Raw genomic sequence first — 141070 nt, 5'->3', positions numbered from 1 at the left:
CGTCACGACTTTCGTCTAAAGTTTTGTTTATTTGGTTTGTTTGGAGCGATACTCCAGCTACGTGACGACCGTCTGTATGTTATCGCGTCTGGACCAGACAATCCAGTGACTGACATCATGAGCATCGATCCACGCCATTTAGACGCGATGCACGGGTCACCAGACCAGCAGATCTATTCAGTCGCCTCTAGCGACAAGCACATGCTGCAGGGGAGCAGTCCGAGACAGGAAGTACTGGGAGGGTCTGACGTGTGTTGTTGCAGTGTTGCTCCTCGGTTGGCATAAACATGTTTCTTTTTGGCACGGGAGAACACGCATATAATAGGACTTCCAGTATGTTGTTCCATTTTGTAACTGTATTTGGTCGGGATAAAAGTTACTACAAGATAATACGCGATCACCATATAAGTATGCGTAGTGTGTGCGTACTTACGAAAATAGAAGTCTTTTTTCTTGAGCAGTATTAAAATATTTACGTATAGTTCCTTTCAGTATCACACACACGCACACACACACACGGACGCACACACGCACACGCACGCACGCACGCACGCACGCACACGCACACACACGCACGCACGCACGCAGACAGACACGCCCACAGACACCGACAGATACACACAAAGACACACATACACACACCGACAGACACAGACACACAGACACACACACACGCACGCACGCACGCACGCACGCACGCACGCACGGACGCACACACGCACGCACGCACGCAGACGCACGCAGATAGACACGCCCACAGACACCGACAGATACACACAAAGACACACATACACACACCGACACACACAGACATACACGCACACAGACACTGATAGAAACACACAGACACCAGTAGATACACACACATACATATACACACACCGACAGACACAGACAAACAAGCACACAGACATCGATAGATACAGACATCGATAGATACGTACACAGACATCGATAGATACACACACAGACACCGATAGATACACACACAGACATCGATAGATACACACACAGACATCGATAGATACACACACAGACATCGATAGATACGCACACAGACATCGATAGATACACACACAGACACCGATAGATACACACACAGACACCGATAGATACACACACAGACATCGATAGATACGCACACAGACACCAATAGATACACACACAGACACCAGTAGATACACACACAGACACCGATAGATACGCACACAGACACCAATAGATACGCACACAGACACCAGTAGATACACACACAGACACCGATAGATACACACACAGACACCGATAGATACACACACAGACACCAATAGATACACACACAGACACCGATAGATACGCACACAGACATCGATAGATACGCACACAGACACCAATAGATACACACACAGACACCAATAGATACACACACAGACACCAATAGATACACACACAGACATCGATAGATACGCACACAGACACCAATAGATACACACACAGACACCGATAGATACGCACACAGACACCAATAGATACACACACAGACATCGATAGATACGCACACAGACATCGATAGATACGCACACAGACACCAATAGATACACACACAGACACCAATAGATACACACACAGACACCAATAGATACACACACAGACATCGATAGATACGCACACAGACACCAATAGATACACACACAGACACCGATAGATACGCACACAGACACCAATAGATACACACACAGACATCGATAGATACGCACACAGACACCAATAGATACGCACACAGACACCAGTAGATACACACACAGACACCGATAGATACGCACACAGACATCGATAGATACACACACAGACACCGATAGATACACACACAGACATCGATAGATACGCACACAGACACCAATAGATACACACACAGACATCGATAGATACACACACAGACATCGATGGATACGCACACAGACACCGATAGATACACACACAGACACCGATAGATACGCACACAGACATCGATAGATACGCACACAGACACCAATAGATACACACACAGACATCGATAGATACGCACACAGACACCAATAGATACACACACAGACATCGATAGATACACACACAGACACCAATAGATACACACACAGACACCAATAGATACACACACAGACACCGATAGATACGCACACAGACACCAATAGATACACACACAGACACCAGTAGATACACACACAGACACCGATAGATACACACACAGACACCAATAGATACACACACAGACACCAATAGATACACACACAGACATCGATAGATACGCACACAGACACCAGTAGATACGCACACAGACACCGATAGATACGCACACAGACATCGATAGATACGTACACAGACACCGATAGATACACACACAGACACCGATAGATACGCACACAGACATCGATAGATACACACACAGACATCGATAGATACGCACACAGACATCGATAGATACACACACAGACACCGATAGATACACACACAGACATCGATAGATACACACACAGACATCGATAGATACGCACTCAGACATCGATAGATACACACACAGACATCGATAGATACGCACACAGACATCGATAGATACGCACACAGACACCGATAGATACGCACACAGACATCGATAGATACGCACACAGACACCGATAGATACACACACAGACATCGATAGATACGCACTCAGACATCGATAGATAAACACACAGACATCGATAGATACACACACAGACACCGATTGATACGCACATAGACACCAGTAGATACACACACAGACATCGATAGATACGCACACAGACACCGATAGATACGCACACAGACACCAATAGATACGCACACAGACACCGATAGATACGCACATAGACACCAGTAGATACACACACAGACATCGATAGATACACACACAGACAGACACATCCATATACACAGACAGACAGGCACACAGACATCGATAGATACGCACATAGACACCAGTAGATACACACACAGACATCGATAGATACACTCACAGACACCGATAGATACGCACACACATATCGATAGATACACTTACAGACACCAATAGATACGCACACAGACATCGATAGATACACACACAGACAGACACACACATATACACAGACAGACAGGCACACAGACATCGATAGATACGCGCACATACACACATATACACACACATACACATACACACATGTACACACACATACACACACATACAAGGACGCTGTATTGTCTACATATAACCTGTCCTGACGTAATATTCTAGTACTCTGTACACGCGAGGCTGTGTGAGAGTCGTTGATAACGCATTGCAACTGTGAGGTCATCGCCAATGTCGTCGGCTGGAGAGCGCGTGACGTCATTATAACACGTTTTGTTAATATTATCTTATCTTTCTTATCTTAACAAGCATTTATAATCAATGAATACGTACAGAAAACAATCAACAAAATCACAAGTCTAGGTAGCCGAGCAAGACGGCGGGAGATATGAGCAAACACCATCAACTAGAAGCACATCGGCACGCATGCGCCTGATAGACACAACAGCCAGACGTGCAGGGTTGTTTATCATGGCTAAGATCCGGACCATGAAGGTCAGGTTCTGTGTTCTGTGTAAACTATGTAGGTCATATCCGAGCGTCTCCGCATCGCATTCACGAGTGTATGTCAATACATATCCCTCACAATGTATAGTAGATGGAATATACGGAACAGCTGTATCAAAGAGCTTTTGTATTTTGTACAAAGAATCCAACGTGCTAGGACATAAGAAAGTGAGTGGCTACCCACTGCTCACACTGTATGTATTTATCATGCTCCTTCTCGGTACGTGCTTATATATCACCATGGAATAGAGGTGTGAGTGAATGCTGTTTTACGCCACAGTTCATGTTCCAGTTGTACGTCACTGGCTTGTGAAATGTTTGGTTTTGGGCCGGCGGACCAGTGGATGATAGCACACAGGGGCGCAAATAGGCCTATTGCAAGTGTAAGCAAAACTAATTTTACGAAGCCCCGAGCCCGCTTGGGGGATTTTAGGGCATGCCCCCACCCAGACAAGTTTAACATTAGATGCTCTTAAACGCTATTTCCTACATTTTGGGACCGTTTATGTTAGATATTATTTGTAACAAATATTGGTAATATATTTACTATATATTGTACTATATATGAGTTATATATACATACGTGTTTCACCAACACATTTTCCACGTGCATTCAAGATACATCTACGATGACAAACAACATTGAAAGGAATCGCTATTATTACTTTCATGTGTTTTACATGCTCATTTACAGCATGTGTTTTACATGCTCATTTACAGCATGTGTTTTACATGCTCATTTACAGCATGTGTTTTACATGCTCATTTACAGCATGTGTTTTACATGCTCATTTACAGCATGTGTTTTACATGCTCATTTACAGCATGTGTTTTACATGCTCATTTACAGCATGTGTTTTACATGCTCATTTACAGCATGTGTTTTACATGCTCATTTACAGCATGTGGTGGTGTGCTGTGAGGGAACCTAAATTTGCCTAGGCATAAACAAATAACGATACAAAACCTCCAACATGAGAGTCGTGTGAAAAGAGGGCACCTGCATAACATATTAAATATTAAACCATCTTTTGATCGAGAGTATCTTCGCCAATTGTGTCCCCGTGATACCTATTCACGAAGCTTAGTGGAAGCTGGAAATCAAGTTCAATTGCAGCATTGCTCCATATAATTTTTGAGCGGTTTTCTGAAGTTTAGAGCTCTTGTATGGCATAAATACCGAGATCAGTTCCTTTAAATTGCACTCTGCCATGTCACACAGGGTTGCCAGCACCCAATCCTTCCCAGTCAGCCCTAGCCACAGACAGTGGTAGGTACCGGGGATCTGCCCCATAGTTAACTAGTTAGTTATATATATAGTTAGTTAACTAGTGCATGGCCCGTGTCATTGTGTGTAGTTAAATAAGTAACCACTATTTCAGAACAATCACAGTGGTCATGAACTTTGTGTGATTTCAAATTTAATAGGCTTTGAAAGTGTGACCAATATATTATTTTTTGCATAAACGTAAAGGGCTTGGATGAAAGGGATTTTGAATTTGTTCTTTGAGAGGCATTTAAAAGTTGGAAAAGATATATTGATGAACAATTTCTTTATTACAATTAGGACCGACGTTAACACCGTTATCAAGCAAGTGATGTGCAGAGTATGGTTGGCAAGTATATATACAGGTAGGAGACAAAGTTTAGTAGATTAGGATGTAGTTACACTGGAGTGGAGAAGTCTGTTAGTACACAATGCAGGTGATATCAGGTACAAAACCCTAAGAGGTGGAACCAGCTGATTGATGGTTGGAGTTTTTTAAGGGGGAATACTTCTTGGAATATTCCTGATTTTGAGGTCTTTGATGTGGATATAAAGGCTTTGATTTTGTCCCACTGGATGCTGTGGCTGGGGTTGTTACGGATGGAGCTGACAGATATGGTCTGATAGAGCTGACCTAAAATCAAGTACTATAGTAAACTCATGCTTGTCTCCACGTAGGCCTCCAGAACAGAATAGGCCCCCAGTACCCCATGCTTGTCTCGACGTGGGATTCCGGGGCTCGCTGACTGACTGACTGACTGACTGACTAACTCACCCACTCACCAACCCACACACTCACTCACTCACTCACCCAGCCACTCACTCACTCATTCAACAAGTGCATAGCGTCAGGATGGCAGGGATGGCCTTTTGGTCATCTGCTGGTCACCTGCCGAAACACTGCCTGTGTCCCCTTACAAGGGAATATATCATCATGCTCTGTGGTCTGGACTGTCTGGAAGGTCACTAGGGTCAGCGGGCGTTACGTCATCAAGATGACGTGAATGCGCATCACGTGACGTAACAACAAGAATCACGGCATTTGTTGCGAGAGCATGCATGTGTCAAGGGCACGTGTCACTTCAAGAAGCGATGAGGGAGATGAGTCGTGGAGATGTGTCACTCCCTCATAACTTAACTGATTATTAATGAACGGATAACCATCGCCACGCCTTCAGCATTCCTTCATCTGCAGCTGGCGCCGACACCGTCCAACGTTTCCTTCTAAGGAACATCATCTAAGTCAAATTTTGAAAAACACATTTCAAGATTATTGATCTAAGGTCGGCAATTGAGTTACGTCCCTTTGCCATGTCACGATCCACTGATCCTCTCCAGGGTTCGATCCCTGGTCGCGACATACCAAAATACGTTGCAAATGATGGTTCTTGTTGTTACCCCGCTGGCGCTCGGCATGAAGGGGCTAAACAAGAACTGTCGGCTCGGAGTCAGCATACCGTGTCTGAGTTTCAGTGGGCTAGCACTCTAAAATCGGACACACACACGCACGCACGCACGTGTGTGCTTGTCGTTGTATTAGTACAATAATCTTCGACGCGATGTTAAACCCCACTGCATTTCATCCACCTCACCTCACCTCTGGGTACGAATCCCGCTGTCCATTCGTCAAAGATCTGTGGCATGTCAGCAGAATACCCGTGTTTCATAGTTTCACCAAAGAAACAACACCCCGAGTGTAAAATGTCTTCTAACAATTAGGGAGCATACCGTCTGATCACACTGTTCAAGTCGGTCAATCACTGATTCTCTGAAGAACACAACGGTCTTGAATTTGAATGAGTAATTACCTATGTCCAATGCACGCCACACAATAATACGAAAACTCCTCATAAAATCACATATATGTTTCAATATTTTCAAATGGTTCGGGAACACGGAAAATCCGCTTTTGCGGTTAAGTTTAACGGTAACCCTCCATTCCGTGTTGTCCACTATAGGTGTTGTCCGTTATAGGTGTTGTCCATTATAGGTGTTGTCCACTATAGGTGTTGTCCATTATAGGTGTTGTCCGTTATAGGTGTTGTCCGTTATAGGTGTTGTCCATTATAGGTGTTGTCCATTATAGGTGTTGTCCATTATAGGTGTTGTCCACTATAGGTGTTGTCCACTATAGGTGTTGTCCATTATAGGTGTTGTCCATTATAGGCGTTGTCCATTATAGGTGTTGTCCGTTATAGGTGTTGTCCATTATAGGTGTTGTCCATTATAGGTGTTGTCCATTATAGGTGTTGTCCATTATAGGTGTTGTCCGTTATAGGTGTTGTCCATTATAGGTGTTGTCCACTATAGGTGTTGTCCACTATAGGTGTTGTCCACTATAGGTGTTGTCCATTATAGGTGTTGTCCATTCCGTGTTGTCCAATATAGGTGCTGACCACTATAGGTGTTGTCCATTATAGGTGTTGTCCATTATAGGTGTTGTCCACTATAGGTGATGTCCGTTATAGGTGTTGTCCATTCCGTGTTGTCCATTATAGGTGTTGTCCATTATAGGTGTTGTCCATTATAGGTGTTGTCCATTATAGGTGTTGTCCATTATAGGTGTTGTCCACTATAGGTGTTGTCCATTATAGGTGTTGTCCACTATAGGTGCTGTCCACTATAGGTGTTGTCCATTCCGTGTTGTCCATTCCGTGTTGTCCATTATAGGTGTTGTCCATTATAGGTGTTGTCCATTATAGGTGTTGTCCATTATAGGTGTTGTCCATTATAGGTGTTGTCCATTATAGGTGTTGTCCATTCCGTGTTTTCCGTTATAGGTGTTGTCCATTATAGGTGTTGTCCATTATAGGTGTTGTCCACTATAGGTGTTGTCCATTCCGTGTTGTCCATTATAGGTGTTGTCCATTATAGGTGTTGTCCATTATAGGTGTTGTCCATTATAGGTGTTGTCCACTATAGGTGTTGTCCATTATAGGTGTTGTCCATTATAGGTGTTGTCCACTATAGGTGTTGTCCACTATAGGTGTTGTCCACTATAGGTGTTGTCCATTATAGGTGTTGTCCATTATAGGTGTTGTCCATTCCGTGTTGTCCATTATAGGTGTTGTCCATTATAGGTGTTGTCCATTATAGGTGTTGTCCATTCCGTGTTTTCCGTTATAGGTGTTGTCCATTATAGGTGTTGTCCATTATAGGTGTTGTCCATTATAGGTGTTGTCCACTATAGGTGTTGTCCATTATAGGTGTTGTCCATTATAGGTGTTGTCCACTATAGGTGTTGTCCACTATAGGTGTTGTCCACTATAGGTGTTGTCCATTATAGGTTTTGTCCATTATAGGTGTTGTCCACTATAGGTGTTGTCCATTCCGTGTTGTCCATTATAGGTGTTGTCCATTATAGGTGTTGTCCATTATAGGTGTTGTCCATTATAGGTGTTGTCCACTATAGGTGTTGTCCATTCCGTGTTGTCCGTTATAGGTGTTGTCCATTATAGGTGTTGTCCATTCCGTGTTGTCCATTATAGGTGTTGTCCATTCCGTGTTGTCCACTATAGGTGTTGTCCACTATAGGTGTTGTCCATTCCGTGTTGTCCATTATGGGTGTTGTCCACTATAGGTGTTGTCCATTATAGGTGTTGTCCATTATAGGTGTTGTCCATTATAGGTGTTGTCCATTATAGGTGTTGTCCATTCCGTGTTGTCCATTATAGGTGTTGTCCATTATAGGTGTTGTCCGTTATAGGTGTTGTCCATTATAGGTGTTGTCCATTCCGTGTTGTCCACTATAGGTGTTGTCCACTATAGGTGTTGTCCATTCCGTGTTGTCCATTATGGGTGTTGTCCATTATAGGTGTTGTCCACTATAGGTGTTGTCCATTATAGGTGTTGTCCATTATAGGTGTTGTCCATTATAGGTGTTGTCCATTCCGTGTTGTCCATTATAGGTGTTGTCCATTCCGTGTTGTCCACTATAGGTGTTGTCCACTATAGGTGTTGTCCATTCCGTGTTGTCCATTATGGGTGTTGTCCACTATAGGTGTTGTCCATTATAGGTGTTGTCCATTATAGGTGTTGTCCACTATAGGTGTTGTCCGTTATAGGTGTTGTCCACTATAGGTGTTGTCCACTATAGGTGTTGTCCACTATAGGTGTTGTCCATTATAGGTGTTGTCCATTCCGTGTTGTCCACTATAGGTGTTGTCCACTATAGGTGTTGTCCATTATAGGTGTTGTCCACTCCGTGTTGTCCGTTATAGGTGTTGTCCATTATAGGTGTTGTCCATTCCGTGTTGTCCATTATAGGTGTTGTCCATTCCGTGTTGTCCACTATAGGTGTTGTCCACTATAGGTGTTGTCCATTCCGTGTTGTCCATTATGGGTGTTGTCCATTATAGGTGTTGTCCATTATAGGTGTTGTCCGTTATAGGTGTTGTCCATTATAGGTGTTGTCCATTCCGTGTTGTCCACTATAGGTGTTGTCCATTATAGGTGTTGTCCGTTATAGGTGTTGTCCACTATAGGTGTTGTCTATTCCGTGTTGTCCATTATAGGTGTTGTCCATTATAGGTGTTGTCCATTCCGTGTTTTCCGTTATAGGTGTTGTCCATTATAGGTGTTGTCCATTATAGGTGTTGTCCACTATAGGTGTTGTCCATTCCGTGTTGTCCATTATAGGTGTTGTCCATTCCGTGTTGTCCACTATAGGTGCTGTCCACTATAGGTGTTGTCCATTCCGTGTTGTCCATTATAGGTGTTGTCCATTATAGGTGTTGTCCACTATAGGTGTTGTCCATTATAGGTGTTGTCCACTATAGGTGTTGTCCATTATAGGTGTTGTCCATTCCGTGTTGTCCGTTATAGGTGTTGTCCACTATAGGTGTTGTCCATTATAGGTGTTGTCCACTATAGGTGTTGTCCATTATAGGTTTTGTCCATTATAGGTGTTGTCCATTATAGGTGTTGTCCATTATAGGTGTTGTCCATTCCGTGTTGTCCATTATAGGTGTTGTCCATTCCGTGTTGTCCACTATAGGTGTTGTCCACTATAGGTGTTGTCCATTATAGGTGTTGTCCATTATAGGTGTTGTCCATTATAGGTGTTGTCCATTCCGTGTTGTCCATTATAGGTGTTGTCCATTATAGGTGTTGTCCGTTATAGGTGTTGTCCATTATAGGTGTTGTCCATTCCGTGTTGTCCACTATAGGTGTTGTCCATTCCGTGTTGTCCATTATGGGTGTTGTCCACTATAGTTGTTGTCCATTATAGGTGTTGTCCATTATAGGTGTTGTCCATTATAGGTGTTGTCCGTTATAGGTGTTGTCCACTATAGGTGTTGTCCATTATAGGTGTTGTCCATTATAGGTGTTGTCCGTTATAGGTGTTGTCCACTATAGGTGTTGTCCACTATAGGTGTTGTCCATTATAGGTGTTGTCCATTATAGGTGTTGTCCATTCCGTGTTGTCCGTTATAGGTGTTGTCCATTATAGGTGTTGTCCATTCCGTGTTGTCCACTATAGGTGTTGTCCATTCCGTGTTGTCCGTTATAGGTGTTGTCCACTATAGGTGTTGTCCATTCCGTGTTGTCCATTATAGGTGTTGTCCATTCCGTGTTGTCCACTATAGGTGCTGTCCACTATAGGTGTTGTCCATTCCGTGTTGTCCATTATAGGTGTTGTCCATTATAGGTGTTGTCCAATATAGGTGTTGTCCATTATAGGTGTTGTCCACTATAGGTGTTGTCCATTCCGTGTTGTCCATTATAGGTGTTGTCCATTATAGGTGTTGTCCATTATAGGTGTTGTCCATTCCGTGTTGTCCATTATAGGTGTTGTCCATTATAGGTGTTGTCCATTATAGGTGCTGTCCACTATAGGTGTTGTCCATTCCGTGTTGTCCATTATAGGTGTTGTCCGTTATAGGTGTTGTCCATTATAGGTGTTGTCCACTATAGGTGTTGTCCACTATAGGTGTTGTCCATTATAGGTGTTGTCCATTATAGGTGTTGTCCATTCCGTGTTGTCCGTTATAGGTGTTGTCCACTATAGGTGTTGTCCATTATAGGTGTTGTCCATTATAGGTGTTGTCCACTATAGGTGTTGTCCATTCCGTGTTGTCCATTATAGGTGTTGTCCATTATAGGTGTTGTCCGTTATAGGTGTTGTCCGTTATAGGTGTTGTCCATTATAGGTGTTGTCCATTCCGTGTTGTCCATTATAGGTGTTGAAAAGAACACATTGATTCTCACTCAAATGAACACATTTGATGATTTGTATAGCTCATATCTCTCTCATTCCTAAACAAGTGGACTTTGTGGACTTTGTGGACTTGGACGACGTAAACTCGAGTTGTAGATCCAAATAGAATAACACTGAAGGTCATGTCCGGCCTCTGAAGGTCATCAGCTTAGATAAGATCAGGTCAAGAGTATGAAAGTAAATCTGCGCACAGGGTTCAGGAAATGGTGAATATAGTGTGTGAACGGGTGAATTGGTCGATGTTTAATGGCAGTTTAATCAGTGACCGGGATGACCTGCCCTGATACCACAAGGAGGCACTCTGGCGTTAACAGACGTCATCTCTATTTGACTGTACGTTCACCAGGGTATGTCGGGGGTTAAAGCCAGTGTCAGAGGTACCCGTTCACCAGGGTGTGTCGGGGGTTGAAGCCAGTGTCAGAGGTACCCGTTCACCAGGGTATGTCGGGGGTTGAAGCCAGTGTCACAATTACCCGTTCACCAGGGTATGTCGGGGTTTGAAGCCAGTGTATAAGGTACCCGTTCACCAAGGTATGTCGGGGGTTGAAGCCAGTGTCACAGTTACCCGTTCACCAGGGTATGTCGGGGGTTGAAGCCAGTGTCACAGTTACCCGTTCACCAAGGTATGTCGGGGGTTGAAGCCAGTGTCACAGTTACCCGTTCACCAGGGTATGTCGGGGGTTGAAGCCAGTGTCACAGTTACCCGTTCACCAGGGTATGTCGGGGGTTGAAGCCAGTGTCACAGTTACCCGTTCACCAGGGTATGTCGGGGGTTGAAGCCAGTGTCACAGTTACCCGTTCACCAGGGTATGTCGGGGGTTGAAGCCAGTGTCACAGTTACCCGTTCACCAGGGTATGTCGGGGGTTGAAGCCAGTGTCTGAGGTGCCTGTACACCAAGGTATGTTGGGGGTTGAAGCCAGTGTCTGAGGTGCCTGTACACCAAGGTATGTCGGCTGTTGAAGCCAGTGTCACGGTTACCCGTTCACCAGGGTATGTCGTGGGCTGAAGCCAGTGTATAAGGTACCCGTTTACCAGGGTATGTCGGGGGTTAAAGCCAGTGTCGAAGGTACCCGTTTACCAGGGTATGTCGGGGATTGAAGCCAGTGTCACAGGTACCCGTTCACCAGGGTATGTCGGGGGTTGAAGCCAGTGTCAGAGGTACCCGTTTACCAGGATATGTCGGGGGTTGAAGCCAGTGTCACAGTTACCCGTTCACCAGGGTATGTCGGGGGTTGAAGCCAGTGTCAGAGATACTCGTTCACCAATGTATGTCGGGGGTTGAAGCCAGTGTCAGAGGTACCCGTTTACCAGGGTATGTCGGGGGTTGAAGCCAGTGTCAGAGGTACCCGTTCACCATTGTCTGAGGTGCCTGTACACCAAGGTATGTGGGCTGTTGAAGCCAGTGTCAGAGGTACCCGTTTACCAGGGTATGTCGGGGGTTGAAGCCAGTGTCAGAGGTACCCGTTCACCAGGGTATGTCGGGGGTTGAAGCCAGTGTCAGAGGTACCCGTTCACCATTGTCTGAGGTGCCTGTACACCAAGGTATGTGGGCTGTTGAAGCCAGTGTCAGAGGTACCCGTTTACCAGGGTATGTCGGGGGTTAAAGCCAGTGTCTGAGGTGCTTCTTTACCAAGGTATGACGGCTGTTGAAGCCAGTGTCTGAGGTGCCTGTACGCCAAGGTATGTCGGCTGTTGAAGCCAGTGTCTGAGGTGCCTGTTCACCAAGGTATGTCGGGGGTTGAAGCCAGTGTCTGAGGTGCCTGTACACCAAGGTATGTCGGGGGTTGAAGCCTGTGTCTGAGGTGCCTGTTCACCAGGGTATGTCTGCTGTTGAAGCCAGTGTCTGAGGTGCCTGTTCACCAAGGTGTGTCGGGGGTTGAAGCCAGTGTCTGAGGTGCCTGTACACCAAGGTATGTCGGCTGTTGAAGCCAGTGTCTGAGTTGCCTGTTCACCAAGGTATGTCGGGGGTTGAAGCCAGTGTCTGAGGTGCCTGTACACCAAGGTATGTCGGCTGTTGAAGCCAGTGTCTGAGGTGCCTGTTCACCAAGGTATGTTGGGGGTTGAAGCCAGTGTCTGAGGTGCCTGTTCACCAAGGTATGTCGGGGGTTGAAGCCAGTGTCTGAGGTGCCTGTTCACCAAGGTATGTTGGGGGTTGAAGCCAGTGTCTGAGGTGCCTGTTCACCAAGGTATGTTGGGGGTTGAAGCCAGTGTCTGAGGTGCCGGTTCACCATTGTCTGAGGTGCCTGTACACCACGATGAGCCAGTGTCTGAGGTGCTTGTTCACCAAGGTATGTCGGCTGTTGAAGCCATTGTAAGAGGTACCTGGTCATCATACAAACATGTACACTTGAAATTCATTACTCGTTTTGCGGTGAATAGTTTTAAAAGATGCTTACGCCCAGCTGCTGGGCGAGTGAGTGTGTGTGTGAGTTAAAATGTAACGTCACATCGGTAATATTTCAGCCATATCGCCGGCAAGTAATGTGAACGTACACTGACGCTCTTATAGATACTTGTGTATGATGACGTCATGCTTCAGCTACACGCGAGCAGTCTAAGATACCGGATGCACAATAGCACAAGTCATCACTTACTGCATGGAACATTATTAATTGCAGGACATTTCCAGATTTAACGCATCAGTGACAAAAAGGATCCCGATGCAATTCCCTAGCTAGGCTTGAACGATATGTATCCGTGTTGTCACAGGTGAATAATTGACTTGCCTTTGGATGTGTTTGTGACAGATGCCATCGATGGAGCAGGATACACTCATCTTTTTGCGAACACCTAGTATCATCACTATTTGGTAGTGATTCATAAACACATGCTCGTGATATAGTCGGAATCGTACAATCGACGCTGAATTAGGCAGAGTTTCCTTATGAATATGGAATTGGTTTTGTCGCCTATAATTCCATGCTATGATCAACACATGAACATACTTAACAGAGCGCACGTCCCAGTATTCGCTATACAGACTACTGCGCAAAAGAAGGTATACACTTGAACATTTGGATTTTACCCAAAAGATTACAAAGGTTATCAAAACGTTGCAAGACCGAAAATAATCGCCGAAACATTGCAAACTTGACTCTCCTTCCCCCCCCCCCCCCTACCCACTACCCATCCCCACCCCCCCACCCCCCCCCCCCCCCACCCCCCACCCACCCCCCACCCCCAAATGAAATAAAATAAAATAATATGACACCCGTATCAAATAAACATATTATTGTTTTAATAAGATTCCATCAAAGCACATTCCTACATTTTTGCTGCCAAAACTGTTACTGTGAACGTTTGACAATTTCACATATTTGCAACAAATAGTATCTGTTTCGGGTTAAAGCTATACAATAACGTTTGGTCCTTAGCTTGGGAAACATATGGAGGCAGTGAGATGGAATTTACATGAAAAGTAAAAGAATAACTTTAGAGCCACAATTACGTGTACTTTTGACACCCGATGATTGCCTCAAGGCCTACAGTAATCCTCTCACTGTCCTAAGACCCCCAATCTGGGTAGATTGCTAGCGCCCCCCCCTTTCCCCTCAGGGCTTGGCTGGCTGTAGGGCACACGGGGGTGATGAGGATGGTAATCTGAACACCCGGTCAACAGAGGACAATGTGACTGGAAGTCTTTCAAGTCCCCGGGTTGTGTTGGCGCCTTTGTTTCCTGATCTACTTGTTACAACATAACAGCAATATTGGGAATTAATAATTTCACGTGGAAATGTTGACGCATCTGTGTTCGGACATACTCGTTACAACTTGAAGGTAATACTGGGAATAAATTATTTCACATGGAAATGTTGACGCCGAGCATTTGGACGGAATGTTGTTTTTGTGGTGACATGTTTGGGTCTCTGCCTTTGGCTGTGTGATGACGGCGCTACTGTCGGCATGGACGCGTTAATATGAAAGATTGTTTTGATAGAAGAAGACGAGAAGAAGGAAAATAGTTTATTTAGATGGCAACGTGTCTGTAAATACATGAGAGTTACGTGATATGACAGCATATGTACAGTCACACACATCCGGCCAATAGGCCTCAAAAATCATTTACAAACATTATTAATTTGAAAGTTAAAATTATATGTTGGCACAGATGCTACAATAAGTCAAATAAATATAAAATAAAAATAAATATGCATGCATGTGTTACAATACAGCGAGTTTGTCGTTTTGGCGTCCGAACAGTAACGATGTCTTTGGACAACTAAACCTACCAAGCTCGACTTCCTGGGGAGAGTACCACGGCAAAATTTGCTTAAAATACTTCGTTGTGACCTATTCATGATACTCAGGCGATTATTTCGCTTTGTAGGCGAAAATACGTTTTTGATAATTTGCCCTTCTTATTCAGACCTGGAAGGAACCAGTTTAAAGCGGTGTTAGCCAAATGTCTAACGTGACACAGCTAAAGATAAGTGCAGGTTTCCGTTATCTGGAAACCTTCTGGAAACATTAAAAAGAAATGTTCAAAATTTGGGTGTGCGTTTTGTTCAATTAAGTGTGAAAAATTGTATGAAGTTACAACATGCGAATACATGGTGTTCCTCTCTCTCCTTCTCTTTTCATCAATATTATTAATAAGCTCTACTTTAAGACACGGCTTGTATTTCTTAAGTCAACATTGGATGTAATTCGATATGACGAGTATAATAATGCTGATATGATCTGGTTAATCCCGATGTAAGATTAGCGCTGATTATCTCCGTGTTCGTACACCTGGATATGCATGTGGTATTAAGTATTTAACAGCCTAGCAGTCCATGACGTTAGTGCAACGCTAGTCTGCAATGTACTAATGCTATTTTGATGGACGCTTTTTACCTGTGTTCCATTTCTTTTATGAAATCAAAACCATCTTATCACAAAAATGTCGGAGTGCCTAAGGTATCCCACATTCAGTATGTGAGCAATAGGACACGTTATTTGTCCGTCCAACACGCCCAGGCCTCGTGTAAATTACTCTGACAGAGTCCTTCAATTTGGCTCCACAAACGTGATACGGCATAGCTGTGTACCCCAGGATAATATTTGTTTGTTTGATTGTTTAATGCAGCACTCAGCAATATTCAAGCTATATTACAGCGGTCTGTAAATAATCGAGCCTGGACCAGACAATCCAGTGATTAACATGAGCATCGATCTACGCAATTGGTATACGACGTCATGCATCAACCAAGTCTGGGAGCCTGACCACCCGATCCCGTTAGTCGCCTTTTACGACAGGTATAGGTTGCTGAGGACCAATTCTAACCCGGATCTTCACGGGGAATAGGTGTGGGATCGTGAAGACCAATTCTAACCCGGATCATCACGGGGAATAAGTGTGGGATGGTGAAGACCAATTCTAACCCGGATCTTCACGGGGAATAAGTGTGGGATGGTGAAGACCAATTCTAACCCGGGTCTTCACAGGGAATAAGTGTGGGATCGTGAAGACCAATTCTAACCCGGATCTTCACAGGGAATAAGTGTTGGATCGTGAAGACCAATTCTAACCGGGATCTTCAAAGGGAATAAGTGTGGGATGGGGAGGACCAATTCTAACCCGGATCATCACGGGGAATAAGTGTGGGATGGTGAAGACCAATTCTAACCCGGATCTTCAAAGGGAATAAGTGTGGGATGGTGAAGACCAATTCTAACCCGGATCTTCACGGGGAATAAGTGTGGGATCGTGAAGACCAATTCTAACCCGGATCTTCACGGGGAATAAGTGTGGGATCGTGAAGACCAATTCTAACCCGGATCTTCACGGGGAATAAGTGTGGGATGGTGAAGACCAATTCTAACCCGGGTCTTCACAGGGAATAAGTGTGGGATCGTGAAGACCAATTCTAACCCGGATCTTCACAGGGAATAAGTGTTGGATCGTGAAGACCAATTCTAACCGGGATCTTCAAAGGGAATAAGTGTGGGATGGGGAGGACCAATTCTAACCCGGATCTTCACAGGGAATAAGTGTGGGATCGTGAAGACCAATTCTAACCCGGATCTTCACAGGGAATAAGTGTGGGATGGGGAGGACCAATTCTAACCGGGATCGTGCCTGGAAACCAGGAAGTATGTAGGAAGTGGCAACAATAGACACAGAGAGACAGAGACTTGTGAGTTTTCTGACACCGCATGAAAGGTGTCACTACCACTCACAGTAAATTAATAAGCAAACACATCCTCATATTTGACAAACAAATTATTTTATTACTTAAACACAAGTCTTGTGTGGCTTGTTATTCAGTGCAGCCACGTTTTGGAATAAATAAATATATCCGACTCTCAAATATTCAATTTGTTGTGTCCTTATCTACTTAATGCGTTATTATTTAACAAGGGAATGTGCACCTTTCTTCAGACAACGTAAGGACTCTTAGGTGCTTGTGTGAAGGTGTTATATCAGGCAAGACTATGAGAAGAATGTGACTTGACCAAAACACAGTGACCTATTACAGCACAGCGACAGCTAACATCTAACAATACTGCAAGGTCATCAGGTCAAATGTCATGACGGAAGACAGGTGAGGTCAGGAGACATTCCAGCGTTAGGGTGCTAATTGGGCAGGTGAAAACAGCCTGCCGCGAAATCCTTCTCAAGAGAGCAGCGTCACGCCCCGAGCTGTGTAGTTTAAGACAGTACACCAGTCATATCTACAGCGCTACGCTTGCCGACGTCAATATCCACGGCGAGCATGCGATGAGAACGATGTGAAGATGAGGATGATAACTTATGAACTGCATTGTATGTAATAATTCCATGACAGGCAGCGGAGAAGAAAGCAGATGGAGACAGGGTGCAGCAGAACTGTAGAAACATGGCAGGAAACCTAGAACGATGTAATGAAGTTCACGGGAACATAAATGCCAATTAAATGTCGTGACTAATTACAAAGTAACGAAGACAAATACATTTATAATAATTCAGTTCAATACTCAGACAGAAGTAGGGACGTTTATGAACAAGATGTCACCGTCGTGCTCGTGAATACGGCGTGAAATCCACCCGATCAATGTTTTGTGAGGATATAGTGAAGACACTTACACCATTCCATAATGGCCCTTTTATGTCCATTATCTTTTATTGATAATTACACATCGTTACGTCATCCTGATCCTCACTGCCCACTGTCATGTATTTCATGGGAGTCATTCGTTCATTTACGTGTTATATATCGCAATCATGACGGAATTGTTATAAATGTTATTAGGATGAATACATGTCAGTGGTACATCACTCTCATCCATCACTACAATCCCCCCGAACTGGGACTCTATGATCCTTGTGGATGCCTGCCCGGCTCAGTGATATAGAGCAAGGTCGGTGTCTGTTTAAGCTGCAGTTTGATTCTCGGGTTGGAGAACGTCCTTGCAAGATGTTTGATGAGAACATTAATCTTCGTCCCACGTCCTCTTTGTGGACATCTGCAATGCAGTTGTGAAGGACACAGTGTAGCATCACGCTTGGGTCAACCAGTGCGATCTGCATACATCGAAACCTCGTTAGCCCGAATCTCTCCCTGCTCCGGACACGGTTTGTAACGGACAGTTTGTGGACAGCTCGCTGTATTCACGGGGTCAGGCTCTGTGACTTGGCTGAGTGTGGATCATTGCACCCCGATGACCGGAATCTTTTTTTAAACTTTCCGTAACTGTTCCAGACTCGATTATTGATCCGCCGTGATGCAACTGCAATATAGTTTACTGCGGCGTTAAACAATATCCACTCACTAACAGTCGATGAAGTTACCATACACTTTCCACGTTAAAGTCGATATTGACCGCTCATTGGTCTAGTAGATAGAGCGTCTGTCCGGAGTTACTTGTACTTTTTGTTTCCCTGCCTGGTGCTCGGCATTAGCAGATAAACCAAGGCCTGGTCAGCTCGGGGTCAGTGCGCGGTGTCCGAGTGGGCATCCTTGTTCAACTGCCGCGTGGTATCTGGAGGGCTTGCACTATCAATACAAACAGGAGAAAATCCGGACGAGGACGCGAATTAAACCCCGTTTCAACCTCACCTCACAGTGTTTGGCTTGGCTTATGGTATCATCGTATGATGACGGTGCTCATTATATCAATCACTGGTTTGTATGGTTCAGACTCGATTTGTACACCCCACCGCTAGGATATTGCTGAGTGCAGCGTTGAACAACAAACAAAAGCAAACAAACAAACAAACAAACACATAAAAAATAATTTGGCCTACATAATTGTCAGCTAGCAAACAGAGAGTAGTACACACGTGAACGTGTACAATGACTGGATGACTCACTCCTGTTTTCCCCACTAAGCCTGAAATGCTAGCTTCTTAATTCATTGCTGTAGTATTTGTGTTAACTGTTCAATCAGAATTGGTTCAGCAACTATCTCCTGACAAATGGCGAGTTAACTCGGGGAACTCCGCGATCACGCTCGGGAACCAGTTTGTGAAACACGCCAACAATACCTGCTGCTGATATCAAATACATATCTAGGATCCTAGGACGATGTGAAGTAAACACATCAGTATATCAGTAGGGAAACACGCCAACAATACCTGCTGCTGATATTAAATACATATCTAGGATCCAAGGACGATATGAAGTAAACACATCAGTATATCAGTAGGGAAACACAGAAGTAAACACATCAGTATATCAATACCTGCTGCTGATAGTCAATACATATCTAGGATCCAAGGACGATATGAAGTAAACACATCAGTATATCAGTAGGGAAACACGCCAACAATACCTGCTGCTGATATTAAATACATATCTAGGATCCAAGGACGATATGAAGTAAACACATCAGTATATCAGTAGGGAAACACAGAAGTAAACACATCAGTATATCAATACCTGCTGCTGATAGTCAATACATATCTAGGATCCAAGGACGATATGAAGTAAACACATCAGTATATCAGTAGGGAAACACGCCAACAATACCTGCTGCTGATATTAAATACATATCTAGGATCCTAGGACGATATGAAGTAAACACATCAGTATATCAGTAGGGAAACACGCCAACAATACCTGCTGCTGATAGTCAATACATATCTAGGATCCAAGGACGATATGAAGTAAACACATCAGTATATCAGTAGGGAAACACGCCAACAATACCTGCTGCTGATAGTCAATACATATCTAGGATCCAAGGACGATATGAAGTAAACACATCAGTATATCAGTAGGGAAACACAGAAGTAAACACATCAGTATATCAATACCTGCTGCTGATAGTCAATACATATCTAGGATCCAAGGACGATATGAAGTAAACACATCAGTATATCAGTAGGGAAACACGCCAACAATACCTGCTGCTGATATTAAATACATATCTAGGATCCTAGGACGATATGAAGTAAACACATCAGTATATCAGTAGGGAAACACGCCAACAATACCTGCTGCTGATAGTCAATACATATCTAGGATCCAAGGACGATATGAAGTAAACACATCAGTATATCAGTAGGGAAACACGCCAACAATACCTGCTGCTGATAGTCAATACATATCTAGGATCCAAGGACGATATGAAGTAAACACATCAGTATATCAGTAGGGAAACACGCCAACAATACCTGCTGCTGATAGTCAATACATATCTAGGATCCAAGGACGATATGAAGTAAACACATCAGTATATCAGTAGGGAAACACGCCAACAATACCTGCTGCTGATAGTCAATACATATCTAGGATCCAAGGACGATATGAAGTAAACACATCAGTATATCAGTAGGGAAACACGCCAACAATACCTGCTGCTGATAGTCAATACATATCTAGGATCCAAGGACGATATGAAGTAAACACATCAGTATATCAGTAGGGAAACACGCCAACAATACCTGCTGCTGATAGTCAATACATATCTAGGATCCAAGGACGATATGAAGTAAACACATCAGTATATCAGTAGGGAAACACGCCAACAATACCTGCTGCTGATATTAAATACATATCTAGGATCCAAGGACGATATGAAGTAAACACATCAGTATATTAGTAGGAAAACACAGAAGTAAACACAAACACTGTGTATTATTTTAATATTGCATATAGGTCACTTGTGGAAGATAACCATGGTGATGACACGATTTAATGACTTCAAAGATACGTCATGGCTGGGTACCACAACGCGCAGCTGATCCACACAGATCTCGCCCAGATCTCGCCCAGCCGTGACAAAGTAACAGTAAAGACGATCAGCTCCTTGTCACGTGCACACAGTTTGACAACCTTTACCTGTTGATGTGATGGTGCACTTTAGGCAGGCGCTGTGATGGTGCACTATAGGCAGGCGCTGTGATGGTGCACTATAGGGAGGCGCTGTGATGGTGCACTATAGGGAGGCGCTGTGATGGTGCACTATAGGCAGGCGCTGTGATGGTGCACTATAGGGAGGCGCTGTGATGGTGCACTATAGGGAGGCGCTGTGATGGTGCACTATAGGCAGGCGCTGTGATGGTGCACTATAGGGAGGCGCTGTGATGGTGCACTATAGGGAGGCGCTGTGATGGTGCACTATAGGGAGGCGCTGTGATGGTGCACTATAGGGAGGCGCTGTGATGGTGCACTATAGGGAGGCGCTGTGATGGTGCACTATAGGGAGGCGCTGTGATGGTGCACTATAGGCAGGCGCTGTGATGGTGCACTATAGGGAGGCGCTGTGATGGTGCACTATAGGGAGGCGCTGTGATGGTGCACTATAGGGAGGCGCTGTGATGGTGCACTATAGGGAGGCGCTGTGATGGTGCACTATAGGGAGGCGCTGTGATGGTGCACTATAGGGAGGCGCTGTGATGGTGCACTATAGGGAGGCGCTGTGATGGTGCACTATAGGCAGGCGCTGTGATGGTGCACTATAGGCAGGCGCTGTGATGGTGCACTATAGGGAGGCGCTGTGATGGTGCACTATAGGGAGGCGCTGTGATGGTGCACTATAGGCAGGCGCACAAATGACAGTTGTCAAGTATCCTTATTCCAACGTGGCCTCGACCCGTGAGGAGTCGGGGTAGAATAGATCTTCAGCAACCCATGCTTGCTGTAAAAGGCGACTAACGGGATCGGGTGGTCAGGCTCGCTGACTTGGTTGATGCATGTCACAGATCCCAATTGCGTGGATCGATGCTCATGATACCAAACCAAACCCAAAGCAACGTGGCCTCAATAGAAGACGTTTTACATGTTAATTCGTATCGTCATTTTTCCATGTTGGGACGTCACAAGGTATTAAAACGTCACAAAGTATTATGACGTCACAAAGTATTAAGACGCCACAAGGTAAACACTGCATTCAGCAGGTCAGTGATGTATTTAATCTCAAAATGTATTTAAGTTATTAGGATTAAACAGTATTGGGGAATTAAGAGAAACAGGCACGAGTGGATTTTGATTGTTGGTTTAAGTTGGTTCAGTTGTTGCTATTACATAACTGAAACCTTCAGCTGTAACAACCGACTTTGTGGCGACAACGTGAGCAGAGCGTCAGACAACTCCGCGTCAGTGGCTAAATTAGCAATTGAATAAAGCTTAATAACGGGGAGACTTACACTTATTATAACGTGAATAAAGAACACAAGTTTCCACAAGATGACCCCCCCCCCCCGACCTGTGACAGTACACTAGTCCAAGGCCACGGTTTCTGAGCAGAATACGTGAGTGGTAATGTGTGTGTGTGTGTTTGTGTGTGCGTGTATGTGTGTGTGTGCGTGCATGTGTGCGTGCCTGTGTATGTGTGCGTGTGTGTGTGCGTGCTTGCGTGCGTGCGTGCGTGCGCGCGTGCGTGTGTGTGTGTGTGTGTGTGTGTGTGTGTGTGTGTGTGTGTGTGTGTGTGTGTGTGTGTGTGTGTGTGTGTGTGTGTGTGTGCAGTCAGCGGAAACTATAGTAACATAGTTCTCCGGTAACTTTCCATGTGCGCTTTTATTTTATCAAACGTACCTGAAACTTTAGTTGTGTTTACCACTAAAACGCCTCTGTTGTATCTTTTGATCACGAACACAAATAGTAGATATAAAACGTCAACGCTTGAGAATAACCGGTTTTGATTATCTGACGAAATAGATCCCACTTGGCTTAAAAGACGAAAAAGCGGTGAATAATATACTAATTAATACCTAAAAAGCAACCCACTGGACTTGCAGATGTAAGCTACACCTTATTTACTCCATATTGTATCTCTGGTTGACCAGGTGTGGAACAACTGGCCGAGGGCCTTCAACGTCGCCCTCTATTGTGCCTCGTCCACACCCGCCGGCGACTATTATCGCCCTGTTTACTTACCGCTGGATTGTTTCAGATCAGTGGACTGTGATGCTTCATCAATAGGACAGAGTTAGGGGTCGTGTCTACATCCACCAGCGCATAAATAAATGACGGCGTCGCTGTCTCGGCTCAGTGACCTCAGCCTGGCTTGCGACCATTGACAGCTTTATAAGCCCGTGACTCGCTACCTGGTCTCAGAAGACTTGCCCCCTCTGCGTGTGAAGGAGGTGTGGGACCATTGCTCTCAATACGGTGTGCTTACTCTCTCACTAAACCATGGCGGACAGCTACAAGGAATTCGACAAATCTCCAATCGTGGACGATGCTGTATCTTTCCATGGGTATTCCTTCAAGAAGCGGGAGATCGCGTTAGGTGGAGTGGCACTGGTGGCACTGGTTGTCTGTGTCATCCTGGCAGCGTTGCTCGCGTCGGCGAAGTCGGGAGGGGGTGTGGGTGACCTGCCCGGGACTGCGTGTGGTCAGACAGGGGCGCAGACACAAGGGATGTGTCTGACTCCCACGTGCATGAAGAGTGCGGCGTATGCCCTGGAGAGTATGAACAGCACGATCGACCCATGCGATAACTTTTACCAATATGCGTGTGGCACCTGGGCCAGGAACAACCCTCTCAAGCCAGATGTGTCTCAACTGACGCCTTCTTGGAACATCTATTACAAAAATCAGGAAAAACTGCGACGACTGGTTGAAACTCCAACTAGCAGGACATCGAGCTGGGCTTCTGAGAAGAAGCTAAAGGACTTCTTCACGTCCTGCACTGACCACTACGGCAAGATGATCCTGCAAGGAAACCCCTTTCTTGACCAGGTCGTGGCCAAGGCCGGCGGCTGGTACGTCATCGGGACGTGGAACGAGAGCACGTACGACTTTGAAGACTCTCTGAGGAAAACTCACGTGGATTTCTGGACTAACGCTTTCTTCACCTTCTCTGTGAGGACAGACTGGCTGGATTGGAGGAAGATCGCGATTCAGGTACGTGACGCTTTCTCATTATCAGGAATGTTGACGTTTCGCAAAGTGCATTTCGAAAATTGACGTTGATAGTATTTCGCTATGTAGGGCTTTGCTCTCCGTAAACCGGAGAATCATGTTAACACTCTAACATTGATTGATCCACGCGCGAGTAGGGAGTGCATATCTATATCAATAATGATAATAATTAGCATTATAGTTCAATCTTAGTAACAACAAATCAACATTTATTGTGCATTCAATTATACGTTTTTACTGAGAGACTTTTGACTATGGCAGGCTATTCGATCTGAGAATGCTCAGTAATGATGTGCAGTATATGCCACCATTAGTTCCTCATGCCGTGACATTTATCTAGATCAGGTACGCATGTATCTGTGAGAATCTGTCTGTTTAGAGCAGGTCATTTCTTGTTGATCCATGAAGGCCTAAAAAACAGGATCGAGACTTGACATACATATTTCGATAAAGCCGTTTAACTGGTTGTCAATCAGCAGCGTGAGACACGCCCCTTTTGGTCACGTGAACTGCTTTCATAACACCGACCCCCACCGTCACAAACACTAGCATATCCCTTCACACCAGACAGTGTATTTAGTCTAATGTCCTTGGTGTCAGTCTGTCCCTGTCTTCATTCAAGCTCACCCGTGAAGATCCGGAGTCTTCAAAAACCCATGCTTGCTGTAAAAGGCGACTATGCTTGTCGTAAGAGACGACTAACGGGATCGGGTGGTCAGGCTCGCTGACTTGGTTTATGCTTGTCATCGTATCCCAATTGCGTGGATCGATGCTCATGACATCAATCACTGGATTGTCAGGTCCAGACTCGATTATTTACAGACCGCCGTCATATAGCTGGAATATTGCTGAGTGGGGCGTTAAAAAACTAACAAACAAATAATACAAGTTCCTCACACTGGCGTAAGGGATACCTCACTGCTTGTAAGACTACCAGAACGAGATAAGCATACACCGTGGAGAGTATCGCATGTACTGGGGAAAACATGTCAGTCAATCACATAGGCTGTATAAATAAAGGTGCATGTGTGTAGAAGGCTTATTGTGACACACAGTGTTCAGGTAAATACAAAACTGTAAACATTACGTGAGCAAATAAATAGTATCAGTGATATATCCAAGTATGGTTCCCTCAAACGCGACTGTTCCAATGTATTGCTATTTCGACAATAGCTTCATAGTGCAACGTATGAACGAAATGAAAGTACTATGAAACCACGAACTTTCTTTACCCGATGTGTCGCTTGAGACGATATGGCTTTACAGTCAAGACAGAGCCATGGTCCTAAGTCGCTAGTCCCGTTGTCTCCACTTGAGGGGAACTCGATACATGACGATGTTCACGGGACTTCGAGTTAACGATGTTTCAGTTCAATACTTGGGTTAATTCGAACGTCCCCTATCGCAGGTAGAGTAAGTAAGTTTAACACTTCATCAATTCTTCAGCTGTTCGCAAGAGATCGCAGGTAAAAGGGGGAAATATGAATATGGGTGATAGAAGAGTTCAATAAATCTACCAGAAGAATTCCCAGAGTTAAAGGGTGAATCCAAGATCTACCAGGAACGTCGGTCTTGTCTCAGACTTAACAGGCGCGTGCAAAAGGGTCTTCGTTTGAAGTTTGATATTTGACAAATGTTTGAAGTCCCCCGTCTGTGAGCGAGGGCGCTGTCAGTGGTCGGCTGGCTAGCGGGACAGAGTATGTACGTGTGTATGTTCTATGTGGGGAGATCGGCGCGATTACCAGCCCCACAGCTAATGGGGTTAAACACGGGATGCAAACACTGTTTTTGTCTGCCACGTATCTCAAATGACACAACTAAAAATTAAATCACACTTTAAATACGTAAACCAGTGAAAAAAATAAACGTTTTTGCGAACCATAATTCTCGTAACGTTGCATGAGTATCCAAACTGTAAAATCAGCAGAACGCTTCTTAGGAACTAATTGATGATGTTGTTGAGATGTTTTGGAGTAAATATATAACGTCACTTCCAGAGAATAACCAGTCTCGATTATCCGACGGCACAGATTCCACTGGGCGTAAACGGCAAAATAACGGTGAAAGGTATAAGTGGGATAACAGAAAGTCAGTGATGACACCAGGTGTTCGCGGTGACGGTGAGCAAGTAAACATCGACATACAGTCATCATCTTGTTTATAACCCGAGACATAAGTGAATGGTATAAAGCGATAACCTAGATCGTTAGTTGAACACATGACATCACTTCTGAACGGCGAGAAAGATACTTGTGAAATCCCTTCATTTCCCCGCAACACGACGGCGTGATAACCGTGCGTTGTTGCGGCACATAGGACATGTCATGCTGTACCAAGATGCGGTATGTCTCCTACGATGTTGGCCTGTGAAGATCCGGGTAGAATAGGTCTTCAGCAACCCATGCTTGCTGTAAACGGTGACTATGCTTGTCGTAAGAGGCGACTGACGGGATCGGGTGGTCAGGCTCGCTGACTTGGTTGATGCATGTCATCGATCCCAATTGCGTGGAACGATGCTCACGATATCAGTCACTGGATTGTCTGGTCCAGACTCTATTATTTACAGAGCGCCATCATATAACTGCAATATTATGAAATCCCGCGAGAACACAACGTAACCACTGGCGAACAAAACTAAACGTAACGGTTGTTCACATCAAAGCAGAGATCTAACGGTTCTTGCAACAAACGCAATAAAAACGCTCCGTGTGATGAGCAAGTAAACATGTTTGCCCTTGCCTTATCTTACCGATGTCAGGTCTGTGACTAGCGTGAAACATCTACCACTACGTCAACATTGAGACTTGTAGACGTCAGACACCACGTAAATGTGATCGTCCGTAAGATGATTGTGGATACACTGATATACACGTGAACAGACTGTAACATCCTTAAACCAACGACAACACACATGAACACATGACAACACACATGAACACATGACAACACACATGGACACATGACAACACACATGAACACATGACAACACACATGAACACATGACAACACAAAGTTACTCAAGTGAGCAATGAACAAACAACAAACAAACAACAAACAAACAAGTTTTGAGCACGAGTTTTTGCAGGATTCACTCCCAATTCGCCTATAACTCATTCTGCCTTCAGTCAAATATAACGAAAATACCCGAGCATACGCTACCTGAGGGACTGGCCTCAACGCTGTGGCCCCGTCTTAGATACATGGTGTAGTCGACATTGTTGTCGAGATACAGAACTGGTAGCAGGGGAGGATGAACACATGTACACACGCAGCATCCGGTGTCATCCCTGAGTGTCAGTCGTCCACATAGTTGTTACAGCTCTTTGGCTCTTTAGGCCAAATGGAATCTGTTTCGGCGGATAACGAAGAATGCTATTCTCTTGCATTGATGTTTTATACTTACCAATTTGTAATGAGTAACAATAACAAGAGTTCAAGGCTCAAGGTTGGTGGATGGTGAAAATTACCTAGCTATCTTAATGCTGACATTACTGTATTACAGCCCCACATATCCATGTTGAAAGTTAACGTTTGACAGTAGATTGATAGTCCAGTGTATTGTTAGCAAACCATAGCGGGGAAGCCATTCATGTGTTTATTAATCAAGTGAGGCATTGTCTATAAACATATTACAATTTAAAAAAAATATAACTTCCAGAATAAACAGAGTATGGTGTTGCGCCACTTTTAGCAATATTCCAGCAATATCACGGCGGGGGACACCAGAAATGGGCTTCACACATTGTACCCATGTGGGGAATCGAACCCGGGTCTTCGGCGTGACGAGCGAACGCTTCAACCACTAGGCTACCTCATCATCCCATGTGTAACATGTGAACCCTATGTCACACATATACTTGTATACTTGCAAATGTGACACATATGTTGGATATGCCAGAGGGACAAAAATATTGATGGATAAAAATAACGCAAAACAATATTGCAGAAAAAGGTTACTGAGGATAAATGATATCATAAATTCACTGAGTCAAAACAATCCGTGTCTCTCATCCCAAGAAACTCAATGGCAAGCAAATGGCCCCCTTTCGGGCCGTTCCGTTATTTCTTTCCGTTAGTATGGCACATGTCAACCACTCTCAGCCGATTTTGCCGTCTGTAATTCCAAGATGCTTTACCAAGGAACAAACATGTTTTATAAAATTGAAAGTTAACACTTTGTTTATGAGATTCCCATATAAGCGATAGACACTATTTTCCTGTTTGCGTCACGTTTTGCCATAGCGCCCATTCGTCCGTAACAAAATAAGGCGTAGTATGGCATTCTGGGAACATTTTCCTATTTAAACAAAGTAGATGAATCGATGAACGTACATAAGCAAATATTGCCGGGGGCATTGACCGGGGTGTACACACAGGGTCAGGTTGTGTAAGTTAGGTGTAAATTGTCCGCCACTTAGGGGTCACATGCTGCCTGGGGGTCGGAGGTCATGGGGTCACGGGCCGGATCAAGGGTTACGGTAATTGTTAAGCATTACGGAGTCCGCCTTTAAGTCTTCTAAACACTCCAGTAGGATACCAATACAGACTGTTGAAAATGATCAGTCAGGCTTTCGGCCAAAACAGGTCTTATTGTTATTCCTGTAATGAAGCCGACCAACGTGTCATACCTGTAGGTTTTACCGAAACACTCTCGTGCATTGATAGCCCTTAGTTAGGTGTGGATGGCTCGGTCGCCTCAGGCGTTTAATTGGTTGTGTCGCCTAGTTGCGCCAGGATCCACTAGTTGTTGATTTGAAACCTACATTTGCCCTGATTATGATTCTTGGAGTTTTACCAAACTGATAAACGTCTGAGACCCGCATCAGTCTGGGTTTGTCTCCCCCGTGAAGCTGACGCGCCCTGATGTAACAGAAATACGTGGCACAGCGGCTTAGCCCCAAACTCCCTCACTTTGGTCCCTTTTTCCACATTTCAGCCGCTTTAAAGTGCTTGTCCACGTAAGTGTCAGTCACACATCTCCACTTGTACTTGAACAGTCGTCGACGATGTCGTTGTCCCCACTGTGGGCTATGCCAAGAGAGCCTAACAATGTCCCCCACTGTCCTTATTGCAGTACGGTGAACATATACCATTTACTGAAAACACATTATCACAAAACAAATATAATATAAAACATACACCTCGTGAAACCGTGATTAAAGAGTAATCTCCATAGCATACACAGTGAAATCTGTCGACACCGACCAATCCGGATTCCTGTCTATACCAGCCCATACTCCCACTACGGAATATACTCCACCAGTCACCGGATTTACATTCCGGTTACACACAAGTCCGGTTTAGATCTTCCTACAGTCTTGTCCGGAATGCGCGGGTTGTTTCCTGGAACGAGGTTTCACTGTATAGGACATTGTCCCCCCACCCCTAGTTCAGCATCTGACAAAGCAGCCCGGGTCTCACTTCAGGTTTTAGCTGGTATCAGTTGCGCATGTTATAAATCGTGAGAATTAGCTTCAGGACATACAATTTGATCTACAGTTCTATATATACCTATAGAAGATATCTTGATATAACGCTCCATACTTGCCGTGCCTCACGTCAAGCAATCTAGATTACTTGATAACAACGACTTCCAGATCAGTATTGATTGTATTGTTGATTGCAGCAGTTAAACCTCCTTGTAGCCTGCCGCTCTGCCCACCTTCTGCACGTCGGAATCTTCAAAAAAACCACGTACACACTCTTAGTCGTACCTTGTCGCGAACACCTGGTGCCATCACTGATTTCCAGTGTCCCATTCATATAATTGTTAACGCCTACTTGATGCTATTTCTGTTTCGGTGGAGAATATTCTAATGATGTCTCATATTTGAGTGATAGAACATGCCGATCACTGTAAGACCACGGTGATACAGCCGGTATTGGGGACTACGCCGCTAAACAACATTCACTCACACACAGAGACAATCAGTGTCGTATCACTGTCGGAATTTAGCAGATTTGAGACATTTGTACAGGAAGTCACACAAGGTAGACACACCGCTTGGAACAGCATATCAGTTACAGCACGGTGGGTGGGTGTGATGTGGGAGGAATGTCCGATCAGCACTTGGATCGAATCAACGAAAGAAAGGGGATCAGCGCATCCTGTCGCGACGAAGGGATGTAACTGTACATAGCGAATTGTGACGTCTTAGACCACGATCTTTGCCACACAATAATATGTTTTTTTCCAATCTAAAACACAGGGACAGTAAACATGTTAATAAAGTCGTTAAAACTATGATGTCCAGAATCCCCCAAATGTCCGGTACATAGGTGTTCACACCATCTAACCTACCCTGTGTAAACCTTTAGTTGAGGTGATATTACCGCACTTGGCGCCTTGTAGTCATGACAACCTTTGCCAGATATAAATGTGATTTATTAGACAGTATCCTGTAACCTGAAATGGCAAGGTGTAGATAACACACACACGCAATCCACGACAGCCATTGCCTCAAGTCTGAGTGGCGGTGACTATCACTTTCACACGAGTTGGTAATACTATCGCCAGGAGAGTCGATGCTATCTCAGCTATTGCCCTGGAGGCTTTCAAGCAGCTCCTGTAACGTCTCTCTGATGTCATGAGTTTCTTCTGATAATGACCTACCAGAGACCTTCCTCACGCATGGTACACAAGCATGCTAAGGCATGTCTTCACCTAGGCAGGCAGTGGTCGATACTCATCGGATTAATGATAACAGCGACAAAACCCTTTCCATAGTCCTGACCTATCTCTGCTGAAGGTGAAAGATATGCTTTTCGCGGTGTCATCACTGGTATTCCTGTGTTTCGCGAACACCCGGTGTCATCACTGGTATTCCTGTGTTTCGCGAACACCTGGTGTCAGTACGGGAGATGTAGTGTTTCGCGAACACCTGGTGTCAGTACGGGAGATGTAGTGATTAGCGAACACCTGGTGTCAGTACGGGAGATGTAGTGATTAGCGAACACCTGGTGTCAGTGCGGGAGATGTAGTGTTTCGCGAACACCTGGTGTCAGTACGGGAGATGTAGTGATTAGCGAACACCTGGTGTCAGTACGGGAGATGTAGTGTTTCGCGAACACCTGGTGTCAGTACGGGAGATGTAGTGATTAGCGAACACCTGGTGTCAGTACGGGAGATGTAGTGATTAGCGAACACCTGGTGTCAGTGTGGGAGATGTAGTGATTAGCGAACACCTGGTGTCAGTACGGGAGATGTAGTGATTAGCGAACACCTGGTGTCAGTACGGGAGATGTAGTGTTTCGCGAACACCTGGTGTCAGTACGGGAGATGTAGTGATTAGCGAACACCTGGTGTCAGTACGGGAGATGTAGTGATTAGCGAACACCACGTGTTATCACTGTCCCCCAATATTTCGCGAACACCCGGTGTTATCAGTAACAGTGTAGTGCTTCGTGTGTGGTGGAGTTTATTTTCTCAAATATGTCTTTATATATAAAATGGCAGGTGTTAGAAATGGCGTATTTATCACTGATACTGCTTCCATCATTCGCTTGCTACCTTCGGAGGTAAACTCAGTTTGGTGACTTGTAACTGAGGAAACCCATCAAGTTGTATTTCTTAACACAATTTCACGCAAACACCATGATACAGAAATGCAGTGACAGTTATATCAGCCTGTGTATTCTACAAGACATAGAGACCTACACAAGTCTACCTGCCTGTAACACACTGCAACACAACGTGCATGACGAGTCTACCACGCACTGGTACCCGCGCACTGACTACAAGTTCTCTACGACAGCCATTGCTGGTACACTGCTCGCGTCAGCACCTAGTGACTTAATGGTAGTATGTTATTAAATCTAGATTTGATGTCTCAGTGCGGTACATTCAACACTGACTAAGAGGCTGGAGCCACCCCGCGATGCTTCTTGTCGGAGTTGATGGGGTCACCACGTGTGTCGTATCACCCAGGGACAAGACGGGTAGCGCGGGTTCCAGTGTACGCGGACAAGGATGGCTGATTATTGTTGATCAACAGGTTACCTGTCACGACTCACTGCCCCCACTGAACAACACGCTGTTGTACACCTGTAAGGGTACATGGTGAACAAACAGATCCAACAGGCAGCCAGCGGTCAGATCAGAGCCGCCTCTTGCCCAAAAGAGAAAAGCTCGTTATGAAAAGGTGTATGGATTTGATGACGATACTTCTAAATTTTAATATTGGGCGTTCCCTGAAAATATTACTGATTATCCTAATAACCACATATCATAAGAAAAAACACACACACAACAACACAACAATATAGCAACACAACACAACAACACAACCCAACACAACCCAACAACTATATAACAACCCAACAACATGAACTCACAACATAACAACACAACAACAAACAACACAACAACACAACATTCGTTATAGTTTGATAAATACGATGTGATACGAATATAGACAACATATTGCCATGTTTCTGATGATTTTTCCGTTTGACGTTAATATTCGTAAAAACTAAATACTTTTGAATACATGTGCCTGAAATAGAAGAAATGTGTTAACAGTGTTGACGACATGTTCTAACGTGAGTGAGTGAGTGAGTGAGTGAGTGAGTGAGTAAATCGTGTTTAACAGTCAGACAAAACCTTGTCCATTGACAATAGAAGTCCATTGTGCGACTCCGACGTAAGCATTCGTTTAGAATGAAATAGTGATGACACCAGGTGTTCTTGAAAATGTGAGCGTCTCCTTTCCCGCCGCTGGCACCCGTCACAAACACATGCATAGGCAAGTCAAGTTTCCATCTGATATTCTCCGTCAGCCTGTACATATTCGATTCTTGACCATGAGCCATGATCCACGAGCTTCGATTCACGGGACACCATGTAACACCATGTCTGATGTCGGGTCCTATGACAAGAGCCTTATGACACCCTCACTGGGCATACGTTCTACCCTGGTGTCTTTTCTTGGTGGTGACATAGCGTCAGTCGATGTTCGATATATGTCATCATACAAGAAATGATAACGTAGATATCGCGTTTAGATGACAATTAACATTTGATGTTAACATGAAACTATTTTGTATATTTCAGATCGACCTCTCAGGGACGGGGATATCGTGGATCTACTATGTCCGGCCGGACGGTGCCCCGGTAAGCTTTTCCATACAGCCAGTATGCACCCAGTGGATCATAGTAATAATAATAATAATAGTAAATACGGATACTTTAACCTAAACAGTCCCGTCCAAATAGTGTTTACATATTGTCCCTACCGACGTCCCACCCAAGACAAGTACATCCAGAGATATGTGGTATGTTTACATATTGTCCCTACCGACGTCCCACCCCAGACAAGTACATCCAGAGATATGTGGTATGTTTACATATTGTCCCTACCAACTTCACACCCCAGACAAGTACATCCAGAGATATGTGGTATGTTTACATATTGTCCCTACCAACTTCACACCCCAGACAAGTACATCCAGAGATATGTGATATGTTTACATATTGTCCCTACCAACTTCACACCCCAGACAAGTACATCCAGAGATATGTGGTATGTTTACATATTGTCCCTACCGACGTCCCACCCTAGACAAGTACATCCAGAGATATGTGGTATGTTTACATATTGTCCCTACCAACTTCACACCCCAGACAAGTACATCCAGAGATATGTGGTATGTTTACATATTGTCCCTACCAACTTCACACCCCAGACAAGTACATCCAGAGATATGTGGTATGTTTACATATTGTCCCTACCAACTTCACACCCCAGACAAGTACATCCAGAGATATGTGGTATGTTTACATATTGTCCCTACCAACTTCACACCCCAGACAAGTACATCCAGAGATATGTGGTATGTTTACATATTGTCCCTACCAACTTCACACCCCAGACAAGTACATCCAGAGATATGTGATATGTTTACATATTGTCCCTACCAACTTCACACCCCAGACAAGTACATCCAGAGATATGTGGTATGTTTACATATTGTCCCTACCGACGTCCCACCCCAGACAAGTACATCCAGAGATATGTGATATGTTTACATATTGTCCCTACCAACTTCACACCCCAGACAAGTACATCCAGAGATATGTGGTATGTTTACATATTGTCCCTACCGACGTTCCACCCTAGACAAGTACATCCAGAGATATGTGATATGTTTACATATTGTCCCTACCGACGTCCCACCCCAGCTAAGTACATCCAGGGATATGTTTACCCGGATCTTTGTGAATCAGCGGAGCAGTGAGGTCATGACCTTCCCTTGTTGTGGAAGCTGAAGATGGAAGTCTTACCCCGGGCGTTCGTCTGTGACTGGGGACACTGAGATGGGGACTTCTCGGGTGGGTGTACACGCCAGTAAAGGGGTGGCGATGTACGGTGTTATTTCAATAACAACTTGATTTGTTTTGCCATTGGGATTTTTGTTATTTTCAAATGGTAGGTGGGATGACCTGAGACAGGATTGTGTGTCGAGGGATTTGGAGTGGACAGCGTGAGTCCCGTTATTAATTTTAGGCGTACACGTGATAACAAGAAGGTATAGGGGGGGGGGGGGGGGGGGGGGGAAGGGGTGTGTGTGTGTGTGTGCGTGTGTGTGTGTGTGTTAGTGGGGGGGGGGGGGGGTGAGTGAGGGGGGTGAGAGGGTGTAGAGTGTGTCGCACCCCATGATCGTAGAAAGAAATTCCTTTTTTTCAGAAGTTCCCTACTTACAATTGGAACATTCCTTTCACAGACTATCTGGTTCACAATGGATTGCACACTCGACTTTGTGAGAGAACAATTGGAGCGGACAACTATCGTGCAGATATATCATTTTAGCCAGATTCTGTTGCGTGTAGCGTCTGTTCCTTACACTCATGGCCGTGCCTGACAATGACAGAAGGGTCCTGTCGATGTGCAGGACCAAGCGATATGGCGGTCTATGGGTGGACAGCAGGGCGATTGTCTATTTATTACAAATTATGATAAAAGAACACATCTGGTATTATTTGTAGGATGGTAAAGTCACGCGATCCGAGACAATTGTCGCCATTTCTGAAATCGGCTTGTCCCTCCCCCTTGTCCGACAATGTTGATGTTAATTCCCAACACACTGCTTGGGGCCATTACATCCCGCAACAGGGTGGTCGAGCAGATCACCTGTTTATGTGTCATGGTCTTGAATGTATTGTGGGGAGACAATACACCTGCGCCCTATCCCGCCTTAAGACGCTGTCTACCCCAGCTCAGGTTCAGCGAGTTAGTGAGGGAGTTAGCTTTTACTAGATTGACATCTCACCTCACGCCCTGGGTGGAGGGTGTGTGGGTGTGTGTACGGCTAGTGTACTTACCTACTGAATCAAAAGGCAGTGCTGTTACTTAAGCCATTGAAAGCCACTGAAAGCAATGCTATGAAATGATGACGGGATGGTATTATGGTATGTGATGGTTTGATGATATAATGATATGATATGTGATAAAAAATATGATGATATGATGGTAGGTATGTATTCGCAAGGGGAAGATAACCGAAACAGGCTCCAAAAGGCTTCTGAAGCTAAAAACAAATTGATCAAATCGAAATGCTTACGTGCAATGTTAGTGTTATGGGGATTTGTGACATGATTTTTTGTTTTGTTTGTTGTTTAACGCCGCACTCAGCAATATTCCAGCTATATGACGGTGGTCTGTAAATAATCGCGTCTGGACCAGACAATCCAGTGACTGATACTAGGAGCATCGATCCACGCAATTGGGATACGATGACAAGCATCAACCAAGTCTCACCACCCGATCCCGTTAGTCGCCTGTTACGACGAGCACAGTCGCCTTTCAATATATCTACATGAGGACAGTTACTGTGGACTTATAGTGTAGAACATACACGGTCCTGCGCCACCGGCGTTACTATGGTAACACGGTTGCACCACATATGTAGGGTTCGACTGCAACCAAATAAATCATGAAAGACGCGGGGAATGTGTCACGTGATCTGTGATCATGTGAAACACTACCTGGAGACGACTACTTCCACCACACTACAGATGATCGATACATCCACGGTATACGTCGTCACGGTATACGTCGTCACAGAAGAGGTGTTGCAGTTATTATGTACAACAGTACATATGTCAATTGCAATCCCCGGTCGGCTGACTAACAGCGTGATGAATACTGGATGTCCCACAACCACAGGACAATGCTTACATGTGTGTCTGGAAATGAATGAAACCGCTCAGTCATTGCCTGACGCGACGAGCTGGTGTTAGCACGATCGCAACGACTGTGTGACACAGCTGTTTACCTGTTTACCTGTCCTGTTTCTGGACTCATTCAGGTGGAGACGGCTGAAGTTCTGCCAAATATATGACAGCGGTCGTTGACTGTCTGTCTAGCCATAGAGCTCTTTCAGATGAAGGCCTTGGATACTGTAGTTTTGAAATATAATGAAAAGTCAACATGTGATTGTCTACCCATAAGGTCCCTGATCAGATAGCTAGTCACATATGTCTTCCTATGAACTAAAGGTGGGGGTGAAGTGCATGCACATCTCTTGGTGTCGTGTGAGTTCATTGCCTTATTACATTCCGAAATAACTGAGTACACATGCACCTGGAGGCATCACTTACTGTATATACTGTATAGTTTTTAAAGTCGCATCCTTTTTTTAAATTAATTAAAAAAGCCAAAAAATAAAGCGACAGACTACTCTTGTTCTACAGACACCGAAATCTAATGACATGTTCATGTTCTTCCAGGAAATAGTCTTGTTCCATGTGGGGGAACATTCAGTGTTCTTGTACCATGTGGAGGAACATACAGTGTTCTTGTACCATGTGGAGGAACATTAAGTGTTCTTGAACCACGTGGAGGAACATACAGTGTTCTTGTACCATGTGGGGGAACATACAGTGTTCTTGTACCATGTGGAGGAACATACAGTGTTCTTGAACCATGTGGAGGAACATACAGTGTTCTTGTACCATGTGGAGGAACATTAAGTGTTCTTGAACCACGTGGAGGAACATACAGTGTTCTTGTACCATGTGGGGGAACATACAGTGTTCTTGTACCATGTGGGGGAACATACAGTGTTCTTGTACCATTTGGAGGAACATTAAGTGTTCTTGAACCATGCTGAGGAACATACAGTGTTCTTGTACCATGTGGGGGAACATACAGTGTTCTTGTATCATGTGGAGGAACATACAGTGTTCTTGTACCATGTGGAGGAACATACAGTGTTCTTGTACCATGTGGGGGAACATACAGTGTTCTTGTACCATGTGGGGGAACATACAGTGTTCTTGTACCATGTGGAGGAACATACAGTGTTCTTGTACCATGTGGAGGAAAATTCAGTCTTCTTGTACCATGTGGGGGAACATACAGTGTTCTTGTACCATGTGGGGGAACATACAGTGTTCTTGTACCATGTGGGGGAACATACAGTGTTCTTGTACCATTTGGAGGAACATTAAGTGTTCTTGAACCATGCTGAGGAACATACAGTGTTCTTGTACCATGTGGGGGAACATACGGTGTTCTTGTATCATGTGGAGGAACATACAGTGTTCTTGTACCATGTGGAGGAACATACAGTGTTCTTGTACCATGTGGGGGAACATACAGTGTTCTTGTACCATGTGGGGGAACATACAGTGTTCTTGTACCATGTGGAGGAACATACAGTGTTCTTGTACCATGTGGAGGAAAATTCAGTCTTCTTGTACCACGTGGAGGAACATACAGTGTTCTTGTACCATGTGGGGGAACATACAGTGTTCTTGTACCATGTGGAGGAACATTAAGTGTTCTTGAACCATGTGGAGGAACATACAGTGTTCTTGTACCATGTGGAGGAACATTAAGTGTTCTTGAACCACGTGGAGGAACATACAGTGTTCTTGTACCATGTGGGGGAACATACAGTGTTCTTGTACCATGTGGGGGAACATACAGTGTTCTTGTACCATTTGGAGGAACATTAAGTGTTCTTGAACCATGCTGAGGAACATACAGTGTTCTTGTACCATGTGGGGGAACATACAGTGTTCTTGTATCATGTGGAGGAACATACAGTGTTCTTGTACCATGTGGAGGAACATACAGTGTTCTTGTACCATGTGGGGGAACATACAGTGTTCTTGTACCATGTGGGGGAACATACAGTGTTCTTGTACCATGTGGAGGAACATACAGTGTTCTTGTACCATGTGGAGGAAAATTCAGTCTTCTTGTACCATGTGGGGGAACATACAGTGTTCTTGTACCATGTGGGGGAACATACAGTGTTCTTGTACCATGTGGGGGAACATACAGTGTTCTTGTACCATTTGGAGGAACATTAAGTGTTCTTGAACCATGCTGAGGAACATACAGTGTTCTTGTACCATGTGGGGGAACATACAGTGTTCTTGTATCATGTGGAGGAACATACAGTGTTCTTGTACCATGTGGAGGAACATACAGTGTTCTTGTACCATGTGGGGGAACATACAGTGTTCTTGTACCATGTGGGGGAACATACAGTGTTCTTGTACCATGTGGAGGAACATACAGTGTTCTTGTACCATGTGGAGGAAAATTCAGTCTTCTTGTACCATGTGGGGGAACATACAGTGTTCTTGTACCATGTGGGGGAACATACAGTGTTCTTGTACCATGTGGGGGAACATACAGTGTTCTTGTACCATGTGGGGGAACATACAGTGTTCTTGTATCATGTGGAGGAACATACAGTGTTCTTGTACCATGTTGAGAAACATTCAGTGTTCTTGTACCATGTTGGGCAACATACACTGTTCTTGTACCATGTGGAGGAGCATACAATGTTCTTGTACCATGTGGAGGAACATACAACGTTCTTGTACCATGTGGAGGAGAATACAATGTTCTTGTACCACGTGGGGGATCATACAGTGTTCTTGTACCACGTGGAGGAACATACAATGTTCTTGTACCATGTGGAGGAACATACAATGTTCTTGTACCATGTGGAGGAACATACAATGTTCTTGTACCAGCTGTCCTTGAGATATCGGTGGTGTCTGGCATGTGTCAGAATGAGATATATGTGACATGAAGATATTTACAAAAAGATAGATGAGGGTGTTTTGTATTAAAACTTTATTGTCCTCTCTAAATCTGGGGCAGCAGTTTCTTCATGGCCTAATTAGCAGTACTGCCAACACTTTTACATATGTAGCCCACCAGGGGAAAAGAGACCTCATGGGTGCTAGGATACAATTGTGAAATGACGTCATAAAGCAGGATTGTGTTGCAGTTTATCGTGGACTACAAGCGCTTCATGAGGACTGTCGCCGGGTACCTGGTCCGCGACTCCGGCGTCAGCATCAACGCAACCGAGAAACAACAACGTATTGATACCTTCGTCGACGACGTGTTTCTGGTGGAATCAACACTGGCAAATGTAAGTACACGGTGGAGGTGTGAGTGGTGAGGCCTGTCTAAAGCATGTACACGACTGGCCAATGAATGCAGTCAATGATAATGAAGTGTTCTGGCTTAACTACTTTCTTAACGTGCACTACTTTCTTATGTTGCACTACTTTCTTAACGTGCACTACTTTCCTAACGTGCACTACTTTCTTAACGTGCACTACTTTCTTAACGTGCACTACTTTCCTAACGTGCACTACTTTCTTATGTTGCACTACTTTCTTATGTTGCACTACTTTCCTAACGTGCACTACTTTCCTAACGTGCACTACTTTCTTAACGTGTGCTACTTTCTTAACGTGCACTACTTTCTTATGTTGCACTACTTTCTTATGTTGCACTACTTTCTTAACGTGTGCTACTTTCTTAACGTGTGCTACTTTCTTAACGTGTGCTACTTTCCTAACGTGCACTACTTTCTTAACGTGTGCTACTTTCCTAACGTGTGCTACTTTCCTAACGCGTACTACTTTCTTGACGATCAATGTGTTTGTGCACAAATGATAGCTAAGACTGAAAGACTGACGAGGCTGGTGCAGTTGGTGATGGTGAAAGTTAATGACTAATGACAGTGTCACGTCCTTCGTCTAGGGTCAGTGACATGTGCTCCGTCTAATTACAGTGTCACGTCCTTCATATTATGTCAGTGACACGTGCCCCGTTCGATGTCAGTGACACAACCCAGGGTTATTCAGGTTTTCCGCTGATTCATGGGTGGCATGGACAGAACAGACTGCTGTGCTTAAAACCCATTTGAATGACATTAAAATGTCAATGGGATTAGGTAAACGTTTAAACACTTATATGACCCTGAACACGATGTCCTGACTGCAGTGGGGCGTGTACCTGTGGTGTAGGCGTGAGTGAGTGAGTGAGTGAGTGAGTTAGTGAGTGGGCGAGGAAGTATAGTTTTACACCGTTTTTAGCAATATTCCAGCACTATTGCTGAAAACGGCGGGTGAGTGACCGCATCATCTGTTTTAGATCTATGCATAAAGATTCAGACTGACAAAATACTCTCTTTCCAATAGTCAACTTTCCCTTCACGTCGAGCAATATTCTTGCAGCTCCAACCCTTGGTGTCTACATCTCACAACTGTGGAGGTATAATCGGGTATTGCATTGCATTGCTCAGATTCAAAGCCTCAGTAAAAAATTCAAAAGGTTTTACGGTAGACATTTGGAGGACAAAATCAATGACAAAAATGATGTCCGATGCAATTCCATATTTTGACTTTTACCATATGTTTCCGTGTTTTTTTCAGGTGAACAATTGACTTGCATTTGCATGTGTTTGTGACGACTTGTCAGTGGTTTTAGATTCACAGCTAAATAGGTTATTCCTACATGAAAAAGGTTCCAGTATTGCGTGACAATGTGAAAAATTCTACATCTGCATATCAATGAGATATACAGTGCACATGCATTAAAAAAATATAAAATATATGTATATGGTTCATGGTTCAAAATTACTCTGTGCATGGTTTCAGATCACGAGCAGCTCGGACCCGTCTGAGGACCCACATGACCACCAGAACCGTGTGAAACTGCGAGATTTAAACACTATGACAAACACAGCGGTAAGAGTTGCGTCCCTTAGGCGTGCCGGAATGCTATGATCCTATTGGTAGATGTAAAACATTAAATCAGTATCTGCGAGATTTGAACACAATGACAAACACTGCGGTAACATGATAGCCTACTTCATGGTATCTAAAGTGCCACATTGCGCTGTACAGAGTTGCGTCCCTTAGGCGTGCCAGAATCTTATGATCCTTTTGGAAGATGCATACATTAAATCAGTATCTCTACTTTACGTTTTCTTTGGTACCATCATTTCTGTTACACATGGAACACAGATTATTCCTTTAATAATGTCCCGTAAATGTGATATCTCGTATGGGAGCGATTTATCTAGTGTTCCTCATCCATTCAGAGGACATTTTAGCGCCATTATTTATATTTTTAATATATTATTTACATTATGAGAATATTCCCGTGCTTTTTGTCAGCCTGTTCAAATTGTGTTTAGGGAAAATAAACATTGCACATAGTTTGAGTTTAAGAATCTTACACAGAACAACCAGAGACAGGAATACAGGGCCCACAGTCGATAAGGTGTTTAGGTTAGGTGGATGAAAACTGTCATTTCCCGTAACACATCATATGCAGGCTGCTCTGACAGACAAGGTAATGCATCATCTGACGTAAGACGGGAATAGGACCTCATTTCCATGTGTGATGTACAGGCTGACGGATCCCCCCGTCCGTGACTCAAAGAAACAGGACTGGAGAAATATCCCAGCTACTTCCGTGTGTGTGAACGAAACACCTCGTAGCTTGCGGAGGGCGACTTCAGTTGACAACATATTCATGTTCACGCCATGTTTCTGCGTATTAAAAATGTTTTTACACAAAAAAATCGGAAATGGTAAAAACGTTTCCCGCTGCTTGTTAATATATGTTCTGATGACAATAATGGATATGCACACGTCATTATTTGTTTTACCTGTCTCTAGTGATGTTTTTTTGCACCGGTAAGACGGTGGACGTGAGAAACACTCAATATACACACAGCTATACACCCAGCGGATTTCACTGCCTATGAATTATGAATATATATTTCCATTATCAATTATTTTAGTACGGTATGTTGTATATTTTCAATGCCGGCATGGCAACCAATGAAATGTGCATGTTGGATAGAAACAATATTTATAAATGTTTCTATTGTGAGTGAGTGGGCAAGTGAGTGAGTGAGTGAGTGAGTGAGTGAGTGGGTAAGTGATAGAGTGATAGAGTGATAGAGTGAGTGAGTGAGTGAGTGAGTGTGTGTGTGTGTGAGTGAGTGAGCGAGCGGGTGGGTGAGTTCAAATAGTGGGGGAGACTGAATGAGCGAGCGGGCGTATACTACTGTTAGAGAGTGGAAATGAGTCATGATGAGTTATAGAGAGAAGGCGAGATATAGAGAGAAGGCGAGATATAGAGAGAAGGCGAGTAATAGAGAGAAGGTGAGAAGGAGAGAGTGACGGAGAGCATAGAAGCGTGAACGTCTGTACACGTTCTTGTAAGTTTAACCATCTTATCACAAACCGATAAGAAACGGGCAGTACTGTGGAAAATATTTAATCTCTTGTACATGACCAAATCTGTATTTTCATGGAAATCAATGGCGAGCCCGTTATTCACACCGAATATTTTGCTAAGAAATCCTTAAAGGAGAAAACAACCTGTTACACTGATATTTGTATCACGTGACATGTTTGTCTCAATGTCGCGTGTTCCCGACAACTCATACGCATAATGACAGCTTCCCGTTACTGGTTCGTGTCCGTCTGGTGTCCGCTGACGCCCTCACTGCGCATGTCATGTTTCGAGGAACAACTCCGTATTGTGAAAACACATCCGGGACCTCACAGTATCACGGTGGCTGCTCGGACACTTCCGAAACTTGTATTGTCGAAAAGCTTTAAACCCGGCTACAACTCAGGCATAAATGTTAGTGGGCTGAGATTAATGGATCAAGGTTTTACACTACTGGGGATTTAATTAAGTTGACACGCGATTATATCCAAAGTTAATGTGTGTTTCAGCGGGCATGTTATTGCTTCCCACCTTGGTGCGATGTTGTTCAACTCGTCTTATCTACAACCAACACACGTTCAGATAATAAATATTTAATGCATTCTGGTGATTGTGCAGCCTTGCCCGAGGACGTGCCAAGGGGATATTTCTGTATTTGCTCAATCAAATTTAATGGCTATGTCTTTATTTTCAATGTAACACATTATGTACAACGTATAGTGACGTTAAACAAGGAAATGTATACAGTAACCATGGCAACCGTTTTATAAATGTCTCGTTATTTGGCTTACATTGTCTCACTTGCGTCACCTTTTCGGCATGTTGAAACTACCAGATATGAAATTCATTCGTAAATATGTAAAACTGTTAACGTCAAGGTAACAGGTCTTTGGTGGCTCCAAATGTGTGCAAGTCAGATTTTGTTCATTTGTTGTTTAACGCCGCACTTAGCAATATTCCAGCTATATGACGGCGGTCTGTGAATAATCGAGTCCAGAGCATAGATGGGCATAGTCCCACCCGATTGGGATACGATGACAACCAAGTCAGCGGGCCTGACCACCCGATCCCGTTAGTCGCCTTTTACGACCAGCATAGTCGCAACTTACGGCAAGCATGGGTTGCTGAAGACCTGTTCTAACCCGGGATCGTCACGGGTCGTGTCTGGCAGTAGTTGCCGCGGGTAGTGGGGTTGGCGCAGGTTAATGGACGTTAACGCATTACGCACATGAAGGCGGCCAGTCCCCACTCATGCCTTCATGTGGGCGGCGGGGTAGCCTAGTAGTTAAGGCGTTCTGTCGTCACGCCGAAGACCCAGGTTCGATACCCCACATGGGTAAAATGTGTGAAGCCCGCTTCTTGTTTTCCCCGCCGTGATATTGCTTGAATATTGCTAAAAGTGGCGTAACCATACTCACTCACTCACTTATGGCAGACTCACAGATGCCCACTGCTCGCTGACTATCGTTGATGTCATACTTTGGTTATGGTAATTCCTTGTCGCTCAAAGAACTGGTGGACGTGTGTAGCCACGTTTCCCTTTAATTGGTACATTCCTTGATTCACATTAAAAGCGCGAATGTTGTTCTCAGCACGTGCTCAGAAAGATGCGCTCTGGCCAGTGTGTCACGTGAATAGTCTAGAATCCAAAAACGATATATGAAACGTTTCTAAACGTGTTGTTTAAAATATATATTTTGTTAAACTTTTTTGGATGGTATCGTATGTTATTGTCGTAACTTGGTTTATATATTTCTTGTTATTGCGTACCCATATCAAATGTCTTGATTTAAACACTTTCACGGTAAGTTAAATTCAAGACCTTGGTCAATCTGAGGTTGTACCCAACCCTATGGACGGTGACTAGGCGCTTTAGGTAAAAGCATTACTTTGAAAGTTTAAAGAGACAGACAAATACCTACCAAGACATTCCATCCGTCACACGTCCCTTGTCATCATGCTTGTTTCTGCTTGTAAAGGTCATGGCCCCTTTTGGGTTCAGTGACCTATAGAGAGGTCAAGTGCACTGACACCTCTGAGCCTCTGACCGGAGGTCATGGGATATTTCAGGGATTATCTCCCTTGAGTTGTGTTTTCTGGAATGAAGACGAGAATGTGTGTTGTGATGTGATGATGCGAGGTATAGGCTAGAAGGTTGTGCAAACCTATCATTCGGGTCCACTCGGGTTATTCCGTTCCCTACCTAATGATTCACGCAGCAGAGACGCACTGAGAGTGTTCCGCACACTGACCGACCCCTCCGCATAGAGTGCGTACAATATGACGGTCGAGAAACATTGTTAATATAATAGAAATAAAGTATACAGACTGGTATCCCGCAACATTTAGTATAATGGTCTTTCTTGCCGCAAGATTGTGTTGGGTAATGGGACAATCACGAGATGTGATAGGCACGTGACCAAACGAGGAAATATCATCACAGTTGAGTTGCACGTCCTTTGTAAAGGGGGGGGGGGGGGGGGGGGTCGTTTGTGTGTAATAATGATAAATTTGCAGAAAAGCAAAGTCTGTTTTTGACGACTTAAATACAACTATCCAGGACTGCCGTTTGACCCCAGCCAAGTTCCCCTTTATTCTGAAGCCCCTGTGTTATCACCACGTGTTATTTACTAGTTGGAGTGAGCATTGGCGGGAATAATGTATATTCCATCCTCGTTATTTCCCAGTCAGTTTTTAATGCAGTTTGTCACAAGAAATGGGGATGGGCTACACATAAAGGTGTATGTTTGTTGGTTGTTTAAAACTGCACTGAGCAGTTTTTAAAAATATGGCTAATAGTCGATTTTTGAGCAAAATATCCTGTGATTAATATTATGGTACGAGGGTACGTCTTCATTGTCTGTCCATTCGATGCATCACTCGAGGTCGACATCCAACGTTCTCCCACTCAGCGGTAATGATGAAGAAAATGAAGAGCCTCTATGACGCTGTGTTCCTCTGTTGCAGATCGACTGGGTGCAGTTCTTCACGTACATGTTCAGTGACGCCGGCGTCAACGCTGACACAAAAGTCGTGCTCCTCGAGTCCGACTACATCAAGAAGATGGCAGCGTTCATAACAAATCTCGGGGACAATAAATCGAGGTAAATGTAACTCATCTACACCCCCATTTATTGCCCAGCACTACACAAACCTAGCTTGCACACCTACTACCGTCCATTATTGCCAGAATCTGTTCCAGCCCTACACCCCTCCATTATTGCCCAGCACTACACAAACCCAGCTTGTACGACTACACCCTTCCATTATTGCCCAGCACTACACAAACCCAGCTTGTACGACTACAACCCTCCATTATTGACCAGCACTACACAAACCCAGCTTGTACGACTACACCTTTCCATTATTGCCCAGCACTACACAAACCCAGCTTGTACGACTACACCCTTCCATTATTGACCAGCACTACACAAACCCAGCTTGTACGACTACACCCTTCCATTATTGCCCAGCACTACACAAACCCAGCTTGTACGACTACAACCCTTCATTATTGACCAGCACTACACAAACCCAGCTTGTACGACTACACCCTTCCATTATTGACCAGCACTACACAAACCCAGCTTGTACGACTACACCCCTCCATTATTGACCAGCACTACAAAAACCCAGCTTGTACGACTACAACCCTCCATTATTGACCAGCACTACACAAACCCAGCTTGTACGACTACACCCTTTCATTATTGCCAGAATCTGTTCCAGCCCTACACCCGTCCATTATTGCCAGAATCTGTTCCAGCCCTACACCCGTCCATTATCGCCAGAATCTGTTCCAGCCCTACTCCCGTCCATTATTGCCAGAATCTGTTCCAGCCCTACACCCCTCCATTATTGCCAGAATCTGTTCCAGCCCTACACCCGTCCATTATCGCCAGAATCTGTTCCAGCCCTACACCCGTCCATTATTGCCAGAATCTGTTCCAGCCCTACTCCCGTCCATTATTGCCAGAATCTGTTCCAGCCCTACACCCGTCCTTTATTGCCAGAATCTGTTCCAGCCCTACTCCCGTCCATTATCGCCAGAATCTGTTCCAGCCCTACACCCGTCCTTTATTGCCAGAATCTGTTCCAGCTCTACTCCCGTCCATTATCGCCAGAATCTGTTCTGATTATATTTCTAGTTTTGTGAGCACCATATCCGTGCTCGTGTTTTTTCCACCAAAGTGGTCTTCTAACTTTCTCTCCACATCAACCGGGTAAGCCGTGAAACATTGTTCAATCACTCACCACATACCTCGCGGTGTTACAGGATATTAAACAACTACCTCGTCTGGCGTCTGGCCCACAAGTACGTGCAGGACCTGTCGTGGGACTACATCCACGCCAACAGGGAGTTCTACGTCGACATGACGGGCGAGGCCGAGTTCTTGGGGACGTGGCGTTACTGCATTGGCATCGTGGACAGGGACATGGGCGAGGCTATGAGCGCGCTGTTCGTCAAGGATCACTTCTCTGATGCCAACAAGGATAAGGTGAGCTAACAGCTGCGTATTTGCTGAGACATCAGTTCTTCTAATTATGGGGGCACGGGTGGCCCAGTCGTCTAAAGCGCCGCGAATCGTTGTGAAGAGTTGCGTCATTTAGGCACGCCAGAAACCTATGACTGTGGGTTCGACTCCCGGTTTGCCCTGACTATGTTTCTAGGTTTGTCAGCACCATACCCGTGCTCATGGGTTTCACCGAAGTGGTAAACGTCTGAGACCTGCATCACTTCGGGCTTTCCTCCCACATCAAGCTGACACACCATGATATAACTGGAATACTGTTAAAAGCGGCGTTAAACCCAACTCACTCACTCACTCTTCTGATAAGATAAGTTGTTCTTGAACCTCACTGTCCTTTCATGGTAACAAATGTTCACGGTCCTCGCTACCCTTCTGATATACTGTGTATAACGTACATGAAAACAACCTTATATAAGTGTTGACACATTTCTGTTCTCTGAATAAAAACGATCATATATAATTGTTCGTCGGATATATAACATATGTTCAAATTAAATGTCGTATGTTTTTAGTCGGCCGAGATCGTTAACTATTTGAGGACTGCGCTCGTAGACTCTCTGACGTCAAACCAGTGGATGGACGAAAACACACGCAACATTGCCAAGAAAAAGGTACTGGTCGGCTGGACAGGGGATCTGTGTCTGGGTGTCTGATTGTCTGTGTCTGGGTGTCTGTGTCTGGATGTCTGATTATCTGTGTCTGGGTGTCTGTGTCTGGATGTCTGATTGTCTGTATGTCTGTGTCTGTATGTCTGTGTCTGGATGTCTGATTGTCTGTGTCTGGGTGTCTGATTGTCTGTGTCTGGGTGTCTGTGTCTGGATGTCTGTGTCTGGGTGTCTGATTGTCTGTGTCTGGATGTCTGATTGTCTGTGTCTGGATGTCTGTGTCTGGGTGTCTGATTGTCCGTGTCTGGATGTCTGATTGTCTGTGTCTGGGTGTCTCTGTCTGTGTCTGAATGTCTGACTATCTGCGTCTGGGTGTCTCATTGTCTGTGTCTGGATGTCTGATTATACACAAGCACCACAAACACACACACGCACGCACGCGCGCACACACACACAGACAGACACACACACAAGCATGCACGCACGCACACACAGACACAGACACACACAGACAGACACACACACGCACACACACAGACAGACAGAGAGAGACACGCACGCACACACACACAGACAGAGACACACACACACACAGACAGACATACACACACACAGACAGACAGAGAGAGACACACACACACACGCACACACACAGAGACAGACAGACAGACAGACACACACACACACGAGCATGGTGTAAAGGGGCAAGATGGTGTGGGTAATATTCCAACGTCTTCTTCCAGATCACAGACTCGATCTACAAGATGGGGTACCCCGACTACATGATGTCGGACGACAAACTGGACCAGATGTACATGGCAGTAAGTGTTGGAGGCAGCCATTCAAGCAGTAGTGGGAATACGTACATGTACACAAACTGCCATTTGATTACCTCCTGTCACAACCTCTGGCAAAACCTGCTGACAGAACGCTGTCGGCACACACACATGGGCCGCATTGACTCTTGAATACTGGCGATATGCAATATGTTCTGACTTCAATAAATCTTGTCATTATATTCATGAGCTCTCGTTTCAAGACGTTGAAATTGAAAACCCACTGGGTACAGGTATGTCTCGTAACATTTGGAAACGTTCGTACACAGTATGTTACAAAGATAAGTGTTGAAACGTTCGTACACAGTATGTTATAAAGATAAGTGTTGAAACGTTCGTACACAGTATGTTACAAAGATAAGTGTTGAAACGTTCGTACACAGTATGTTATAAAGATAAGTGTTGAAACGTTCGTACACAGTATGTTACAAAGATAAGTGTTGAAACGTTCGTACACAGTATGTTACAAAGATAAGTGTTGAAACGTTCGTACACAGTATGTTACAAAGATAAGTGTTGAAACGTTCGTACACAGTATGTTACAAAGATAAGTGTTGAAACGTTCGTACACAGTATGTTACAAAGATAAGTGTTGAAACGTTCGTACACAGTATGTTACAAAGATAAGTGTTGAAACGTTCGTACACAGTATGTTACAAAGATAAGTGTTGAAACGTTCGTACACAGTATGTTACAAAGATAAGTGTTGAAACGTTCGTACACAGTATGTTACAAAGATAAGTGTTGAAACGTTCGTACACAGTATGTTTCAAAGATAAGTGCTCTTACTTACGTCCTACTTCGCAGTGCAGAGATGTCTTTTCAGCCGTGATCGCAGGTTGGAATTTCGGTTCGCCATGATTATGTTCATATGTTTGTCAGCATTATACCAGAGCTTTTCTTCAGACTTTTCGGGGCGGTCGGGAAGGCTAGTGGTTGAAGACCCGGGTTTGATTCCCGACATGGGTACAATGTGTGAAGCCAATTCCTGGTGTCCCCCGCCGTGATATTGCTGGAATATTGCTAAAAGCGGCGTAAAACCATACTCACTGACTCACTCACTTCAGGCTTTTCGCCGACATCGTGCTGCCACGCCGTGATCTGACTGAAACACTGTTAACTGCGGCGTGATACAACACTCACTCACTATGTTTAATACATGCGCCCAGCGTGCTAAGCGGCATGTGTCTGTTTTAGTTGAAGATAGACAGATACGACTACTTCGCAAACCGCATGAGCATGAACAAGTTCTACAAGATAGACTGGAACCGGCGTCTGAAGCACGGCACCGACACGACGGAGTGGACGTACAACACCTACTCCGTCATCGCGGAGTACTACAACCCGTGGAAAGAAATGATAGTTCCGGCCGGGCTTCTGCAGTGGCCGCTTTACGACCATAAGCTTCCGCATTACATGAATTTTGGTGCTTTGGGAACTATCCTAGGGCATAATCTTATTCACGCCGTGGACCAGACAGGTAAGGTTATATTACGATCGCGTTAGAAGTGTCCGACATTGATTTCCAGCAAAACGTGTCTTGTTAAATTATATCACACAAATTCGCATCACAAAATTGTTTAACAACCCCTGCAGATCTACTTGAATCCATCCCAGCAGAAATACGGTCCAAAATAGTTCTAATCATATAAATTTATTGATAAACGAAAATATCATAATAATGATGATGATATTGGCTATATCCCGTTACATATTGTTCAATGTTCTGTGTGTTCAACTAAGAAACGTGCCGTTGTTTCAGGGCTTACTGGGGTCAGAAGAACGTCAGACCGCAAATATACTTACCTGACTTTAACACCATATAACTCGTCCAGAACACACCAAACTTGTAGGGAGAATTTGTTTAAAGAAAAAAACTAATTAGAAAGGCTGTTGGTGCAAGTCTTTAAATGACATTTAGAAGTGATACAAATAAGGAAGAGAATTTATTGATGTCAACTTCTTCATTAGGAGGAACACAACGTTTCGGAGTATATAGTATTACTTATTCCTTCATCAGGTGAATGAATGCTATAAAGCAGAGAACATATATATTTTCTCGTAAGAACAACAAAAGTAATAAGATAACATAGGTGGAAACTTAACAAGGGAAGCCAACAGATGATTGGCGCTGATAGGTGATTAGCAATGGACAAATGGGAGCCAACAGTTAACAGTTAATTGGCGGTGATTAGTGGATGTTCCGATTTTAATCTAAAACAATGATATTATGTGCATCTAAAACATCACAACAGCGCGATATACAATTAAACCCATGGTCACAGTTTCTACGTTCGGTGAGTATGCATTGTTTAAATAAATTTAAAGTCGTTTGGTTCATAAATTTTGAACACATGATTTCTCTCCAGGCGCTCAGTACAAGATAGACGGCAGCCATTTTGGAGACTGGTGGACCAATAGCACGAAGAAATCCTACATCCGGGTTCGCCAATGTGTGATTGATGCTTACGCCAACAGGACCATGGGGCCGTTCACGTTGACAGTTGCAGCAACCGACCCCATCGCGGTATGTCAGAATATAGTATACCCCCGGTAATCCGGAATCCTTGATCTCTGGACGATTACTATTGGGATTATTTATATGAAGTATTAAACGTCAAGGTCATTGAAGAATCAGTCTAGATTATCTGTCGGAATATTCCATTGCGCGCAAAAAGGCAGAGTAGTGATGAGATTTATAAAAAAGGATAACGTATAATTAGTGATGCCACCAGGTGTTCTCTCGAAAATAGCAACTTACTCCTGGTCTGCCGGTAGAACATGCCGCACACAATTTGCAGACATGGAAGTGTTTGTTGCCTACCCAGCAGTGCCGCTCCCACGCGACGACAGCCTGTAAACAATCGAATCTGGACCAGACAATCCAATGATGGACCAGACAATCCAGTGATAGCGAGTGCGCGTTAACTGTTTGTGTTTAAACTTAAATCGATATCTCAACCCTGAAGTACAAGGAAAGGAAACACTAAGGAAATATTTTCGTTTTGCAAAACCGTTGGGAGAGGGCGGTGTGTTTGCGTGCGTGCGTGCGTGCGTGCGTGCGTGCGTGCGTGTGTATGTGAGTGTGTGTGTATGTGCGTGTGTGTGTATGTGCGTGTGTGTGTATGTGTGTATGTATATGTGTGTGTAGAAAGGGGGGAGGCGCTGGTTTGGGGACTCAGAGACTTCTCTTCAAAAGAGATATCCGCCCAGTTTAAGTAAATATAAAACTAACGCCACATTACCCCATTATCATGATTCGTTAATCCGGGGAGGATTTCACTTAGAACTGTACCCCCGCATTAACGGACTCCCTACTCAATGTCCTTGGTTTGTCAGCCCCAGACCCCTGGTCGTGGATTTCACCGCTGTAGCAAACGTGTAAACGAACACCGCTGTGAACTTTCCTCCCCAGCTGGGCTGACACTCCGTCACATAACTGAAGACGTAAATCTGTACCTACGTAATTAATGATTAATAGACCTGTGTTCGTATAGTGCAGATTGAGGTGATGTCCTTGTAATCTCCCTGTCTCCCCGTTCAGTTGCTTCATGACAGCGTGTGACGTCAGAGAGGACGCTGTAAATACAGATATAAAAGTTTATATAACTAATGTGTAAGAATAATGTGTCACTCTAACTGTCCTACCTACAGGGCATGACTGTTTATGGGCATGAATGCTAATTGATATATTAACATACACCAGAGCCTCAGCAGTTTCGTGTAGCGTCGCCCTGTACGTAACATGTAGCATCGCCCTGTAGTAACATGTAGTATTTCCCTGTACGTAACATGTAGCATTTCCCTGTACGTAACCGATTGCATTTCCCTGTACGTTACATGTAGCATTACCCTGTACGTAACATGTAGCATTTCCCTGTACGTAACCGATTGCATTTCCCTGTACGTAACATGTAGCATCGCCCTGTACGTGACATGTAGCATTTCCCTGTACGTAACATGTAGCATTTCCCTGTACGTTACATGTAGCATTTCCCTGTACGTAACATGTAGCATTTCCCTGTACGTTACATGTAGCATTTCCCTGTACGTAACATGTAGCATTACCCTGTACGTAACATGTAGCATTACCCTGTACGTAACATGTAGCATTTCCCTGTACGTAACATGTAGCATTACCCTGTACGTAACATGTAGCATTTCCCTGTACGTAACATGTAGCATTTCCCTGTACGTAACATGTAGCATTTCCCTGTACGTAACCGATTGCATTTCCCTGTACGTAACATGTAGCATCGCCCTGTACGTGACATGTAGCATTTCCCTGTACGTAACATGTAGCATTTCCCTGTACGTTACATGTAGCATTTCCCTGTACGTAACATGTAGCATTTCCCTGTACGTTACATGTAGCATTACCCTGTACGTAACATGTAGCATTACCCTGTACGTAACATGTAGCATTTCCCTGTACGTAACATGTAGCATTACCCTGTACGTAACATGTAGCATTTCCCTGTACGTAACATGTAGCATTTCCCTGTACGTAACATGTAGCATTTCCCTGTACGTAACCGATTGCATTTCCCTGTACGTAACATGTAGCATCGCCCTGTACGTGACATGTAGCATTTCCCTGTACGTAACATGTAGCATTTCCCTGTACGTTACATGTAGCATTTCCCTGTACGTAACATGTAGCATTTCCCTGTACGTTACATGTAGCATTACCCTGTACGTAACATGTAGCATTACCCTGTACGTAACATGTAGCATTACCCTGTACGTAACATGTAGCATTACCCTGTACGTAACATGTAGCATTTCCCTGTACGTAACATGTAGCATTTCCCTGTACGTAACATGTAGCATCGCCCTGTACGTAACATGTAGCATTTCACTGTACGTAACCGATTGCATTTCCCTGTACGTTACATGTAGCATTACCCTGTACGTAACATGTAGCATTTCCCTGTACGTTACATGTAGCATTACCCTGTACGTAACATGTAGCATTTCCATGTACGTTACATGTAGCATTTCCCTGTACGTAACATGTAGCATTTCCCTGTACGTTACATGTAGCATTACCCTGTACGTAACATGTAGCATTTCCCTGTACGTTACATGTAGCATTACCCTGTACGTAACATGTAGCATTACCCTGTACGTAACATGTAGCATTACCCTGTACGTAACATGTAGCATTTCCCTGTACGTAACATGTAGCATTTCCCTGTACGTAACATGTAGCATTTCACTGTACGTAACCGATTGCATTTCCCTGTACGTTACATGTAGCATTACCCTGTACGTAACATGTAGCATTTCCCTGTACGTAACATGTAGCATTTCCCTGTACGTAACATGTAGCATTTCCCTGTACGTTACATGTAGCATTACCCTGTACGTAACATGTAGCATTTCCCTGTACGTTACATGTAGCATTACCCTGTACGTAACATGTAGCATTTCCATGTACGTTACATGTAGCATTTCCCTGTACGTAACATGTAGCATTTCCCTGTACGTAACATATAGCATCGCCCAGTACGTGACATGTAGCATCGCCCTGTACGTGACATGTAGCATTTCCCTGTACGTGACATGTAGCATTTCACTGTACGTAACCGATTGCATTTGCCTGTACGTAACATGTACGTCATAAATCTGGGATTCGAACCTAAGGTGAGAGAAAGAAGTGTAATATACTGTGAAAGTAAAGGAGAAATACTGCAGCCCTCGGCCACGTGTCCAACCAACAGCTGTAGGTGGGATACCTCAGTGGCGATAAACATCGCCGGAATGGTGTTGACGGAGCAGGCAATAAATTCCTGCAGATGAGGTACAAGGCCTGTGTGAACACACTTTTGATAAGCCCCATGACAGCTGCCCCCCCCCCCCCCCCCCTATACCCCACGCCAGGCAACTACTAGTATATTGTCTACTCCATCACAAACCCACAAAGGATCCAACAACGATAACAACAATAAGAACTTGACGGACGATCAGTAACCGTTATTTTATGAACATAGTTAATATATTTTTTTATAAAGTTGAATATCAGTAACACCTATATATAGTCGACCATCAGTTAACGAGGTTGCCGTGTTTAAACTATTCGGTATTTTTATGTGTTTCCCCAATCTACACACAACACTTACTTCAAATACCATGCCTGACATAGATAGTTCGTGAAGACATCGCTTGTATTATGTTTCCGACATGGTCACGGCTATTGCTGCTTCTTCATCCGATAACAAATACCGGTCTGCCCTCACGTGACCAGAACATCGAGATGCCATGAACAGACGCAGAAATGTAATGAAGAAATTGGCATTGATCTGTCATCGCTATTGAGTTATTCGCGCGTGCTGTATTGTGATTAAAATGAGCCTGGGCAGATCACACATTGAGAACTACCAAGACATTCATCTCCATGCCTTCCCGTTTCACCATCGTTTAAAACCTTTCAAGGTCGGGTTTGGTGTTTTGTTAACGACAGGTGTTAAGAAACATGATATCACCGTTGACCGTACATGCCGCGAGGTGGGCTCTGATACCAGGTCGTCCTCTCGCTGTGACCAACGCCACCTCAGCGTGGGGAATCCACGAAGGATACATTCCTTTCATTCTGTATTCAAATATATTCTCGCGACATCCAGGTATGATATGGGGACTTCACCTGTCAGAGTGGAGCATGATTTATTCACCTGCACGTTGAAGAATAAACCGTCACTCTCCACCCATACTCGACATGCTCTTACACGAACCAGGTGTAACGAACCCGCTCTGCAGGTTAATGAAAACTCAGTAACCACTAGATACAAGAATACTTACCTGTTTATATCATTTATAACACACACACACACACACACACACACACACACACAAATGTTTATCGTCGTGTGCAGTAACAAGCGTTGGCCAAAGTATGTTAGGGATTATACTATTATTTCGTTCGTTACGCAACAATTATTGTCTATATTTCCTTGGGGGACATGCGGCATAGAACGCTTTACACATGCTTGCATTAGAGCCGTTGTCTTATTTAGTTACATGAGTATATAACCTCCTGCTGAAGGTATGGGCCACTTGCTAACGTCATCTCCGCTATGTCGCAGGCTGCTTGCTTTGAACATCATAGACTTATTTTACGATGACGTTTAATCAGTGATGTTTCTGTGTAAACTACATATGCTTTTATCTGCTGCAGGTGCCCGTTGACGCCCCAGGGTACGCCCCCGAGGCCCTTGCTGAGACAAGCGGCGTCAGACTGGCGTACAAGGTAAGACCTGGTTTAATGCCATTTCGTGTTTAATAAATGAACTTTTTCTTTAAAAAAACGGCCGTAATTGTTTTAAACAGTACCAGGGATACTGCAATTTTGTGAATGTTATAATTTGTTGCATTCATATGCCACACTGACATGTGACGTGTTCACCTTCCAGGCTTTCAAGGCATGGGAGAAGGCTAACAAGGTGGAGAGAACGGCACCAGGCGCAGCCAGGAGTAACGACCAGATGTTCTTTGTAGCATACGCACAGGTAGGTGTCCCCAACATACAGAGAGGTGTCCCCAACATACAGGGGGATGTCCCCAACATACAGGTAGGTGTCCCCAGCATACAGAGAGATGTCCCCAGCATACAGGGAGGTGTCCCCAACATACAGAGAGATGTCCCCAACATACAGGGAGGTGTCCCCAACATACAGAGAGATGTCCCTAGCATACAGGGAGGTGTCCCCAACATACAGAGAGATGTCCCCAACATACAGGGGGGTGTCCCCAACACACAGGGAGGTGTCCCCAACATACAGAGAGGTGTCCCCAACATACAGGGAGGTGTCCCTAACATACAGGGAGGTGTCCCAACATACAGAGAGATGTCCCCAACATACAGGGGGGTGTCCCCAACATACAGGGAGGTTTCCGAAAATATACAGAGAGATGTCCCCAATATACAGGGAGGTTTCCCAAACATACAGGGAGGTGTCCCCAACATACAGAGAGGTGCCCCCAACTTACAGGGAGGTGTCCCTAACATACAGGGAGGTTTCCCAAACATACAGGGAGGTGTCCCTAACATACAGGGAGGTTTCCCAAACATACAGGGAGGTGTCCCCAACATACAGGGAGGTGTCCCCAACATACAGAGAGGTGTCCCCAACATACAGGGGGTGTCCCCAACATACAGGAAGGTGTCCCCAACATACAGGGAGGTGTCCCTAACATACAGGGAGGTGTCCCCAACATACAGGGAGGTGTCCCTAACATACAGGAAGGTGTCCCCAACATACAGAGAGGTGTCCCCAACATACAGGGGGTGTCCCCAACATACAGGGAGGTGTCCCCAACATACAGGGAGGTGTCCCCAACATACAGGGAGGTGTCCCCAACATAAAGGGAGGTGTCCCTAACATACAGGGAGTTTTCCCCAACATACAGGGAGGTGTCCCCAACATACAGGGAGGTGTCCCTAACATACAGGGAGGTGTTCCTAACATACAGAGAGGTGTCCCCAACACACAGGGAGGTGTCCCCAACATACAGAGAGGTGTCCCCAACATACAGGGAGGTGTCCCTAACATACAGGGAGGTGTCCCAACATACAGAGAGATGTCCCCAACATACAGGGGGGTGTCCCCAACATACAGGGAGGTTTCCGAAAATATACAGAGAGATGTCCCCAATATACAGGGAGGTTTCCCAAACATACAGGGAGGTGTCCCCAACATACAGAGAGGTGCCCCCAACTTACAGGGAGGTGTCCCTAACATACAGGGAGGTTTCCCAAACATACAGGGAGGTGTCCCTAACATACAGGGAGGTTTCCCAAACATACAGGGAGGTGTCCCCAACATACAGGGAGGTGTCCCCAACATACAGAGAGGTGTCCCCAACATACAGGGGGTGTCCCCAACATACAGGAAGGTGTCCCCAACATACAGGGAGGTGTCCCTAACATACAGGGAGGTGTCCCCAACATACAGGGAGGTGTCCCTAACATACAGGGAGGTGTCCCCAACATACAGAGAGGTGTCCCCAACATACAGGGGGTGTCCCCAACATACAGGGAGGTGTCCCCAACATACAGGGAGGTGTCCCCAACATACAGGGAGGTGTCCCCAACATAGAGGGAGGTGTCCCTAACATACAGGGAGTTTTCCCCAACATACAGGGAGGTGTCCCCAACATACAGGGAGGTGTCCCTAACATACAGGGAGGTGTCCCTAACATACAGAGAGGTGTCCCCAACATACAGGGAGGTGTCCCTAACATACAGAGAGGTGTCCCCAACATACAGGGAGGTGTCCCCAACAAACAGGGAGGTTTCCCCAACATACAGGGAGGTGTCCCCAACATACAGAGAGGTGTCCCCAACATACAGGGAGGTGTCCCCAACATACAGGGGGTTGTCCCTAACATACAGAGAGGTGTCCCCAACATACAGGGAGGTGTCCCCAACATACAGGGAGGTGTCCCCAACATACAGAGAGATGTCCCCAACATACAGGGAGGTGTCCCCAACATACAGGGAGGTGTCCCCAACATACAGGGAGGTGTCCCCAACATACAGGGAGGTGTCCCCAACATACAGGGAGGTGTCCCCAACATACAGGGAGGTGTCCCCAAGATACAGGGAGGTGTCCCCAACATACAGGGAGGTGTCACCAACATACAGGGAGGTGTCCCTAACATACAGGGAGGTGTCCCCAACATACAGGGGGGTGTCCCCAACATACAGGGGGTGTCCCCAACATACAGAGAGGTGTCCCTAACATACAGGAGGTGTCCCCAACATACAGAGAGGTGTCCCCAACATACAGGGAGGTGTCCCCAACATACAGGAGTGTCCCCAACATACAGGGAGGTGCCCCCAACATACAGGGAGGTGTCCCTAACATACAGGGAGGTTTCCCAAACATACAGGGAGGTGTCCCCAACATACAGGGAGGTGTCCCCAACATACAGAGAGGTGTCCCCAACATACAAGGGGTGTCCCCAACATACAGGAAGGTGTCCCCAACATACAGGGAGGTGTCCCTAACCTACAGGGAGGTGTCCCCAACATACAGGGAGGTGTCCCTAACATACAGGGAGGTGTCCCCAACATACAGAGAGGTGTCCCCAACATACAGGGGGTGTCCCCAACATACAGGGAGGTGTCCCCAACATACAGGGAGGTGTCCCTAACATACAGGGAGGTGTCCCTAACATAAAGGGAGGTGTCCCTAACATACAGGGAGTTTTCCCCAACATACAGGGAGGTGTCCCCAACATACAGGGAGGTGTCCCTAACATACAGAGAGGTGTCCCCAACATACAGGGAGGTGTCCCCAACATACAGGGAGGTTTCCCCAACATACAGGGAGGTGTCCCCAACATACAGAGAGGTGTCCCCAACATACAGGGAGGTGTCCCCAACATACAGGGAGGTGTCCCCAACATACAGAGAGGTGTCCCCAACATACAGGGAGGTGTCCCCAACATACAGGGAGGTGTCCCCAACATACAGAGAGATGTCTCCAACATACAGGGAGGTGTCCCCAATATACAGGGAGGTGTCCCCAACATACAGAGAGGTGTCCCCAACATACAGGGAGGTGTCCCCAACATACAGGGAGGTGTCCCCAACATACAGAGAGGTGTCCCCAACATACAGAGAGGTGTCCCCAACATAAAGGGAGGTGTCCCCAAGATACAGGGAGGTGTCCCCAACATACAGAGAGGTGTCCCCAACATACAGGGAGGTGTCCCCAACATACAGGGAGGTGTCACCAACATACAGGGAGGTGTCCCCAACATACAGGGGGTGTCCCCAACATACAGAGAGGTGTCCCCAACATACAGGGAGGTGTCCCTAACATACAGGGAGGTGTCCCCAACATACAGGGGGGTGTCCCCAACATACAGGGAGGTGTCCCCAACATACAGGGGGTGTCCCCAACATACAGAGAGGTGTCCCCAACATACAGGAGGTGTCCCCAACATACAGAGAGGTGTCCCCAACATACAGGGAGGTGTCCCCAACATACAGGAGGTGTCCCCAACATACAGGGAGGTGCCCCCAATATACAGGGAGGTGTCCCTAACATACAGGGGGTGTCCCTAACATACAGGGAGGTGTCCTCAACATACAGGGAGGTGTCCCCAACCTACAGAAAGGTGTCCCCAACAAAAAGGGAGGTGTCCCCAACATACAGGGGGGTGTCCCCAACATACAGAAAGGTGTCCCCAACATACAGGGAGGTGTCCCTAACATACAGGGGGTGTCCCTAACATACAGGGAGGTGTCCTCAACATACAGGGAGGTGTCCCCAACATACAGAGAGGTGTCCCCAACATACAGGAGGTGTCCCCAACATACAGAGAGGTGTCCCCAACATACAGGGAGGTGTCCCCAACATACAGGGAGGTGCCCCCAACATACAGGGAGGTGCCCCCAACATACAGGGAGGTGTACCCAACATACAGGGGGGTGTCCCAAACATACAGGGAGGTGTCCCCAACATACAGGGAGGTGTCCCCAACATACAGAGAGATGTCCCCAACATACAGAGAGGTGTCCCCAACACACAGGGAGGTGCCCCCAACATACAGGGGGTGTCCCAAACAAACAGGGAGGTGTCCCCAACATACAGGGAGGTGTCCCCAACATACAGGGAGGTGTCCCTAACATACAGAGAGGTGTCCCCAACATACAGGGAGGTGTCCCCAACATACAGGGAGGTTTCCCCAACATACAGGGAGGTGTCCCCAACATACAGAGAGGTGTCCCCAACATACAGGGAGGTGTCCCCAACATACAGGGAGGTGTCCCCAACATACAGAGAGGTGTCCCCAACATACAGGGAGGTGTCCCCAACATACAGGGAGGTGTCCCCAACATACAGAGAGATGTCTCCAACATACAGGGAGGTGTCCCCAATATACAGGGAGGTGTCCCCAACATACAGAGAGGTGTCCCCAACATACAGGGAGGTGTCCCCAACATACAGGGAGGTGTCCCCAACATACAGAGAGGTGTCCCCAACATACAGAGAGGTGTCCCCAACATAAAGGGAGGTGTCCCCAAGATACAGGGAGGTGTCCCCAACATACAGAGAGGTGTCCCCAACATACAGGGAGGTGTCCCCAACATACAGGGAGGTGTCACCAACATACAGGGAGGTGTCCCCAACATACAGGGGGTGTCCCCAACATACAGAGAGGTGTCCCCAACATACAGGGAGGTGTCCCTAACATACAGGGAGGTGTCCCCAACATACAGGGGGGTGTCCCCAACATACAGGGAGGTGTCCCCAACATACAGGGGGTGTCCCCAACATACAGAGAGGTGTCCCCAACATACAGGAGGTGTCCCCAACATACAGAGAGGTGTCCCCAACATACAGGGAGGTGTCCCCAACATACAGGAGGTGTCCCCAACATACAGGGAGGTGCCCCCAATATACAGGGAGGTGTCCCTAACATACAGGGGGTGTCCCTAACATACAGGGAGGTGTCCTCAACATACAGGGAGGTGTCCCCAACCTACAGAAAGGTGTCCCCAACAAAAAGGGAGGTGTCCCCAACATACAGGGGGGTGTCCCCAACATACAGAAAGGTGTCCCCAACATACAGGGAGGTGTCCCTAACATACAGGGGGTGTCCCTAACATACAGGGAGGTGTCCTCAACATACAGGGAGGTGTCCCCAACATACAGAGAGGTGTCCCCAACATACAGGAGGTGTCCCCAACATACAGAGAGGTGTCCCCAACATACAGGGAGGTGTCCCCAACATACAGGGAGGTGCCCCCAACATACAGGGAGGTGCCCCCAACATACAGGGAGGTGTACCCAACATACAGGGGGGTGTCCCAAACATACAGGGAGGTGTCCCCAACATACAGGGAGGTGTCCCCAACATACAGAGAGATGTCCCCAACATACAGAGAGGTGTCCCCAACACACAGGGAGGTGCCCCCAACATACAGGGGGTGTCCCAAACAAACAGGGAGGTGTCCCCAACATACAGGGAGGTGTCCCCAACATACAGGGAGGTGTCCCCAACATACAGGGAGGTGCCCCCAACATACAGGGGGTGTCCCAAACATACAGGGAGGTGTCCCCAACATACAGGGAGGTGTCCCCAACATACAGGGAGGTGTCCCCAACATACAGAGAGATGTCCCCAACATACAGGGAGGTGCCCCCAACATACAGGGGGTGTCCCAAACATACAGGGAGGTGTCCCCAACATACAGGGAGGTGTCCCTAACATACAGGGAGGTGTCCCCAACATACAGAGAGATGTCCCCAATATACAGGGAGGTGTCCCCAACATACAGGGGGTGTCCCCAACATACAGGGAGGTGTCCCCAACATACAGGGAGGTGTCCCCAACATACAGAGAGGTGTCCCCAACATACAGGGGGGTGTCCCCAACATACAGAGAGGTGTCCCCAACATACAGGGAGGTGTCCCCAACATACAGGGAGGTGTCCCCAACATACAGGGAGGTGTCCCCAACATACAGGGAGGTGTCCCCAACATACAGGGAGGATCTTCTTCCTCCATTCAGACCTTGTGCATGCGTACTCCAGTGTATATTAATGATGATACTGAACCCGTTAAACGTCATTCACTCACTTTGGGACAGTGGTCAGATAATTAAATAGTAACGTATCTTGCTAAATGTACTTGATTAATAACTTCACGGGGAAATAGATTGTTAGAAATAAAATGACCCGAAGACGTACCTGTTTATTGTTTCTAAGGGTATTTCAGGACTACTTCTTGTCCTTCAAAGGTGTAACCCTGAACCGTCGCTAACAAATTAGTACGTTTTCATCTGTGGAAAGTTCGTGTCTCAAGTTCCAGTTAAAGGCTCCAGGTCCTTGCATCCAAGTTTTGAAACATTGCAGAGTGCAATATCAGTATTAGCACGAAGCGCCCATTCAATCCCCAAATCTTGGAAACATGCTGACGACGATGCAACAGTGATATGTAATGGCCGTCAAAAACCTGCTCCTGTGATTCAACTTCAGTGTCAGATTCTTTATCTTGTAAACTATATTTGACCTGGATATACTTCTGTTTCAGTCTAATTGTTTCAACCGTAACCCGAATGAGGCGTTTTCCCAGGCAGCCCGTGGTATTCTGCAGGAGAGTCTCAAGTAAGTGCACCACGAAATCACATAAGTTCTAACATTAAAAGGATATTAAAAATGTTTTAAAAGAACACCACCTAAGAATGACAATATTTCTACCGTATATACAATAGCATGTCTCTGCTATATATGCTGACACTAAAGATCCTGTAGTGGGGGAGGGTTTCCTCCTAGTGATATAACAAGCCGGGATAGGCGTGGTGGGTGGTGGGTGGTGGGTGTGGTGTCTGTGTGTGTGTAGTGCGTGTGTGTGTGGTGGGTGTGGGTTGGTGTGTGTGTGTGGTGAGTAGGGGTGTGTGTGTGTGGGTTTGTGTGTGTTGAGTAGGGGTGTGTGTGTGTGGGTTTGTGTGTGTGTGTGGTGAGTAGGGGTGTGTGTGTGTGGGTTTGTGTGTGTGTGGGTGGTGAGTAGGGGTGTGTGTGTGTGGGTTTGTGTGTGTGGTAAGGGGTGGGTGTGTGTGGGTTTGTGTGTGTGTGTGTGTGTGGTGAGTAGGGGTGGGTGTGTGTGGGTTTGGGTGTGTGTGTGTTGTGTGTGTGTGGTGGGTTGGGTTGGGTTTGGGGTGCCGGCTCCATTCCACAACTTTTCCCCACCGAAATAATTTTCACAAACACAGTGGGTTTAATTTTGAAACTAGGAAGGGAATATTTGTTTAACCAGGTAACAAAGCTGTTATTTCAACTATGCATGTTTGTTTTCGTCTCCAGGGTTAACATGGCAGTTTCTCAAGTCCCAGAGTTCAGAGAGGCATTCAAATGTCCATCAAATTCAAAAATGGTTGCGAAGAAGACGTGTACTATGTACTAGCGGTCTCCAGAGGACGAGAGACGCAGTTACCTCCCCTCGGTTAAGGCTGTTTTCAGTTCGCTCCGTTTGTAAATAATTCATCCATAACATGGACCCGATTTCTCAGCGACTTTTTTGTCAAGGGAGACAACTCTGAAAGGGAGATGATTCTACGTCAAAGTAGAGGTGTTGTATTGGTGGGGTTTGATTATATAGTGTTGGTGCAAGAGAACGTGATTAAATGTAATTAATCACCATACACAAAATGCGTAACATATAGTGGTCCTTCCACATGAGAAATGTGGGTGTTCTGTCATGGTAAATGTGTGTTTGCTAATATGGTATTCTAGGGACTTTTTCTGAGTCTTGCGTTCTTGATGTTCCTGAAACTTACACAACTTAGTGCTGTCTTCATTGAGAGTCGCGATGAACAGTGACACCCCGTAAATCAGGAAACCTGTACAAAGCACATTACAGTGAACAGTTCACTGGGAGCCTGGGAACAGTATTCCAGATTGACGGGGTGTCACTGTATTTCATTGTGGACATGTCCATTCCGTTATGAAAACGAGTTGTTTTCAAGTTACATCCATGCTGAACTTTCCCCATCGACAAATCTTAAGGGTATGTGTGTAAACTAGGTTACTCCACCTCCCGTGAATACATGCGATGCTTTGTGGCTATAGCCGCTATGTTCACCAGAGAATCAAGCCAAGGGGACCGAATCGAGCGACGTCTCAAACCAATGAACGCACAGTTTACATCGGTATTATTCTCAACCAATTAACGCTCAGATTACATCGGTAATATTCCCAACTAATGAACGCTCAGATTACATCTGCAATATTCTCAACCAATGAAAGCACAGACTACATCGGTTATATTTCTCGTGCTACTCTGAAACAGTCGTGTGGCCTCTACTCTACTCATTGCTTAAATATCAGGCAACGGTAGGGTTCGCACAACGTCCCTGCACGGAGTAGAGCTCATTTTACTTCCGCGAGTTACAAACGGTCTTAATTCATTACCTGACTGAAAATAGATACCCCTCCCTAATATACCGCAAGCGGTCGTATACATGTATTCACGGTTTAGGGAGGAACGTAGTGTATGCACAGACCCGTGAAGTACTGACGATATTTCCCGTTTAATGTTTAGCGTGATGGTAATCGAGGTATGAATGTTCGAGCTAGACGCTTCCGGGAGGCCTGAAGATACAGTCCACACACCGCATATCCATGACTGTTTTCAACACCCGATAAGTCGAGGGAGGAGGAGGAGCGAAGAAGTGATATTCGTGTTATGTGTAGTAATGTTTCGTTGACACAATTGTAAATACATACATTTATTTAGTTTTTAATAGAACTATTCTTTTACACAACGGATACATTTTGGTAAGAGATTAACACTTAATCATTCCATTTTTATGGTTAATAGTATAACAATTCACAGCATAAAACATGCTACTGTCCATAAAAACGTTATAAACTCATTGACCACAATTGAGCATATTGCTAAGTGTACAGTGATGGACAAAGGTAGATTTTATTGTGACTTCTGTATTGATAATGCAAAAGAGAAATTCTCATATTTCCTTTTATGCGTTGTTTCCTTGGTAAGGGTCCAACAGCACCGTATACAGTTGCTAAGAGACGTGTTGCGTAGCAACTGGATACGTTGCGTTTGGATTCCATCTTGCCACGTGTGTACAAACTGCTGTCTGTGATGTAAGGGCGCTCTTACAAAGGTAAAAGTTCGCGTCTACGTCATGTCTTCCACATTTACAATAAAATCTTTTTATATGAAACAGATCTACGGTGTTTTTCTTTCTTGGATGCCGCATTTTCAGCTGTGTTAGTTTAATAATTACAGCAACACCCATGGCTGTACCACCTCCGCACGACGGGTCATGGTTGTCTTTGGGCCTGTGTCTAGTGGCGTCTAGACGGTCGTAGGGCCTGTGTCTAGCGGCGTCTAGACGGTCGTAGGGCCTGTGTCTAGTGGGGTCTAGGCGGTCGCAGGGCATGTGTCTAGTGGCGTCTAGACGGTCGCAGGGCATGTGTGTAGTGGCGTCTAGACGGTCGTAGGGCCTGTGTCTAGTGGGGTCTAGACGGTCGTAGGGCCTGTGTCTAGTGGCGTCTAGACGGTCGTAGGGCCTGTGTGTAGTGGCGTCTAGACGGTCGTAGGGCATATGTGTAGTGGCGTCTAGACGGTCGTAGGGCATATGTGTAGTGGCGTCTAGACGGTCGTAGGGCCTGTGTGTAGTGGGGTCTAGACGGTCGTAGGGCATGTGTGTAGTGGGGTCTAGACGGTCGTAGGGCCTGTGAGTAGTGGGGTCTAGACGGTCGTAGGGCCTGTGTGTAGTGTGGTCTAGACGGTCGTAGGGCATGTGTGTAGTTAGGTCTAGACGGTCGTAGGGCCTGTGTGTGGTGGGGTCTAGACGGTCGTAGGGCATGTGTGTGGTGGGGTCTAGACGGTGGTAGGGCATGTGTGTCGTGGGGTCTAGACGGTCGTAGGGCATGTGTGTAGTGGGGTCTAGACGGTCGTAGGTCCTGTGTGAAGTGGGGGTCTAGACGGTTGTAGGGCATGTGTGTAGTGGGGTCTAGACGGTCGTAGGACGTGTCTAGTGGGGTCTAGACGGTCGTAGGGCATGTGTGTAGTGGGGTCTAGACGGTCGTAGGGCATGTGTGTAGTGGGGTCTAGATGGTCGCAGGGCATGTGTGTAGTGGGGTCTAGATGGTCGTAGGGCATGTGTGTAGTTGGGTCTAGACGGTCGTAGGGCCTGTGTGTAATGTGGTCTAGACGGTCGTAGGGCCTGTGTGTAGTGGGGTCTAGACGGTCATGGGCCTGTGTGTTGTGGGGTCTAGATGGTCATAGGGCATGTGTGTAGTTGGTTCTAGACGGTCGTAGGGCATGTGTGTAGTGGGGTCTAGACGGTCGTAGGGCCTGTGTGTGGTGGGGTCTAGACGGTCGTGGGGCCTGTGTGTGGTGGGGTCTAGACGGTCGTAGGGCCTGTGTGTAGTGTGGTCTAGACGGTCGTAGGGCATGTGTGTAGTAAGGTCTAGACGGTCGTAGGGCCTGTGTGTGGTGGGGTCTAGACGGTTGTAGGGCCTGTGTGGGGTGGGGTCTAGACGGTCGTAGGGCATGTGTGTAGTGGCGTCTAGACGGTCGTAGGGTATGTGGGTAGGCGGGTCTAGACGGTCGTAGGGCCTGTGTGTAGTGGGGTCTAGACGGTCGTAGGGCATGTGTGTAGTGGGGTCTAGACGGTCGTAGAGCCTGTGTGTAGTGGGGTCTAGATGGTCGTAGGGCCTGTGTCTAGTGGGGTCTAGACGGTCGTAGGGCCTGTGTCTAGTGGGGTCTAGGCGGTCGCAGGGCATGTGTCTAGTGGCGTCTAGACGGTCGCAGGGCATGTGTGTAGTGGCGTCTAGACGGTCGTAGGGCCTGTGTCTAGTGGGGTCTAGACGGTCGTAGGGCCTGTGTCTAGTGGCGTCTAGACGGTCGTAGGGCCTGTGTGTAGTGGCGTCTAGACGGTCGTAGGGCATATGTGTATAGCGTCTAGACGGTCGTAGGGCATATGTGTAGTGGCGTCTAGACGGTCGTAGGGCATGTATGTAGGCGGGTCTAGACGGTCGTAGGGCCTGTGTGTAGTGGGGTCTAGACGGTCGTAGGGCATGTGTGTAGTGGGGTCTAGACGGTCGTAGGGCCTGTGAGTAGTGGGGTCTAGACGGTCGTAGGGCCTGTGTGTAGTGTGGTCTAGACGGTCGTAGGGCATGTGTGTAGTTAGGTCTAGACGGTCGTAGGGCCTGTGTGTGGTGGGGTCTAGACGGTCGTAGGGCATGTGTGTGGTGGGGTCTAGACGGTCGTAGGGCATGTGTGTAGTAAGGTCTAGACGGTCGTAGGGCATGTGTGTAGTAAGGTCTAGACGGTCGTAGGGCCTGTGTGTAGTGTGGTCTAGACGGTCGTAGGGCATGTGTGTAGTAAGGTCTAGACGGTCGTAGGGCCTGTGTGTGGTGGGGTCTAGACGGTCGTAGGGCATGTGTGTGGTGGGGTCTAGACGGTCGTAGGGCATGTGTGTAGTGGCGTCTAGACGGTCGTAGGGTATGTGGGTAGGCGTGTCTAGACGGTCGTAGGGCCTGTGTGTAGTGGGGTCTAGACGGTCGTAGGGCATGTGTGTAGTGGGGTCTAGACGGTCGTAGAGCCTGTGTGTAGTGGGGTCTAGATGGTCGTAGGGCCTGTGTCTAGTGGGGTCTAGACGGTCGTAGGGCCTGTGTGTAGTGGGGTCAAGACAGTCGTAGGGCCTGTGTGGAGTGGCGTCTAGACGGTCGTAGAGCCTGTGTGTAGTGGCGTCTAGACGGTCGTAGGGTATGTGTGTAGCTGGGTCTAGACGGTCGTAGGGCCTGTGTGTAGTGGGGTCTAGACGGTCGTAGTGCCTGTGTGTAGTGGGGTCTAGACGGTCGTAGGGCATGTGTGTAGTGGGGGTCTAGACGGTCGTAGGGCATGTGTGTAGTGGGGTCTAGATAGTCGCAGGGCGTGTGTAGTGGGGTCTAGATGGTCGTAGGGCATGTGTGTAGTTGGGTCTAGACGGTCATAGGGCATGTGTGTAGTTGGGTCTAGACGGTCGTAGGGCCTGTGTGTAGTGGGGTCTAGACGGTCGTAGGGCCTCTGTGTAGTGTGGTCTAGACGGTCGTAGGGCCTGTGTGTAGTGGGGAGTAGACGGTCGTAGGGCCTGTGTGTAGCTGGGTCTAGACGGTCGTAGGGCTTTTGTGTAGTGGGGTCTAGACGGTCGTAGGGCATGTGTGTAGTGGGGTCTAGACGGTCGTAGGGCCTGTGTGTAGTGGGGTCTAGACGGTCGTAGGGCATGTGTGTAGTGGGGGTCTAGACGGTCGTAGGGCATGTGTGTAGTGGGGTCTAGACGGTCGTAGGGCATGTGTGTAGTGGGGTCTAGATGGTCGCAGGGCATGTGTGTAGTGGGGTCTAGATGGTCGTAGGGCCTGTGTGTAGTTGGGTCCAGACGGTCATAGGGCATGTGTGTAGTTGGGTCTAGACGGTCGTAGGGCCTGTGTGTAGTGTGGTCTAGATGGTCGTAGGGCCTGTGTGTAGTGGGGTCTAGACGGTCGTAGGGCCTGTGTGTAGTTGGGTCTAGACGGTCGTAGGGCCTGTGTGTAGTGGGGTCTAGACGGTCGTAGGGCATGTGTGTAGTGGGGGTCTAGACGGTCGTAGGGCATGTGTGTAGTGGGGTCTAGACGGTCGTAGGGCATGTGTGTAGTGGGGTCTAGATGGTCGCAGGGCGTGTGTGTAGTGGGGTCTAGATGGTCGTAGGGCATGTGTGTAGTTGGGTCTAGACGGTCATAGGGCATGTGTGTAGTTGGGTCTAGACGGTCGTAGGGCCTGTGTGTAGTGTGGTGTAGACGGTCGTAGGGCCTGTGTGTAGTGGGGTCTAGAGGGTCGTAGGGCCTGTGTGTAGTTGGGTCTAGACCGTCGTAGGGCATGTGTGTAGTGGGGTCTAGACGGTCGTAGGGCCTGTGTGTGGTGGGGTCTAGACGGTCGTAGGGCATGTGTGTAGTGGGGTCTAGATGGTCGCAGGGCATGTGTGTAGTTGGGTCTAGACGGTCGTAGGGCATGTGTGTAGTTAGGTCTAGACAGTCGTAGGGCCTGTGTGTGGTGGGGTCTAGACGGTCGTAGGGCATGTGTGTAGTGGGGTCTAGACGGTCGTAGGGCATGTGTGTAGTGGGGTCTAGACGGTCTTAGGGCCTGTGTGAAGAGGGGGTCTAGACGGTTGTAGGGCATGTGTGTAGTGGGGTCTAGACGGTCGTAGGACGTGTCTAGACGGTCGCAGGGACTGTCTAGACGGTTGTAGGGCATGTGTCTAACGGCGTCTAGACAGTCGGAGGGACTGTGTCTAGTGGGGTCTAGACGTAAATACTACCATGTGAGGATGTTGTTATATTGAATTTAGTTCAACAAAAAAACAAAGCAGTGTTGAGTGAACTGGTCCGAACCAAACGCCCATTTGAGGGACGAACCTACCGGCATTAATTCACAATATAAATATAATACGTCGAGTATCTTGTACTGTATATCTTTGTAAAAATGTGAGAGTAAATGCCTGGGTTATCCATACACATAAATGTAAGGTTATCCATAAGTGTTGCTTATCTGAGGCAGTTACGCAAAAATTGAACTATACACCAATGTGTAACCACAATTTGTCAAATTTACCTTCACACAGGCATGGCTAACCCCTACACAGGCGTGGCTTACCTTTACACAGGCGTGGCTTACCTTTACACAGGGGTGGCTTACTTGTACACAGGCATGGTTTATCTTTACACAGGCATGGCTTACTTGTACACAGGCATGGCTTATCTATACACAGGCGTGGCTTACCTTTACACAGGCATGGCTTACTTGTACACAGGCATGGCTTATCTATACACAGGCGTGGCTTACCTTTACACAGGCATGGCTTACTTGTACACAGGCATGGCTTATCTATACACAGGTGTGGCTTACCTTTACACAGGCATGGCTTACTTGTACACAGGCATGGCTTACCTTTACACAGGCATGGCTTACCTTTACACAGGCATGGCTTACTTGTACACAGGCATGGCTTATCTTTACACAGACGTGGCTTGGTTTTGTTTGTTTGTTGTTTAACGCCGCACTCAGCAATATTCCAGTTATGTGACGGCGGTCTATTAATAATCGAGTCTGGACCAGACAATCCAATGATTTACATCATGAGCATCGATCCACAAATGCGTGGCTTACCTTTACACATGCATGGCTTACCTTTACACAGGCGTGGCTTACTTGTACACTGATCACCACAGCTGTCCTAGAAAACCGCAATTTGTCGAATGATGTCTTCAGCAATGACGTATTATCATATACTTCAGAGTGAAAGATTTCCGATGTTGAGAAAATAATATTTTCATTGCAGTGACGAGCCCGTATATTCGTGTATTCTTTCGCTTCCAACAGCGGTCTCCTACTTTTCAAGAATAATTTTTTGTTAAAGTTAATATTGTATATAATCATGTCTAAATGTATGATAAAGAATTTTCGTAACCCTAAATATTTTTGGATACTTTTGTTTATATATTTTAAGATTTTGCAAACACGAAACTATTTTTAAAGTATTTTAAGCAAATACAAGGGGTGGTGAACCGTCCCTGTCTGTTAGGTAGGGAGAATTTAGGTTTCAAGGTTTTACATTTGTAATGAAATTATTTAATTTTTTGGTAGATAACTACACAAAAAGTATGTAATAAATAGGATATTCCGTGTAACTCGATGAGAGAAACATGATATTTCACTTGACAAATGAAATATCCTCTAAATATCATACAGGTTTCCACCATACCTGCTCTCCGCATGGCATTGAATATGTCGGTGTCAGAGTGAGCATTTTCACATCGACACCTTAATATTTCAAGGCACCACTTACTATATTTCACATCACCCTTTGCCCTATCCCCTGAAAATGTTGACAACCGGGGACTTGGTGCATTGATTATTGGCATGTAGGAGGTGTGTGATATGGGCATGGTGGAATGTGATGCAGAGTTGCCAGGAACTGACTAGGCTGAGCAGTTGGAGTGCACCCAGGGTATAGAATGGGCATGGGTACATGTCTGTTGGGCCAAGCCTCAAATGGTGCCCCAGTCGGACATGGAATGACACGCGACTGCTGTGAGTAATTTGTTGATGAACCCTGGGGTTGGTTATAGTTGAAGAGTGGCCCATGGGACCTAGACAAAGATTCAGCAATTCTGTCCTAGGACTAGGGTCCTGTTGGGGTATTGTCCGCTGGGAAGGCTCCATGGGTGACCATATATCAGGCAACAAAGGAGACCCCAGAGGTGAATGTGCTAGCAGGTATGACAGCCCAGGTGTGTATGGAGGGGCAACAACCCTTTGGCTATCTACAGGAGGTGGAGGCACATGCGTATCTCAAACAATGTATCTCCTGACCCAACATCAGCTACATGGGTGATCTGAGGCGGGTGTGGATTAGCGGGAGACGGGAGAGTAAACTAGTACGGACTAAGGGATCAAGCTGATGGATGAAATCCACAACCTGATCAACCTGTGATCTAACATCACTGACTGACTGAGCCATGATGTGTACAATATACAAGTATGACAAACTTCCTAAAAGGCAACAAGGATCCTATAAGTTGGGATCCAACAACAATATTATGAACCGAGGCGATCGCAAAGTGCCAAAACTCCTAAGTATTAGTGAACCAAGTGCAGGGCTCCTACAAAAGCAAGGATACAGGATGGACTATGGTGTGATATGGGTAGACTTACAACTGAGGGGAACTAACCACTACCCCAGGTAAGCAGCAAAGTTCAAAAGCAATGCAAGTAGCCAAACACAACAGTCAGGATGTGGTCACCTGAAGAACGACGAATGCATGTATTGAGGTCAGGTAAAATGAAACACTAGCCAGATGATGCCATTGGAAGTGAAATCATCCAGGAAGCAACGATGACAATGATGAAGCCTATAATGGGATATGGTATATAATGAAATGAAGCAACAACAATTCAAAATACTTATGGTAAACATGTTAGTGGTTTGCTGGAGAGAGATATGTCCACACAGAAGGAAAGACAGCATGCACAGCATGCACAAAGAAGTATTGAGGATAGAGTCTGCGCAGGTAAAGTAAGAAGGTTATCAGTGCAAATATCAAAAGTACTGACTGAAAATATATCAAGTAAAAAATAAACTTTGGATTTTGAAATTGAACTGTTTAAGTTAAATGTTAAATAATTTGAAATATAAATTTGGAATCAAAGTCAAATAATTACCAGCTACAATTAATATTAACCTGAAATTTTTATCAGTGGTGAAATTTTGAATATAATGAACTCCAATTAAATTTTCGGAATAAATAAACACAAATAGAAATATACAATGTGCATCACAAATAATGTCTTGATATTCAGGCTCAAAAGTCAACTGTATAAGTCCTGATTTTGTGAAGCCCAAAAATCACAAGTTAAAAGGTCTTTACACTTCACAAAACAGTATGATGAATGAACTATTCATCCACGAAGGTGTACAAGATGTCCTTGGAAACTGCATGAACTCTGGAAATGAATTGCCATCTGATGACTGATGAACTGCCTCTTCTCAGTGTGCAAGTGATGATGCTGATGAAACTAGCAGCCCCACGTTGGGCGCCATTTTGTGGCCGGGCGTGGTGTGATGTGTCCAGCCACTGGGCTGCTAGTTATAACATGAGGCACTTGTTGGATGATGATGATGTTTATTCATGTTATCAGATGATGGGAGGGAAGCTTGAAAGAAGAGTCCTCCCTCTCTAAAGAGTACATGCAGAAAATATAATTTAATTTAAGCCAAAAGGAAAAACACTATAATTTATAAGGGTAAGTGGGGTAGCACATGGTTGAAGCACATGTTTCAGGAGTATTGGGTCAGGTAATAGCTCTGCCAAGAAGTGACAGAAACTTCTCAAATCGTCTTTGTCTCACACTGACCACGTCGGTTGTATATACACCTTCAGTAGATCGTTTTCCAATATCACTTACACCTTTGGCGCGCAAAATCAAATCCGACTTCATCCTTGAAACGTATTCGTATTGTGCCTTCCCATTTATATGCTCTTCTCTTGGCACCATTTTAAACCGAAAACATCGCTGGAGGTTGCCTTGATAAAGGGAGATAATACACAAAAGGGGAGATAAGAACTTATAGGACTATTCAGAGCTCTTTCTGAATCGCTTGTTTGTTGAAATATTCACTCAGAAATATTCCAGCTAAATGACGGCTGTCCGACAATCCAGTGATCGATATTTTGATCCACGCTATTGGGATACAATGCCACACAATCAAGTCCTGTAGCCTGACCACATGATCAGTTTGTTCGCCTCTTACAACCAACACAGATAACTTTTTTGGAGCTATTCTAACAAGGATCCTCACAGATCATCATACCCAATGGTGTGGACTGTTGCTCAGATCATCATACCCAATGGTGTGGACTGTTGCTCAGAACATCAATCACTGGACTGACTGGTCCTGACTCGTTATTTACAGGCTGCCAAGTGTGGCATTAAGCCACCACACACACGCACGCACGCACACACAGAGTGCTTGAAATAGAAGCAACAAATGCCATATTCTAAGACTTTATTTTTCCCATTCTGTTTCCTTTTAGTATTTACAAAACTTCTCTCCTTGCCTCCGTATGTACACTGACAATATATACAGAGATACGCACTGTACACCACTGTACAACCAAAGTACAACCAATGTACACCACTGTACAACCAATGTACAACCAATGTACAACCAATGTACAACCAAAGTACAACCAATGTACAACCAAAGTACAACACACTAATGATGACCCACACAGGTACAAATGTTCCACATGATATACAATGTAGATAATCTGGCTAGTAACAAAACAAGTATGCAACATGTACAATGACCACTACTCATCCCCCAAACAGGGCATCTCATCACTAACCTCATTCCCCCAACTGGGGCATCTCATTATCACTACCCTCATCCCCTTCAATGGGACATCTCATTATCAATAGCCTCATCCCCTTAAATGGGACATCTCATTATCAATAGCCTCATCCCCCACTGGGGCATCTCATTATCACTACCCTCATCCCCCCACTGGGGCATCTCATTATCACTACCCTCATCCCCCCACTGGGGCATCTCATTATCACTACCCTCATCCCCCAGTGGGGCATCTCGTTATCACTACCCCCTCCTCACCATGTTCAGACAGCTTGGGGCTGTATAAGGACTGTGTAAGGACTGCGTAAGGGCTGCATAAGGGCTGCATAAGGACTGTATAAGGACTGTGTAAGGGCTGTATAAGGGCTGCATAAGGACTGTGTAAGGACTGCATAAGGACTGTGTAAGGGCTGTATAAGGACTATGTAAGGACTGCATAAGGACTGCGTAAGGGCTGTATAAGGACTGTGTAAGGACTGCATAAGGACTATGTAAGGGCTGTATAAGGACTATGTAAGGACTGCATAAGGACTGTGTAAGGGCTGTATATGGACTGTGTAAGGGCTGTATAAGGACTATGTAAGGACTGCATAAGGACTGTGTAAGGGCTGTATAAGGACTGTGTAAGGACTGCATAAGGACTGCGTAAGGGCTGCATAAGGACTGTATAAGGACTGTGTAAGGACTGTGTAAGGGCTGTATAAGGACTGTATAAGGACTGTGTAAGGGCTGTATAAGGACTGTGTAAGGACTGTGTAAGGACTGTGTAAGGGCTGTATAAGGACTGTATAAGGACTGTGTAAGGGCTGTATAAGGACTGTGTAAGGACTGTGTAAGGACTGTGTAAGGGCTGCGTAAGGACTGTGTAAGGACTGTATAAGGACTGTGTAAGGGCTGTATAAGGACTGTGTAAGGACTGTGTAAGGACTATGTAAGGACTGTGTAAGGACTGCATAAGGACTGTGTAAGGACTATGTAAGGGCTGTATAAGGATTGTGTAAGGACTGTGTAAGGGCTGTATAAGGACTGCATAAGGACTGTGTAAGGACTGCGTAAGGACTGCATAAGGACTGTATAAGGACTGTATAAGGACTGTGTAAGGACTGTGTAAGGGCTGTATAAGTCATTTTATTACCAGCAACAGAAATTAACCTGGGCTATTAACAATGATAACTACTCAGGCTGTTGTTATCTCATGCTATCAAATGATTGCATAAAACTGAACTAACTAGTCCACACAAACAGGTCCATAGCAACAATCTTGTCAGTGAGGGCCATCTAAAACATGGACAACTTTACACAAAAAGATCAAAATTAAATATTATATATACATGATAGTGTGTCTCAAGTATGCCTCGATATTGAGTGATGTAACAACGGCCCAAACTAATTTTCCTGACTCGGAAGAAATGTAGTAATATTTGCTGGTGACACCTAACGCTGGGACCTGGTAGTTTCACTGTCTGACAGTGTTACAGAGGAGGCTGGAAGACTGCTGACCTCCATCAATGGGCCATAATGTACTAGGGAGCATCCTGGCTTCAAGGCCTGACACAGTGACACAGTCGGAGGAAAGTTAACTGATTACAAAGCAAATTTTTCTCAGCAGGCAGCAGGCTTCTGCACCACTTTGTTCCAGTATTATTACAAGGACAACTGACGAATAATAATAATAATAATAATAATAAAACCAAAAAACAACAACAAATAACAAATTTATATCGTGCCTAACATCTATCAGTTATGAATTTAGGGCATAGTTGTTGGGGAAAAGCGAAATATGTATATAAAAAAATGTTCTAATAAAATGACGAGAATGAAGAATATTTTGAACGTGTCCCTAAGTACCAGATGTTATATTCCAAATAAACTGAATCCTTTATAGATCATTTAATCAAACTATCAACCAAGAAGCTGAGGGAAGACTTCCACAGTTCAGTGGATGACTTTGTTACCAGTGTCTGTTGTAAGACATTGTTTCAGAGTGAATCTGAAAATCTTGAGGTACTATGAGCCTGGTGTCCATTTCCTGTTGTATTGCTGACCTTGTAATTGTACCATGTTTGAAACTGAGACACTGTGTTATGGGGGTAATCTTACACTTACCGCTAGGAGAGATAGCAGACAAACAACGAAGTGTTTGCACGACTTGAGTCAAACATGCTACGACTGCCAATTGGCCAGGATGTAGTCTCCTATTAATATTCTCAAAATCCCCAAAGAAGCAAGAAAAAACGAACTTGTGTCTGATCATGAACCCACATAGCAGAGCTGTACAGGACGCCACACAACAAGAAACATGTGACAATGTTGTCAGTCTGCAACAATACTGCCACAGTCTCATCCCGCGCCTGTCGATGCCACACTTTCATCCTGCCGTTACCTTGGATACCAAGTAATAGGCAAGGAAGAAAAGTGACACGATGCCAATGATGATGTAGCACATGACTTTCCTGTTGCCCTTGCCGGAGTTCACCATGTTGGAGATGCGGGTCACGCTGCCGGACAACAGGCCCTGCGTGCTGCCAAAGTCGTCGTGCTGCCCAAAGGGAAGGAAGGAGATTGTTATAGAATCCGTACAATAATTGGCTAAAATGTCAGTTAAACAGATGTTAATATAGGGAATCACCTGGGAGGACTGATTTGTGAGGAATGAATTAATCAGAGATTTGCTGGAGACCTAGGAAGTAGGATATTTTCATGATCCTTTTTTTCTAATACATGTTCATATCATTACAAAGTTTGGTAAGATGGTACATTGTGCATAATAATAAGTCATAGCCTAGAATTTCAACTCATATGAAAACCCAACAGGGGACTGGTCATGGGTGTCCAAGGCTGGCGACATCAGCAGAGGAAGCCGTGTAAAGGAGATTCAGCCAACATTTGATCTTACCATTCCATCAATGTATCGGTTGGAGTCGCGAGATTCTGTCTCCAGATCAAGAGCAATCTGAAACATGATGACACATTATGATCCGGTCATGGTAATATCTGACACACCCGTGAAGATCCGGGGTAGAATGGGTCTTCAGCAACCCACTCTTGCCGTAAAATGAGTCCATGCATGTCGTAAGAGGCAACTAATGGGATCAGGTGATCAGGCTCGCTGACTTGGTTGATGCATGTCCTCATATCACAATTGCGTGGAACGATGCTCATGGTATCAATCACTGGATTGTCTGGTCCTGACTTGATTATTTACAGTCCGCCGTCATATAGCTGGAATATTGCTGAGTGCGGCGTTAAAGTTACTTAAACTGAAAACAAAACAATATCTGACACCGCATCATCTGGTCACCAGCCACAAGACATTCAGGGGAGACAATCACCAACATCACCAATCTGCATCAGAACATATCAGAAAAGTGCCTGGTATTCATCAAAGAGATATTATTAACATGTTCTCCAGGTTCAAATGCTAATCAGACTTTCCACTCTAGATTTTACAATCAAGCTTAAGTTAACATCACCATGTTTTGTTTGTTTGTTTGTTGTTTAACTCCACACACAGCAATTCCAGCGATATGATGGCGGCCTGTAAATAATCGACTCTGGACCAGACAATCTCGTGATTAACATCATGACCACGGATTTATGCAATTGTGATACAATGACATGCATCAAGTAAGTCCACGAACCAGACTACCTGATCCTGTTAGTTGTCACTTATGACAAGCATAGTCACTTATTACGTCAAGCATGGGTTGCTGAAGACCTATTCTACCCCGGATCTTACATCATTATGATCATGATGATGATAAGTATACACTCAAGCTTACCATACATACCTGGTGACGGTGTTGAAACTGGGGTCAAGGAGATTTTCTGCTACAATATTTGCATCTAGGGGATCCCTAACTGAATAACTTTTACCATTGTATGACAAGGACTCCTTGAAGATCATGGGTAATTTCTACCCCCTCGACAACAAATAGCATGCCTCAAACATGGGATGTGATCTGCATGAATCAAGCAGGGACTTGTAACACCATCAGGTATTTAGTTGGCATTCTCAGACATGTCAGTCCAACTGCAGTCTTTGGAAAATGTTCATAAAATGTCCCGAATTTGAACCAAACATTCACAATTTATGTCTGATGTCAACAATTCATAAAACCAGTACATTACTCCAAGTATTATTCCTTAGAAAATCAAAATGGTTGTCATGTCAGCAAGCCGGGTATATGATGAAATCAGTGAACTTGTATTTCACTGCCTTTACTAACAATAACAGCACAAAAAAATAAATAAAAGCTTTCATACTTATTTTCAAATAATTGTATTGAATTATTAGGAAATTTTAAGCTACAAAGTCCCAAATTATATAAGATTCTCTTTAGCATCCCCAGATACATCTCTGAGACTGAAACAAAGAGCTCTGTGTGCATCCGTTGACAGACAACTGTGTGAACCCTGCACCATCAGATGACTTTTGTACCAGGTGGTTCATGTCAAGGCCACACTTATATTATTGTATAGTTTACAAATTGTTGCCAACCTATCAGTTTGGGTTGGAACTGTGAAGATCCAGGGTAGAATATGTCTTCAGCAACCCATGCTTGCCGTAAAAGGCGACTAAAGGGATCAGGTGGTCAGGCTTGCTGACTTGGTTGATACATGTCATCGTAGCCCAATCGTTTAGATTAATGCCTACGATGTCAATCACTGGATTGTCTGGTCCTGACACAATTATTTACAAACTGCTGTCATATAGCTGGAATATTGCTGAGTGCGGCGTTAACCGACCAACAAAGAAAACAAAAAATAAACCTGTAAAGCAGAATACTATTTTTATTTTATTCGCATGAACATGATGAAGTTGTTTGGTTCTTGGGCTGTCTGAGAACGGCAAGATCCACTCACCCCCTTCAACCTGGAGATCTTCCCTGCCAAGCCGTCCACTCTCTGCTGGTTCTCATGGTCAAGAATCTCCTCCGTCTTGCCTGAAACCACACAGAAAATACTGTCACAGACACTGAAAAATGATACACGATTTATTACGGTTGTAATGATTGATTAATAAATCACAACATCCTAGTCTTGGTAAAACACAGTACACACCTTACCATCACTGACCTACTATTTATACTCATTCATCAGTCTGCCACTATAGCCACAAGTCTGACGCCTGAGTCCAGTAAACTTTTGTTTGGTCTTGTAAAATCAGCTGATAAATGCCAGTAAAATCTTCTAAAAATGATGCTGAAAGCCAATGTTTGGCAAGAGGACTCAAAAGGTTTGGGCATAGACTTGTTCATGATTATGAATATAGACACAATCACATCATGTGGAAATGTCCATATTTCTATATTGTGAGAACCCCTGTCGTCAACAAGCAGAGTTGGCTGTGATCTGTCCATTTGACAACAAGAACCATGACTAAGCCACTGCCTGCCTCTAACATTAATAAGTAAATGGTGTCCAATCAACAGAAGTCTTAGAGAGTCTTATGTCGTTGTCAACCATATTTCTATGTAACAATTTATTGGAGAGAATAGGGTTTTACGCCGCTTTAAGCAATATTCCCTCAATATGACGGTGGACAATCTATTGGAAGCGTCATGCCATGTTATTAGGGACATGTATTGTTCAGTCCCTGCTCTTGTAACTGCCCTTTGTACCTGAGCATGGCCATCATCAGAAGAAGGGAATACCCCCCCCGCCCCCCCCTCATTGTTAAACTCCCTTTACTACTCTTGCACATCCTTATCTTTACACAAATAATGTCATCTGAAATAAATAATAACCTATGTAACAGATAAGGACTGGCACAGTACATGACATACACAAGTTTACTAAGCCCTTTCCCTAATAGATGAAAAGTTCGCGAAAATGACACAGCTTGTCTTGAAACATACGAAACCGCCACTGATGTTTTGCATATTTGTGGTTACTGACACCAAAAGACTATTTCTGGTTGTTTTTTAACACAACACATTCTGCAGCTCAACAATACTGCAACCAGTCATTGTCTGCCTGTATACTGTTGAGCCTGAATCAAATAAACCAGAGATTAATATTAGGAGCAAGCCCCACGCCATCTGGAGTACAATGGTATGCGATCAATCAAGTCACTGAGTCTGATAATTTATCCCATCAATCGCATCGATTGACAAGTATAGGTTAGAACCTGATTCAACCTGGAATTCCCATGCGTGACTTGGATACAGTTCCGCTCATGACCTCTTTTTCAAATTTTATCCCTTACTAGCCCTACCCTATGCCTTAAATATATATCCCCATGTAACATGATTTTCATCATCACCTCTTTTCGAGCCTCTAAACGATACGTAACTATGCGCTTTAAGACGTAATCAAGGTAGACACTTCAAAGCTCACGGAAGACATGAAAGTGTTTGCCACTTGTTGCTTAAGTTATGTTACGTATTAAGCTACACGAGGTAGGATATTCAAGAATTAATGAAAACATTCCTCAAAACTTACTATTTTCACTGATGCACATTTGAATGAAACTTGATCTGAAAATAATTTTGCATCAGAACAATTGTATGCACTGAGGCATTGTCATGGGGGTACGACGCCAGGACACCACTGACCAGTACCAGGCCCTGAAAATGCTTTCATGGAGGTCTTAAGTTATATCAATTATGTGATCATAGGATTGACATTTATGGCTAGAAAATGTAGCAACTGCTAAAGTTCCAGTATCAGCTGTTGTTTGTAAACTTCCTGTCTGTAATGCCATGGATTGATCATGTGCAACTATTTTTAACTTGACTGTCATGGAGGGGCTCGAATTCAGGTGACAGTAACAGTTGACAGTAACAGACGACAGCTATTGTCTCGTCGCGCTTGGCGAGATATTATCAAGATTAAATTGACAAAATGTAGTCATTTGAATATCCAATTGTAAACAGAAATAAATGTTCTCAAAGGTAAGACTTAGTTTGTTATCAGACATGAATTGAGAAAACACAGTACGCGAGGATATATTGTTCCACGTCATATTTAACTTATATTGTAAGTATAACATAATTATTTTTAATTCTTCTAGTCAGGGGTTATGTTTAATAAACATGTCGAGGAAGGGGTTACGGGGGAGGTTTTACAGGTTACTCTGCATGACACTGTCGATGAGGAGATTTTGAGAATGACACCAGTGTCTACTGTGACAGGCTGTCAACACGTCAAGCCCATTTCATCGTCACTCCGGTTGAAAAGAAAGAGGACTGTCTACAAGAAATCTCACGACCACATGCCCTTTATAGCTATTGATAGTTTAGTGCGGAGAAGTGATCAAAGTAAACAAAAATCATAAACAAACCGTTTCTGTTGCTTCTCCAATCTGCCATGTTGTCAACCAAGGGAGCATTCATTATATACCGGAAGTTAGCATACGGTTTCTCTAAAACTAGAGTTTTTGTTAACACGAAATAGGGGTTTAACGCTAGCCTATGTATACATATCTAAATATTCTTGAATCAAACACACAGCATACTCCCTTTGTAATAATTCCCGACAAAAGATATAAATTCAAGTTGATCGCGTCTCAATACTGAGAAAATTTGAACAATATTTAGGAAATGGTAATTCATTATGGTAAGGGGGAGTGGGGTGTTATAGTCATGGAAAAAAGTGACATGCATTTAGGGGTGAGGGATGGGGTGTGGGTCAATAAAACATGATACATAATAGATTACCAGTTCCTAGCCATAGGCCTACAACAGTGAGCAGCCTAGACATTTAGTCCCTGAAATAAAGATACCTTTTTATTAAAGAATATATATCTACAAAACAAAACAAATAAGATCCAAATGGGGCTCTGAACAATGTTTAATTTCAGCAGAGACCATATTTATGTCTCTGATTTCAGCATTAATTTAATGCCTAGAGCTGAGGCAATCTTGACTTGCCCAATAATTCTAGACTGGAGTAGGACTCCTTATTTTTATTTATTCTCTGGGGTCGGGGAGAAAGACTACGAGCAACCTTACACAGAGCGTATATTTGTAACATTAAAGGGGCACTAATCTCTGGCTTCTTCTCGGCTGTCTTTTACTGCCCGCAAAGGCTCACTAGCTGCCGTGAGTAGATTTGACCGCTAACGCAACTGAGCGTAACAAGAGACTGGTCTACCGTGTACAAGGACAGGGTAAATAGGTTAGGTTATTTGTTGTTTAACGCCGTACCCGCGAGTAGATTTGACCGCTAACGCAACTGAGCGTAACAAGAGACTGGTCTACCGTGTACAAGGACAGGGTAAATAGGTTAGGTTATTTGTTGTTTAACGCCGTACTCGCAATATTCCAGCTATATGACAGCGTTCTGTAAATAATCGACTCTGAGTTGGTTGGCTGGTTTGTTGTTTAACGCCGCACTCAGCAATATTCCAGCTATATGACGGCGATCTGTAAATAATCGAGTCAGGACCAGACAATCCAGTGATTAATATCATGAGCATCGATCCACGCAATTGGGATTGATGACATGCATCAACCAAGTCAGCGAGCCTGACCACCCGACCCCGTTAGTCGACAAGCATAGTCACTTTTTACGGCAAGCATGGGTTTTGAAGACCTTTTCTTTCCCATCTTCCCGAGGCAAGGGAGTTTACTGACTATAAAAGTCCAGTTCCCTTGCCGAACTAGGCGGGTATTATTGAGTTACATTTTGGCTGGACTAACGAGTCTATGCATAGTCCAATCAAAATCGCGCAACGAAATCGAAATCCGGTTCCTAAACTGTCGTGCAGATTTCGGTCGAGTGCATGATTTGCAAAGCAATTGCACCGACAACTCGTTGTCAACAGATATTTTCCAAACCTTTTCATGTTTTTAATCAAGGTGCTCGCGTGATTTGATGTACTTCGCGTTGTAAGACCCGTTTTATCACGATATAGATCTTGCTGATCGATCAGATCGTCTTGACTGGGCGCCGCCATTTTGTTTGAAACAAACGCAAGTGATGGAATCGGACCGGTCCACAGGAGAGGCTTAGAAGGGACATAACCGGTAATAGCCACTGGTGGCGCTACGATCGAGCCCAGGATTTCCAGCCAAGTTCGGCAAGGGTGGAAACTGGACTTTTAAAGTTAGTTAACTCTCTTGCCTCGGGAAGATGATTCTTCCCCGGAATCTTTCTATGGTCGAATCGACTCTAGGCCAGCGATTTCAGTGATTGACATCATGAGCATCGAACCACGCAATTGGGATACGATGACATGCATCAACCAAGTCAGCGAACCTTGAGGCAAAATCTATACGCATTTCTGAACACTGACTGGTTACCTGTGATCTATGAAGATTTCAATATTACAAAGAGAGCATGTTAATTAATTTCTTCAACCGAAAACAACACAGACAAAAAGAAAGCTGGACGTTCACCGGATGTCGTTATTTAGCAAAAACCCCAATTGTTACAGTTAAAAAAAAAGTATCCCTGCAGTGAAAGCATTTTCGGGTTTCGGATTGCGTGGATAGTACGATTATTTGTCGTAATTAATTTAATGCTCTTAATGAAGTTCTTACAGGTATAATTAGCGGTAGCATCACTCAGGATACCTGGCAAAGGTTCCCATTTGGCATTTCTTGTATCTGAGGTAATTATTGAATCTAAATTCAGGTTTGAAGTGGGGTGAAATGTATGTCATATGCACGTGACAGCGAAGCAAGAGAGGAATGATCAGGTGGTTTCAAAAACAAACAAACATCCATCAAATGATTAACCGAAAATACGTTCATTGATTAATCACTGTTATCTTGCACAGTGGATTTGTCAAAAGTAAGTGTATAAATGTGTATGTTTACTTAAGCAGACGGAATACACCCATATCTGGGCGTTAAGTGTAATGATGTATGATGTAAAAACATACTTTGAGACCGTCGTGGAGATTGCAGGAAGCATTCGTATAATATATACTACCTTCCACAAGCTGTGACGGCAGACGACAGATCCTGTCGGTGTTCACCGCGACTGTCGTGAATAGCTTCCTTCACACGGTCTTGTGGGATATTTGCCCATATATGGAAATTTGCCCATCGCTGAGGTGATTGGTACAGTCGTAGTGCTAAGGTTGCTTGGGAGAACGGCACCCAGGTCTTAGCGCTGACGTGATTGGTACAGTCGTAGTGCTAAGGTTGCTTGGGAGAACGGCACCCAGGTCTTAGCGCTGACGTGATTGGTACAGTCGTAGTGCTAAGGTTGCTTGGGAGAACGGCACCCAGGTCTTAGCGCTGACGTGATTGGTACAGTCGTAGTGCTAAGGTTGCTTGGGAGAACGGCACCCAGGTCTTAGCGCTGACGTGATTGGTACAGTCGTAGTGCTAAGGTTGCTTGGGAGAACGGCCTCCAGGTCTTAGCGCTGAGGTGATTGGTACAGTCGTGAGCTAAGGTTGCTTGGGAGAACGGCTTCCAGGTCTTAGCGCTGAGGTGATTGGTACAGTCGTGAGCTAAGGTTGCTTGGGAGAACGGCACACAGGTCTTAGCGCTGAGGTGATTGGTACAGTCGTGAGCTAAGGTTGCTTGGGAGAACGGCAACCAGGTCTTAGCGCTGAGGTGATTGGTACAGTACTCTCCTACTTACACACCACATACAGTCGGTGAGCTAAGGTCGCGTGGTAGAAGGTCGTGACGTTGAGTGTGACGTGGAGCTGAGGTCGCGTGGTAGAAGGTCGTGACGTTGAGTGTGACGTGGAGCTGAGGTCGCGTGGTAGAAGGTCGTGACGTTGTTTGTGACTTGGAGCTGAGGTCGCTTGGTAGAAGGTCGTGACGTTGAGTGTAACGTGGAGCTGAGGTCGCGTGGTAGAAGGTCGTGACGTTGTTTGTGACTTGGAGCTGAGGTCGCTTGGTAGAACGTCGTGACGTTGTGTGTGACGTGGAGCTGAGGTCGCGTGGTAGAACGTCGTGACTCTGTTTGTGACGTGGAGCTGAGGTCGCGTGGTAGAACGTCGTGACGTTGTGTGTGACGTGGAGCTGAGGTCGCGTGGTAGAAGGTCGTGACGTTGAGTGTGACGTGAAACTAACAAAGAAGCAATAAATCAAATCTCAGGAGATAACCACAGCTCCTTTGAAATGATTAAAAAACTATTTAACTGAACATCATTTTTCGATCAATATGCAAATCCAAAGCCTTAATAACTGTTTTGTGAGTGGCCAGTCAGTAAGGCGGGGAGTATTGACTGCAGGCTAGATCGGATCTCCTGTTACATCTCAGTGCATCGTGACGACAGCAAGTCGGCGACTAGAAACCGTCCGTGCCTGATGAAAAATACCATCACACAAAAGTAAGACGATTCAACAAAAATAACCTCCGATATCTCAATACCTTATCTGCATGGTATTCAAAGATCTCAGGATAGCTTTGAAAATCTTGAAACGCCAACCGCTTAGATTCCACGTGAGACAGATGAAAAGTCAGGCTTCCCATTCATTACTTGCAGTAATGACAACCATGCTATGTTGTCATTAGGTGGTGACATTGGAGCACGATGCACAACTATTGTCTAAGATTGTTTGGGTAACTACATTGCCCATAATGAGTGGATGAGTGAGAGTGTGTTGGTGGCTGGGTGTATGTGTGAGTGAGTGAGTGGGTGTATTGGTGTATGGGTGTATGGGTGTATGGGTGGAAGAGTGTATGTGTGTATGGGTGTATGGGTGTATGGGTGGAAGAGTGTATGTGTGTATGTGTGTATGTGTGTATGGGTTTATGGGTGTATGTGCGAGTGAGTGAGTGGGTGTATTGGTGTATGGGTGTATGGGTGTATGTGCGAGTGAGTGAGTGGGTGTATTGGTGTATGGGTGTATGGGTGTATGGGTATATGGGTGTATGTGTGAGTGAGTGAGTGGATGTATGGGTGTATGGGTGTATGGGTGTATGGGTGTATGAGTGTATGGGTGTATAGGTGTATGGGTGTATGTGTGAGTGAGTGAGTGGGTCTATTGGTGTATGGGTGTATGTGTGAGTGAGTGAGTGGGTGTATTGGTGTATGTGTGAGTGAGTGAGTGGATGTATGGGTGTATTGGTGTATGGGTGTATGGGTGGATGAGTGTATGGGTGTATGGGTGTATGTGTGAGTGAGTGAGTGGGTGTATGGGTGGATGAGTGTATGGGTGTATGTGTGAGTGAGTGAGTGGGTCTATTGGTGTATGGGTGTATGTGTGAGTGAGTGAGTGGGTGTATTGGTGTATGTGTGAGTGAGTGAGTGGGTGTATGGGTGTATGGGTGGATGAGTGTATGGGTGTATGTGTGAGTGAGTGAGTGGGTCTATTGGTGTATGGGTGTATGTGTGAGTGAGTGAGTGGGTGTATTGGTGTATGTGTGAGTGAGTGAGTGGGTGTATAGGTGTATGGGTGTATGTGTGAGTGAGTGAGTGGGTGTATTGGTGTATGGGTGTATGGGTGTATGGGTGGATGAGTGTATGGGTGTATGGGTGTATGGGTGTATGTGTGAGTGAGTGAGTGGGTGTATGGGTGTATGGGTGGATGAGTGTATGTGTGAGTGAGTGAGTGGGTGTATAGGTGTATAGGTGGGTGTATGTTGGGATGAGTGAGTGGGAGGGTGGGTGAGTGAGTGTGTTGGTGTATGGGTGGGCGGGGGAGTGAGTGAGTGGGTGGGTGAGTGGGTGTATGGGTGGGTGAGTGAGTAGTTGAGTGGGTGTATAAGTGGGTGAGTGAGTGAATGAGTGAGTGGGTGGGTGAGTGTATGGGAGGGTGAGTGGGTGTATGGGTGGCTGGGTGAGTGAGTGGGTGTATTGGTGGGTGAGTGAGTGAGTGGGTGTATGGGTGGGTGAGTGAGTGAGTGAGTAGGTGTATGGATGGGTGTATGTGTGGGTGAGTGAGTGAGTGAGTGAGTGAGTGAGTGGGTGTATGGATGGTAGGGTGAGTGCGTGAGTGAGTGGGTAGGTTGGTAAGTGAGTGAGTGGGTGAGTGGGTGTATGAGTGAGTGAGTGAGTGGGTTGATTGGTGAGTGGATGAGTGGGTGTATGGATGGGTGAGTGAGTGCGTGAGTGAGTGGGTGAGTGTATTTATCTATGGGTGGGTGAGTGAGTGAGTTGGTGGGCGTTGAGTGTATGGTGAGTGAGTGAGTGAGTGGGTGTATGGATGGGTGAGCAAGTAGGTGGGTGGGTGTTGGGTGTATGGATGGGTGAGTGGATGGGTGAGTGGATGGGTGGGTAGGTGGGTGAGTGATTAGGTGGGTGAGTGTTGGATGTATGGGTGGATGTTGGGTGTATGGTGAGTGATTGAGTGGGTGTATTGTGTATGGGTTGCTGGGTGAGTGAGTGAGTTAGTGGGTGGGTGGGTGTTTGGTGTGTGGTGAGTGAGTGGGTGTATGGGTGGGTGAGTGAGTGAGTGAGTGGGAGGGTGTGGGGTGTATGGGTGGATGAGTGAGTGAACGTCTTTTTGAACTGTATTTAAGTGAAATAACGTGGTGTCGCGTGAGGTGAGAGGAAAGCCAGAAGTGATGGAGGTCTGCGACTTTGACCACTTTGGTGAAGCCGACGAACACGAGTTGGTGTTGACAAAACAAGAAATATATCCCTAACTTTCAGTAGATAAAGGGAACAGCGATGTTTGACGTGAATATAAGCGATGTTTGATATAGCTGGTGTATAATCGGTCATGATTGACAAACATTGTATTACCCTGTTTATTGCCCGTTTCATTTCCTGAGAATACTATGAAGAGCTTCAATGTATTGTGAATTTGACCGTTTCTTTGGCTCTACAAGACGCCTTTGATACGTACTAGATAACTTGAGGCTGACAGTGATTGCTCATAGACACGATCTAATTAATGTCGTATTGAAGACTTGTTTTGCAAACCCACGTGTGTCCGACTCCAGGTTGCTGACGTGAACCCCGTAAGTAGAGCACATCTCCACGTGAGAAATCTAACAAACTCTCAGAACATTCAACATGCGTTGAGTACATCAAAGGTGTGCGTCACTCAACTCGGGGCTAATCAAGAAGTCCCGAGATGAAAGCTTCACGGAGGACAGAATAATGACGGTCAATAACTTGCGTAACTTGGTACTGGACAATCGGCATCACAGAACACCCTGTAATTGGAATTCATCCACAGCAACTGGTTACATTAAAAGAAAATATCTAACACCATCCCATGAGGCCATCTTTGATCTAAAAACACATGCGTTGAGATTTCAGGTTCACCTTTCGCGTTTGTGTGGCTGAATATATAACACATAGTTGTTGTTCAATTCAATAATCTGAATCCTTGGAAACAAGAAGGCCTGTACATCTGGGTGTGTTTACAGAGCATCGGCCGCTCGTTGCAAGGCACACTGCCCAGGTGCTCGCGATTGTTTCAGTTCTGTGCTGTCTGATGTCTGCAGCAGCGCATCTTGCCACTAGGTGTTTCTTGTTTTGCAGCGCATCCTGCAGCCAGGTGTTTCTGGTTTTGCAGCGCATCCTGCAGCCAGGTGTTCCCTTTATGCAGCGCATCCTGCCGCAATATGTTATTGTTGTACAGCGCTTCCTGCCGCAAGGTGATTCTTGTTTTGCAGCGCATCCTGCCACTAGGTGTTCCTTATTTTTGCAGCGCATCCTGCCACCAGGTGTGTCCTATTTGGCAGCACTTCCTGCCGCCAGGTGTTTCTTGTTTTGCAGCGCATCCTGCCGCCAGGTGTTTCTTGTTTTGCAGCGCATCCTGCCACAAGGTGTTTCTTGTTTTGCAGCGCATCCTGCCGCCAGGTGTTTCTTGTTTTGCAGCGCATCCTGCCGCCAGGTGTTTCTTGTTTTACAGAGCATCCTGCCGTTAGGTGTTTCTTGTTTTGCAGCGCATCCTGCCGCCAGGTGTTTCTTGTTTTGCAGCGCATCCTGCCGTTAGGTGTTTCTTGTTTTGCAGCGCATCCCGCCCTCAGGTGTTTCTTGTTTTGCAGCGCATCCTGCCGCCAGGTGTTTCTTGTTTTGCAGCGCATCCTGCCACAAGGTGTTTCTTGTTTTGCAGCGCATCCTGCCACAAGGTGTTTCTTGTTTTGCAGCGCATCCTGCCGCCAGGTGTTTCTTGTTTTGCAGCGCATCCTGCCGTTAGGTGTCTCTTGTTTTGCAGCGCATCTTCCCGCCAGGCGTTTCCTCTTTTGCAGCGCATCCTGCCGTTAGGTGTTTTCTGTTTCCAGCTCATCCCACTCTCGGGTGTATCCCGTCATTACTGATCAGAAATGCAATGATACTTGTCATTATGACGCTCCTAGAGATTTTCTTCTGTCATAGTCATAGGTATACGGTTTGCACACCTGGTAGGTCGTAACTACGGCAACCATTACCTGTAACCGTTGGAACTAAAGGAAATATATTTTCGTCTCGGGTTTTCTCCTCATATGGGCTAAATCCTGTGCATCCTACTTTCACCAAAGTGTTCAGTTACATTTAATCAAGACGCAGTGAAACAGCCTAGTGGTACACGCGTTCGCCAGTCGAGCCGAGGACCGGGTTTGCTTCCCTCTTGGTTACAAAGCGTGACCTGAGTGAGTGTGTGAGTGAATGCGTGGATGTGGTTTTACACCACTTGGAGTAATATTAAAGAATCATATATCACTGTTGTGGGTACAAGAGCGGGCTTCACACATTGTAAGAATCGAACTCGGGATTTGATGGAACGAAAGAACACATTAACCACTTGGCTACCCCACCGCCCCTTATTAATGAAGACAGTTTCTGGTGTTCCTCATCGACTTTAGATCTAATCGACTTCGTTAGTAAGCTGTGAGAACCCAGTATCTACTGGGAATGTTGTTAATCAGATGCATGTGCCTGCCATATAAGGATATAATGCATCGGAGCGTTATTCGCACATTGGGAACCTAACCCTGTAAACTATATTTCTCATATTGTCACAGAATTAACGATCTCAGGCCACATAAGTCTCGGCAAGTGTGTTCTTGATTTACATAAGGTGCGTCTTTGGGTCCGACGGGCCACGCGTGGATGTCAGGCAAAGAATAGTAATTGTTGCAATTGGAAGGTGGACCTTGCTGTGTTTTTTCTCATGATAAACATTATTCAAAGTTAATGTAGTATTACGTCGCCTGCAGCACGCTGTATGAGTTTCACCTACGAAATGGAATAAAACAATTTGGGAGAAAAATCATGACGTACTTATGACTGTGTCATCTGTAACGCTGTATGATCAGTGGACACAATTGTGTCAGCGTGGGAAGAAAAACAGCTCTCCGTTCATGGCAATAGACCCAACAACTTCTGAATACGAAAGAGGTTGCGCCTCTGAATGTGATATTGGGGTGCGCTGTTAATAATTCATCATACTCAGAACATATCCTAAAAAAAGTCAGTTTCTCAAATCAAGTGGAAATTTGGACATCCTTAGAAATGAGATAGTCCTGGCGAAGGAATAACATCTAACTCAGATTTTAATTAAATCTTTCGAATCGCTGTTCGCAAACAGCTATTTTTGGCAGATATTTGGCTTCGTTTAATAAAGAAAGCAAACTCACAGTGAGTTATCTTTTTAAAAACTATTTGAATGATCCAGATTTTTAAAAAAATCCAAAACTATGAAGTTGTTGACCCCCAAATAGCTTCGCCCACAAATATAGTGAGACACATCTGACAGGAATTATGCGAAAAAAAACCACGTGCACCATCAGATGCTTCCGTTCCAACAATTCAACCGCTTGAAAAAAAACGTGTCAAAAAAAGATAGTGTCGAGCACAGTTCTGACAACATGGGCTGGAAGCAAGTCAAAGGGCTTTCTCGGCAAGTGGAAAACATCACAGGTGAACATAAAAGATACCTAAGATCTACTTGATGTTTCTGTCTGTCAATCTCAGCAATATTCCAGCTATATGACGGTGGTCTGTAAATAATCGAGTGTGAGTCGAGGGATTGACATCGATGAGCATCGATCTACATAGTTGTGATACGATGACATGCATTAACCAAGTCAGCGAGCCTGACCACCCGATCCCGTTAGTCGCCTACGTCTCAAGAACCCGTATGTAACAGTTTGCGGGTCAGCTTATTTCCATAACTTCTTCCTGACATAACGGTTTTGTTTCCAGTAAGAATGAAAGATGTTCTTCATTAGAAACAGAGTGATTATGTGAGATGGGTTTAACACCATTTTCTGCAATATCCAGGGGACCTCACAGTGCTGAACACAACCAAATGGCTATCACACATTGTACCCATGCTGGGAATCGAACCCGGACCTTCAGTTCGAAACCTCAAATACACGGGATCAGGCACGGGGGAAGTTGACCTTTTTATTGACTTATAATCATCAGTACTACAATAACACAACCGTCGTTTGGTCAAGGTAACAACATTCAAGGCCTCAGTGATGTTTTCGAAAACTTTTATGATAGGCATATGGAGGACATTTCCAAATTTGACGCATCAGTTACAAAAATACAATACAATTCCCTATTTTGACTTGTACCAAATGTTCCTGTTTTTTTCTTCAGGTGAACAATTGTCTTGCCTTCGCAAGTGTTTGTGATGGTTGACACCGGTGGGCCAAGATACGCTCGCCTTATCGCGAACACGTGGCATCATGACTATTTGATAGTCATTCATAAACACATGCTCATGATATTGTCCGAATAATACTAACTAATGTTTTTTTGATATGGAAAGGGTTTGTCGCGTTATTTAGGTAATCAACGTTACACTGAGCCAACCAGATACACACATGATGAGCAGCGAGTCATGCCGTCGGGTACGAGGATGATGCATGTTGTCATTATCAGGAATATGAATGAAGAGAAAGACGAATCTGCTCATACTCATTTCTGCCAACATGATGGCATGTTCCGCTTCTTTTCATTCCCAGGGATATAATCAGCAAACGTTCACGTCAACGGGTTTCGATGTCTCCACAATGGAATCAGTTTGTTCTTAGAAAGCTTCCTCAAATTAAAATGCAATCAATCGTTATTATCAGTCTTGATCCATTTTGATTAAGTACATAGACGTTCTTGTCACCCTCTTCATATTAATTTTTTACATAAGATATGAGATTGTGGCAAAAGGTAGGCATTCACCGTGTGCACCAATCCTTTCTGATCAGTTTTGTAATGTACATGAATCGGCATAATCAAACAATTGCGATTTGTAACCATTAATATCTTACATTTTATTGCCAAGCCATATATTAGGAAGTTGAAGCTTTGACTGCATTAGTTTTGAACTGATGATCTAAATTTTAGCATTGTCATCATTCAATTTAAGGAAGTTTGTCTTCATGCAACAGGATGCATAGCATCTCAAGATATAGGTGTCATTAAGTCTCGCCGCCACGACCCGCTCAAATCAGACTGGGATAGTTCTTAAACACTTCTTGATCCGATGGCTTTTTCAGTGGAGCCATTATCAGTGCCTTTTTTTCCGTTTTGAGCCAACGACTGATTCACTGTGAAGTGAAGGTTGGCAAGAGAGCACCCTGTTACTTTTAAAGTCACCACGTTGGACAAAGTTCGAGACTGTAATTTTTGTGGGACTCTTTGCTAAAAGATTTTCCACTTTGTCAGCCCTGGAGGAATCACGGCGTGTCTAAATGGTCGTAGCAGACATTGCCGACTTAACATAACGAGTTACATTGGCACCATATTGTCTACTGATAAACTGAGGTCATCACCTATGCTTTCAGTGAAGATGTTGATATACTAGTTTGCAAGCTTCTCTGTTGTACTTGGGGAAGGGAGAATGCATTGCTTTGTCTTGAACAGTAATGCATTGCAAACTTGAAATACTGCCCGCTGATCTTGAGCTATATTTATATTCAATGTAAAATATTTCTTCTGTTTCTCTTCAATAAGCTTGTTCACCATGTTCGTCTGTATGTTAGGCATCTGGCGATGGACAGTAAGCGAGGATTTAAGATCAAGTCGTTTTCTCATTGAAACTGTCTGAATCGATAAAAACTAATTAGCCAAAGGTTTGAGTCTCTAAATAAGTCTAAAACTCCATCTAATTTGTAGTGAGATTCCGGGGAGGCACTTCTTGACAGTCTTATTGATACATGCGTTCTCTACAGCGCCCCATAGAAACATCCTCCATGATTAAATTCCCCTCTGGTTTCAAGAAATTCAATTTGCAGCACTGTATTTACAACATGGTCAAAGTAGCTGAGTTACGCTTTCATGTCCTGTAATATATTTACAGATCGATTTATCTTATATATGGAGTGGCATGTTCAAGGATGACAAAAACCCCATTAAAGTTTCAACATTTATGTCGAAAACAAACTTGCCAATGAAGCAGAATGTAACCTAGTTGCTCTATACAATCCACAATTAAATCATGTTTGAGAATGAAAACCTCGCCGCCTGTTCCTAGGGCCCGTTAGCAATGAAATGTTTATGTGAACGTGACCACTACACGTCAGTGATATATCACGTAATTCAGGCATACAAACTGATACCATTGGACACGGGCTTCAATAGCTCGCTACACTACTTTGCTTATCGGGGGCACGGATGGCTCAGTCGCCTCGTCGTCGCAAGTCGCTGTACGGAGTTCTCTCACGCGTGCCAGCAACCCATGAATGTGGGTTCGAATCTCAGATTCGCCCTGTGATTATGTTTCTTGGTTTGTCACACCAAACCCACACTGAGAGAAAAGTCAAGTGAACAACTTAATTAGTCACAGCGGCCAGGAGGTTAGTAAACCACGAATTTACTATCCTGCCCAGTAGACTGCATGAAGATGCTGAAGACTGGCCAATTTCACTTATTAAATAAGTATAACTCACTACTTAAACTACACTGTAAAATGTGTTAAGAATGTCAACACATACGAGACATTCTTAGGAATGTGTTTCATTCCTTAACGGTATGCATATTTAGTGTGTTCTATCTAAACACGATTAGGGTCTAAACACATGAAATGAGCTGTCGCCTCATAGCCTAAATAAAGCGACAAAACCCTTTCCATATCCAGTAGAAACCTCTCCATAAAGCAGAGTCGATTGTACTATTCCGACTATATCATGATCATGTGTTTATGAATCACTATCAAATAGTAAGGATAAATTGGTTTATCGCACCACTAACATTAAAATTTATTAAAGCGACAAAATCTTTTCCATATCCAATACAGCATGCTATAATTTAACACATTTAAATAGAAGAATCGTCTGGACATGTATATTGTACCCACAACAATGAGGTTTAATAATGCTCAGCGTATCATTCTACGTATACATTATAACCATGTGTTAGTACTCATACGGTGACCGTGCCACCTCTGCCCGCTGACACCATATACAAGATGACCTTCGTTGTCATTGACAAATGAGGCTGTATGTATATTTGATCATGATATTGCCCTTCATATCAGTTAACATTACGTAATCAACTACTACCTTTGAAATCTAAGGCGCCACGAATCACTGCGTAGAGTTGCGTCCCTTAGTTTTAGTTGTGTCCAGATACGCCGTTTTTTCATGTGCTTGTTTGCTGCATCTAATTGTGTTTACCCATACATTCAGCTGACTCTTCGGGATATGATGGACATGAGGTGTCAGTGTGCACAGACTTGTGTGTGAACGAAGCAGTAATGTCACACTGCTTCAATCCAAATAAACGAATATACGCCCCCGCTCCAGTGATAACAAATCCTGCCAGACATTTATTTGACTGGTCTCAATGGCATCTGCTCTGAAGTCTAATCAAGCAGAAAACAGAATCGACAGCATAAATGACTATCTGCGTAAATGCCCATCTCCTCGGACAACTTGAGACTCATTCTCCAGGAACTCAATAGATGGTCTTATTGACGAGACAGCTTGTAGTGATTCTTGGTGCAAGACAATTAGATACAGCTCACACAAAGTCAACCCAGGTTGTGTTGACCTGGGGCGTTTAACCTTACATCTAATAACTAGTTGCCACTCAATGTATGTTGCCAACTTACCACTTGTATTGAGTGTAGCATTAGTATTTCATTCCAAATTGAGTTTATATATTAAACAGAGACAATAACCCCAACCTTGAAAGGAAGTGAGAATGGTTCTGGGGATGGTTTGTGTTTCTTTTGCATTATACTGGGCACTTTTGGGTCAATGGATTGGACAAGATGATTGTTACGTTGTAATAATAATGTCAGTTTTAATGGATATTTCAAGAAGCTAATAACATGCTTATTTTAAGAGATCCTTAAAGTCAATGATAATTGGAATTAGTTACAAGTGATATTTCCTGAGAGCAAAAAGGTAGCTTCTCTCGTATGCCATCTTCTTGTTGTTCCTCTTTATTTTAGAGGGGGCACGGGTGGCCCAGTCGTCTAAGGCACCGCGATTCGCTGTGCAGAGTTGCGTCCCTTGGGCATGCCAGAAACCTATGATTGTGGGTTCGAATCCCGGTTCGCCCCGATTACGTTTCTAGGTTTGTCAGTACCGTACCCGTGCTCGCGGGTTTCAGCGAACTGGAAACTTCTGGCTTTCCTCCCACATTAAGCTGACACGCCGCGATTTAACTGGAATACTGGTAAATGCGGCGTTAAACCCAACTCACTGACTGACTCTTTATTTTAGACAAATAAATATCTGTTCTTCTTCATCCACAATATCTGGTTGTCTTTTGGCAGCAAAGGTTAATTCCAGACACATAACGCATCACTTTGCACGGACTGATCTTCAACTACTTACAACAGGGACGACCAGCCAACAGCAAATGGTAGGCCAGGCTCCAGTGGTTATCACCTATCTCACCTACCTGACCATGCAGTTGCTGGTTACATTGGGTTTATAGGAAAATGTGAATTGTGCCGTATCACACTTTTAAGATAGGAAACCTAAATATCAACAAAGATAATCGATATTCTGTGCACAGTTGCGTCCCTTTGAGGTGCCAAGTTTCTGTAATCGTGGTTTCGAATCCCATGAATTTTTCAGCATCACACATGTCCTCGCCCTCGAGTTTTACATCTTGATCAAGCTGACACTCTTATACAACTGAAATACTCCCGCATCAAGCTGACACTCTTATACAACTGAAATACTCCCGCATCAAGCTGGCACTCTTATACAACTGAAATACTCCCGCATCAAGCTGACACTCTTATACAACTGAAATACTCCCGCATCAAGCTGACACTCTTATACAACTGAAATACTCCCGCATCAAGCTGACACTCTTATACAACTGAAATACTCCCGCATCAAGCTGACACACTGTCATATAACTGAAATACTCCCGCATCAAGCTGACACTCTTATACAACTGAAATACTCCCACATCAAGCTGACACACTGTCATATAACTGAAGTAATCTTACATCAAGCTGACACTCTTATACAACTGAAATACTCCCGCATCAAGCTGACACTCTTATACAACTGAAATACTCCCGCATCAAGCTGACGCTCTTATACAACTGAAATACTCCCGCATCAAGCTGACACTCTTATACAACTGAAATACTCCCACATCAAGCTGACACACAGTCATATAACTGAAATACTCCCGCATCAAGCTGACACTCTTATACAACTGAAATACTCCCACATCAAGCTGACACACTGTCATATAACTGAAGTAATCTTACATCAAGCTGACACTCTTATACAACTGAAATACTCCCGCATCAAGCTGACACTCTTATACAACTGAAATACTCCCGCATCAAGCTGACGCTCTTATACAACTGAAATACTCCCGCATCAAGCTGACACTCTTATACAACTGAAATACTCCCACATCAAGCTGGCACTCTTATACAACTGAAATACTCCCGCATCAAGCTGACGCTCTTATACAACTGAAATACTCCCACATCAAGCTGACACTCTTATACAACTGAAATACTCCCACATCAAGCTGACACACTGTCATATAACTGAAGTACTCTTACATCAAGCTGGCACTCTTATACAACTGAAATACTCCCACATCAAGCTGACACACTGTCATATAACTGAAGTACTCTTACATCAAGCTGGCACTCTTATACAACTGAAATACTCCCGCATCAAGCTGACACTCTTATACAACTGAAATACTCCCACATCAAGCTGACACACTGTCATATAACTGAAATACTCCCGCATCAAGCTGACACTCTTATACAACTGAAATACTCCCACATCAAGCTGACACACTGTCATATAACTGAAGTAATCTTACATCAAGCTGACACTCTTATACAACTGAAATACTCCCGCATCAAGCTGACACTCTTATACAACTGAAATACTCCCGCATCAAGCTGACACTCTTATACAACTGAAATACTCCCACATCAAGCTGACACTCTTATACAACTGAAATACTCCCACATCAAGCTGACACACTGTCATATAACTGAAATACTCCCGCATCAAGCTGACACTCTTATACAACTGAAATACTCCCACATCAAGCTGGCACTCTTATACAACTGAAATACTCCCACATCAAGCTGACACACTGTCATATAACTGAAGTACTCTTACATCAAGCTGACACTCTTATACAACTGAAATACTCCCGCATCAAGCTGACACTCTTATACAACTGAAATACTCCCACATCAAGCTGACACACTGTCATATAACTGAAGTACTCTTACATCAAGCTGACACTCTTATACAACTGAAATACTCCCACATCAAGCTGACACACTGTCATATAACAGAAGTACTCTTACATCAAGCTGGCACTCTTATACAACTGAAATACTCCCGCATCAAGCTGACACTCTTATACAACTGAAATACTCCCACATCAAGCTGGCACTCTTATACAACTGAAATACTCCCGCATCAAGCTGACACTCTTATACAACTGAAATACTCCCGCATCAAGCTGACACTCTTATACAACTGTAATACCCCCGCATCAAGCTGACACTCTTATACAACTGTAATACCCCCGCATCAAGCTGACACACTTTCATACAACTGAAATACTCCCGCATCAAGCTGACACTCTTATACAACTGTAATACCCCCGCATCAAGCTGACACTCTTATACAACTGAAATACTCCCGCATCAAGCTGACACTCTTATACAACTGAAATACTCCCACATCAAGCTGACACACAGTCATATAACTGAAGTACTCTTACATCAAGCTGACACTCTTATACAACTGAAATACTCCCGCATCAAGCTGGCACTCTTATACAACTGAAATACTCCCACATCAAGCTGACACTCTTATACAACTGAAATACTCCCACATCAAGCTGACACTCTTATACAACTGAAATACTCCCACATCAAGCTGACACACAGTCATATAACTGAAGTACTCCCACATCAAGCTGACACTCTTATACAACTGAAATACTCCCGCATCAAGCTGGCACTCTTATACAACTGAAATACTCCCACATCAAGCTGACACTCTTATACAACTGAAATACTCCCACATCAAGCTGACACACAGTCATATAACTGAAGTACTCCCACATCAAGCTGACACACTGTCATATAACTGAAGTACTCCCACATCAAGCTGACACACTTTCATATAACTAAAGTACTCCCACATCAAGCTGACACACTGTCATATAACTGAAGTACTCCCACATCAAGCTGACACACTTTGATATAACTGAAGTACTCCTACATCAAACTGACACACTTTCATATAACTGAAGTACTCCCACATCAAGCTGACACACTTTCATATAACTGAAGTACTCCCAGATCAAGCTGACACACTTTCATATAACTGAAGTGCTCCCAGATCAAGCTGACACACTTTCATATAACTGAAGTACTCCCGCATCAAGCTGACACACTGTCAGATAACTGAAGTACTCCCACATCAAGCTGACACACTTATACAACTGTAATACTCCCACATCAAGCTGACACTCTTATACAACTGAAATACCCCCGCATCAAGCTGACACTCTTATACAACTGTAATACCCCCGCATCAAGCTGACACTGTTATACAACTGAAATACTCCCGCATCAAGCTGAAACACAGTCATATAACTGAAGTACTCTTACATCAAGCTGACACTCTTATACAACTGAAATACTCCCGCATCAAGCTGACACTCTTATACAACTGAAATACTCCCGCATCAAGTTGACACACAGTCATATAACTGAAGTGCTCTTACATCAAGCTGACACCCTTATACAACTGAAATACTCCCACATCAAGCTGACACACTTTCATATAACTGAAGTACTCCCGCATCAAGCTGACACTCTTATACAACTGAAATACTCCCGCATCAAGTTGACACACAGTCATATAGCTGATGTACTCTTACATCAAGCTGACACTCTTATACAACTGAAATACTCCCGCATCAAGCTGGCACTCTTATACAACTGAAATACTCCCACATCAAGCTGACACACTGTCATATAACTGAAGTACTCCCACATCAAGCTGACACACTTTCATATAACTGAAGTACTCCCACATCAAGCTGACACACTTTCATATAACTGAAGTACTCCCACATCAAGCTGACACACTGTCATATAACTGAAGTACTCCCACATCAAGCTGACACACTTTGATATAACTGAAGTACTCCTACATCAAACTGACACACTTTCATATAACTGAAGTACTCCCACATCAAGCTGACACTCTTATACAACTGAAATACTCCCACATCAAGCTGACACACAGTCATATAACTGAAGTACTCTTACATCAAGCTGACACTCTTATACAACTGAAATACTCCCACATCAAGCTGGCACTCTTATACAACTGAAATACTCCCACATCAAGCTGACACACAGTCATATAACTGAAGTACTCTTACATCAAGCTGACACTCTTATACAACTGAAATACTCCCACATCAAGCTGGCACTCTTATAAAACTGAAATACTCCCGCATCAAGCTGACACTCTTATACAACTGAAATACTCCCACATCAAGCTGACACACTGTCATATAACTGAAGTACTCCCACATCAAGCTGACACACTGTCATATAACTGAAGTACTCCCACATCAAGCTGACACACTTTCATATAACTGAAGTACTCCCACATCAAGCTGACACACTGTCATATAACTGAAGTACTCCTACATCAAGCTGACACACTTTGATATAACTGAAGTACTCCTACATCAAACTGACACACTTTCATATAACTGAAGTACTCCCACATCAAGCTGACACACTTTCATATAACTGAAGTACTCCCACATCAAGCTGACACACTTTCATATAACTGAAGTACTCCTACATCAAGCTGACACACTTTCATATAACTGAAGTGCTCCCAGATCAAGCTGACACACTTTCATATAACTGAAGTACTCCCGCATCAAGCTGACACACTGTCAGATAACTGAAGTACTCCCACATCAAGCTGACACACTTTCATATAACTGAAATACTACCGCATCAAGCTGACACTCTTATACAACTGAAATACTCCCACATCAAGCTGACACTCTTATACAACTGAAATACTCTTACATCAAGCTGACACTCTTATACAACTGAAATACTCCCACATCAAGCTGGCACTCTTATACAACTGAAATACTCCCACATCAAGCTGACACACTGTCATATAACTGAAGTACTCTTACATCAAGCTGACACACTTTCATATAACTGAAGTACTCCCGCATCAAGCTGACACACTGTCAGATAACTGAAGTACTCCCACATGAAGCTGACACACTTTCATATAACTGAAGTACTCCCACATCAAGCTGACACACTGTCATATAACTGAAATACTCCCGCATCAAGCTGACACTCTTATACAACTGAAATACTCCCACATCAAGCTGACACTCTTATACAACTGAAATACTCCCACATCAAGCTGACACTCTTATACAACTGAAATACTCCCACATCAAGCTGGCACTCTTATACAACTGAAATACTCCCACATCAAGCTGACACACTGTCATATAACTGCAATACTCCCGCATCAAGCTGACACTCTTATACAACTGAAATACTCCCACATCAAGCTGACACTCTTATACAACTGAAATACTCCCACATCAAGCTGACACTCTTATACAACTGAAATACTCCCACATCAAGCTGGCACTCTTATACAACTGAAATACTCCCACATCAAGCTGACACACTGTCATATAAGTGAAGTACTCTTACATCAAGCTGACACACTTTCATATAACTGAAGTACTCCCGCATCAAGCTGACACACTGTCAGATAACTGAAGTACTCCCACATCAAGCTGACACACTTTCATAACACTGAAATACTCCCGCATCAAGCTGACACTCTTATACAACTGTAATACCCCCGCATCAAGCTGACACTCTTATATAACTGAAATACTCCCGCATCAAGCTGACACTCTTATACAACTGAAATACTCCCACATCAAGCCGACACACAGTCATATAACTGAAGTACTCTTACATCAAGCTGACACCCTTATACAACTGAAATACTCCCGCATCAAGCTGGCACTCCTATACAACTGAAATACTCCCACATCAAGCTGACACTCTTATACAACTGAAATACTCCCACATCAAGCTGACACTCTTATACAACTGAAATACTCCCACATCAAGCTGACACACTGTCATATAACTGAAGTACTCTTACATCAAGCTGACACTCTTATACAACTGAAATACTCCCGCATCAAGCTGGCACTCTTATACAACTGAAATACTCCCACATCAAGCTGACACTCTTATACAACTGAAATACTCCCACATCAAGCTGACACACTGTCATATAACTGAAGTACTTCCAAATCAAGCTGGCACTCTTATACAACTGAAATACTCCCACATCAAGCTGACACACTGTCATAACACTGAAGTACTCTTACATCAAGCTGACACACTTTCATATAACTGAAGTACTCCCACATCAAGCTGACACTCTTATACAACTGAAATACTCCCACATCAAGCTGGCACTCTTATACAACTGAAATACTCCCACATCAAGCTGACACACTGTCATATAACTGATGTACTCTTACATCAAGCTGACACACTTTCATATAACTGAAGTACTCCCGCATCAAGCTGACACACTGTCAGATAACTGAAGTACTCCCACATCAAGCTGACACACTTTCATATAACTGAAGTACTCCCACATCAAGCTGACACACTGTCATATAACTGAAATACTCCCGCATCAAGCTGACACTCTTATACAACTGAAATACTCCCACATCAAGCTGATACTCTTATACAACTGAAATACTCCCACATCAAGCTGACACTCTTATACAACTGAAATACTCCCACATCAAGCTGGCACTCTTATACAACTGAAATACTCCCACATCAAGCTGACACACTGTCATATAACTGAAGAACTTTTACATCAAGCTGATACACTTTCATATAACTGAAGTACTCCCGCATCAAGCTGACACACTGTCAGATAACTGAAGTACTCCCACATCAAGCTGACACACTTTCATATAACTGAAATACTCCCGCATCAAGCTGACACTCTTATACAACTGTAATACCCCCGCATCAAGCTGACACTCTTATACAACTGTAATACCCCCCCATCAAGCTGACACTCTTATACAACTGAAATACTCCCGCATCAAGCTGACACTCTTATACAACTGTAATACCCCCGCATCAAGATGACACTCTTATACAACTGAAATACTCCCGCATCAAGCTGGCACTCTTATACAACTGAAATACTCCCACATCAAGCTGACACACTGTCATATAACTGAAGTACTCCCACATCAAGCTGACACACTGTCATATAACTGAAGTACTCCCACATCAAGCTGACACACTTTCATATAACTGAAGTACTCCCACATCAAGCTGACACACTGTCATATAACTGAAGTACTCCCACATCAAGCTGACACACTTTGATATAACTGAAGTACTCCTACATCAAACTGACACACTTTCATATAACTGAAGTACTCCCACATCAAGCTGACACTCTTATACAACTGAAATACTCCGACATCAAGCTGACACACAGTCATATAACTGAAGTACTCTTACATCAAGCTGACACTCTTATACAACTGAAATACTCCCACATCAAGCTGGCACTCTTATACAACTGAAATACTCCCACATCAAGCTGACACACAGTCATATAACTGAAGTACTCTTACTTCAAGCTGACACTCTTATACAACTGAAATACTCCCACATCAAGCTGGCACTCTTATACAACTGAAATACTCCCGCATCAAGCTGGCACTCTTATACAACTGAAATACTCCCACATCAAGCTGACACACTGTCATATAACTGAAGTACTCCCACATCAAGCTGACACACTGTCATATAACTGAAGTACTCCCACATCAAGCTGACACACTTTCATATAACTGAAGTACTCCCACATCAAGCTGACACACTGTCATATAACTGAAGTACTCCTACATCAAGCTGACACACTTTGATATAACTGAAGTACTCCTACATCAAACTGACACACTTTCATATAACTGAAGTACTCCCACATCAAGCTGACACACTTTCATATAACTGAAGTACTCCCACATCAAGCTGACACACTTTCATATAACTGAAGTACTCCTACATCAAGCTGACACACTTTCATATAACTGAAGTGCTCCCAGATCAAGCTGACACACTTTCATATAACTGAAATACTCCCGCATCAAGCTGACACACTGTCAGATAACTGAAGTACTCCCACATCAAGCTGACACACTTTCATATAACTGAAATACTACCGCATCAAGCTGACACTCTTATACAACTGAAATACTCCCACATCAAGCTGACACTCTTATACAACTGAAATACTCCCACATCAAGCTGACACTCTTATACAACTGAAATACTCCCACATCAAGCTGGCACTCTTATACAACTGAAATACTCCCACATCAAGCTGACACACTGTCATATAACTGAAGTACTCCCACATCAAGCTGACACACTTTCATATAACTGAAGTACTCCCGCATCAAGCTGACACACTGTCAGATAACTGAAGTACTCCCACATGAAGCTGACACACTTTCATATAACTGAAGTACTCCCACATCAAGCTGACACACTGTCATATAACTGAAATACTCCCGCATCAAGCTGACACTCTTATACAACTGAAATACTCCCACATCAAGCTGACACTCTTATACAACTGAAATACTCCCACATCAAGCTGACACTCTTATACAACTGAAATACTCCCACATCAAGCTGGCACTCTTATACAACTGAAATACTCCCACATCAAGCTGACACACTGTCATATAACTGTAATACCCTCGCATCAAGCTGACACTCTTATACAACTGAAATACTCCCGCATCAAGCTGACACACTGTCATATAACTGCAATACTCCCGCATCAAGCTGACACTCTTATACAACTGAAATACTCCCACATCAAGCTGACACTCTTATACAACTGAAATACTCCCACATCAAGCTGACACTCTTATACAACTGAAATACTCCCACATCAAGCTGGCACTCTTATACAACTGAAATACTCCCACATCAAGCTGACACACTGTCATATAACTGAAGTACTCTTACATCAAGCTGACACACTTTCATATAACTGAAGTACTCCCGCATCAAGCTGACACACTGTCAGATAACTGAAGTACTCCCACATCAAGCTGACACACTTTCATATAACTGAAATACTACCGCATCAAGCTGACACTCTTATACAACTGTAATACCCCCGCATCAAGCTGACACTCTTATATAACTGAAATACTCCCACATCAAGCTGACACTCTTATACAACTGAAATACTCCCGGATCAAGCCGACACACAGTCATATAACTGAAGTACTCTTACATCAAGCTGACACCCTTATACAACTGAAATACTCCCGCATCAAGCTGGCACTCTTTTACAACTGAAATACTCCCACATCAAGCTGACACTCTTATACAACTGAAATACTCCCACATCAAGCTGACACTCTTATACAACTAAAATACTCCCACATCAAGCTGACACACTGTCATATAACTGAAGTACTCTGACATCAAGCTGACACTCTTATACAACTGAAATACTCCCGCATCAAGCTGACACTCTTATACAACTGAAATACTCCCGCATCAAGCTGACACTCTTATACAACTGAAATACTCCCACATCAAGCTGACACACTGTCATATAACTGAAGTACTCCCACATCAAGCTGGCACTCTTATACAACTGAAATACTCCCACATCAAGCTGACACTCTTATACAACTGAAATACTCCCACATCAAGCTGACACTCTTATACAACTGAAATACTCCCACATCAAGCTGACACTCTTATACAACTGAAATACTCCCACATCAAGCTGACACACTGTCATAACACTGAAGTACTCTTACATCAAGCTGACACATTTTCATATAACTGAAGTACTCCCACATCAAGCTGACACTCTTATACAACTGAAATACTCCCACATCAAGCTGGCACTCTTATACAACTGAGATACTCCCACATCAAGCTGACACACTGTCATATAACTGATGTACTCTTACATCAAGCTGACACACTTTCATATAACTGAAGTACTCCCGCATCAAGCTGACACACTGTCAGATAACTGAAGTACTCCCACATCAAGCTGACACACTTTCATATAACTGAAGTACTCCCACATCAAGCTGACACACTGTCATATAACTGAAATACTCCCGCATCAAGCTGACACTCTTATACAACTGAAATACTCCCACATCAAGCTGATACTCTTATACAACTGAAATACTCCCACATCAAGCTGACACTCTTATACAACTGAAATACTCCCACATCAAGCTGGCACTCTTATACAACTGAAATACTCCCACATCAAGCTGACACACTGTCATATAACTGAAGAACTTTTACATCAAGCTGATACACTTTCATATAACTGAAGTACTCCCGCATCAAGCTGACACACTGTCAGATAACTGAAGTACTCCCACATCAAGCTGACACACTTTCATATAACTGAAATACCCCTGCATCAAGCTGACGCTCTTATACAACTGTAATACCCCCGCATCAAGCTGACACTCTTATACAACTGTAATACCCCCCCATCAAGCTGACACTCTTATACAACTGAAATACTCCCGCATCAAGCTGACACTCTTATACAACTGTAATACCCCCGCATCAAGCTGACACTCTTATACAACTGAAATACTCCGGCATCAAGCTGACACTCTTATACAACTGAAATACTCCCACATCAAGCTGACACACAGTCATATAACTGAAGTACTCTTACATCAAGCTGACACACTTTCATATAACTGAAATACTCCCACATCAAGCTGACACTCTTATACAACTGTAATACCCCCGCATCAAGCTGACACTCTTATACAACTGAAATACTCCCGCATCAAGCTGACACTCTTATACAACTGAAATACTCCCACATCAAGCTGGCACTCTTATACAATTGAAATACTCCCACATCAAGCTGACACACTGTCATATAACTGAAGTACTCTTACATCAAGCTGACACACTTTCATATAACTGAAGTACTCCCGCATCAAGCTGACACACTGTCAGATAAATGAAGTACTCCCACATCAAGCTGACACACTTTCATATAACTGAAGTACTCCCACATCAAGCTGACACACTGTCATATAACTGAAATACTCCCACATCAAGCTGACACTCTTATACAACTGAAATACTCCCACATCAAGCTGATACTCTTATACAACTGAAATACTCCCGCATCAAACTGACACTCTTATACAACTGAAATACTCCCACATCAAGCTGACACTCTTATACAACTGAAATACTCCCACATCAAGCTGACACACTGTCATATAACTGAAGAACTCTTACATCAAGCTGACACACTTTCATATAACTGAAGTACTCCCGCATCAAGCTGACACACTGTCAGATAACTGAAGTACTCCCACATCAAGCTGACACACTTTCATATAACTGAAATACCCCCGCATCAAGCTGACACTCTTATACAACTGTAATACCCCCGCATCAAGCTGACACTCTTATACAACTGTAATACCCCCCCATCAAGCTGACACTCTTATACAACTGAAATACTCCCGCATCAAGCTGACACTCTTATACAACTGTAATACCCCCGCATCAAGCTGACACTCTTATACAACTGAAATACTCCCGCATCAAGCTGACACTCTTATACAACTGAAATACTCCCGCATCAAGCTGACACACAGTCATATAACTGAAGTACTCTTACATCAAGCTGACACACTTTCATATAACTGAAATACTTCCGCATCAAGCTGACACTCTTATACAACTGTAATACCCCCGCATCAAGCTGACACTGTTATACAACTGAAATACTCCCGCATCAAGCTGACACTCTTATACAACTGAAATACTCCCGCATCAAGTTGACACACAGTCATATAACTGAAGTACTCTTATATCAAGCTGACACTCTTATACAACTGAAATACTCCCGCATCAAGCTGGCACTCTTATACAACTGAAATACTCACACATCAAGCTGACACTCTTATACAACTGAAATACTCCCACATCAAGCTGACACTCTTATACAACTGAAATACTCCCACATCAAGCTGACACACAGTCATATAACTGAAGTACTCTTACATCAAGCTGACACTCTTATACAACTGAAATACTTCCGCATCAAGCTGGCACTCTTATACAACTGAAATACTCCCGCATCAAGCTGACACTCTTATACAACTGAAATACTCCCACATCAAGCTGACACTCTTATACAACTGAAATACTCCCACATCAAGCTGGCACTCTTATACAACTGAAATACTCCCACATCAAGTTGACACACTGTCATATAACAGAAGTACTCTTACATCAAGCTGACACACTTTCATATAACTGAAGTACTCCCACATCAAGCTGACACTCTTATACAACTGAAATACTCCCACATCAAGCTGATACTCTTATACAACTGAAATACTCCCACATCAAGCTGACACACTGTCATATAACTGAAGTACTCTTACATCAAGCTGACACACTTTCATATAACTGAAGTACTCCCGCATCAAGCTGACACACTGTCAGATAACTGATGTACTCCCACATCAAGCTGACACACTTTCATATAACTGAAGTACTCCCACATCAAGCTGACACACTGTCATATAACTGAAATACTCCCGCATCAAGCTGACACTCTTATACAACTGAAATACTCCCACATCAAGCTGATACTCTTATACAACTGAAATACTCCCACATCAAGCTGACACTCTTATACAACTGAAATACTCCCACATCAAGCTGGCACTCTTATACAACTGAAATACTCCCACATCAAGCTGACACACTGTCATATAACTGAAGTACTCTTACATCAAGCTGACACACTTTCATATAACTGAAGTACTCCCGCATCAAGCTGACACACTGTCAGATAACTGAAGTACTCCCACATCAAGCTGACACACTTTCATATAACTGAAATACCCCTGCATCAAGCTGACACTCTTATACAACTGTAATACCCCCGCATCAAGCTGACACTCTTATACAACTGTAATACCCCCGCATCAAGCTGACACTCTTATACAACTGAAATACACCCGCATCAAGCTGACACTCTTATACAACTGTAATAGTCCGGCATCAAGCTGACACTCTTATACAACTGAAATACTCCGGCATCAAGCTGACACTCTTATACAACTGAAATACTCCCGCATCAAGTTGACACACTGTCATATAACTGAAGTACTCTTACATCAAGCTGACACACTTTCATATAACTAAAGTACTCCCGCATCAAGCTGACACTCTTATACAACTGTAATACCCCCGCATCAAGCTGACACTCTTATACAACTGAAATACTCCCGCATCAAGCTGACACTCTTATACAACTGAAATACCACCGCATCAAGTTGACACACAGTGATATAACTGAAGTACTCTTACATCAAGCTGACACTCTTATACAACTGAAATACTCCCGCATCAAGCTGGCACTCTTATACAACTGAAATACTCCCACATCAAGCTGACACTCTTATACAACTGAAATACTCCCACATCAAGCTGACACTCTTATAGAACTGAAATACTCCCACATCAAGCTGACACACAGTCATATAACTGAAGTACTCTTACATCAAGCTGACACTCTTATACAACTGAAATACTCCCGCATCAAGCTGGCACTCTTATACAACTGAAATACTCACACATCAAGCTGACACTCTTATACAACTGAAATACTCCCACATCAAGCTGACACTCTTATACAACTGAAATACTCCCACATCAAGCTGACACACTGTCATATAACTGAAGTACTCTTACATCAAGCTGACACTCTTATACAACTGAAATACTCCCACATGAAGCTGGCACTCTTATACAACTGAAATACTCCCACATCAAGTTGACACACTGTCATATAACTGAAGTACTCTTACATCAAGCTGACACACTTTCATATAACTGAAGTACTCCCACATCAAGCTGACACTCTTATACAACTGAAATACTCCCACATCAAGGTGGCACTCTTATACAACTGAAATACTCCCACATCAAGTTGACACACTGTCATATAACTGAAGTACTCTTACATCAAGCTGACACACTTTCATATAACTGAAGTACTCCCACATCAAGCTGACACACTGTCAGATAACTGATGTACTCCCACATCAAGCTGACACACTTTCATATAACTGAAGTACTCCCACATCAAGCTGACACACTGTCATATAACTGAAATACTCCCGCATCAAGCTGACACTCTTATACAACTGAAATACTCCCACATCAAGCTGATACTCTTATACAACTGAAATACTCCCACATCAAGCTGACACACTGTCATATAACTGAAGTACTCTTACATCAAGCTGACACACTTTCATATAACTGAAGTACTCACGCATCAAGCTGACACACTGTCAGATAACTGATGTACTCCCACATCAAGCTGACACACTTTCATATAACTGAAGTACTCCCACATCAAGCTGACACACTGTCATATAACTGAAATACTCCCGCATCAAGCTGACACTCTTATACAACTGAAATACTCCCACATCAAGCTGATACTCTTATCTGAAATACTCCCACATCAAGCTGACACACTGTCATATAACTGAAATACTCCCGCATCAAGCTGACACTCTTATACAACTGAAATACTCCCACATCAAGCTGATACTCTTATCTGAAATACTCCCACATCAAGCTGGCACTCTTATACAACTGAAATACTCCCACATCAAGCTGACACACTGTCATATAACTGAAGTACTCTTACATCAAGCTGACACACTTTCATATAACTGAAGTACTCCCGCATCAAGCTGACACACTGTCAGATAACTGAAGTACTCCCACATCAAGCTGACACACTTTCATATAACTGAAATACCCCTGCATCAAGCTGACACTCTTATACAACTGTAATACCCCCGCATCAAGCTGACACTCTTATACAACTGTAATACCCCCGCATCAAGCTGACACTCTTATACAACTGAAATACTCCCGCATCAAGCTGACACTCTTATACAACTGTAATACTCCGGCATCAAGCTGACACTCTTATACAACTGAAATACTCCGGCATCAAGCTGACACTCTTATACAACTGAAATACTCCCGCATCAAGTTGACACACTGTCATATAACTGAAGTACTCTTACATCAAGCTGACACACTTTCATATAACTAAAGTACTCCCGCATCAAGCTGACACTCTTATACAACTGTAATACCCCCGCATCAAGCTGACTCTCTTATACAACTGAAATACTCCCGCATCAAGCTGACACTCTTATACAACTGAAATACCACCGCATCAAGTTGACACACTGTCATATAACTGAAGTACTCTTACATCAAGCTGACACTCTTATACAACTGAAATACTCCCGCATCAAGCTGGCACTCTTATACAACTGAAATACTCCCACATCAAGCTGACACTCTTATACAACTGAAATACTCCCACATCAAGCTGATACTCTTATACAACTGAAATACTCCCACATCAAGCTGACACACAGTCATATAACTGAAGTACTCTTACATCAAGCTGACACTCTTATACAACTGAAATACTCCCGCATGATGCTGGCACTCTTATAAAACTGAAATACTCCCGCATCAAGCTGACACTCTTATACAACTGAAATACTCCCGCATCAAGCTGACACTCTTATACAACTGAAATACTCCCACATCAAGCTGGCACTCTTATACAACTGAAATACTCCCACATCAAGTTGACACACTGTCATATAACTGAAGTACTCTTACATCAAGCTGACACACTTTCATATAACTGAAGTACTCCCACATCAAGCTGACACACTGTCATATAACTGAAATACTCCCACATCAAGCTGACACTCTTATACAACTGAAATACTCCCACATGAAGCTGACACTCTTATACAACTGAAATACTCCCACATCAAGCTGACACACTGTCATATAACTGAAGAACTCTTACATCAAGCTGACACACTTTCATATAACTGAAGTACTCCCGCATCAAGCTGACACACTGTCAGATAACTGAAGTACTCCCACATCAAGCTGACACACTTTCATATAACTGAAATACTCCCGCATCAAGCTGACACTCTTATACAACTGTAATACCCCCGCATCAAGGTGACACTCTTATACAACTGAAATACTCCCGCATCAAGCTGACACACTGTCATATAACTGCAATACTCCCGCATCAAGCTGACACTCTTATACAACTGAAATACTCCCACATCAAGCTGACACTCTTATACAACTGAAATATTCCCACATCAAGCTGACACTCTTATACAACTGAAATACTCCCACATCAAGCTGGCACTCTTATACAACTGAAATACTCCCACATCAAGCTGACAAACTGTCATATAACTGAAGTACTCTTACATCAAGCTGACACACCACACTTTCATATAACTGAAGTACTCCCGCATCAAGCTGACACACTGTCAGATAACTGAAGTACTCCACATCAAGCTGACACACAGTCATATAACTGAAATACTCCCGCATCAAGCTGACACTCTTATACAACTGTAATACCCCCGCATCAAGCTGACACTCTTATACAACTGAAATACTCCCGCATCAAGCTGACACTCTTATACAACTGAAATACTCCCACATCAAGCCGACACACAGTCATATAACTGAAGTACTCTTACATCAATTTGACACTCTTATACAACTGAAATACTCCCGCATCAAGCTGGCACTCTTATACAACTGAAATACTACCACATCAAGCTGACACTCTTATACAACTGAAATACTCCCACATCAAGCTGACACTCTTATACAACTTAAATACTCTCACATCAAGCTGACACACTGTCATATAACTGAAGTACTCTTACATCAAGCTGACACTCTTATACAACTGAAATACTCCCGCATCAAGCTGGCACTCTTATACAACTGAAATACTCACGCATCAAGCTGACACTCTTATTCAACTGAAATACTCCCACATCAAGCTGACACACTGTCATATAACTGAAGTACTCCCACATCAAGCTGACACACTGTCATATAACTGAAGTACTCCCACATCAAGCTGACACACTTTCTTATAACTGAAGTACTCCCGCATCAAGCTGACACACTTTGATATAACTGAAGTACTCCTACATCAAGCTGACATACTGTCAGATAACTGAAGTACTCCCACATCAAGCTGACGCTCTTATACACCTGAAATACTCCCACATCAAGCTGATACTCTTATACAACTGAAATACTCCCACATCAAGCTGACACACTGTCATATAACTGAAGTACTCCCACATCAAGCTGACACACTGTCATATAACTGAAGTACTCCCACATCAAGCTGACATACTTTCATATACCTCAAGTACTCCCACATCAAGCTGACACACTGTCATATAACTGAAGTACTCCCACATCAAGCTGACACACTTTGATATAACTGAAGTACTCCTACATCAAACTGACACACTTTCATATAACTGAAGTACTCCCACATCAAGCTGACACACTTTCATATAGCTGAAGTACTCCCAGATCAAGCTGACACACTTTCATATAACTGAAGTACTCCTACATCAAGCTGACACACTTTCATATAACTGAAGTGCTCCCAGATCAAGCTGACACACTTTCATATAACTGAAGTACTCCCACATCAAGCTGACACACTGTCAGATAACTGAAGTACTCCCACATCAAGCTGACACACTTTCATATAACTGAAATACTCCCGCATCAAGCTGACACTCTTATACAACTGTAATACCCCCGCATCAAGCTGACACTCTTATACAAGTGAAATACTCCCACATCAAGCTGACACTCTTATACAACTGAAATACTCCCGCATCAAGCTGGCACTCTTATACAACTGAAATACTCCCACATCAAGCTGACACTCTTATACAACTGAAATACTCCCACATCAAGCTGACACTCCTGTACAACTGAAATACTCCCACATCAAGCTGGCACTCTTATACAACTGAAATACTCCCACATCAAGCTGACACACTGTCATATAACTGAAGTACTCTTACATCAAGCTGACACACTTTCATATAACTGAAGTACTCCCACATCAAGCTGACACACTTTCTTATAACTGAAGTACTCCCGCATCAAGCTGACACACTTTGATATAACTGAAGTACTCCTACATCAAGCTGACATACTGTCAGATAACTGAAGTACTCCCACATCAAGCTGACGCTCTTATACACCTGAAATACTCCCACATCAAGCTGATACTCTTATACAACTGAAATACTCCCACATCAAGCTGACACACTGTCATATAACTGAAGTACTCCCACATCAAGCTGACACACTGTCATATAACTGAAGTACTCCCACATCAAGCTGACATACTTTCATATACCTGAAGTACTCCCACATCAAGCTGACACACTGTCATATAACTGAAGTACTCCCACATCAAGCTGACACACTTTGATATAACTGAAGTACTCCTACATCAAACTGACACACTTTCATATAACTGAAGTACTCCCACATCAAGCTGACACACTTTCATATAGCTGAAGTACTCCCAGATCAAGCTGACACACTTTCATATAACTGAAGTACTCCTACATCAAGCTGACACACTTTCATATAACTGAAGTGCTCCCAGATCAAGCTGACACACTTTCATATAACTGAAGTACTCCCACATCAAGCTGACACACTGTCAGATAACTGAAGTACTCCCACATCAAGCTGACACACTTTCATATAACTGAAATACTCCCGCATCAAGCTGACACTCTTATACAACTGTAATACCCCCGCATCAAGCTGACACTCTTATACAAGTGAAATACTCCCGCATCAAGCTGACACTCTTATACAACTGAAATACTCCCGCATCAAGCTGGCACTCTTATACAACTGAAATACTCCCACATCAAGCTGACACTCTTATACAACTGAAATACTCCCACATCAAGCTGACACTCCTGTACAACTGAAATACTCCCACATCAAGCTGGCACTCTTATACAACTGAAATACTCCCACATCAAGCTGACACACTGTCATATAACTGAAGTACTCTTACATCAAGCTGACACACTTTCATATAACTGAAGTACTCCCACATCAAGCTGACGCTCTTATATAACTGAAATACTCCCACATCAAGCTGGCACTCTTATACAACTGAAATACTCCCACATCAAGCTGACACACTGTCATATAACTGAAGTACTCTTACATCAAGCTGACACACTTTCATATAACTGAAGTACTCCCGCATCAAGCTGACACACTGTCAGATAACTGATGTACTCCCACATCAAGCTGACACACTTTCATATAACTGAAGTACTCCCACATCAAGCTGACACACTGTCATATAACTGAAATACTCCCGCATCAAGCTGACACTCTTATACAACTGAAGTACTCCCACATCAAGCTGATACTCTTATCTGAAATACTCCCACATCAAGCTGACACTCTTATACAACTGAAATACTCCCACATCAAGCTGGCACTCTTATACAACTGAAATACTCCCACATCAAGCTGACACACTGTCATATAACTGAAGTACTCTTACATCAAGCTGACACACTTTCATATAACTGAAGTACTCCCGCATCAAGCTGACACACTGTCAGATAACTGAAGTACTCCCACATCAAGCTGACACACTTTCATATAACTGAAATACCCCTGCATCAAGCTGACACTCTTATACAACTGTAATACCCCCGCATCAAGCTGACACTCTTATACAACTGTAATACCCCCGCATCAAGCTGACACTCTTATACAACTGAAATACTCCCGCATCAAGCTGACACTCTTATACAACTGTAATACTCCGGCATCAAGCTGACACTCTTATACAACTGAAATACTCCGGCATCAAGCTGACACTCTTATACAACTGAAATACTCCCGCATCAAGTTGACACACTGCCATATAACTGAAGTACTCTTACATCAAGCTGACACACTTTCATATAACTAAAGTACTCCCGCATCAAGCTGACACTCTTATACAACTGTAATACCCCCGCATCAAGCTGACTCTCTTATACAACTGAAATACTCCCGCATCAAGCTGACACTCTTATACAACTGAAATACCACCGCATCAAGTTGACACACTGTCATATAACTGAAGTACTCTTACATCAAGCTGACACTCTTATACAACTGAAATACTCCCGCATCAAGCTGGCACTCTTATACAACTGAAATACTCCCACATCAAGCTGACACTCTTATACAACTGAAATACTCCCACATCAAGCTGATACTCTTATACAACTGAAATACTCCCACATCAAGCTGACACACAGTCATATAACTGAAGTACTCTTACATCAAGCTGACACTCTTATACAACTGAAATACTCCCGCATGATGCTGGCACTCTTATAAAACTGAAATACTCCCGCATCAAGCTGACACTCTTATACAACTGAAATACTCCCGCATCAAGCTGACACTCTTATACAACTGAAATACTCCCACATCAAGCTGGCACTCTTATACAACTGAAATACTCCCACATCAAGTTGACACACTGTCATATAACTGAAGTACTCTTACATCAAGCTGACACACTTTCATATAACTGAAGTACTCCCACATCAAGCTGACACACTGTCATATAACTGAAATACTCCCGCATCAAGCTGACACTCTTATACAACTGAAATACTCCCACATCAAGCTGATACTCTCATACAACTGAAATACTCCCACATCAAGCTGACACTCTTATACAACTGAAATACTCCCACATCAAGCTGGCACTCTTATACAACTGAAATACTCCCACATCAAGCTGACACACTGTCACATAACTGAAGTACTCTTACATCAAGCTGACACACTTTCATATAACTGAAGTACTCCCGCATCAAGCTGACACACTGTCATATAACTGAAGTACTCTGACATCAAGCTGACACACTTTCATATAACTGAAGTACTCCCGCATCAAGCTGACACACTGTCAAATAACTGAAGTACTCCCACATCAAGCTGACACACTTTCATATAACTGAAGTACTCCCGCATCAAGCTGACACACTGTCATATAACTGAAATATTCCCGCATCAAGCTGACACTCTTATACAACTGAAATACTACCACATCAAGCTGACACACTGTCATATAACTGCAATACTCCCGCATCAAGCTGACACTCTTATACAACTGAAATACTCCCACATCAAGCTGACACTCTTATACAACTGAAATACTCCCACATCAAGCTGACACTCTTATACAACTGAAATACTCCCACATCAAGCTGGCACTCTTATACAACTGAAATACTCCCACATCAAGCTGACACACTGTCATATAACTGAAGTACTCTTACATCAAGCTGACACACCACAGTTTCATATAACTGAAGTACTCCCGCATCAAGCTGGCACACTGTCAGATAACTGAAGTACTCCACATCAAGCTGACACACAGTCATATAACTGAAATACTCCCGCATCAAGCTGACACTCTTATACAACTGTAATACCCCCGCATCAAGCTGACACTCTTATACAACTGAAATACTCCCGCATCAATATGACACTCTTATACAACTGAAATACTCCCACATCAAGCCGACACACAGTCATATAACTGAAGTACTCTTACATCAATTTGACACTCTTATACAACTGAAATACTCCCGCATCAAGCTGGCACTCTTATACAACTGAAATACTACCACATCAAGCTGACACTCTTATACAACTGAAATACTCCCACATCAAGCTGACACTCTTATACAACTTAAATACTCCCACATCAAGCTGACACACTGTCATATAACTGAAGTACTCTTACATCAAGCTGACACTCTTATACAACTGAAATACTCCCGCATCAAGCTGGCACTCTTATACAACTGAAATACTCACGCATCAAGCTGACACTCTTATTCAACTGAAATACTCCCACATCAAGCTGACACACTGTCATATAACTGAAGTACTCCCACATCAAGCTGACACACTGTCATATAACTGAAGTACTCCCACATCAAGCTGACACACTTTCTTATAACTGAAGTACTCCCGCATCAAGCTGACACACTTTGATATAACTGAAGTACTCCTACATCAAGCTGACATACTGTCAGATAACTGAAGTACTCCCACATCAAGCTGACGCTCTTATACACCTGAAATACTCCCACATCAAGCTGAAACTCTTATACAACTGAAATACTCCCACATCAAGCTGACACACTGTCATATAACTGAAGTACTCCCACATCAAGCTGACACACTGTCATATAACTGAAGTACTCCCACATCAAGCTGACATACTTTCATATACCTGAAGTACTCCCACATCAAGCTGACACACTGTCATATAACTGAAGTACTCCCACATCAAGCTGACACACTTTGATATAACTGAAGTACTCCTACATCAAACTGACACACTTTCATATAACTGAAGTACTCCCACATCAAGCTGACACACTTTCATATAGCTGAAGTACTCCCAGATCAAGCTGACACACTTTCATATAACTGAAGTACTCCTACATCAAGCTGACACACTTTCATATAACTGAAGTGCTCCCACATCAAGCTGACACACTGTCAGATAACTGAAGTACTCTTACATCAAGCTGACACACTTTCATATAACTGAAGTACTCCCACATCAAGCTGACACACTGTCAGATAACTGAAGTACTCCCACATCAAGCTGACACACTTTCATATAACTGAAATACTCCCGCATCAAGCTGACACTCTTATACAACTGTAATACCCCCGCATCAAGCTGACACTCTTATACAAGTGAAATACTCCCGCATCAAGCTGACACTGTTATACAACTGAAATACTCCCGCATCAAGCTGGCACTCTTATACAACTGAAATACTCCCACATCAAGCTGACACTCTTATACAACTGAAATACTCCCACATCAAGCTGACACTCCTGTACAACTGAAATACTCCCACATCAAGCTGGCACTCTTATACAACTGAAATACTCCCACATCAAGCTGACACACTGTCATATAACTGAAGTACTCTTACATCAAGCTGACACACTGTCATATAACTGAAGTACTCCCACATCAAGCTGACGCTCTTATAGAACTGAAATACTCCCACATCAAGCTGGCACTCTTATACAACTGAAATACTCCCACATCAAGCTGACACACTGTCATATAACTGAAGTACTCTTACATCAAGCTGACACACTTTCATATAACTGAAGTACTCACGCATCAAGCTGACACACTGTCAGATAACTGAAGTACTCCCACATCAAGCTGACATACTTTCATATAACTGAAGTACTCCCACATCAAGCTGACACACTGTCATATAACTGAAGTACTCCCACATCAAGCTGACACTCTTATAAAACTCAAATACTCCCGCATCAAGCTGGCACTCTTATACAACTGAAATACTCCCACATCAAGCTGACACTCTTATACAACTGAAATACTCCCACATCAAGCAGACACTCTTATACAACTGAAATACTCCCACATCAAGCTGACACACTGTCATATAACTGAAGTACTCTTACATCAAGCTGACACTCTTATAAAACTGAAATACTCCCGCATCAAGCTGGCACTCTTATACAACTGAAATACTCACGCATCAAGCTGACACTCTTATACAACTGAAATACTCCCACATCAAGCTGACACACTGTCATATAACTGAAGTACTCCCACATCAAGCTGACACACTGTCATATAACTGAAGTACTCCCACATCAAGCTGACACACTTTCTTATAACTGAAGTACTCCCACATCAAGCTGACACACTTTCATATAACTGAAGTACTCCCGCATCAAGCTGACACACTGTCATATAACTGAAGTACTCCCGCATCAAGCTGACGCTCTTATACACCTGAAATACTCCCACATCAAGCTGATACTCTTATACAACTGAAATACTCCCACATCAAGCTGACACACTGTCATATAACTGAAGTACTCTTACATCAAGCTGACACACTGTCATATAACTGAATTACTCCCACATCAAGCTGACACACTTTCATATAACTGAAGTACTCCCACATCAAGCTGACACACTGTCATATAACTGAAGTACTCCCACATCAAGCTGACACACTTTGATATAACTGAAGTACTCCTACATCAAACTGACACACTTTCATATAACTGAAGTACTCCCACATCAAGCTGACACACTTTCATATAACTGAAGTACTCCCAGATCAAGCTGACACACTTTAATATAACTGAAGTACTCCTACATCAAGTTGACACACTTTCATATAACTGAAGTGCTCCCAGATCAAGCTGACACACTTTCATATAACTGAAGTACTCCCACATCAAGCTGACACACTGTCAGATAACTGAAGTACTCCCACATCAAGCTGACACTCTTATACAACTGTAATACCCCCACATCAAGCTGAGACTCTTATACAACTGAAATACTCCCACATCAAGCTGACACTCTTATACAACTGAAATACTCCCGCATCAAGTTGACACACAGTCATATAACTGAAGTACTCTTACATCAAGCTGACACTCTTATACAACTGAAATACTCCCGCATCAAGCTGGCACTCTTATACAGCTGAAATACTCCCACATCAAGCTGACACTCTTATACAACTGAAATACTCCCACATCAAGCTGACACTCCTGTACAACTGAAATACTCCTACATCAAGCTGGCACTCTTATAGAACTGAAATACTCTCACATCAAGCTGACACACTGTCATATAACTGAAGTACTCTTACATCAAGCTGACACACTTTCATATAACTCAAGTACTCCCGCATCAAGCTGACACACTGTCAGATAACTGAAGTACTCCCACATCAAGCTGACATACTTTCATATAACTGAAATACTCCCGCATCAAGCTGACACACTGTCAGATAACTGAAGTACTCCCACATCAAGCTGACACACTGTCATATAACTGAAATACTCCGGCATCAAGCTGACACTCCTGTACAACTGAAATACTCCCGCATCAAGCTGATACTCTTATACAACTGAAGTACTCTTACATCAAGCGGACACACTTTCATATAACTGAAGTACTCCCGCATCAAGCTGACACACAGTCATATAACTGAAGTACTCTTACATCAAGCTGACACTCTTATACAACTGAAATACTCCCACATCAAGCTGACACTCTTATACAACTGAAATACTCCCGCATCAAGCTGACACTCTTATACAACTGAAATACTCCCACATCAAGCTGACACACTGTCATATAACTGAAGTACTCCCACATCAAGCTGACACACTTTCATATAACTGAAGTACTCCCACATCAAGCTGATACACTGTCATATAACTGAAGTACTCCCACATCAAGCTGACACACTTTGATATAAATGAAGTACTCTTACATCAAACTGACACACTTTCATATAACTGAAGTACTCCCACATCAAGCTGACACACTTTCATATAACTGAAGTACTCCCAGATCAAGCTGACACACTTTCATATAACTGAAGTGCTACCAGATCAAGCTGACACACTTTCATATAACTGAAGTACTCCCACATCAAGCTGACACACTGTCAGATAACTGAAGTACTCCCACATCAAGCTGACACTCTTATACAACTGTAATACCCCCGCATCAAGCTGACACTCTTATACAACTGAAATACTCCCGCATCAAGCTGACACTCTTATACAACTGAAATACTCCCGCATCAAGTTGACACACAGTCATATAACTGAAGTACTCTTACATCAAGCTGACACTCTTATACAACTGAAATACTCCCACATCAAGCTGGCACTCTTATACAGCTGAAATACTCCCACATCAAGCTGGCACTCTTATACAACTGAAATACTCCCACATCAAGCTGACACACTTTGATATAACTGAAGTACTCCTACATCAAACTGACACACTTTCATATAACTGAAGTACTCCCACATCAAGCTGACACACTTTCATATAACTGAAGTACTCTTACATCAAGCTGACACACTTTCATATAACTGAAGTACTCCCGCATCAAGCTGACACACTGTCAGATAACTGAAGTACTCCCACATCAAGCTGACATACTTTCATATAACTGAAATACTCCCGCATCAAGCTGACACACTGTCAGATAACTGAAGTACTCCCGCATCAAGCTGACACACTGTCATATAACTGAAATACTCCCGCATCAAGCTGGCACTCTTATACAACTGAAATACTCCCACATCAAGCTGACACACTGTCATATAACTGAAGTACTCTTACATCAAGCTGACACACTGTCATATAACTGAAGTACTCCCGCATCAAGCTGACACACTGTCAGATAACTGAAGTACTCTTACATCAAGCTGACACACTTTCATATAACTGAAGTACTCCCACATCAAGCTGACACACTGTCATATAACTGAAATACTCCCGTATCAAGCTGACACTCTTATACAACTGAAATACTCCCACATCAAGCTGATACTCTTATACAACTGAAATACTCCCACATCAAGCTGACACTCTTATACAACTGAAATACTCCCACATCAAGCTGGCACTCTTATACAACTGAAATACTCCTACATCAAGCTGACACACTGTCATATAACTGAAGTACTCTTACATCAAGCTGACACACTTTCATATAACTGAAGTACTCCCGCATCAAGCTGACACACTGTCAGATAACTGAAGTGCTCCCACATCAAGCTGACACACTTTCATATAACTGAAATACTCCCGCATCAAGCTGACACTCTTATACAACTGTAATACCACCGCATCAAGCTGACACCCTTATACAATTGAAATACTCCCACATCAAGCTGACACTCTTATACAACTGAAATACTCCCACATCAAGCTGGCACTCTTATACAACTGAAATACTCCCACATCAAGCTGACACTCTTATACAACTGAAATACTCCCACATCAAGCTGACACTCTTATACAACTGAAATACTCCCACATCAAGCTGGCACTCTTATACAACTGAAATACTCCCACATCAAGCTGACACACTTTGATATAACTGAAGTACTCCTTCATCAAACTGACACACTTTCATACAACTGAAGTACTCCCACATCAAGCTGACACACTTTCATATAACTGAAGTACTCTTACATCAAGCTGACACATTTTCATATAACTGAAGTACTCCCGCATCAAGCTGACACACTGTCAGATAACTGAAGTACTCCCACATCAAGCTGACACACTTTCATATAACTGAAGTACTCCCACATCAAGCTGACACACTTTCATATAACCGAAATACTCCCGCATCAAGCTGACACTCTTATACAACTGAAATACTCCCACATCAAGCTGACACTCTTATACAACTGAAATACTCCCACATCAAGCTGACACACTGTCATATAACTGAAGAACTCTTACATCAAGTTGACACACTTTCATATAACTGAAGTACTCCCGCATCAAGCTGACACACTGTCAGATAACTGAAGTACTCCCACATCAAGCTGACACACTTTCATATAACTGAAATACTCCCGCATCAAGCTGACACTCTTATACAACTGTAATATCCCCCATCAAGCTGACACTCTTATACAACTGAAATACTCCCGCATCAAGCTGACACACTGTCATATAACTGAAGTACTCTTACATCAAGCTGACACACTTTCATATAACTGAAGTACTCCCACATCAAGCTGACACACTGTCATATAACTGAAATACTCCCACATCAAGCTGACACTCTTATACAACTGAAATACTCCCACATCAAGCTGATACTCTTATACAACTGAAATACTCCCACATCAAGCTGACACTCTTATACAACTGAAATACTCCCACATCAAGCTGGCACTCTTATACAACTGAAATACTCCTACATCAAGCTGACACACTGTCATATAACTGAAGTACTCTTACATCAAGCTGACACACTTTCATATAACTGAAATACTCCCGCATCAAGCTGACACTCTTATACAACTGTAATACCACCGCATCAAGCTGACACCCTTATACAACTGAAATACTCCCACATCAAGCTGACACTCTTATACAACTGAAATACTCCCACATCAAGCTGGCACTCTTATACAACTGAAATACTCCCACATCAAGCTGACACTCTTATACAACTGAAATACTCCCACATCAAGCTGACACTCTTATACAACTGAAATACTCCCACATCAAGCTGGCACTCTTATACAACTGAAATACTCCCACATCAAGCTGACACACTTTGATATAACTGAAGTACTCCTACATCAAACTGACACACTTTCATATAACTGAAGTACTCCCACATCAAGCTGACACACTTTCATATAACTGAAGTACTCTTACATCAAGCTGACACATTTTCATATAACTGAAGTACTCCCGCATCAAGCTGACACACTGTCAGATAACTGAAGTACTCCCACATCAAGCTGACACACTTTCATATAACTGAAGTACTCCCACATCAAGCTGACACACTGTCATATAACTGAAATACTCCCGTATCAAGCTGACACTCTTATACAACTGAAATACTCCCACATCAAGCTGACACACTGTCATATAACTGAAATACTCCCACATGAAGCTGACACACTGTCATATAACTGAAGAACTCTTACATCAAGTTGACACACTTTCATATAACTGAAGTACTCCCGCATCAAGCTGACACTCTTATACAACTGGAATACTCCCACATCAAGCTGACACTCTTATACAACTGAAATACTCCCACATCAAGCTGACACTCTTATACAACTGAAATACTCCCACATCAAGCTGGCACTCTTATACAACTGAAATACTCCCACATCAAGCTGACACACTGTCATATAACTGAAGTACTCTTACATCAAGCTGACACACTTTCATATAACTGAAGTACTCCCGCATCAAGCAGACACACTGTCAGATAACTGAAGTACTCCCACATCAAGCTGACACACTTTCATATAACTGAAATACTCCCGCATCAAGCTGACACTCTTATACAACTGTAATACCCCCGCATCAAGCTGACACTCTTATACAACTGAATTACTCCCGCATCAAGCTGACACACAGTCATATAACTGAAGTACTCCCACATCAAGCTGACACTCTTATACAACTGAAATACTCCCACATCAAGCTGACACTCTTATACAACTGAAATACTCCCACATCAAGCTGACACTCTTATACAACTGAAATACTCCCACATCAAGCTGGCACTCTTATACAACTGAAATACTCCCACATCAAGCTGACACACTGTCATATAACTGAAGAACTCTTACATCAAGCTGACACACTTTCATATAACTGAAGTACTCCCGCATCAAGCAGACACACTGTCAGATAACTGAAGTACTCCCACATCAAGCTGACACACTTTCATACAACTGAAATACTCCCGCATCAAGCTGACACTCTTATACAACTGTAATACCCCCGCATCAAGCTGACACTCTTATACAACTGAAATACTCCCGCATAAAGCTGACACTCTTATACAACTGAAATACTCCCGCATCAAGCTGACACACAGTCATATAACTGAAGTACTCCCACATCAAGCTGACACTCTTATACAACTGAAATACTCCCGCATCAAGCTGGCACTCTTATACAACTGAAATACTCCCACATCAAGCTGACACTCTTATACAACTGAAATACTCCCACATCAAGCTGACACTCTTATACAACTGAAATACTCCCACATCAAGCTGACACACAGTCATATAACTGAAGTACTCTTACATCAAGCTGACACTCTTATACAACTGAAATACTCCCGCATCAAGCTGGCACTCTTATACAACTGAAATACTCCCGCATCAAGCTGACGCTCTTATACAACTGAAATACTCCCACATCAAGCTGACACACTGTCATATAACTGAAGTACTCCCACATCAAGCTGACACACTGTCATATAACTGAAGTACTCCTACATCAAGCTGACACACTTTCATTTAACTGAAGTACTCCCACATCAAGCTGACACACTTTCATATAACTGAAGTACTCCCACATCAAGCTGACACACTGTCAGATAACTGAAGTACTCCCACATCAAGCTGACACTCTTATACAACTGAAATACTCCCACATCAAGCTGACACTCTTATACAACTGAAATACTCCCACATCAAGCTGACACACAGTCATATAACTGAAGTACTCTTACATCAAGCTGACACTCTTATACAACTGAAATACTCCCGCATGATGCTGGCACTCTTATAAAACTGAAATACTCCCGCATCAAGCTGACACTCTTATACAACTGTAATACTTCCACATCAAGCTGACACACTGTCATATAACTGAAGTACTCACACATCAAGCTGACACACTTTCATATAACTGAAGTACTCCCACATCAAGCTGACACACTGTCATATAACTGAAGTACTCCCACATCAAGCTGACACACTTTGATATAACTGAAGTACTCCTACATCAAGCTGACACACTTTCATATAACTGAAGTACTCCCACATCAAGCTGACACACTTTCATATAACTGAAGTACTCCCAGATCAAGCTGACACACTTTCATATAACTGAAGTACTCCTACATCAAGCTGACACACTTTCATATAACTGAAGTGCTCCCAGATGAAGCTGACACACTTTCATATAACTGAAGTACTCCCGCATCAAGCTGACACACTGTCAGATAACTGAAGTACTCCCACATCAAGCTGACACACTTTCATATAACTGAAGTACTCCTACATCAAGCTGACACACTTTCATATAACTGAAGTGCTCCCAGATCAAGCTGACACACTTTCATATAACTGAAGTACTCCCGCATCAAGCTGACACACTGTCAGATAACTGAAGTACTCCCACATCAAGCTGACACACTTTCATATAACTGAAATACTCCCGCATCAAGCTGACACTCTTATACAACTGTAATACCCCCGCATCAAGCTGACACTCTTATACAACTGAAATACTCCCACATCAAGCTGACACTCTTATACAACTGAAATACTCCCACATCAAGCTGACACACTGTCATATAACTGAAGTACTCCCACATCAAGCTGACACACTGTCATATAATTGAAGTACTCCCACATCAAGCTGACACACTTTCATATAACTGAAGTAGTCCCACATCAAGCTGACACACTGTCATATAACTGAAGTGCTCCCACATCAAGCTGACACACTTTGATATAACTGAAGTACTCCTACGTCAAACTGACACACTTTCATATAACTGAAGTACTCCCACATCAAGCTGACACAATTTCATATAACTGAAGTACTCCCAGATCAAGCTGTCACACTTTCATATAACTGAAGTACTCCTACATCAAGCTGACACACTTTCATATAACTGAAGTGCTCCCAGATCAAGCTGACACACTTTCATATAACTGAAATACTCCCACATCAAGCTGACACACTGTCATATAACTGAAGTACTCCCACATCAAGCTGACACACTTTCATATAACTGAAATACTCCCGCATCAAGCTGACACTCTTATACAACTGAAATACTCCCACATCAAGCTGACACTCTTATACAACTGAAATACTCCCACATCAAACTGACACTCTTATACAACTGAAATACTCCCACATCAAGCTGGCACTCTTATACAACTGAAATACTCCCACATCAAGCTGACACACTGTCATATAACTGAAGTACTCTTACATCAAGCTGACACACTTTCATATAACTGAAGTACTCCCGCATCAAGCTGACACATTTTCATATAACTGAAGTACTCCCACATCAAGCTGACACACTGTCATATAACTGAAATACTCCCGCATCAAGCTGACACTCTTATACAACTGAAATACTCCCACATCAAGCAGATACTCTTATACAACTGAAATACTCCCACATCAAGCTGACACTCTTTTACAACTGAAACACTCCCACATCAAGCTGGCAGTCTTATACAACTGAAATACTCCCACATCAAGCTGACACACTGTCATATAACTGAAGTACTCTTACATCAAGCTGACACACTTTCATATAACTGAAGTACTCCCGCATCAAGCTGACACACTGTCAGATAACTGAAGTACTCCCACATCAAGCTGACACACTTTTATATAACTGAAATACTCCCACATCAAGCTGACACTCTTATACAACTGTAATACCCCCGCATCAAGCTGACACGCTTATACAACTAAAATACTCCCACATCAAGCTGACACACTGTCAGATAACTGAAGTACTCCCGCATCAAGCTGACACACTGTCAGATAACTGAAGAACTCCCAGATCAAGCTGACACACTTTCATATAACTGAAATACTCCCGCATCAAGCTGACACTCTTATAGAACTGTAATACCCCCGCATCAAGCTGACGCTCTTATACAACTGAAATACTCCCGCATCAAGCTGACACTCTTATACAACTGAAATACTCCCACATCAAGCTGACACACAGTCATATAACTGAAGTACTCCCACATCAAGCTGACACTCTTATACAACTGAAATACTCCCGGATCAAGCTGGCACTCTTATACAACTGAAATACTCCCACATCAAGCTGACACTCTTATACAACTGAAATACTCCCACATCAAGCTGACACTCTTATACAACTGAAATACTCCCACATCAAGCTGACACACAGTCATATAACTGAAGTAATCTTACATCAAGCTGACACTCTTATACAACTGAAATACTCCCGCATCAAGCTGGCACTCTTATACAACTGAAATACTCCCGCATCAAGCTGACACTCTTATACAACTGAAATACTCCCACATCAAGCTGACACACTGTCATATAACTGAAGTACTCCCACATCAAGCTGACACACTGTCATATAACTGAAGTACTCTTACATCAAGCTGACACACTTTCATATAACTGAAGTACTCCCACATGAAGCTGACACACTTTCATATAACTGAAGTACTCCCGCATCAAGCTGACACACTGTCAGATAACTGAAGTACTCCCACATCAAGCTGACACTCTTATACAACTGAAATACTCCCGCATCAAGCTGACACTATTATACAACTGAAATACTCCCACATCAAGCTGACACACTGTCATATAACTGAAGTACTCTTATATCAAGCTGACACACTTTCATATAACTGAAGTACTCCCGCATCAAGCTGACACACTGTCATATAACTGAAGTACTCCCACATCAAGCTGACACTCTTATACAACTGAAATACTCCCACATCAAGCTGACACTCTTATACAACTGAAATGCTCCCACATCAAGCTGACACACTTTCATATAACTGAAGTACTCCCAGATCAAGCTGGCACTCTTATACAACTGAAATACTCCCGCATCAAGCTGACACTCTTATGCAACTGAAATACTCCCGCAACAAGCTGACACTCTTATACAACTGAAATACTCAAACATCAAGCTGAGACTCTTATATAACTGAAATACTCCCGCATCAAGCTGACACTCTTATACAACTGAAATACTCCCGCATCAAGCTGACACTCTTATACAACTGAAATACTCCCACATCAAGCTGACACTCTTATATAACTGAAATACTCCCGCATCAAGCTGACACTCTTATACAACTGAAATACTCCCACATCAAGCTGACACACTGTCATATAACTGAAGTACTCTTACATCAAGCTGACACTCTTATACAACTAAAGTACTCCCACATCAAGCTGACACACTGTCATATAACTGAAGTACTCCCACATCAAGCTGACACTCTTATACAACTGAAGTACTCCCACATCAAGCTGACGTGCTCTATGGGGTAGGATCGGGTGATGTTTGACACCTGCGTACATGCATCCCGATCGTGCCCTGGACGTGCTCTATGGGGTAGGATCGGCTGATGTTTGACACCTGCGTACATGCCTTCCGATCATGCCCTGGACGTGCTCTATGGGGTAGGATCGGGTGATGTTTGACACCTGCGTACATGCCTCCCGATCATGCCCTGGACGTGCTCTATGGGGGAGGGTCGGGTGATGTTTGACACCTGCCTACATGCCTCCCGATCATGTCCTGGACGTGCTCTATGGGGTAGGTTCGGGTGATGTTTGACACCTGCCTACATGCCTCCCGATCATGCCCTGGACGTGCTCTATGGGGGAGGGTCGGGTGATGTTGGCTGCTGGTGGTAGTCAGAAAGGTAGAGAAGCACAGTATCCACTTAACTAATCTCGCTCTATTTCGCAATTCTTAGCCTGTATAAAATGTATAAAATTGGAAAATAGACATGCAATCCTATTCGGTCTTAAGCTGTAAAATCAAAGGAGTTCATTGTAGTCATCTTCAACGCTATCAGTTTCTTAATATGCATCGCTTTTTAGATTCTTCACACCTTTGAAGCAAACCTGAAGAAATAAGGCAACTATGAATAATATCTTGCCACATTTCTGTTTTCATCCATCAGCAATACAGGAAGTGAATATGAAACAATTTCAATGAATAAGTTGCCGAGTTTTTGATACCATCAGAACATAATATCCTTGTCACCAAACGTAACGCTCTTCAATTTATGTTTCTCAGAAGAAATGCAAGTAGAATATTCAACCTAAAATGCCATGAATGCCAAAAGTGAATCCACCATTGTATATCTAGGAACCACCTTTCAAATATACGAGAGTAATTATCAGATTATCAGAGAAAACTATTCTGAGAAATAGTATCAATATAAATGTTTGATATACCGAGTAGATCACGAGATAATACCATTAAATATAATGAAGTTTGCATGATCTAACGTAACTATTATAATGTTAATTGCCACTATTCAGTATCCACCTGCTCCGATGTATCCTGTAGTTCTCGATCGAACCCTGGACCTTCCGCTCTCCGGGCGGACGCTCTACCACTAGACAACGGAGGCGGTCTTCTGTTATCATGCATGTACATACTGATTAATTAATTTCCATGTTTGTGCTCTCCGATACTAATGGAGAAAATAAAGATCATTCATTCATTCATTCATTCATTCATTCATTCATTCATTCATTCATTCATTCATTCATTCATTCATTCATTCATTCATTCATTCATTCATTCGGGCATTCATTCATTCGGGCATTCATTCAGGCATTCATTCATTCATTCAGGCATTCAGGCATTCATTCATTCATTCATTCATTCATTCAGGCATTCATTCATTCAGGCATTTAGACATCCAGGCATTCGGGCATTCATTCATTCATTCAGACATTCAGACATTCGTTCATTCATTCATTCATTCAGGCATTCATTCATCCATTCGGGCATTCATTCATTCAGGCATTTATTCAGGCATTCATTCATTCAATCAGGCATTCAGGCATTCATTCATTCATTCATTCATTCATTCATTCAGGCATTTAGACATCCAGACATTCGGGCATTCATTCATTCATTCATTCAGACATTCAGACATTCGTTCATTCATTCATTCAGGCATTCACTCATTCAGGCATTCATTCATTCATTCGGGCATTCATTCATTCATTCAGGCATTCATTCATTCATTCATTCATTCATTCATTCATTCAGGCATTTAGACATGCAGGCATTCATTCATTCATTCATTCATTCATTCATTCATTCAGGCATTCATTCATTCAGGCATTCATTCATTCATTCAGGCATTCATTCATTCATTCAGGCATTCATTCATTCATTCAGGCATTCAGGCATTCATTCAGGCATTCATTCAGGCATTCATTCATTCAGGCATTCATTCATTCATTCAGGCATTCATTCATTCAGACATTCATTCATTCATTCAGGCATTCATTCATTCATTCATTCATTCATTCAGGCATTCATTCATTCATTCAGGCATTCATTCATTCATTCAGGCATTCATTCATTCATTCAGGCATTCATTCATTCAGGCATTCATTCATTCATTCAGGTTTTCATTCATTCAGACATTCATTCATTCATTCATTCAGGCATTGATTCATTCAGGCATTCATTCATTCATTCAGGCATTCATTCATTCAGTCATTCATTCATTCAGGCATTCATTCATTCACTCAGGCATTCATTCATTCAGGCATACGCTCAAAGGGTCTTACACCATGTACGAGCATACTGCCATACAGTAGTATACACATTCAACAATTCAGTGCAAAGACTCCACTGTTTCAGGGCACACGGTCGTATGACTGCACATTGCTGGGTGCGACGTTTTTGGCAACAAACACTGACTTTTCTTATGGCAAATTTGTAACTGGCGTACTACTGCTAGCCTTTACGTGAAGACCTGGTATCATCACTGATTGTCAGAGATCCATTCACATCATCTTCATCGTTATTTTGCCTTTCGCCCAATGTTATCTGTGTCGGCAGATAATCGAGACTGGTAATTCTCTGACAAGGCACCCGGTCTTGTGTAGCAATGACGTGAACACCACGTGGGTCTCCTCACTACCACCGTGTCCACACTGGGTAGCACTGATGATGTTGTTAGATTCAAGATGCTGGACAAGTCTGTTGTTATTCATCTGTTATGTTGTTGCAAGCACGGCTGATCCGGGCAACTGCGCAGTTGTGTATGTTCATACCCTGGCTAGAAATGGAAATAACAGTGTCATTGCCAGCTTTTTTAGAAAAGTCACCACCCCTAAATACAATCGACTGTCAACAGAAACACCAGCAAAGATTGATTCTGGATATGTCGAATCAGTTCATCGGGCCGACTGTCTGTGTCGTGAGATTTATCAAGAGCTGTCTTTTGTTCGTCCAGGGAATTTCTTTTTCTGAATTTCTTATTGACCTTGAGCTGTAAAACATAGTGTCAAGTTTCTGTGCCTTTTTTCAGAACTGTGTTCCAGTTTTTAAGTGATGTTTAGTGATGTTATATCGATTTCAGAGACGACACCTGCCCGGAAGTGCACGTAGTTTTATTTCAAGATGACTGAGTACGTTTAAGTCATCATTACATCCCGCAACGTTCGCCTGTAGTATTGTTTAGGTTCAACTACACCAAATCACAATCAATCGTTCAACAAGCAGTTGTCGTAGAGCCTCCAGTGCAGATTGAATTGTCTGGCAGATATGATTGGATGATTTTGTGTAAGATGCATCCAGTAATTCAACTGACAATGTGTTTAGGTGCATACATGTACATGTAATAGATATTGACTGCTTAGTAATGTTTAAAAATATAATTTAACGTTATTTGAAGTCTATGGGAAAACATCTGATTGTGTGTAACCTTTATGATTAAGGAGTGTCTGTGGAAGATGGAAGATGGAAGATGGAAGATGGAGATATCTGTCTTTGTATGAAGTGGATGTGGTCAGACCTCAAATTAATAATTTCAAACTAGAAAATAAATTTGATTGACCTTGTGCTATACAGACCGGGACACAGTCACACCATCACATAAAACTTCAAGGTGGCAGACGATAGAATAACAAGTCGATCACAGAACTAAACCCATTCTACCTACATCTCTCGAAAATATTAAACAAGTTGAAGAATTAACTTGATGAAAAATATTTTCGTAAAATCAAGTGACGCAAGATCACAACCATGCGGCGTTATGTTGAGAAGGTGTGACGTCATCATATCATTGTTCCTGTGGTTTACTCCTTGGCTGAGTGAATGCTACGTGGACTTCAACACTTGAGGCGGGACGTACGGGGAGACTGTGGATTGGGTGGTCACGAGTGGTCACGTGGTGTTTGTGTGCCATTGTACCTCTTAAGCGTGGGACGTTGTTCATTATATCAATCACTTTTTGGAAAGCGTCAATTAGCTGACACTGCCAGAACTTATTACCATGATACTAAAGTGGTGTTAAAAGTGAAGTTCAAGATGGTGACTGTTTTATGTTACCTCACATATACTTTCACATATACTTTCATATATACTTTCACATATACTTTCATAGATACTTTCACTTTCATATTAAATCTGACCATGGTTTTCTGTACACACATGTACATGTAACAGCTGTTGAATGTTTAGTTATGATTAAAAAAATTAAAACGTTCCCAGCATGCCAATAGCCTGTAGATGTTCCGCGCGTTGTAGACGCCGCATCGCTAGTTCATACATAAACAATGAATGAAATCAATTTGAATGATAATCTTTATTAATAAGATTGACAGAAATGATGGTCCACAGAGATTTATCGACATTGCTTGAAAGTGTCAAAATCAGGAATGACACCCTACGCACGTGTTCACGGACATAAACTTTCTAGCATAGAATGTTTGTCTTCAACGCTTATATATTTTTCTAATACTTGGTATGAACATTTGTATTTAATGATCCCCTACTTTATTGAGGAGTATGTAACGCCACTGCCCCAACTGCAGTCATTATTCAATCACAGATCACAGAGAGCTTGTGCTCCCTTCCCCCATTCGGAACCCTTGCCATAACCACATCATCGTATTGTGTCGCACTCTTCAGCAACTTCCTGGCTGTTTGATAAGCAGCATTAACACAAGTAATCAGCAGGCAGTCTCAACATCTTTACCCTGGGAGAGCGAGACACTATCCATCAATTGATTTCTTAGGTCGACGTCAATCTTGTCTGAGTGATTCGAGTACAATCTTACAGTAATATACCCAGAGTGAACACGACATTCAATCAACAGTTTGTAAGCCGCTTGTCACGTGAGCCTGGGTGCCGGTGTACAAAGCGATCTCAGCGCTGAGGTAACCTTAACATATATTTACGACAGTCGTAGCGCTATGGTTGTTTTGAACAACGGCACCCAGAACATTGTATCAAAACTACGAACCAATGGTAAAGAGGTACATACTATATATGTTCTCAAAACAGGCGTGAGAGCAGCATGATGCAGTAAGTCTTTAATCTGAAGACGGGTTTAGAGTTTACAAATGTAAGCAACATTGGTAATGTTATTTTCACCTGTATTACACCCTGTGGGGATTCCGCCCTATGCTGGTCGTTAGTGGCGACCAAATGGATCTGGTGGTCAGACTCAGCTACTTGGTTGATTGTGTGTCCTCGTACCCCGTCGGCGTGGCTCGATGCTCACAATATCAATCACTGGATTGTTTGTTAATAAATTGATTATTTTCAGGCCGCCGTCATACAATTCTAATTTTGTTGAGGTTGGCGCTAAAAGAAAACAGAAATATGTATCTAAACTTTAATTTAGAAAAATACAAGTATCAAACATGCGTAATTAATAAATCATTTACAAAATATGATGACACCATTCGCGAAAAGGTGAATTGATAAGAATGTCTCTTGGTAACTGCATGACACCGCCCTAAGCCTCACAACCAATGAAAAGAACCTCTCTTGGTAACTGACACCGCCCTAAGCCTCACAACCAATGAAAAGAACATCTCTTGGTAACTGACACCGCCCTAAGCCTTACAACCAATGAAAAGAACGTCTCTTGGTAACTGACACCGCCCTAAGCCTTACAACCGATGAAAAGAACGTCTCTTGGTAACTGACACCGCCCTAAGGCTTACAACCGATGAAAAGAACGTCTCTTGGTAACTGACACCGCCCTAAGCCTTACAACCAATGAAAAGGACGTCTCTTGGTAACTGACACCGCCCTAAGGCTTACAACCAATGAAAAGAACGTCTCTTGGTAACTGACACCGCCCTAAGGCTTACAACCGATGAAAAGAACGTCTCTTGGTAACTGACACCGCCCTAAGCCTTACAACCAATGAAAAGAACGTCTCTTGGTAACTGCCACCACCCTAAGCCTTACAACCAGTGAAAAGAACGTCTCTTGGTAACTGCCACCGCCCTAAGCCTTACAACCAATGAAAAGAACGTCTCTTGGTAACTGACACCGCCCTAAGGCTTACAACCAATGAAAAGAACGTCTCTTGGTAACTGCCACCGCCCTAAGGCTTACAACCAATGAAAAGAACGTCTCTTGGTAACTGACACCGCCCTAAGCCTTACAACCAATGAAAAGAACGTCTCTTGGTAACTGACACCGCCCTAAGGCTTCATTCATTCATTCATTCATACGTGAGGGTTTCACTGTTTCTTGTGGCAAATATTAACTATTGATGTCATAGAGCTCACAATGACATGCCTCTGTCACATAAGTGCAATAATGAAATCTATAAAGAACAGAAACCCTAAAATACGGTCTTTGCAATCATCATCATCATCATCATCGTAGTTTTAATATTATGTTTGCAGTTTGATTTCAGACGTGTATCGTGCTTGAAAATGACTGCAAAATTATTCACGTGATATCTTCACTCATTTTTGTATGTTTTAGACTGACTTAAAAAAGAAGTGAAAATGTCGGAGAATAATGAAGTTGGAGGAAAGAAACGGTAAGGCAATGTCCATACAACTACACCGATTATACCATGAATGAAAGAGCCATAGCGAGGCTACCCAAAGTTGTTTGGGCTTTACGTGGCGTAAAGATTGACGCATCAGCATCCACTACGTCGAAGCATGTCACGTGACACGTTGGAGGCCCCAGATAGGTGGCTCGGTTTTTAGGGCTTTGATACAGGGCTTCCAATGAATAGAGGACCCAAAGTGTGGTTTGGGCATGTACAGAGGACCCAAGGTGTGGTTTAGGCATGTACAGAGGACCCAAGGTGTGGTTTGGGCATGTACAGAGGACCCAAGGTGTGGTTTGGGCATGTACACAGTAACGCCCTGTAATTCCAGAAACAATGTGACAAGACCATGGATCTGTATAGAGATGTGTACAATGTGACAAGACCATGGATCTGTATAGAGATGTGTACAATGTTACAAGACCATGGATCTGTTTAGAGATGTGTACAATGTGACAAGACCATGGATCTGTATAGACATGTGTACAATGTGACAAGACCATGGATCTGTATAGAGATGTGTACAATGTGACAAGACCATGGATCTGTATAGAGATGTGTACACTGTGATAAGATCACACATCTGTATAGAGATGTGTACAATGTGACAAGACCATGGATCTGTATAGAGATGTGTACAATGTGACAAGACCATGGATCTGTATAGAGATGTGTACAATGTGACAAGACCATGGATCTGTATAGAGATGTGTACAATGTGATAAGATCACACACCTGTATAGAGATGTGCACAATGTGACACGACCATGGATCTGTATAGAGATGTGTACAATGTGACAAGACCATGGATCTGTATAGAGATGTGTACAATGTGACACGACCATGGATCTGTATAGAGATGTGTACAATGTGACAAGACCATGGATCTGTATAGAGATGTGTACAATGTGACAAGACCATGGATCTGTATAAAGATGTGTACAATGTGACAAGACCATGGATCTGTATAGAGATGTGTACAATGTGATAAGATCACACATCTGTATAGAGATGTGTACAATGTGACAAGACCATGGATCTGTATAGAGATGTGTACAATGTGACAAGACCATGGATCTGTATAGAGATGTGTACAATGTGACAAGACCATGGATCTGTATAGAGATGTGTACAATGTGATAAGATCACACATCTGTATAGAGATGTGTACAATGTGACACGACCATGGATCTGTATAGAGATGTGTACAATGTGACAAGACCATGGGTCTGTATAGAGATGTGTACAATGTGACAAGACCATGGATCTGTATAGAGATGTGTACACTGTGATAAGATCACACATCTGTATAGAGATGTGTACAATGTGACAAGACCATGGATCTGTATAGAGATGTGTACAATGTGACAAGACCATGGATCTGTATAGAGATGTGTACAATGTGACAAGACCATGGATCTGTATAGAGATGTGAACAATGTGAGAAGACCATGGATCTGTATAGAGATGTGTACAATGTGACACGACCATGGATCTGTATAGAGATGTGTACAATGTGACAAGACCATGGATCTGTATAGAGATTTGTACAATGTGACAAGACCATGGATCTGTATAGAGATGTGAACAATGTGACAAGACCATGGATCTGTATAGAGATATGTACAATGTGACACGACCATGGATCTGTATAGAGATGTGTACAATGTGACAAGACCATGGATCTGTATAGAGATGTGTACAATGTGACAAGATCACACATCTGTATAGAGATGTGTACAATGTGACAAGACCATGGATCTGTATAGAGATGTGTACAATGTGACAAGACCATGGATCTGTATAGAGATGTGTACAATGTGACAAGACCATGGATCTGTATAGGGATGTGTACACTGTGACAAGACCATGGATCTGTACAGAGATGTGTACAATGTGACAAGACCATGGATTTATTGTTCCCGTAATGTACTCATCAAACAGATTGCACAGAGGGCGGATTAACAAATAATCTGCGACCACCCAAGCACAGAGCAATAACCCTTCAGTAACTTACAAATCCACAGGCAAGATTGACATTCACTTGGTTATTGCTGACTTCAGAATTTGTGATTGTATCTTTGTGAAATAGCACGTAGTGGACGGTATTTCCCAGACGTTTTGAATATTTTCTAATCCAAACAGTTCGGGCGGGAGTATATGTAATGAACCATCTGATATTTTCAAGACTGATTTGCTACAAACATGACAGACACTAAAATTGTCCCAAAGTAAACGAAGTCTGGAAATAAGTAGTTCCCTGTGTGTGACAGTGAATGTCCCTGCTGAGACAGAATGGTGGCTATCTGGGTGTGACAGTGAATGTCCCTGCTGAGACAGAATGGTGGCTATCTGTTTGTGACAGTGAATGCCCCTGCTGAGACAGAATGGTGGCTATCTGTGTGTGACAGTGAATGTCCCTGCTGAGACAGAATGGTGGCTATCTGTGTGTGACAGTGAATGTCCCTGCTGAGACAGAATGGTGGCTATCTGTGTGTGACAGTGAATGTCCCTGCTGAGACAGAATGGTGGCTATCTGTGTGTGACAGTGAATGTCCCTGCTGAGACAGAATGGTGGCTATCTGTGTGTGACAGTGAATGTCCCTGCTGAGACAGAATAGTGGCTATCTGTGTGTGACAGTGAATGTCCCTGCTGAGACAGAATGGTGGCTATCTGTGTGTGACAGTGAATGTCCCTGCTGAGACAGAATGGTGGCTATCTGTGTGTGACAGTGAATGTCCCTGCTGAGACAGAATGGCGGCTATCTGTGTGTGACAGTGAATGCTCCTGCTGAGACAGAATGGCGGCTATCTGTATGTACGCTGTGATTCCCTCAGTGAGTAGGTTGTGAAGGGAAAGTGCTATGACCTGCACAGCACCAGCCATGTTTTTCACCTGTTATCATCACTATTTGTGCCCAACCATGAGATTAGGGACCCTTTGGGTGACAAATCACATAATAATTTTTCATTATATTTTAAAACTACAGCATCTTCGGAACACAAACATACAATTCACAAGCTGCAATTTTTATTTATTATGGAGATACACGACACTATCTTCACTGAAGTAAGTTGACGTCAAACCTCTTTATGACGTCATAGCACAATCATACCCTAGCACCCATAAGGTGTCTTTTTCTCCTGGTGGGTCACATTTGAAAGAGATTATTAAACATGTGCTTATGATGTGGTTGGAATCGTACGATGTTTGTGCAGACATTTCTAGTGATGATGGAAAGGGTATTGTCGCTTTGAGGTACAACGATGACACTTAGGAACTGTTATTGGCTTTCAGAATGCGTGCCTTTTTCTATTGGAGAGATTATTGAAATAGCAAGTGTTGGTAGTATACGAGTGATAATGGTTTTCTAAATCTTCAATAAATATACTAAAATAAAAGCGTCAAACCAACACTTTCCATAACGTACACATTTCCTGTGTTAATTGTGTTTTAGTTTGCCAAGGATAGGATTACATCATTTGCCAAGGATAGGATCACATCGTTTGCCAAGGATAGGATCACATCGTTTGCCAAGGATAGGATCACATCGTTTGCCAAGGCTAGGATCACATCGTTTGCCAAGGCTAGGATCACATCGTTTGCCAAGGAAAGGATCACATCGTTTGCCAAGGATAGGATCACATCGTTTGCCAAGGATAGGATCACATCGTTTGCCAAGTTTAGGATCACATCGTTTGCCAAGTGGGACATTTCATGTTTGTGAATGTTTTACGACAAATGATAAACTCTAAAAAATGTGAATCATTTGAAACATAATGTTTGACCGTTAGTGTGCTATTGCTATTATAGTTCAGAAGTTACCTGTATATGTACAGAAATGTAGACATTTTGGGCACTTAATTCGTCATGCCGTTCATATAACGTAGTTATGTTGGGTCCCATGTTCGTAAAACCAAGCGCCTCATATGTAACCAAACATTATTTACAACTTGCATTATCTCTTAAAACCTCACTCTGGTTAATCACAGCGTAGATGGTGTATTATTAGATAGATATGACACACAGACTCAAACCTACTCTGACAATGTAGCCTCTCAACTGTGTCTGACTTCCAGATACACTGGTCCATAACCACGGAAGTCATATTACACAAAACTGCATGTACATGTACGAGTAAGTAAACTGACTTTAGACGACATCCTTTGAGATTAACCCAACTATCCTGTTGATAGCACGTGGGAGAGGAAGTAGATGCTGTGATAATGGACATGTATAAGAACATTGCACGCCTAATGTCGTCAGTCGAGACTTTATGTCCTGTTAGATGAGGCCCATTTGGTTCAATCAAGTCCTTTATTCCATGTTAACTACTCAGACTGCTGCGGGTCGTGGTCTGCCTGCCCTCCACGTCTCTGTGCATTACAGTGGACACAGTTGCTGCCTTTCCCCAAACCTAATCACGCTGCCAAAAAGCATAGAAAGCATAGAATAGCTTGTATTCAAGATGACGTTAAATTTGAGATCTGGGGACACCCTGAGGTAAATAATTCCTTAAATGTCAGACCTTAATATCCAACAAACGTTAACACACACACACGTTAGATGTTCCATAGGAATGCTCTTGCAAAACCAACTGTTACAAGCCACTGATGCTGGCAATGTCCTTTAAAACATCGCATCCTTCCTCCATGTGAGAAAGTTGCCATAGAAGTGCAATACTCTTGAAAGTTAAACCCCATGTCACCTCACCTCACTGGGAGGGAAAAGGTTTCTGATACCCACTTCGAAGCAAAAACAGCACGCTTTTCAATGAGTCAGTAAAAGTGAGGTGACAAAGCAGACGTTCACCTGATCTCAATACAATAGCTGTTGTCTATCAATTTTGAAGTGGTTCAATTCTAGTATAATGGCCGATTAAAACATGTCGGTAAGTTACAATCGTTTTAGCAGGATCACCGGTTACCCGGGGTACATGTGGCTTTATGTACCGGCTCGAGGTATAACACCTGATACATAAAACCACATGTATCCCTCGTGATAGAGCTACAACTTATATTGATATTTCTAATTAGACAAGGGACCCGTGAAGATCCGGGTTAGAATAAGTCTTCAGCAACCCATGCTTGCCTTAAGAGGCGACAATGCCTGACGTAAGAGGCGACTAACGAGACTGGTTAGTCAGGC

At 43.6% G+C, this 141070-nt stretch overlaps 2 protein-coding genes across 2 annotated transcripts; one reads left to right on the top strand and one right to left on the bottom strand.

Moving 5' to 3' along the window:
• The first annotated feature begins 23513 nt into the window (after window positions 1-23513).
• LOC124116837 (endothelin-converting enzyme 1-like) lies at window positions 23514-65568 on the top strand. The gene is made up of 14 exons (XM_048385808.1): window positions 23514-24351; window positions 33422-33481; window positions 39625-39771; window positions 41291-41380; window positions 45852-45988; window positions 47161-47383; window positions 47929-48027; window positions 48765-48842; window positions 50055-50337; window positions 51227-51384; window positions 56035-56106; window positions 56270-56365; window positions 62909-62982; window positions 63679-65568. The coding sequence occupies exons 1-14, from the start codon at window positions 23638-23640 to the stop codon at window positions 63776-63778; spliced, it is 2331 nt and encodes a 776-aa protein (XP_048241765.1). The 5' UTR covers window positions 23514-23637; the 3' UTR covers window positions 63779-65568.
• Window positions 65569-73916: 8348 nt separating this feature from the next.
• LOC124116836 (BET1-like protein) lies at window positions 73917-81640 on the bottom strand. The gene is made up of 4 exons (XM_046478375.2): window positions 81568-81640; window positions 79146-79225; window positions 77176-77232; window positions 73917-76818 (listed from the first exon to the last, which is right to left on the bottom strand). Exons 1-4 carry the CDS (start codon window positions 81617-81619, stop codon window positions 76648-76650), a joined length of 360 nt encoding a protein of 119 aa, XP_046334331.1. The 5' UTR covers window positions 81620-81640; the 3' UTR covers window positions 73917-76647.
• Between the last annotated feature and the right edge of the window lie 59430 nt (window positions 81641-141070).

The sequence above is a fragment of the Haliotis rufescens genome, unplaced genomic scaffold (assembly GCF_023055435.1).
Source record: "Haliotis rufescens isolate VD_foot unplaced genomic scaffold, xgHalRufe1.0.p SCAF_6, whole genome shotgun sequence".
Lineage (NCBI taxonomy): Eukaryota > Metazoa > Mollusca > Gastropoda > Lepetellida > Haliotidae > Haliotis > Haliotis rufescens.
Note: the sequence above shows the minus strand (reverse complement) of the source record. Positions and strands in the feature narration are given on the sequence as shown.

What these genes read in the sequence shown, in the direction of transcription:
- LOC124116836 (XM_046478375.2), bottom strand. Translation starts at nt 81,619, where the DNA reads ATGAATGCTCCCTTGGTTGACAACATGGCAGATTGGAGAAGCAACAGA. An exon ending in AGATCTCCAGGTTGAAGGGG is followed by an intron (nt 77,233 to 79,145) that starts GTGAGTGGATCT and finishes ATCATGTTTCAG; the next exon opens with ATTGCTCTTGATCTGGAGAC. An exon ending in ACCGATACATTGATGGAATG is followed by an intron (nt 76,819 to 77,175) that starts GTAAGATCAAAT and finishes CCCTTTGGGCAG; the next exon opens with CACGACGACTTTGGCAGCAC.
- LOC124116837 (XM_048385808.1), top strand. Translation starts at nt 23,638, where the DNA reads ATGGCGGACAGCTACAAGGAATTCGACAAATCTCCAATCGTGGACGAT. An exon ending in TCCGGCCGGACGGTGCCCCG is followed by an intron (nt 33,482 to 39,624) that starts GTAAGCTTTTCC and finishes ATTGTGTTGCAG; the next exon opens with TTTATCGTGGACTACAAGCG. An exon ending in ACACTATGACAAACACAGCG is followed by an intron (nt 41,381 to 45,851) that starts GTAAGAGTTGCG and finishes CCTCTGTTGCAG; the next exon opens with ATCGACTGGGTGCAGTTCTT.